Source organism: Ambystoma mexicanum, chromosome 5q, assembly GCF_040938575.1.
Source record: "Ambystoma mexicanum isolate Mex_15411 chromosome 5q, UKY_AmexF1_1, whole genome shotgun sequence".
Lineage (NCBI taxonomy): Eukaryota > Metazoa > Chordata > Amphibia > Caudata > Ambystomatidae > Ambystoma > Ambystoma mexicanum.
In genome coordinates, this window is record NC_090933.1 from 931,696,439 (window position 1) to 931,840,617 (window position 144,179).

A 144,179-nucleotide genomic window follows, 5' to 3' on the forward strand; every position below is an offset into this window, starting at 1 on the left:
GGAACAAACTAAGCAGCGGCGAAGAGGGTGTGGAGCATACCACGCTGTGCATTGTGGTGTACATTTGCCATCAGAAAAAGGTTTTAAAAAAATCTTTGTGCATCTCCAAACAAGCACTCGAGTCATAGTATTGATTTTGAACTCTACTAGTTTCCACAGGAAGCCAGTGCAGTTCCCTTCTGTATAAGGCTATAGGATCACGTTTAGGAACTTTTGACAACTCTTAACTGCATCATTCTGCAAAACCTGCAGTTTAACACAGGATCTACTGGCTTCACCAAGTAAGGTGTTGCAGCAGTCCAGCCTTGGCATAATTAGGGCCCTAACCAAGGTAGTGCAATTTTTGTCTGAGATGAAAGGCTTTACCAAATCAAGAGCCTTGTGACATTGGTGACTTGGGCATCCGCATTGAGAGATGACAGTGTTTTTACCTTGCTTACAGTATTTACGAGATGCTGATCAATGCAAACATTAAAGCAGTTCCTAGTTTTTCCCTGGCTTCGACCAAAGATAAGCAGTTTAGTCCAAGACACAATAGCCCCTCCCCAAATATCAGATTTGGATAGCGAAAAATAAATGCGGTAAGAAAGCAGAGCAGATCGAATACATGGTGGGTGCCGTCTATATAGGCAGACGTGCATTCAGGATATGCATGCTGTCTATATAGGCAGACGTGCATTTAGGATATGCAAGTTTAGTAGAAGTAGTGGGTGGTGGGTGGTGGAAAGAGGCACATTTGACATTTCTCCCTCACAAAAGAGCAGCTCTTTACTTTTTCTTAATATGTGGGGTGTGTTCCATATAGTGGTTTTGATGAGTGATTGAACCTACTGTGTCCAAAGGTTTCTGAAAGAAATATGAGAGGGTCGTCGGTAATTCTCTTCCTGGAGACCAGGGCGTCAAAATAAAACAATACATTAGTAAGAAGATCCATCAGCACATTATCTAGTTGAAAAGTAAAATTAAGTACTACTTTTATTAAATGAATTTACACAATATGTCCATATAATTACAACTGTCAAACATTCCCATTTTTCCAGACATTTTCTTTTCATTTAAAGATATCCAAATCAGGACCCAATTGAACATTTATAGAGGAATGTCTTTGTATAAAGCGCAAAGATGGCACATCGTAAATTGTTAAGCGCCTTTGTATCTCTCAATTTTGCAGCTCGAGGTCCATCACGTACAGTCCAAACAGCACAACAGTCAGAAAGTGGAATGAGTCACCTGCAGAAAGAACAAACGTAGGTTTATATAAAACACGAACAATACAGATCAATCCCATTTAAAAATCCAGATGCAGAATAAAAAGGATCAATGACACCAGAGGTAGAAAGCATGTAGGTATTATACATTTGAACGCAGAGTGCAAATTAATCTCAGCAAGCCTACCACAGGATTCGAAATTGAGGACACATCCGAGATATTCCTGCTTGTAGCCTAGAAGAGCCTTGTTAGCTTGAAAACAGCTACCAGTAGCTACTTTTAGCTCCCCTGGCCACTGATGCCAAATAAGCACATATATGTCAACTTCATCTGTGTGACAACCTATAAACATCTATATGACACTTAAAGCTTAAGGGGTCCACCATAAATAGACTAAATGATAGGTGTGCATCATATGTGGAAGTTATATTTGCAGAATGCAATGTACTAGCACCTCATTCCCCAGTGGTAGCTCCTAGTCGTGGCTGGATACCAAAACGCTGCTTTTAGATCCTACTTATGAAATTCTCACTTCAATCCCTACTACCAGGCAACCCTCAAGAACAGTAGAACATTTACAACCACCTTTGAGAACAAAAAGATTAAAAACAGATAAACAATCCAGCATTAGATTGTGTACTATCAGATTCCTTCTCATTATGCTCGAGCTAATGTCCTGCATCGTACACCACTCTCTCGGGTTTCAGGAATTGTTTTTAGTCAGCCATTAGGACCAGCATATATACCAAGCTATATCCCCTCTGAAACCGCTTTTTCAAATACCACCTGCACAACCATCCCCGACCGCTCGCTTCCCACCGCCCTGCCACTCCCCCCCCAGATTTCCATGCTTACCCTTAAAAAAAAAGCCATTGCCAGTTTTGCTCGTTTCCCTCTTTTGAGCTTTGTACACTAACAGCCAGCCATTTGGCAGTCTTTGCCCAATCTTCAAAGTGTAGAAGATTTTAATTGAGATAATGGACGACAGATCGGTCTTGGTCACTCAAGGCCATAGTTTTGGACTGGTTAATGTTTCAGTACGGTCACTCTTACTTCATGACATGCAATAAAAATACTCCTATATGCACATTTTAAGGACAGGGTATACGTCATTTGACAACACCCTGAAGGATTTCTGTAGGCTCTATTGCAAAAGTAATTCAGTTTTATTGGAAACTGCTTATTTGTCAGATCAAGCATTTACAAAGGATTCTGAAGACGGAGCAAGCGAAGCATGCGTCTGCTGGGACATTTAATGCACTCCCGTTAGTCAGGTTTTAAAAAATTCAAGCATGGTTTCTTCCACATATATATTTTTTTGAATAATGGGAGTGGATTGTATACCTTCACTTTTTTGGGAAAGGCATTTCATGCCAAGTTTTAAGTAAAATATTTGACAAGTAGTTTCTAAATGGATGTGTGCATGTCTAGGTCATGCATTTACTACATTAAAAAAGGCACAGCAGATTAATAACAATTGAAAGGTAAAATTAAAATGTATATGTAGCAAAGGAGCGTACACCCTAGACATAGTAGGACCCTTGCATGGCTTCATAATACATTTTCTAAAACCATTCAAGTGCCTTTCATCACACAGCGTCACAAACATGCGCTCAGTAAGAGGGTGGCGTCACCAACACGCTCTGTTAGTGTCCCATAGCAATTGGAGGGGGGGGGGATGAAAACTAGTTACTTCAGAAGGGTTCCTACAATTCTTAACAGGAAGTGAGGAGTGATTTATAATTTGCCACAACTCAAGTTTTTCCAAAAATGTCTTTTATTCAGATATACCGCTGACACGTGTTTCCACCATTCAACACAGGTAGTCTTGCTTTTGAGCTTATTTTGACGATTCAAATGTCCTTTTCATATAAGGACTCAAAAAACACCCTCTTATATTGGTGTACTCACCATTCTTAACATTACATCCATTTGGGGGCTTTCTTCCTCAAGATGGCCTAGATGGAACTGCACACCGTTCAGTTTGCATTTTCGTGGAATGCTGCGATTTTAAGTCAACAGGCCATCTGCAGGCAGATAGTCCCCAGACAGAAGAATTGCAAGATTGTGAGAGCATTTGTGCGGATTGAGCTAGTCTTTGGCGAGAAGTTCTCAGCATGGAGCCACTCAAAATAAGACATGAAACTAATCTATGTGGACTGGAGCCTGTTGGTAAATCGGCTGGAAAACGTCCACACTTGAGGGTGTAGTTCATTCAATCACTCCAAAATCAGAAGCCTTCTATAGGTTTTACAGCTAACAAGTAGATTCCCATTTATGAAACCCACTGGATGAGTGAAGAGCAGGTGGCGAGATGAAACATCAAAGTAGCATACTTTGTAAGGCTAAATAGGCGCAATAGCTATTCCAAAAGCAGCAGTTATGAATATTGAAGTGGTGTCCTGTCAATTGGTCGACTGCAATTTGGTCGACACCATTTGGTCGAATGCCAAATGGTCGATTTTTTTTTATTTATATGTGTTTTGTGGGTTTTCGTGTGGGGGAAAAAAAAAAAAAAGGGGGTTGGGGGACCCCCCAAAAAAAAAACCAAAAAATGGGTAAAAAAAAAAAAAATTTCGACCATTTGGCATTCGACCAAATGGTGTCGACCATTTGACTGGTAACCTATTGAAGTACCACAACACGTGTGAAAAGTGGGGTGGGGAACACGTTAGCATATCCTGCCAACTTAATTTGCTACTAGTTAGGAAAGGAACAAGTTACTTACCTGTAACTGTTCTCCAGCATGGGTCTGGCATGGATTCACATGCTCATGAATATTCCGTCAGGCCGGGAATCCTCGGTATAGAAAGGAATAAGAAAAAAAAAAAAAAAAAAAAAAAAAACAGTATCAGTTTAGTTTCTGATCTGTCTTTCTCAGTAGTAACCAATCACTGGTCTCTGGGTCATACTGCCCCCAGCCAATGACTGCCCTCTCCCTAAGCCCCTCCCCTGGCAACCATCCTCAGATATGGTAGCACGTGAAGTGGCAGTATGACCAAGTGAAGAGCCGCAGAGGGGTAGGCGGGAGGGTTTGCATGTGAATCCATGCCAGACCCATGCTGGAGAACAACAGTTACAGGTAAGTAACTTGTTCCTTTTCCAGCATGGGGTCTGGCATGGATTCACATGCTCATGAATATAAGAATACATAGCAGTATACACATGCACAACCACGGGAGGTGGCACGAGGCTCATTATCAAGCAATACAACAACTCAACATTAAGCAACTCTTACCTCCTCACCAGGCTCACCTTAGGCAAACAGGTTGCGCAGCACTGCCTGGCCGACTCTGGACTCCTCCCTGGAATCCCGGTCGACGCAGTAAAATCTCGTGAAGGTGTGCGTCGACCTCCACGTAGCAACCCTGCAGATGTCGAGCAGGGGCACACCAGACAGGAACGCCGTAGTAGCAGCGATCGCTCTGGTCGAATGGGCTCGGACGGCCGGGCAGCGGTCGGTTTGCCAACCGGTGACAGTGCATGATGCAGCCGGAGAGCCATCTGGAAATGGAAGTCTTCGAGAGAGCCTTCCCTTGATTCACAGGTCCAAAGTTCACAAACAGCTGTGATGTCTTCCTGAAACTCTTCGTGCGGTCCACGTAGAACTTCAGCGCTCTAGCCACATCTAGCGAGTGCAAAGTCCTCTCAGCCGGCGACGGGAAGAAAACTGGCAACACCAAGGACTCGTTGAGGTGGAAGTCCGAAGGCACCTTGGGCATGAATGAAGGGTGCGTCCTCAGCACCACCCTCGTGTCGTGAAAAGTCAAGTATGGAGGCTTGCAAGACAGGGCCTGGATCTCTCCCCACTCGTCGTGCAGAGGCGATGGCCACGAGGAATGCTGTCTTCCGCGACAGACACTTCAACGGCACTGAATGCATAGGCTAGAATGGGCCCCCCCCCCCATGAGCCTAGTTAGTACCACGTTGAGCTCCCACGCCGGGGCAGGGGCCTTCACCGGCGGGAATGATCGGAACAGTCCTTTCATAAATTCCTTCACCAGACGACGAGACCACAAGGACGCCCGTCCTGTAGTTCTGGTCTAAAGTGAGACGGCAGCCAGATGTACCTTGGAGGCGTGAGATAGGCCAGCCTTGGCCAAAGACAGTAGGTATGGCAATACTTGAGGGGCCGTAATCCGCAGAGGGTTAATCTTCTGTGCTCGGCACCAGACAGAGAACCTCTTCCATTTGTGTCCATAGCACTTGAGAGTTGAGGATGCCCTGGCCTTTGCAAAAACCTCTGCAGTCGGCCGGGATGTCGTATCCTCCAAACTCTAGTGCTGTAGGAGCCAGGCCTGCAAGTTCAGCGACTCTGGTTCGTGATGAAGAATGGCGCCTCCTTCTCTGGAGAGAAGATCCGCGTCCGTCAGTAGCTTGACTGGTGTGGACGCTGACAAGTCCAGAAGGTCCGGGAACCAGATCTGCCTCGGCCACGCCGGTGCGACGGGGATCATCCTGCACCGGGACCTCTTGAGCTGGTTGACGAGCCGGAGTAGCAACGGCGGGAATGCATAAAGGAACAGGCCGTCCCAGGGGACGGAGAAAGCATCGCCCATGCTCCTCGGTTGGGGAAACCTGCTGGCGAACCTCCGGCACTTTGAGTTCACCGCTGGCATGAAGAGATTGATCTGGGGTTCGCCCCATCGTCGGAAGAGTTGGTCCACTTGATCCGGGGCAGTTCCCACTCGTGGCACGAGCCCAGCTCCCTGCTGAGTGAGTCGGCGATGGTGTTTATCCCTGCCAGATGAAAGGGTACCAGAAACATCCCTTGTGCGATGGCCCAATGCCACAGATCCTGGGCTTCCTTGGACAGGGCAGGGGATCTGGTTCTGCCCTGCTTCCGAATGTCAAACATTCGGGTGGTGTTGTCGGTGAAGATCCTCACCACCTTGCCCTTGAGGGACGGAAGGAAGAACACTGCGCGGAGCTCCAAGATGTTGATGTGGAGAGTCTTCTCCGAGCACCAAAGGCCTCTCGCGTGGAGGCCCCCAGTGTGCGCTCCAACCTTCCAGGGAGGCATCCGTCGTCACCGTCACCTGGTGGGCCGGGGCTAGGAAGCCTGTTCCCACTGTCAGATGAGCACGGACACCCCACCATCGTATCGCCTGACGGAACGTTTCGTCGAGCGAGATCTGTCCTCGAAGCTGCCCGTCGTCTGGATCCAGTGGGCATCGAGGAATTCTTGCAAGGGCCGCATCCGAAGTCTGCAATGGGGCACCAGATAAATGCAGGCCGACATCATTCCGAGGAGGGACTTGATAGACCTCACTTTGGCCATCTCTGTGGCCAGTAGATGTTGCACCTTTCCTAGGATGGTCCTTATCCTTTCCTCCGACGGTGAGGCCCGCCGCGCCACTGTGTCGAGCTGTGCTCCCAGAAACAGGCGACTTGCGACGGGACCAGGTGGGATTTTGGAAAGTTGATGGAGAACCCCAGGTCCATGAGCAGCTGGACCGACTTCGCAGTGTGTTCCACAGCGAGCTCCCTTGTCCTTGCCCGTATGAGACAGTCGTCCAGGTAGGGGTAGACGTGGATCCCCTGCAGGCGCAGCCGCGCCGCCACCGGTGCTAGGCACTTGGTGAACACCCTGGGCGCCGATTTTAATCCGAACGGGAGGGCCTTGAACTGGTAGTGCCGCCCTTTGACCATGAACCTGAGGAACTTTTGGTGCCTCTTTAGAATAGGGATGTGGAAGTAAGCATCCTCCAAATCAAACAGGAAATCGCCCTCCTCCAGCTGTCCCAGCACGTGCTGGAGGGTGACCATCCGGAACTTCTGTGCATTGATGTATTTGTTTAGTCGTCGCAGGTCCAGGGTGGGACGCCATCCTCCCGTCTTCTTCCTCACGAGGAAGTATCTTGAGTAAACTCCGGAGCCCCGAAGCCTCTTCGGGACGAGCTCGATGGCACCTTTCCTGAGCATCGCCCGTACTTCGAACAGCAGTTGAGGGACGCGATTTTCCTTCCTGGCCATGGGAGGAATGCGGGGGCACGTCTTCTGGAACTAGAGGGCGTGCCCCAGGGCCAGGGCGTCCAGCACCCAATGGTCGGTGGAGAAGGACTCCCACACGCTGATGAACTTCGTCAGCCGGCCTCCCACCGGGGTGCTTCGGCGGGGGCCCGACCAGACGGACGGTTCAATCCTGCTTGGAGGCCGCTTTGCCTCCTTGACCACCTTGGCGACGACGGCGGGATCCACCTGACTTGCCGCGTCCCCTGTAGGCCTCCTGCGATGAAGACCTTGCCGCTTGACGGTAAGTAGAGGAGCTGCTGCCGGCTCCCTTGGAGGCACCCTGTCTGCCTCTGGAGCTCCGAAAGGACGGCCGTCGCTGTTGTAGCACCCCCAGTGCACGGGCCTTCTCCGTGTCCGTCTCGATCGCCTGAAGGGATTCATCAACCGCCTTGCCAAAAAGGTTGTTCCCATCAAAGGGCATGTCCAAAACCTTGGTCTGAAGATCCTGGCGGAAATCCGTCGCCCTGAGCCATCCTCGTCGTCTCAGGCAAACGCCGTTGCCCAACTGACGGAAACCGGTGTCAGAGGGGCGATCTGAAACCACAACTCCCTGTCGTAGCGGGCTACGATGGCCAGGGCGTTGGCTGCCTTGATGGTCGTCGCTGCAGATGAGATGACCCGTCGTCCCAGCACATCCAGTTTCCTACCCTCGCCTTCCGGAGGTTGTGCTCTAAGGCACAAGGGGGCAGCGTCAAGGACCCGGTACTTCTTCTCGTACCGGTCCCTCTTCGCAGGAGCCGTGGCAGGGTTCTTGAGGAGGGCGAGCCCCTCATCCCAGATGTCAAGAAGCGGTAGGGGGAGGACCGTCTTCCTTTTAGCTTTGCGCCGCTAGTAAAGGAACCCCTCCTTTTCCTCAGGGCAGAGCTGGAAGAGCTTGGATGCCCTGGAGATCATTGCATGGAAGGATCCAATCTCGTCGGGTGGGGACACCCGGGCAGGGGGCGATGGGGGACACGTTCCGTCATCGCCTCCGTCGTCATCCGTACCTGTCGTAGTCATGTCCATGCCTGTATCGTCCCCGTGGGTAGTGGACTGGGAGGGGGGGGAGGAGGGAGGACAGAAGGCCGCAGAGGCGGGAGACGAGGCCTAGGGTGCGTCATCCTCCTCTTAGGCGGTGGGCTCCCCGAAGGTCCTGGCTCCGGATCCTCCGTAGGGTCTGGCTCAGGCTCCTCCGTCGGGGGAAGGGGCAACCTAGACCTTATCTCCGAGCATAAGGCCTGGATGGCTGACAAAATGGCAGCCGAGGTGTCCTGCGGCGCTGGAAACGACGGGCGCGGGGGCTCTTGAGGAGCCTCGTCTGCGTCACCGTCGCCCTCATCCAGATCCCTCCCAATGGGCTGTGTCTCCTCCACGACTTGGATGAGCTCCTCTCAGAGGTTGTGTCCGTATCCACGATGGCTACCACCCCCTCTGCCCCCCTTTTTCCAACGAGGACTTCGTGGGGGTCTTCTTGATGGGTCTGAAAGACTACTCCCTCCGTGGTGGCAGGGAGACTGGTACCAGAGGGCGCCTCCACAGGCTGAGCCAGGGCCGCAGCGACATCCTCAATCAAGGTCCTAGCAGGGTGAATCACGGCCAACGTCACCTTCTGTACGCCCGGGGCCTTCACCTTCGGGGGAGGGTCCGAGCCTTGCTCCCCCTCTGCCGGAGTCTTCAAGATCGACCGGGCCTCTCCAGAAGCTTCACCGGGTTCTCAGACATCCTCTTACCCGAGCCAGAGCGTTGGCTTGTGGTCGATGGCGCCGGGGAGGGTGCGCCCTGCCTGGCAGCCAAGGAGCCCGACCGTTCGGCGCTCCTGGTGCCCGCAGACTCGCGGTGCTTAGCCTTTTGTTGGGCCCCCGTCGCCGGAGTACCCTCACAGGACTTAGAAGACCGCTCGGACGACTTCTCGCCTGGCGGGCTCTTACCTTCCAGCCAGTTGGCGAGACGGAGGTGGCGATCCTTCATGGTCCGCTCCGACACGTTTCCACAAAACGCGCAGTCCTTTTCCTTGTGCGTCTTGTCCTCATGGAGACAGAGGCATAACAAAAGCTCGTCCTCCTTGAAAACGTTAGGGCAGGTCCTGAATAGCTTCCCGGGCGTCGAGCTCCCTTTCTCCTGGGCCATGTCCGGGGTAGGCCTCGAACTTCTGGAATCCTCCAAAAGCGTAACTCGACGAAATCTTCACCCTTGAGGGGCGTAGAAAACTCCAAAACGGATCCCCGTTGATTGGAAGTAGAAACGGTGGAGCTTGAGGCTCTTTTAACCGAATAAAATGGGAAAATCTCCTGAAAAAAGCGCGAAAACGCAGCAAAAGCTTGAGAGCTAAGCACGAGGACTCCCAACACTTGAACGTGCGGTAAAAATCTGAGGATGGCTGCCAGGGGAGGGGCTTAGGGAGAGGGCAGTCATTGGCTGGGGGCAGTATAACCCAGAGACCAGCGATTGGTTACTACTGAGAAAGATCAGAAACGAAACTGATACTGATTTTTTTCTATACCGAGGATTTCCGGCCTGACGGGGAATATTCATGAGCATGTGAATCCATGCCAGACCCCATGCTGGAGAACCAAGATTACTTTGCGACACCCTCAACAAGTGAAAATGAGTATAGGACCTAGATATAGAGAAGACCTATGGCCTTTTCCCAATTTTCAGAGCACAACACGATATAGCAAGTTTATGACAATGTATTTTGGGCAATACTATTAGTGGGAAAATAAATAAAACATTAAAAACACAAGCAGCTTACCCGTAACAAACTTTAAGCCTCCACATCAACGAGTTCTGGAGGCAGCGGGACCTTGGGATGCTTGCTCTCAAAGTGCTGTTTGAAGGTTTTAGGGTCTGGCATTTGTGTCTGATGACCGGAATCAAAAAAGAAAAAGACTTCATTAAGACAGACTGCTTGGTACAAGGTAATCACTCTAGCTAGCATTAACAGCTTACAAGAGCAACCTGACAAATATGAAAAGTCCAACACCTTTTTCCTCTGAAAGCTGCCATGATGCCTTGCTCATTTGACCTATTCCATATACCAATATAAATCCCTCTTCTAAACCTATCGAAGCGGAAAAGAGAAAAAGCTTTGTTCCTTGCAGCAGTAACCACAGCCTAGGAAGTGGTGGGCAGCCCATCTAAAACATTGGCTAGAAGAAAAAATAAAAAAAGTACTGTTTAAGGAGTTCAGCTCACAAAATAAATTGTGCTAGATATAGAAATGAAGTATAAAAAATTGAATCATGAGTCGAGGAGCCTTCCTTTATTGGCCTAATCTGAGTGAGCCCGGGAATCATTACAACCTCTCTAAGTTACCCAAAACAATATGATCACATTTTCATCCCCAATTCCATCCTACCCAATTTGGTCAACCGGTTTCAGAGACGTTAAAACTATTTGTTGCCTTCTTCAGGACGGTAGAAAACTGCAGACAATAGTCTGCATTACTGACAAATACTTAGATTTTCTATTTAAAAAAAATCATCTATTTATTTTTCACAGCCACAGAGGAGTTCCTTTAGCACTAAGAATACTCTGTACTCTTAGCTTCAGTCAGGAAAAGGTTCTTTATGAATCCAAAATGGCCTAGTCTTGCTCATTGTCTTCTCATGTCTCTAGGGAAGACACCATACATTCCACCAAATAGGTTTGTGACCATTCTGTATACAACTTGCATACTAATAGCAAAATCCATGAATCTTTTCACTTACTCATAGGAGACTCATAAAAATGACCACCTTCCGCTCACAGTACAAGTGACTGTCATAGCTCGCATTTTTAGGGCTGCCTACAAAAAAGATAGTTTGCTTAATTACAAATCGGACCTCTACAGTTACATACAGGGAAGCCAGCAATAGCTTGCCCGCTACGGTATCTTAGTAATGATTTAGCCTAGGCATGTATGTGGTATAAATACTATCGTCTCAGTATTACAGGAAGGACTGGTATCTTTCTTTTCCGGCATCTGTCTACAGCGGTTTGAGTTAGTAAACTCTTATGCAACTGCTGTCTTTTCGGTGAACTTTTTTCCTCGGCCAATGCTCGCGTCTCACATGAGGCTAAGGGTTCCTGCACATCACTGCCATAGCAATGGTGATGCGACATCACATCAAGTTATCAGTAGGGACTTAAAGGAGCTTCAGCTGCGAGTGTTCTATGTATGCCGGCACAGCCATTCTGATTGAGGTTTTGTAACCCAAAACTTTTAGTATCAAAGTTTATATTAGTGCGTTATTAACAAGAAACACCCATCAGTCTACAATTGAGAGACCATTAATTGTAATGCCACACATTGCACCAGGTCATGATCTATATGAGCTGTTTTTTCTCCTTTTAGAAGCTGCTAATCAGACCAGTCACAAATGTGGCACTGTCTCATCATTACAAGTGGCTACATTCTATTGGTCCATTGCCACAAGCTTAAGGGCACCCAAGTAACTGGTAGCTCAAGGTGTCACCCCAGTTGCTAGGACCTGCCAGCAGATGAAGTCTATAAATCCAGCGTGGTTTCTCTTGCAAAATGGCAAGATGGCATGCAGGCCATGGCCTCTGACCGGCCATGCTACTTTCTCCAGGATCAGCCATTTTTACCAGGTTACTCACCATAGTGACCACCTTAACTCCTAGTCCATAGTCCCCTTTACTCCATTCTTATGGGAGATTCCCAAGCACTCCTTACAGGAACTACGGGTGGATGGAAATACCCCTCACTGAAACAGGATCTTCAGCACAGCCTGACCAAACTGAGCATCAGCCCTTGAGCTCATGTTGCGACAATAATGCTTACAGAAAGCAGATGTGGAGGCCCAAGTAGCTGCCCTAGCGATGGACTCCCAGGGGACATTTCTAAAAAGCAACCGCGGCTGCCTTGCCCCGCACCAGGTGTGCATGAATACCCTTAGGAGTTTCAGCCCTTGGACGGTGAAAGACTCCATGATGCAGGCGGCGATCCATCGAGAAATAGTTGCCTTAGACGCCTGCTTGCCCTGAGGGTTACCGAAGGTCACAAAAAGTTGAGAACTAAGCTCGGAAGTCCAGTCCAGGTAGAACTTAAGAGCTCTTCGGACATCAAGACAGTGTAGAACCCTCTCAGCCTCAGAGTCAGGGTTCGGAGAAAAAGACCGGTAGGGAAAGCGACTGATTCAGATGGAATTTGGTCACAACCTTCAGCAGAAAGGTGTCCGAAGGACTACCTTGTCCTGGTGAAAGACCAAGAAAGGATGCTCCACCGACAATGCCTGGAGCTCACTCACTATACTTGCTGATGTAACGGCGACCAAAAAGGACACTTTCCAGGACAAGTACTTGAGGTCCACTGTAGCCATTGGTTCAAAGGGTTTATGGCACAGCGCCGTCAGGACCACATTTAGGCTCCACGGCGGGTGCGGATTACGAATCGGAGGGTAGAGCCAGCAAAATGCCACTGGGAGAGATCCTGCAAGACAGAACATGAACCCCTGACTCTGCTAGGGAGGACACGAAGGCCAGCACTGTGTCAACAGTGGCCACCCTTGGATCCAACTTCTTCTCCAAACACCAATGACAGAAACTGAGCCATTCACTCTTGTACTGAGATCTGGTCGAGGGTTTCCTGGCTGCCTGGATAATACGCATGTTATCCGTAGACAAATTCAGATGCTCTAAAGACTTGAACTCAGGCACCATGCTGCCAAGCTGAGCGATTGAGGGGTGGGTGCCACAGCTGCTGTTCCCCTTGGTGAAGAAAATAGTTACTGGTAACCTGATCGGCGGATACGCCGACAGGTGTTGAAGCTCTGAGAACCAAAACCTGGCCGGCCACCACAGGGCTATGAGTAGAAGGGAACAGTTCACCGAATTCTTCAACTTCCAAATTGCCCGGTGAACTAGAGGCGGGAAGGCGTAAGCTCTCATGTTGTGCCATGGAATCTCGAGAGCATCCCCCAGAGAGGAGGCGCTCAGCCCCCCTCTGGAGGCATACTGAGGAAGCTTCTTGTTTACCGCTGTAGCGAAACGGTCCACCTCCAGTGTGCCCCAACGCAAGAAAATCCATGAGGACTCCGCCTTCAACTCCCACTCGTAGCGGACCACTGTCCGCCGGCTGAGGGCATCCGCTGTGACATTCAGCTGGCCCGGGATGTGTACTGCAAGCAGCCAGACACCATGCAGCACAGCCCACTCCCATATCTGGATAGACAGGTCCACGAGGGGGGGGGGGGGGTTAAAACTTCGTCCCCCCCTTGCTTGTTGATGTAATACATTGACACCACATTGTCCGTGCGCATGCGGACCACCTTGTGGGCAATGAACGGTCTGACCGCCTTGAGCGCCAGAAAGATTGCCAGAAGCTCCAAATTATTTATGTGCAGGAGCTTGTCCTGAGGCGCCCAGAGGTCCGAGACCTGAAGATCTAACGTCGCACCCCACCCCAGAAGGAGGAGTCCGTCGTGATCGTCACTGTGGGGGCTGGGTCCTGAAACCCTGCACCCACCGACAGGTTGCTGAGAGATGACCACCAGTCCCGGTCCACTCATGGAATCATTATCCGCTTGGAATCCGGGTCCACAGCCTGACGCCAGGAACTCCGAGGAGCCATCTGGCTCCGTCTCATCTTGAGGAGAGCAAGAGGAAGAGCCAGCACACATGAGGCCATGAGGCCCAGAAGCCTCTGGAACCACCAGGCCGACATGCTCTCCGACTGCGCAAACTCTGACACATGGCTAACAGATCTGCCATTCTATCCCCGGTCAGGTACACTCTGCAGTCGATCGTGTTCCAGTGAAAACCCAGGAAAACCAGGTCCTGCGAGACCGTCATGGAAGATTTCCGCCAGTTCACCGACAGCCCAAGTCGGAACAGGAGCTGAAGGAGAGACTGGAGATTGCCCGCTGCTGCTAGCGGACAAGGGCTGCGTAAGAGCCAGTCGTCCAAATACAGATACACATGGATACCCTGGAGACAAAGATACGCAATCACCGACATCTTCGTAAAGACACATGGCGCCGAGCTGAGGCCCAAAGGAAGCACTCAAAACTGGAAGTGCTCCTCTCCCAAAGAGAAGCGGAGATCTCCTGTGTGGGTTCCAAATCAGGATATGCATGCACGCGTCCTGAAGATCACAACTCTGAGCCAGTCGTCTGCAAGGAGGAGCGTATCTGGCTGGACGTAATCATCTTGAATTTCTCTTGGGGTAGGAAAAGATTGAACTGGGAAAGGTCTAGGATGGTGGGCAGGCCAGCCTGGTTGGGTTTGGGCACCGTAAACAGCAGGGAGTAGAAGTCCTCCCCTCGCTCCCCGAGGGGAACGGTTTCTACAGCTCTGAGGTCCAGAAGTTTCTCAACCTCAGCTTTGAGGGAGGGAGAGCCCGACAGCTGAAAAGGAGGGTTGCAGGGTGGGGTAGGGGGTATAGGTAAGCAGAAGCCCGCTCGAGCGACTGACAAGACCCATCTGTCTTCTGTGATGGTCTGCCAAGCCTCCCAATGAGACGCAATGCGTCCTCCCACCGGGGCCTCGTGCGAGCGTGGAAAACCGTCATTTAGTAGGTTTATCGGTGGCAGTGCCACCTGAACCTGAGAAGAAGGCTGAAGAGCGGGAGAAAAACCGCGTCCGTTGTTGCCTACGGCAGTTATTCCCCCACATGGGTATCCACTCTGAGATTTGCAGTCGAGGAATCCCCTAAAGCGGGAGGATAATCGACTTTGTGACAACGGTCTCTGGGTTTTGAAAGGAGCCTTAACCAGGATAGACAATGACTTAGCTGTCTGAGTGCTATCCTTCATCTTGGTGAGCTCTACATCTGTTGTAGAATGAAAGAGCTCCTTACCATCGAACGGAAGGTCCAACACCTTGTCCTGCACTTTTGAAAATTTAGTGGCATGCAGCCACGCATGCCGTGAGGCATCAACCCCAGCATAAGGCCCCGAGCCGAGGCGTCTACGTGATGAGCCGCAGCCTCCAGGAGATCCTGGGCCAAGACCCTGGCGTCGGATAGGCCACCCTTGAAGTCTTCCAACTTCTCGACCGGGATGTGCTCCTCAAACTCCGACAGACCTTTCCACATCCGCATATTAGCCCCCGTTAATATAAACTCTGCATTGGCCTGCCTGAGCTGCAAGGCCGAGTTGGCAAAGATTGTCCTCCCTAGGGAGTCAAGGAGCTTGTCCTCCTTATACAGGACCCGAGTAGCCGTCGTGGAAGAGGATGCTGCAGGTCTGGATTGAAAAGTGGCTGCAGCCACCACTGTGGAGGAGGGAGGCGGACAAGACGACAGGGCCAACTCCGAAGAATGTAGCCTGTACCTCGCGTCAATCTTACTGACAAAAAGTTACGAGTGTGGCTTTTCCCAGACTCTGACCTTGTTGGCCAGAAACTCCTTCTGCAGGAACAGGCCGGTACGCTCCAAGGGAGACAGGGTGAACGCCCCAGAAAGCACGCCCTCCTGCGGAGCGGGTGCCTCGGGCACCGGAACATCGAAGAAACTCATGTCCAGTACCCGGTCATGAAAAGCTCTGATAGAGCGGGGAAGGGGTACTCGTTGTCCTGATCGCCTTGAGGGTCATCAGACAGGTCAGGATCCTGCTGAGCCGTGTCAGCCACGGCCTTGTCCACTGGGGACAATGGAGGCAAAGGCGGAAGAGCTGGGGGAGGCACCACGGGCAAGGGAAGCCCCCGGCGGAACCACCGGAGGAACAGGTGGAGCCAAAGGCGTAGGTGGACATATCTCCCTGAAAAGCCCTTCGAAATATTCCCTCATGGGGTCGGTGCGCATAAGAGCTTGACATTCACAGAAAAAGGCATCCTCTGGAGACTGTTTCAGAACCTGAGGAGGCCTCTCATGAGGTGGACAAATCCAAGGACGTAGCGGGGAAGGGTGCCACACCGGCCCATCCACCGACGTTTCCACATAAATCAAAGGTGCCGCCCCCGCGGGCAACAAAACACTGTGTGGAAGAGGCATCCGGGCGTTCCAATCAAACCGGCCGGCAAGGATGCGCACAAGGGACCAAGGGACCAAGCCCTACACCAGAGGCCAATGGCTTAGTTGTAGGGGTAGCACCTAAAATGGCCACCGCGGTCATGGCGGGAACGGGTGCCATTTTGTCTTCATCTGAGGGCAACTGCGGCACGTGAGGTAGTGAGGCAGGGGTCCCCGTCGATGGATCAGGGGTCTTAATCTTAGCCTTAATATAAGGAACCTCGGCAGAGCCGGTACTATGATGCCTGGAATGTTTTTGTGACATACCAACCGCCAACTGAGCCTTCTAAGGAAGGACCTCGGCACTGCTGGTAAAATAACTGCTTGTTTGCCCCCTCAACAGGTCTGGTGTCACCACAAGAGCGGGAACGGTGAGCAACAGCTTTCACCGACAAAGCCTTGACCGGCCTCTCGGAACTGTTGGTAGATTTAGCCTCTGAACGAGGGACCTCGGACCCATGCCCGGTAAAAGCCTCATCTGCGCGGGCCTCGAAAACCCATTGGGTAACCAGCCCAGCCAAGGCCTCGGGGCGAACCCTGGTCTTATCTTTGAGGGAAGCCGACAGAGAGGCCTCAGAGCGAGCTCTGTTACCCCATGACTCAGTAGAACTGGGTCTACAAACATCCCCCACAGGAGGGGCCTCGGAGCGTACTCCGGTATTCACAGGCCCCTTACGGAGACCCTCGGAGAAAACTCCGGTAGAATTATTAGGCCCGAAGGGCACCTCAGGGCGAACCCCGGTGACAGAGCGATCAACGACCCTCCCGGCCCGAGAGGAACCCAGAAAGGTATCCCCCGGCCGGGTTGCTCTGAAAAGTAAAGAACTTACCGGGCGTTTCTTCTTCTCGTCGATGCCTGAAAATGTGAAGGTGGAGTTTGTCAGAACACCTCCTCCCACCGCTCCAACCGACGTTGAAGTGCCCGGACTGAAAGGGAGTCACAGTAAAAACAGGAGTCCCAACGGTGATCCGGACCCAAACACTCTAAACAAAGGATGGGGATCTGCCCTCGAAGCGACAGTGACACGATGAACAATCAGGAAAGTCTAGCTTGAACGACAGACCAGTAAACTAACTCTAGCGCAAGCCAGAGAGGAAAAAAGGGGAAAAGAAACTCAGGATGCAAGTGCGTCCGGCCCCGGTCGAGCAGAGAAAAGGACTGATGAGCGATGTGCGGGGCGGAGCCAAGATGGGTGGGGTTACAGTTGCGTGCCGGGCCCCGCGCAAGAAAGAGAGGAAGGACACATTTTTGGAAAAAATATGGATGCTTTTTACAAAGTGCTCCGGTCCCGTCCCACAGGACGGAGAGACGTCCCATAAGTATGGAGGAAAGGGGACGGGACGCAGGAGTAAAATTGATTCAGTATGTTTTTCCTCACGAAATACTCCACAAGCGGAGCAGTTGCCCTTCGTCTTGATACCGGATTCATGATCAGTAACCAGTGTTACTTTTTCGGTTGTCATTTCTACATAATGTAGGTTACACACTCATGTGATCAGTATACCACGTCTGACCTAGTAAATTGTCCCCATGGGGCATGTATACCAACACCTATTGTCAGACTCCTTGTCTGGGAACATTGAACATGACCTGCATGGGGTGAGCCAGACACCAGTGAGCCGGTGGATGTGCAAGTGCTAGCTAATTGTGCCTAGCGTGCTGGGTGCATGCTCCGCAACGCAAATTGGCCCATCTCTTCTGAAAGAAAGGAGCTTGATCCTGAAGATAGTTAGGAAATTGGTGGTGGGGTTAGCCTCTCATGGAGGCAGGAGATGGGGCCTCACGGGCTTCTCTTTGGTGAAGCCTTCACCAAAGAGATGAATAAGTTTGTGGGGACCTTCACCGTGCTCGAGAAGGCGTATGCATCTATACGTGATTTCTACCCAGTAGGGTTTTTTCCAGGGACCAGTCGAAGGGGGGGATTTTAGATGGGTGCTAGTCGATTTTCCCAAAGACCACCAATGGCCTATAGTGCAGTACTGGGATACAGACGCATGCTTACCAATAAAGGCAGAGGCTCCAGAAAACGCAGAGGCTTCCAGAGGCACCATGGTGCATCTACAGGTGAGCAGGCGCAGCGATACAACACCCGCCACCCGCCAGTAGCAGGGTTTCACACAAGCGTGGCTTCCCTCAAATGCACACTGCACGAGAGCCACCTGTTGGATGCAGAGCTACAAATGCTAGTACAGAAACAGGCGATAGTGCGCAAGCCCCAGATTTAGGGTTTGCGAAATAGGTTCTTAGCTCATCACAAGGTGCGGCTAGACACCAATCTTGGAGAGCACAGCTGGTTAGTTTACACGCATTTCAAGATTGAGGCAATACATCAATATGGGAGATTCTCAGAAAGGAAGACGGGTTAGCCAGGCTAGACCTTAACGCGTACTGCACCGTCCTTAATTAGGGTTTTCTTGGCGAGGGCCATCCTGGCAGTTCAAAAGCCTGCCTCTCCTCAGCCCATTGGGCCAAGTTAATGAAGCCGATAGTGGCACCATTGAGAGAAAGGTACGAGAATTATCATATATGGATGATATCCTGTTTATGGCAGAAGACAGACGCAGTTGCAAGCACAAGTCCAGTGGGCATCCACACCGAGGGTTCCTAGTGAACTGGGAGTCAGTGCTGACCCCCCAGCAAGGGGACATAATTCCTGAGTTTCGCGGTAGACACCAGCAATGCGATGCTAGAACTTCCCATTCACAAGATAAGAGTGATAAAGGGTTGTTCAAGAGATTGATAATATCACTTTGAAGTCTAGCTACAGTAGTTGGTCCACTAGCTGCTTCCATCCAAGCGATTTTTCCCAGTCCACTACATTACAGCCCTAATGAAGCTTAAAATCAAGCACCTACAGGAAGGCATGTGTTATCACCAGCTCATCCCGCTAGACGAGTAAAGCAGGATTAAGCCACAGTGGTGGCTCCACATCAGGGATGCATGGAACAGTGTGCCATATTTGGAGACATTAGAGCGCTCATCGGAGCCAGCTGCGAGCAGATCAGGTTGGGGCACCAGGAGCGGAGTTACAAACAAGGAGGGGGGGAGTGGGGGATGGCAATGATCTCCCGGAGAGCTACAGTTCAACTGCCTATTTCTATCGGGCTCTTTTGCAGTGAAGGGCTTTGTCAAGGGGGAAGCGTACTACTGTGTTCTGCTCGGGATGGACAATAGATCTGCAGTGCGCTACATCAACAAGCCGTTGGGGGTGGGGTTGAGCAATGCTCAGGGATGTTGGTGGAACTAGCGTAGGATTTCTGGCACTTGCCTAGACCAGAAGATCTCTTATCATGGAAATGTACCTGCTGGGGTTGCAGAACACCATCAGACTGGAACTACAAAGCAGATGGTATCAGGTAATATTATCCCCATATATATGGTCACCGTAAATAATATCGCCGGGAAAAGGTTGTGGCGATATTATATGGGTGACTATATATGGGGACAGAGGCAAATGCAATAATAACCGCCACAAAGAACAGCCATTTTTCGGTGATATTTTTGCATGGCGGGATTTTTGTGGCGACATTATTACATGGAACCAAGCAGATGGGGGTCCATTCAGTACGGACTTCTTCCCTTCCAGACTCACAACTACCATGGTACTTCAGTTGGGGGTCTGGACCTGGGAGCTCTAGGGACAAACACATTGCTGCAACTCTGGTCAGGGGACGTTACGCATTTCCACCTTTCGTGATGCTGGTGAAGACACGTTTCGCAGAGAGTGGAGGCAGCAATAGTGTTGCCAGAAAGGTGATCACAAGATTGGTCCAGTTCTGATGGGGAATCCTCAGCGTGAAATCTGAGGTAAGTTCCATCATACAGACCTGCGGACGGATCGGTCAGGAGCAATATAACCCCCCCCCCCCTTCCCAGTTCGAGAAGAGTGCTCCGATAGTGTGCAGAGTTTCAGGCACAGATGTTATATGGGTATTTCATAGAAAGCTGAGTTAATCAAAGTATCTTGGGCACCATCCAACACAAAGTGTTATAGTGCTGCATGGCAAACCTGGGAGAGATGGTGCGGGCAGCAGATTATTCATCCCGTTACTGCCTCTTTAGTACAGGCGATTAGCTTAGCAAGAAGAAAATAAGGCGTACAGGCCACGAGATAGTGGACGGTGCTCAGTTGACACCCAGCAGTAGTTCGGCTGATCAAAGGGGTGAAAGCAACCCCACTTAACCAAAATATTCCTCTTTGTGGGACGTCAATGTCATGCTCCAACTAACCAGTGGCCGAAAAAACTTCTGTCGGTACAGCAGCGGTATGGCAAATTGGCCACCTTACTATGCTCAGTATCTTGTAGATGTGTCAGACTTGAAAGCTTTAGAGGTTGACAAGAAAAGATTCTACGCGTAAGGGGAAATTGCGTTCAACATAGCGCGATGTACCAAAAGCAATCTCATACCCATACTTCACATATCAAGTTATGCGTAGCGCAGTACATCTAGCATTATGAGGCACTTACTGCAGAGTGCAGGCCACAGCGCATCTCAGCTTCTCATGGCATGTAGGAAAGTTCAAACCCTGGGGCTTCCACCACCATAGTGAGATGGGGGACAGAAGTAATGGCTCTAGCAGGCATTGATGCGTCAGTTTTTGGGGCACATTCTATCCAGGGAGCCATGGCTTCCAACGCTTTTGCAGCAGGCATTTTGTTACAAGATATCAAGAGTGCAGATTGGTCTAGCAACTACACATTTAAAACTTTCTATTTTAAGCCCATATTGGCTATAGCAGTGGCAGTGGTGATCTTTGAACAAGCCGAAAGCTTGCCTCTGGTCTTCACATAGAAGTGTTGTAGGTGCTTGAGAACGTTTAAGGGGGGAGAGGCATAGAAGCTGCATTGTAGATCGATTTTGCGACAGTGTAGATTGCAATTGAAATGGAGGCCTGGCGCTTCCCTTGTAGCCCAAAACAGAAATACATGGGTGAATACAGGAGCCGCTTGCAGCTTTGACAGCAGAGGGTAAGGCCAAATCCACAGTAATTCATAAACCTTTAATTGTCTCATATCAACAGCACTTTCTTTGGGAAAGAATTTGCCATACAAGGCCATGAGGGGGGCCGCAGGTTCCCCGTGAGCAGCTATCCCAGGAGAAGGAGGGCACCAGCCTCTGACCTTCCCCAGCCCAAATCCGAAGTTAGTGCCCAGATGCCCCTGTCCCAAGACCCCAAACTTCCAGAGTGTAGGTCCATTTCAGACCACAGACAATAAAGCGGTTAAGGTCACCCCCTCCACCCCCCCCCCCCATTTATCAGAAAGATCACAATGGAATATCCCAGGCCCGTGTGATTTGTGCTGCGAGTTGCCAGGGAGGGAAAGTAACACATGTAAGCCCATGGTGGGAAGAACTAGAACGGCGCAGACGCTTCTAGGATCGAGCTGGGGTTTGTAAGATTGTTTGACCTCGAAAGTAGCCTCTGCGCTCATGTCTGAAGCACCAGGTGCACATTAGGCCACAGATCTGTACTTTTAATTACCAGTTAAGAGCTGTGCGCCCGATGACGCATTAAGAATAACCCCATGTGGAAATAGACGAACAGGAGACGCTGGGACCAATGATCTGGATAGAGCAGGACGCCCATGTATAGGGTCACACCAACCAGCTACATGAATTTGTAACCTATGGGATGTACCTCAGTTGCGACACGTTTTTCCTTTATAAGCCATTGCCCACGTTGAGCATCAGAGCAGAGCCCTTAACTATTTTAATAAGAATATTTCTCCTTGCTAGACGTATGCTGGGCCTTTTTCCCCCCCTAGTGGGTTGATTTTTTCTGGGGTGAACGTTGAGGTTTCTCTACACTTACAGCACAGGGAGTCTGTCTTTTTTAATAGAAGCAATTGCACAGTATGGATTATGTGCTCATTTGTGTATAGCTGCTAAGCGTATTACCCTCCCTAACTGCCAGTTATTTCATGAGTCGAGTGTTTCCTTGGCACAGCCAAGGAGCAGAGCTCGGAACAACATTGTAAGGAAATGGGACTTTGTTGCAGAAGTTGCTCATAAGTGTCTGTTTTAGGACATCCAAAAGAAGATGAAAGGACCCAGGCACCGCATGAGAGATGGAGTGCACCCTAATAGAGAGGCAGGGCCCCTAGGACTGCCAGAAGGAAAGGAACTTTGGGGGAATCGTAGTTCCTTTTTTCACTCTTGTTTTGACAGTTGGTTTACTAATTGTGATGCTGGAAATGCATTAGAGGGACAGGGCCTCCATATCCTTGTCCTTTATCATGTATGTTCGGTCTTGTTTTCGGCGCATGAGTTCATGTGGGACTCCTGGTGGTGCGGCTCATCGTTTTGGTGTACAGACCCATGGGATACCCTTATGGCATCCATGGGTGGGGGGGTACAACCCTGTATCCCTAGTGTATGTTTTTGGGCACCCGTGTGTGGCCCACAGCAGGGTACAGGCTGGTGGCAGCTCCATGCTGGGTTTGACAGGTGCTCCGAGTATCCTCCATTTTGGGATACCCTGGAATCAGTTGATTCCTGATGGGAGACAAGATGGCCCCTGTGGCCTCTTGCTTTCTATCGCCCGTTACCTTGTGTTCAACGAAGTCCCGACTGTCACTTTCCCATGACTGGCTGTTGGGTGGAAGTTCCATGTAGGGTATTGTGGGGGGGGGCGGGGGAGGGATGGGGGTGTTGTGGGTACGGCTGTGGGGTGGGACCTGGTTGAATGGAGTGTGTGACGAATATGCATTTCATGTTATGGGCGTCTGGTATCTGTGTGAGTGACAATGACTGAGAAGCCCTGCTCGAAACTGGTATGAATGCAGTGTAGAGTGCTGAATGGCTGGGTGCTTGTCCAAATCCACATTCCATGTTGCGAGTGTCTGGATGGAGAATAATGGCCTGAATGCACTGTGAGCCTGATTGGCTGCCTGCCTGAATGCCCTCCTGAATGTTGCCGGAGTGTGACCCAGCAGAGTGAACGAGAGACAAACAGTATATCTGGGGACCTCCGACTGATTGAAATAGCTGAAGTTGATAGTTTATGCTTAATCTTGGAGCCCACTGGAACACCAGGATGCACAGGTTTGCTATAACCGCTGGAGGCCTGTCAAAGCTGTGTTGCCCAGAATCAGGAACTGCCCGACGCTGAGCCGCCAATCGGAGCCACAACGCTCCATCCATTAAGACACTTTGAATTAAAGGACGCTCTCTCTAGCACAGCCGACCGCTTTGTCCCGGCGTAGAAAGTAAAGGACGCTGACGTGCCGAGGAGCATCAGTCAGTGGGTTTCCCCGCCACCTGAAGACCGCAGAGACTCCGACTCTCAACGTCCTTGCTGGGCCAAAGTTCAGTGACTCTTTTGCAGCAACAAACTACAGTCATTGAGGTGCAGCACACGCCTCCTCTTCGCAGGACGTCCACGACTGATCGTCGACGAGCACCGCCAAAACCGAAGCTGCGGCCTCAACGTGGTAGAAAAATTGTAGAAGGAAATCAGACTGGAATAGACAATATATGGACTGAGCTTGTGTTATATCTTTATATTACGGGCTGCCCAGGTTGGGGGGAAACCATACTGAACTGTGCCTGACGCTAGGGGCCCAGTAATCTGCCAATCATTTAACCAACCTGCTTTACTCCTAGGTCTATTGTTGGTTCACTGCATAAACTGATTTGTATGACATTTGAACTGAGTATAGTTGATGCATTTTAAATGGAATCAAAGTGTAATGGTTGTACGACGCACAAAGTGTGTGATTGTGTACATAACGTGAGCCTATTTATATAAAGATCTGTGTTTTCACTGACAGTGTGTGGACATTCCTTTGTGGGTGCTTGTGGACTACACTGTACGTAAGAACCAGCCTGCATCACCTGAGAGCTTAAGCCTTGATTGCTTGTCCAACGTTAGAGAATCTTGGCTGGGGTATTATGTGCCTCTACTCTGCCATATAGAGTGCAGGAGTACAGACGCCCCCTCCAGTCTTTAAAATAGACTTTTTTAAACATAGTGTAAAGGGCTGCTGTAGAGGAGCAAATAAGTGAAGCATAATGTTTGTCTCTGCATCTTTAATAGAATCAAGACTTCCTTTGCTGCAAGCTTTGACAATCTTTGAAAGAATTTAATAAACCATGTTAAATAAAGTCCTTGAAGAGATGGAAGAATTTGGAACGATACAAGTGTCCTCTAGACCCTCCTAGTTTTGGCGTTAAACAGATTCGAAGGACAACATTATGAAAATGAACATTTTAAATAGTAAAGATCGTTCTTACCAGAAATGTGGAGTCTTTACAAAGTAATAAGGGCATTTCCCATGTGGACAATGCATGTGTTGTAAGCAGACAAGAAAGGCCATGAGGAATTGGCTTAAGCTCAGTTTCAAGGGAGAAACTGAAACAGGGTGTATGCCATTTGGCAACCTTTTCAGAAATTGTATATAGGAAAGGAAAGTTTTAACGTAGGATCGCTTGGCATAAAAGTTGCATAAAGAATAAAACACTGAAGTCACAACATTTTTTAGGTGAGTAGCATAATGTGACAAGTTCACTTGGACACTGATACTATAAAATAAATTTGGAAGAGTCATAGGGCCCGGTTGACGAAAGAATAGGAACTAATTGTGATGCAGTCATAAAAAGACCTAAATGAGTATTGAGTGGCATAGATCTAAATAAAATATCGTAATGAGGTTTAAGACTATGCGCTTGTGTGCTCCGACAACTGGATGATACAAATATGAATGCAAGGAATCTGGAGAGATCATTAAAGTAAAGCAGATACTGTGCATTATTTCAACAGATACAGGTGGAGGACCATTTTAATATTGCATGCAACACAACAACGTATGATAAAATGGAGGTAACTCATGGTTGAAGATTACACCATCTACATTGGTAAGTTAGTAATGCATCATTAGACTTAGTTTCACGTAAGCAAGCAGCCTATGGGAAAGCTTTCAATATGAAAGTTCGAGATTTGTATTGTTAACAGTGCATTTACAACTTGATGTAGTTTTGGGCGAATTATTAGTACAAATGGAGATTCTTGCATCGGCACCGTTAGTTTGGGCTAATAGGAGTCTGGTTGTATAGTAAAAATGAAACATCCCCATCAGCCAGTGAGGTTGAGATACTGAGCAACACCCTTAAAAAGGTGCATCCCAGGGGAAGCAGGCTGGCAATTCACACTTCTTGGAAAAACAGGGACATGCAACCGTAAACACAGGAGACTCCAGAGGAATCAGTTTGGCATTTTGGGACATTCAAATGTGGGTGTGACAAGTGGTGGTCTAAGTGGAAGGCAGTCATAGCAGAGCTCAGAGGTCTAGGGCTACCAGAATTGTTGCCTTTGTGACTGCATGAAATAGGAGTAAAGTTACCATTCAGACTCATCCTGTGCAGTGGTAATTGTTTAATCTTAAATGCTGCCAAAATGGATAACCTTATAAAAAAAAGAAATCAGGTTATGGATGGCTCATGTACCTGTGCAAAATGTTACGACCTGTTCAGGTAGAACAAGAATAGTCTCCACAAGACCTGGCGCAAAAGTAATCTACACCACAGCTGGCTGTAAAATTAATGACTTCAAATCGCAGGCAAAAGTGGGTGGAAGCAAGCCGCACATGGAGCCAGGTGAATCCATCGAGACTGGCAATACTAATTCTTTATTAAACTTGTGTTTGTCTTTGTAAGCTGAAATCCACTAGCAACCTATTCTCTTTGCTCGAATTTAGAGCAAGAGGGATCACCCAGTTTTACGCTGGATAGTAGTACAATGAAAGGATCAGTAGTTATCTACTGTTATTGCTATAGGGCTGTATGGGAAGGTCTCTGCGCAACCCAATTAAGGAGAGTTTAAAGCCACTAGAAAGAAACCCTCTCCTTTACCTGTTGCTGAAGAGTTCAAATGAAGATAAGCTGTTGAAATCCACCTTGTTAGTAGTGCTTGAAGTTCAGGCTAATAACAAAAGGCCCGATTCCCTACCTTCTAGAAGAATTCTGCGACAAACGGCGAAAGTTAAGGGAAGAATAGTTCAGACATCCAACCTCGATTCATGCTCTGAGGGGGCCAGTGATCTGGTATCTTTGAATGAGCAGAAAAAAAGTGCAGCTATCAAAAAAGCTAGCAGAAAGGCAGCAAGACGGTTAAGATTGGATAATAGAGCAGATAATTTGACCTCATGGCTTCTTAGCAGACGGGATAAAACGTAAGAGGAACAAACGTCTCTGCAAGAGGATGCGTTTGATGAATTGGATCAAGGTGAGGGGATGCAACTGATACAGGACCAGACCACCACCACACACACTAACGAAATTCAGCCAACTATATCAAAGCCCCCGCTGCACTCCCAAGAGCGTTGGTGGTTATGGAGACTGAAGCCGGTCACTTACCGGCAAAATCCTTTACTCTTACACCTCTTTAAAGACTAAGCAACCGTTGAACAGAAAAGCTCTACTTGTGCCATTTCACCACCTCCCTTCCTTGCGGGTACTGCAGAGTAAAGATTTTGAATTTGTGGAGCAATTGGCGCATGGGGCAATGCCATATACAAAAGTCCACTGTCGGGATGCAGAGGTTGTGGCTCTGGTGAGGAGTAGTGCACAATCTTTTGAAGAGAGATTGATAGAATCAATTAGAAAAAACCTGGCCCCAGTCCATTATTAATCAAGCGACGACTACCAACACATCTCCTTAAGTAAAACGGGACATGGACACTGAAGAACCACTGGGGATGTTTCATTTCTTCCAGCTCCCTCAACACGCTCCTGAAAATAGCATTACTATAACTTCATGGAATACTCGTGGCCTTGTCCATTTCTTTTTGACAACGGCTCCTTTGGATATCTATTTTTTCTACAGGTATGGGGTGGGTTACGTTTGATTGCTGTGTGTTTTGACAGTCTGGCCCCTAGAGGGACAAAAAGGCCGACCCATGGGGCTAGGGGGTTAATTACAATGTGCTCAAAGACATTTAAGTTAAGAGTTAGTACAAACCCTTATGTTTTGTTGGTGGAAGTGTGTGAGGACTGAGAATGGTCTTGAATATATATGAACCTCTTGGGGGACAGCAGACTGATTTGGTATTTACAAGACCCTTTCGACCTATGCTTCTGGAAGTAAAGTCACCCACTTATTGATTGGGGCGAACTGAACTCCAGATGCATTTATAATACGTATTCCGATAAAGACACCCTTCTCAGATATTGTATAAACAAGCAAGTCCGATCTGACTTCTGTAAAATGGGTGGAGAATTTTAGTTGGATGCAGGTCACCATGATGAAATAATCTCAGGTGATGTCTCCACTATCCAAACTTTGATGATCGGTTATTTATAATGCACCAGTGTTTCAAGGTGCAACTTGGATGTCCAACAAAGCCTCCACTTTATGGAAGTGAGAATTCGGGAGATGGCCAAATGTAGGTCGGGCGCTTTTCTAAAAATAGTGTTCATGCCTTACTTTATTACTATGAATGTGAATATTATAACTAATATCGAAATTGATGTGGTGGGTGAGATCAATGTGAATAGAGGCCTGAACGGTGTGCGGGTCGGATAGAAACATCTTGGCCATAACAAAACATGTGTCCGGTTTTGAAAAAGTGTATGAGCAATACAATTGCCCGGATTATCTTTTGGATAATTATCAGCTTGATCATGAAATCCCCACCCTAGTTTTAAAAATAATAAAAATGTACATTAATATGACAATATTGTAATAGGGGAAGAGAACAGATCAGAAAGGTCTTTCAGAAAGGTCTTGCAGTTGTACCCCACCACACCCAATATCGGAACTGGAGGAAGCAACATTACAGGTCAGGTTATTTTGCACATAAAATCTTCGTAGTGAATTCCCCAATTAGGCAAGCAATTCCTAAGTACTCTCTACATACTGTTCATCAACTTTGCTGCAGCGTATCATTAGGCACAGCTAAAAGTAATGAGTATGCCTACCCAGCTGATCTATGCATGTCAATTTCAACCTCTTCTTGGCAGATGTAGGCAATTGTTTGAGTGATGTCTGCAACTCTCGCTGAAAAATTGGGCATGGAAAGAATTCCATACTTGGCCTATGCCGATGATTTGGCAATTTACGATTCAACACATAAGCATTAGCAGAAGTGCATCAGCAATGGTTGACTATGCAAAAGTCAATGATTTACACATACTTTCAGAAATTTAAACTAATGAGATTTTGAACCGTCAAGGGAAGGCAGAAATCCATCTCTACCCCTGGAGGTTACATGTATACGGTTTCTAGCTATCAACACTTGGGTTATGACGCAACCAATTAAGAGTAGGGATCTGGGAATGTTTAAAAGGCGACATTTCAGGGCCACATATATGATGCTCTTTAAAGAACTTCATTACTAATAAAGCTGGCTTTTACCTGCCAGTGTAGTTACGGTATACCGGTAAAAGCTAGTCTCTAGCATCGGTTATGCCTTGGAATGTTCATACACCAACTCAACAGGATGGGCGAGTGATATATATGGCGAAATATATTGGGGTAATCTAGAGCTACTCACATACAAGCGGTTTGAATGGATCTCGGTATAACCTGCTATAGTACTATACTTATCAATAGAGGTATACGCCATTTAAAAATGTGTGCTGCAGGGAATTACTGGTCTCTAGAATGAAATGAATGTGGTTGCTCCATTGTCCGAGTTCGAAAAGCTAAATGTGCTGTTTGAGACGATCGCACGGTCCGACTGGGAAGAGAATTTGGGTGCTTTTGAACTCCTTTAAAAAAAACTCCATAATGGGACTTGTCCAACCAACAACCATGTCCATGTAGGCAGACTATCCTCATTGAGAGGGTGTTGGATTGTACTTTCTCTACCGACATCCAAAGAAATACGTCTCACAATGTCCCTGCCCTAAGCTTAGGATATTTATGAAGATAAATGTAAATAAAAATCCAGTCTTGGCTGTTAAATAGCTTGGGTGGGAATGTCCAAGGATGAGCGGTACTGTTGGCTTTGTAAAGCTTCTGGCATGACTAAGACATGTGTTGACTGTCGGCAAGGTTATGTTTAAATACTATATGAAGTACAGACACCTTGCACAAGGTTTTTCAGGTGGTCCAGAGTGAGCCATTTTGGCAGAATGGCATTTCAGGATGCAGTGTTGGTAGGGCCATTGCCTCCTCATGTGTGTGGATTGCTTTTGAGAAGGAACTGAATTTGGAAAGTAACGCATAGCATTGGGGGCTTACTCTTTGTATTTGGGGTTTGCACAGTTATCATAAAGTGTCCTTTGTTTGCGAATGGTAGTGATATGAATTGATGTTTTTAACTTTACTGTATGAAAAATATTGATGGGATATTTTGTTTTCTCTTTTATGTAAGGTTTTAACGAGCTATATCAAATAAAAGTATTTTTTGTGTGGGTTTGGCAGAAAGTCCTTTAAAAAGGGATTGTTGCATATACACATTTGAGTGGAACACATGCAAGTTCATGACAAGGATACAAGGCAGATTATCTGTACTTGTGATTGACAGACTTTCACCCACGTCCTACTAATTATGCAGGCCTGCAAACGAGTTTCACTTGAAGCTCTATCCTACACGGATCTCCATTTAAATGTGAAGAGTAGTAGATAAGGGGGTTCTTACCCGGCATACAGCACAGGAATATACTAATGCAACTTTGGCAGCCGCCTTCTGATCATGTCCTTGTTTCTTTTTTGCTTCAGCTTGCTTTTTGGCATTCTTCTGCTGAGACTGAAATTTCTGGTGTCCACGAGCCATAGCTACCAAAAAAAGAAGAAATGTATGATAAAACAAGGTTTTCCAAAAAGAACAGTGCACACCACTAAAAACCTGTGCCCGAATGTAGGTTTCTAGCTGGTTGCAGGGCATGAACTGCGTGCAGTACCTAGTGATCTGTTAGCCAGTACTCAGATCAGTTTGTGCAGAAGGTAAGACTGTCAATGCAATCCACTAACATAGCCTAAAGGTGCACACATGCCATCTAGACACCTACACGTGCATTGGCTAGCAACATCTGTAAAGGACAGAGGGGCCTAAGAAAAGACCAGAAATGTTTACATTTCTAGTCTAAATCTAAAGATCCCTGTGTGCCATGTGCACTTAACTGATGCAGGCATACAGTGGAGCAGACGTAAAGGTATTGTGCTACAAAGGCTGATGCAGGCATACAGTGGAGCAGCCGTAAAGGTATTGTGCTATAAAGGGGGTGTATATATCGATTTTGTTCCTTCAACCGGTTTCCATACAGTACCAAACGCTCTAGTAGTTTCAGAGGACCCAAGCTTGTTGGTGGAGTGGCACAATGTGGCAGCGTTAGCTAACCTTTAGGGTCTGAAGGAAAGCAATTAAGCCAAGAGAGCAATGAGGCAATCAGAGGTAAACAGGAGAAGCGCTTTTTGCAAATCACTCCACACAGATTTAGCACAATGGGCAAATTGATTTGGCACAAGGTGTTCAGAAACCTTAATCTCCCCAACCATCTCAACATGGCCCTTCCTTCAATCAGAACATCTGGGGCAGGCAAACATCCCCTGTGCCTTCTGCAAAAAGTTTAAGCATGCTCACAAAGTTGCATGCTCACAGATCCTACTTTTATATGCAATGGATGACGGCCGCCCGGTTTGCAATAGGCCACTTATGTAGACATTTACTGTGCAATTTGACATGGAATCCTTGCTACCGTCATTTCAATAGACGTAGCAAGTATTTCAAATGTAATCCGATAAATTTAAGCTGGAAAAAAAAAAGAGCTATTTGGCTCTTGATTAATACTGGTCACATTTGAGTGAAATTTAAAAAGACGCAACAAGAGATTGCAGTTTGCTAAAGAGCAGGACATACAACCTTCACAGCATTCCAGATTAAACAGAATACAATGAGCACAGGGCAAAAAAAAGTCAAGTAACAAGCTACTAGCCAGCCACAGGTTATATGCACACGCAAACAATTTACTTGCCAAGATAAATATCACTAGCCAAGTGGTCGTGGAAAGTGTACATTTTACACCCTGCCAAGAGCATATGCTTGCACGTTGAATCGTCTCAGTTTATGGTCCCAATCAACAGCAGGAGCAGTTTTATGTTAGAACCTATCAAATAACTATTTCAGAAAGGGGCGCTCATCATAGGAGGGTACTGGAATGTGGTGATAAATGCAGATTTAGACCATCTAGTCCCACTGACACTCAAGAAGCGTGCCTATCACCCACTCCAACAAGCTATACCAGACCTGAACTGAAGCTATTCGGAGACAGTTTCCACAACACGAGATATTGCACACATTTCTCACACGTTCACCAGTAGCTACTCGAGACGGATTACTTTACGATTGCAGCCCACGTCATCCATCTCCCACCCCTTCAATTTATCTTACCAGTGTCTCCGTCATTGACCCATCCGGTTACAGCTAAATTTGGGAAGCCAGCAAGCCCTTCCATTGGCGTACCAATGATTCTGGTGGAGATCGAAGACCGACCTACTGGGTCCCCGAGTACACAATACTTTTTGGAAAATACAGACACTGAAACCTCACAATATGGAAGGCCTTCAAACCCATTAGAGGAGATCAGTCAGGCTTCAGCAAGGAAGAAAATATCACAGGTCAACAGAAGGTAGAGAAACCAGTGCATGCACTGGAAACCCAGTACAAACATGAGGGCGCAGAAACTATAAAGACAGCTACATACCCAGTTAAAGACCACAAGAGCAGAGGAAGTTATTAAAAACGAAATCGTATTATCTCAACACTATCAATAAGGCATTGCAGCAGTTATTCTAGAAGCTAAAAGAGAGCGCTTAACACTACAGGACAGGGGGGAATGTACAAAATTACTGAACCTGCTAACAATATTAAATAAATCTGTCCCACGGAGATCAATTAGAAGAGCATAATAGTCCTTCATCCAGGCTGCAGTGCTCCAAAAACTGTTGGGACAAGATTTGGAAGCCCCAATTTCCCCATAGAAAGTTACAGGTCAAAAAAAGCTAACCAAGAAATAAGGCCTCGGCCCAGATGGATCATCAGCCTTCTTCTATTCTCGTTGGTATCAATTCCACACTTGGGTCTCTTAACGACGCAATCACCCCATTAATGGGAGAATGGACCATCATTGCTTGCAAGTGAGAATCAGACTAAATGCGGTGCCCAATTACGATGCCCTGATTTACTCCAAAATATTAGCAATGCTGTTGGTGACGGTCCTCCAGGGCCTTAATCATTGACCAGACATGCTTCAGCCCAAGGAGACAAGCTCAGGATAACATCTGCAGAGCGATTGACATCAATGGGTGAAGCAGGTGGATGCAAGAAGGCATTTGACCATATCAATTGGACATATGTCAAGAAAGTATTGCATCATTTTGTGGTCAGTGCCATTTTTCTAAAAATATATTCCCATCCATGAGGCGACACTGAACGGCCATTCAAAATAAAACTACACCAAATCACATATTTTGAACATTACAGAATCTGCATTTGTGCAACACCTGGAAAACGAAATGGCTTTCAATGGAACCAGGATTCCCAAGCAGTTCACCCGTCAACCGCTCACACGTTCATAACAGAATATTCCAACATTATGTAAGAATCTTCAAGACCATCGAATACGCCTGGTTGGGCAGAATCGCAGCAGTAAAATAGGATCTTGTATATGATGCAGGCCCATTCGACAGTGATCCCCAAAAAAGGCACTAGAAAACACATTTTTAGATTCATATGGGCCAAACGGGCACCTAGAGTATCGAGCTATACTAAGATGGCTACTAAAGAACAGGGGTGGGGGTCACCAAGTTATTTATATGCTGCCCAACTAGCCACGGTTCGAGACAATCATTCTCACCATAATACCAAACAGTGCACAAGATAAGAGCAAATACAGGATTGGTGTTGGCTCTCTCCTGGGGGCCAGACATCTTACTGAATTACCGACCAGAAAGGCTTGGATTTATTATTGGGACAGAGCAGGGAGGATTAGAATACAACTATATTCCCCACACCACTCACTACAATTTCTGGGAAATCTATAACAACTCCCCCGTCCCCCAGACACTATAATCCTTCAGTTAGACGGGCTAAATGGGATGGGTCAATTAGGTGAGAGATCTCCATCTTTTAACAAATGCAAGCTATCATTTCTTCTACTGCAGTGTTCGAAATTGAGGGGAGCTATGTCTAGAAGCGCCTGGTTATCTTGACACCAACATACCAGTAGCTACTTTTGGCTCCCCACGCTAAATTATCCTGAACAAAGACCCATCTGAATGTAACTGTGCGTTTGGAACAATTAGGACATATCTATACTACATTTAAACCAGATCAACCAGCAGCACACTGCCAACCTGAAAGAAAACCAGCCAGATAAAGGAGCAAGCTTCAGTTCACAAGACCTACCCTTAAGAGGGACAGAAGGAACCACGAGAGGGAGACCTCAGGACGCACCATATTAATTGAAGAAACCGTTAAACCCACAATACCACAATACTGGGATTCGATTCCGTGACAACCCCATTAGGCAGCACTATAAGGAGCCAAGGGATAACCCGTTGGACTAAATGTTTAGTATGAAGAGTGGCAAATCGTCAGTCTTCAACCTGAATCCTAGAAATACATTTTTCAAATTTGGAAACTTAGTTGCTCAAAACAGAATGTACAACTATGTATACTATGCATGAACAGGAGATGAACTTTTGAGAAAGATTGGACAAATGTATTTATGTTGCAATTAGGAAGGATTGTACCAATTGAATTACATCATTACTGCAACTGTGCCTTAAGAAAGCCCGGGGGGGGGGTGTTGAACCAGTTGCACATGCCTCCAAATGGAGCATGTTAGCACTTTGTATAGAATTATAATTTGGAATGTGTAAACTATTGTAATTTCACTTTGGTTCAGAGACCAATTAAAGCTCACTTGTAGGATGGATTACTTTAAGCAACAAGCTAATGTGAAAGGTATTCGTACTGCACACTGTTACCATCGAGTGGTCCCCAGCTAGTAGTGTGTAGTGGAAATAAAGAGTTGCAATGTCCTGTTAGCAGCTTCAGTTCGGTTTTCACCGTTCGCACTGACCCGAAAACCACACTTAAGTTCAGCGAATTACCATGTGCTGCTGGCTCTGCAGAGAAGTGGTTGTGTACGTTTCTGTATGCAAAGTGTATACGGAAAGTTGAGGTTTTAAAATTGTGTAAGCAAGCAGGCTTTCCTTACCTCTTTGTCTTTGCGTTTCTGCGCTCAACATCTATGATTATCCTGTGTGGTATGTGTATCTGGCTGATATGTGTATCTGGCTGAGGCGGGCGCCCCCCCCTACCCCGCCCTGTGGTTGGCGAGGTTTAGTTTAGAGTATTTTTGTCCCTCCCTGCCCATCTGGGTGCAGTTGGTCCTTAACTAAGTTTCCTCTGCAGGCTAGCTGTATGTGGACATGGGGATCCAAGATGTCCTACCCCCGCTCTCTGGTCAGGGAATATTAAGTTAAGGGTCATGGATTCCTCCCTGGATTCTTCTTTCCCACTGGGTCTATGCTTCCTAGTCATTTCCTTCTGGTTCTCAAAATGGTAGACCATGAGAACACCTACATTCGAGATTCCTAAATAGTGGGAGAAGGCCTAGGTTACACAGAACAGTAGCCAATGTCCATGTTAAAGAGCATTTACATCGCGCGCAATCACCACCGGTGCGGTTCCCCGGTACTCAGCAGCGCTGAAAAGCAAGGTGGTAGGGTAAGTTAAGACATAGCAGGAGAAAGGGCAAGAGAGCTGCGATGTGCAATAAGCCATTAGGATAGTAGGATCTCTGGGGAAGTTGTTGGTTTTCCCATCGTGACAAGTTCCTCTCCCCATGTGATCATCCTGCAGAACACCACCCCCCCAGGGTCAGGAAGTGTCAACCTGAGAAGGGCCCCAGGTCAGGTTTTCATCACAGGAGCTAGGCGCTTTGTGAATACTCTGGGAGAAGACTGCCACCCAAGGGTAATATCCTGAACTGGAAATGCCCCAACTTTGCAGCCACTCACAGAAACTGCTGGCGATTCCGCCCAATGGTGCATGACCGTAGCATAGAAGGCGTCCTGTAACTGACCCCTTTCAAAACATGCAGCACCATCTTCCAAGAGGATTACCACACTGAATGTTCGCAGTATCATGAATTGGTTTACAGGCTTTGCACCATTATTACTGAAAAGAATCCCTGTACCTTCCTCTGCCTGAGGAACCCTTGATATCAACCTCTTCTCAATTCTCTCGGTGGTTCCATCATTGCCTTCTTATTGGCTTTGTTTGTTCCTTGATGCTGGCGTCATTCTTGTGCCTGATCTCAGCAGGGGGGGGGTATTATATAGCTCTTCACTGTTGGCACCCCATCTGGGTCTTGTGGAGAACTGGGTCTTAGTCGAACCCTTTGTGTTCGAGGCCTGCAGCATGTTTATTTGCTTGGAACACTGCAGAACTTTTCCTCCAAGATGTCCCGAAACAGCGTGTTGCCATCAAAAGGGAGTTTCAATGCAATTGCTTTCTGATGCCCTTCTGTGCCCCAGTCTCATGTACATGTGACTGTGCCAAGATTGTTGACCCGTTGCAATGACTGATTCTCCCATGATGTGATAAATAGCAACTGTACTTGGTTTTTGAATGTCCACCAGAATCTGAGTACAGTCCAATTGGTCCAATGCATTTTTCCATTTCTTCAAGCCCCTTAGCACAGTTTGTGCCAGGTACGTTGGCTCGTAAGGCATTACGAGTCCCTTTATAGGCCCTCTTTGTAATGAGTACCTTCTTGTCAACAGAATCCCTGATGGCTTTTTCCTCTGCCGCCATAGAGGATCTGCATAGAATGGCATCTACCTCCATCGATTGCGGTAAAATGGCATCTACTGCTTCTAATGGATAGAACTGTGACATGAACAAGTCACAGAAATACGTGCAGAATCCCTCCAGATCCTTCCATTCCCTCAAGATCTTGATGGGCGATTTCAGGGGCTAGGGGATGTATCTATTGTCTTTGGATCTGGAGTTCTTACACTAGTGTCAATACATCCCACAAAAACTAACGTATGGAATAAGCAGACTATGTTGCACAGGAATACCAGGGACCCGACCAGGGAACGTATGGTTCCTCTAAGAAAAGAAAAAAAAAGAATCTCGCGTCTGCTAAGGTCACTAACTCACTAGCCCTCCTCAAGACGAATTGCTTGGTTCGCTGGAGAACTTCAGGAAATCATATGCTGAAATGTTTCTACGCTTGGAGCAACCTTTCCTCCTCCTTTTTAGCTACTAAGAGCTGCAAAAGATTATAAAGATGCGATAAGAAAAACAGTTTTAATAGCATTACTAACAATATGCAACTAAGGCGCTTTTTAAAACATTAAAAAGAACAAGCTATCCTTTTAGGCAGGAGACATCAAATATCAAGGGTGCAGTCTGGTTTAACTATCCAGGAAGCAATGCAGGGCAAGTTTGACAAAATTAGATTAGATATTGTAAGTAAAAAGGCTATGTACCTAGACACCACATGAGCTACCAACCAAATGCACCCGTTTTTAAGTCCTAGAGTTTTCTTTTACTCCTAAAATGGAGGAATTGGCAACTATTATTAAGCAACTTAATCCTACCTCGTGCAAAGGGGACCGCTGCCCTCATTTGCAGCTATTTAGTTGGATGCAATTTGCAAGTTCCTCAATGCATCTTGCCAGAATTTGGTGCCCGCGGATTTAAAAAACGCATGGATCACACCCATTAAAAAACCCAGCCTCTCCGAGGATAAACCACTGAACTTTAGACCCATTACGAACATCCCTTTTTTATTGAAGATTCTTGATCGAGTGGCTTATGTCCAGTTAACTGCCCACCTGAATGCTTATCCCATTCTTCATCCACACCAATCAGGTTTCAGGCAAGGGTATGGAACAGAATCGGCCCTCCTGTTACTCAAGTCTAAATTGATTGACTGTATGGATAGAGGCTTGCTACCTCCCCATATGCTACTAGACCTCTCAGCTGCCTTCGACCTGGTAGATCACTATATTGATCCCCAGGTTGAAGGAGGTGGCAAACCTCTCTAACGGGGCAGTCACGTGGCTTGCTTCTCCAGTGAGGCGGAATCTCCACCAACCATTTCAAAATGGTGTGCCACAGGGAGCCTCCCTTTCTCCCTGTCTGTATAATATGTTAACTTCCATTTTTATCAATTGTCTTGAACTGGCATAGAGTTCACTAATTATGCTGATAATTCAGTGCTTGATAACATTCATCCTTCTCAAAGCTTCCAGATAAAAGGTTATCTTAACAAGGTATACTCCACTGTAGAAAATTGGATGCTCCAGAATTAGCTTGCTCTCAATAAGGACAAGACAGAGCTCATGGTTGTGGGCTCTCAAACACTTGTAAAAAATTAGGTCCAGCCTATAAGAGCTTTAGCCTAAAGGAAATTAAAATTAGCACAGAAACTAGGGTTAAAACATTGTGTGTAGTGTTGGACCAACAGCTTAACATGAAAGAGCACACCAGTTCTATTGCGTCATCTTCTGCATATTACCAAACTCCTGGCACATCTTCGCCCTTTCATTACCCAACAGAACGCGCACGTAGACTATTGCCAGAGCAATATTGGGTGCAAAAATACAATTAAGGAGAATGCAAAAGATTGCATGTTGTGCAGAACAGTGCAGCGAATGGTTAAGGGCATTGCGTGTAGAGATAATATTTTAGAGGCCTGCAATAACCTTCACTGGCTTCCGGTGGAATCTAGACTTGCATACCGCCTTGCTCTTCTTGTATGCAAATCAAATGTCAACGAGGCAAGATGCTGGAGTACCTTCATGCATGGATTAGTGAAAAGGGCTCTCAGGAGCCCAAGATCTAATAATACCAATTTGTTTCATACTCCGAAATTAAACAGTGAAGGCCAGTACAACAGCTTTTTTGCATGCTGCTCCTAGAATCTGGAATGACTTCCCCCTTGTGCTTCGGAGAATGAAATCCATTGAGGTTTTTAAAAAGGAAACTCAAGACATGGCTTTTTAACTAACTTTTTTAGTACTTCAAGGCTAGCCAAGACAACTAAAAACTGATGTTTGTGTGTGCATGTCTTTTTGGCACCCTTAAGCCTTCAGACAGCGAAGTACAAATTACTAAAGGAAAGAAAAGGAATGGTCTTGTCCAACGATTCCATTGCCTCCGACACTTGTCCTACTTTCCACCTCTTTTCCGTCCAGGTCTTTTCACATGACATTCCCTTTTCCTAGGAGTTGGTAGGTGACCAAGGGAATGAGAATCTCAAGAAGGATGTAGGGGAGTATATTGAAAATTAGAACAAAGTCAGCCTTTTCCCTGCTTAATCTTGCTGTACCCCAATCCTTTTTTTGGGACATCCTATAGGTTTGGTGAGGTTTTTTTCTATGTACCCTCTTTCATCTCTCAGCAGATGTGCTGATATCCCAGATTGAGGTTCCCCATATGATTTGTCCTTCCTCTTGGAGGATCTGGATTAGTTGCAAATTCAGATGTGCTCACTTCTTTGACTGCCTGGCAATATGACATTACCCACATCTGGGTCACAGAAATACTTTACTACTCGTGTGCAAAGACAGAGCCCAGCCACCTAATATGGCACCATTCTTTTTATTTATTTTATTGAGCATTTGTAAGGCGCTTTATACAACAGAATCACGTTTCAAAGCACCACAAGGCTAAATGGGAAGGGAACATGGGCAAGAACAGTGGCAGACAGGGCGGGAAAAAAGCATATATATATATATATATATATATATATATATATATATCTATCTATCTCTTGGTCCTACTAGGCCTTCGAAGTTTATTGAATAAAAAAAGTGTGGGTGAGCAGAGGCGGGAAGTACTAAGGGGAGCCAGGAGGAGAGCCTCAGGCTAAGTGCTATGGCATTACAACCGCACATATTCAAGACTATTCTAGACAGTAACCTTGTGATGCTACCCCCTCCATCCTCTGGTAATCATGCTCTCGATAATGTTCCATCCCGGACTTGGCTTTCAAAACCTGTTAGGTTGTCTCTCTAGCCGACTTACTCTTCTGGGCACAGGTCATGCTGTGGCTTACTCTTCTGGGCACAGGCTGTGCTACCAGCACCAAATGCGCTCACTCAACTGAGCCACACGCTCGGGCCTCACCTCCCTAACAGCCACCTCCTCAGCATGGATATTGGTTTTCCCAATGATTTGCCATCACTTAACATTCGGACTAGAGTGCCCAAGTCTTCAAGCGGTCCACAGGGAAAAAAAAAAGTTCAGCTTCTTTGCTGCTGGTATCCAAACTTCAAGGTGACTTCACCAGATGGGTTGCACATTCCCACTGTATGCTGTTCCATGGCGGTCCTACACTCATCCAGCAATACTGGAAAGAAGCGCCTTCGGATATAAAGACAAGAACAGGTGTGGGCCCGGTTAGAGCCTGTATACATTTTTAAATAAGGACCCAGAGGGCTGCTAGAAGTTATCCAGTAAGTTCTAAGCTGGTGACACATCTCGTTAGAAGCCAGGGTTACAGTAGCACATTGGATACGGACTAAAATCTGGATATTCAGAAAGTTGTATAGGATTTGGTTTGGAGTGGCCATGGACAAAATTGAGGCCTCCATTAAGAGTTATATGCCAAAATACCTAGAGGTTTGGTACCCATTTATCCAACACAATGACTTCCCCAAACGTACACCATAAGCCCCATGATTTGCCAGTATGTACGTTAATACAGCTAGGTCCAGGAAGTTTAAGGGAACTAACATAAGTAACGAATCTGTGATAGGAGTAACGTGGGAATCAAACCTCTCGATAGGATTGTTCCAACACCTTTGTTTTCTTCACCCCACCCCATTTTATTTTTAGAGCCAACAGTTAATTACGCCTGCTGGTGGGGCTGAATGAAGAGGCGAGCATCGTACAAAAGTTGCAGCATATGTGCTAGCAGAAGACTTGTAACTGACAAATTATGATCATTTTTGCCGGTATTGGAAATATACAGCGCAATTTGCAGTTTACAGATTTTTTTTTTTTTTTTAAACCAGCTCCTAGGCATCAGGAGCTGCCTCTGGTGAACAAGGAGCAAGTGCATAGTCGGCGTGTCACGGTATTAGTTTTATGGCGGTACGATAACCAGGATATACCGTCATTTGGCAAGAAGGTTATCGCGGTATAGCAGGTGAAGTTAACCAATCTTAAAAAATATTTTCTAAAAAAAGGTCATAAATTTTCAGATTTATCATCACAAAGAAAACCAAGCACCCAAGGCCAGAATTGGGCTTTTCTACGTACTTTCCACTGAAATGCCCCCCTGGCTTCCAAACACATGTGGAGAGGAGGATGGGGGAGCCCTGCTGTGACTGGCAAAGAAAACTGAATAGCTTTTCTTAAGTGGTCATTTGGGCTTTTAGCTCCCCCACTGGCTACTGGTGAAGATGAACATGTTGCCATCTTTATAACCTGCATGCCACAGATCAATGGAGGCTGATGGTAGTGTACGCTTGTGCGCACACACACACACACACACACACACACACACACACACACACACACACACACACTTAACGTTACAGCCTTTAGTTTACTTGCGGGTCAAAAGGTTTTCATTAATCACGGACAGGTTACCCTTTGGTATGGCAGCAGGGAATACCCACACAGATGAGTGAATTTCGCAGTGTGACTTACTATATGGAAATTCAAATGATCGAACCAGGGAAAAATCCCCCACTGTCATATGTTCAGCAAACATTACCCATTATAAATATATAAACCCCAAAGCCACCAAGCCAAAGTAAACATTTTTCTTCTTGGCACTGTATTTATTCTTCCTATTGCTAACATACTGATTGTGTGTCAGGTACGTGTGGTTTATAGAATGGCATTAAAAACTGTCCAACTGAAACTACTTGGCAGATGGCACATCAAACAGTGCAAGACCAAAACTGTGCAGCACTTGGTTACTGCAGCCTTTCCAAATCAGATTGAAAAGCACACTTAATGGTATACCGGTATAAACAATGTGATGGTTATTGTTCAATTATGTGGTTCACGGTATGGTATACCATACTGTTACATCCCTAGTGCATAGCAAGTTCGAAATTCTAATTTTTACAGGTGATGCATCCACACTATAACCTTTCAAAGTTTTCTTAACACCCAGCGTTAATAGCACAATTGTTGGTATTTATTGTACCAGCTGGCTGAGTGAGTCAAAAATGCAGTTCCGGCAAGCTAACTAGGCTCGTCTGAACTAAAACCAGAAGGTAAATAACTCTGCTTCAGGCAAATTTAAACACTGCATGGTCTTCTAAAGTGGGCACAGGAGAAACCTTAAATGCAAGCAGAAACATACACCTGCTGCACAACTGGACACTAGGAAGAGTAGTGCTTGGATTCTAGTCAAGCAGGTACACAAGGGCAATTAGAAAACACCCCCATGGCCTACTCAGCCAGACCATAAAGCAAATGGGCTTGAAACTCAAGCCCAAGTTAGTTTTGGGCAAGTTTTACATGGAAAGTGTTCACTTATTCTGCTAAAGAAAATGTAGTCCACTAGCCCATAGGTCCTAAGCAACAGTAGAAAGGACTAATTAAGCTCCACTCTTTGGCCCGTTAAAGGTATCCATCAAAAGATAAAGGCTTTACATACAGCAGGGCTGGGGCAATTGAAGAGATAAGTAGTCTCAGCCCTGCAAACCCTTGGCCCAAGGCAATAAGGAATCGCTGTCGAAGACTAAGCTCACCGGTGGCTCATGCGCTCCAAGGTTAAACCTCTTCCAAAAGGTTAGTTCAGGCTCATGGAGAGACACCAGCGAAGGATTAAGATGGCTTGAATTCAGACCCCACAGGACCCCCCCCCCCCCCCCACAGGAGAAGCAGATACTGTTGGCAGGCCTCGCAATTGGGGCAGGATGTGTCCTTTTGCTAACTTGCATCTGGACAACCCTAGCAATTATTTTTATCTTCAAGTGGCAACCTACTGTATCAAATCCTACCAATGCAATACCAAAATCTTTAAAACAAGAGACATAGTGCTTGCACTGTTCTCGTGGCAGATGATCAGTCTTAGGCTGTTGGACTGCAGGTAATGGTAGCTTAACCCCTCATACTTCCTTTTGCAAGCTCCTTTAGCACTGGCGGTTCCATGGTAGAAAGCCAATTCATGATTACAGTCAGATTTTCAAACTGCAGTTAATAAAAGGACTCCACCAGTCCATCTACAAGATGTGGCAAAGCCAATCAGTAAAGCATTTATGTAAAGCTGGAGTCTGCCTATCATGAAGCACGAATTGGTGGAACAAGAATTAGTACACGTGATATACCTAGAGACTTAATGACAAGATTGACAACCTCCCATGTCCCCCCACTCCAATCACCAGACCCTCCTCCACCACCAAGGAGGGTCCAAACCCCCCGCAGCAGGGACTGTGGTAGGAATAGAGATGGGGAAGAAAATACCAGTCACTGCGCATCAGTAAAGAGGAGGCAATCAACTACCTGCAGTGGGTGGCTGTTACTCATTCGTCTGCACAGGAGAGGTTTAACGTCACTTATTAATAGTCCACTGCTAATACCTGCCAGTAGTGTATTAAAAATGTACCATAAGATCAATAAACAATGCATTTAATAGACACCCCACACAAGTTGATGGTAAAATGCTTCTTGACAAAAAACTCCATGAATGCTTCTTAGACTTATGTAGGAGGCCAATCAATGGACACTATGCACAACAATTAAAATGCAAACAGTAATTAATGAATAAGTAGCAATCATTTTAATTTCTTCTATATTCATGTAAGCCATGTAAGACTGATCAACGTTCCCCAAGATATAGTCACCTCGGCAACAATTTAAAATACTTTTTAAAAACTAAACTACCTGCATCACCACCATGTCTTGCTAGGCAATCTTCAAAGAAATGCCTCCCATTTCAATACCTTTCTCAATGAAGGGTAAGAAAACAAACTCCCATACTCTCCTCTAGAAGGTGGGGAGATGAGAGGTTGAAAACAGACTGGATTCCTTGGACAGTCTACAATCCAGGTAATATGCCAAAAAGTTTCAAGCCACCTATTAAAAAACACCATGAACTTTCTCCCACAAAAGCAGAAAAATTGAAAAAACTGCTTCAAAGTGCGGGATGGGCCATGGTGCCAGCACGTAGCCAATCAAGAATAAGATCTGTTCATAGGTGGTGATCTGATTTGCCTTGAGGGAGAGGGCAGGCACAAATCTTGTTTAGTGGTTTTAAAATAAAAACCAGCTAGGAAAAATTAGGGATTTCAACCCCTCGCTCGTCAAGGGCCCAATGCTGCTTCTTCCAGCAGTCCTGCCTCCTCGGCGCCCACAGACAGCAAACTCCTCCTCTGCCTTTTGAAGTCCTCCTTTTTATAATATTTGCGCCAAAAAGTGGTTGAGCCCCAAAAAGCTGTCGAGCTCACTGGTTTAGTATAAGTATAAGATTGTATTATGAGCAAGGCTTATGTACCCTTCACCCACTTTAAAAAGCTCTGCAGGAAAAGCAATTCATTGAATGCAGTTTTCTTAAATAACGTATTTTAGGTTTACATAAGTGGCCATAATGTTCCAATAACAAGGAATTTGTGGCGATACCAGAAAGTCTGGTGAGCAGACAGTGTTTACACTAAAAGTGCACAGTGTTTTAATGACAAGGTCACTTGCAGTCTGTTCCAGACTCTCAAATTACACGATTTTCTGTTCAATGTAAAAGGAGGCATTGCTTGAGTTTAATAAATATGCTTTTGTACTGCATCAACGGCTTGGTTCTATAGCTCAAATATCCTGCCCCTACGCATGAAATCTGGTTAATCACTCCATGAGGACTTACAGCCACCTACAAGTCATAGCAATATCCAGCAGAAGATGTAAAACACATCCCACCCACGCAGCAAGCTGTAGACATTGGGAGATAAAAGCGTTTAATGTGTACCACACAGATAGAAAGAAAAACCACCACAGTAGCCTAAAAAAAATTCCTTTGCCCAACGCGGAAAACCTTTATTCCCAGTACCAAGTCAATGAATTAGAGCAGAATTCATCCAATGTGGGATTGTAGGGCACTATTTGCCATGAGGCAGATCAATTGGCACAGCAGGATTGGTGATTCCAGATTTACTAAGCATGGGAAGCAGCAGGAAAACAGAACATTGAGGGAAACACTGGAGATGTCAAGAGACATCGCCATACATGGTGTACATTGAGATGTTGGCGGGCGTGAAAAACAAGATCGAAGCAAAAGCACCAAGCCAACAGGATATGGTAAAGTCCCATTAACATACTGGGGTATATTTACTCCTGGGAGAGGCATGCCACATCCTTTCCATTGCTAGATATGAGGAAAAGGATGTGGATGGCCTTAATGAGAAAGATCCTGGACTGTTAGAATTGGGGGTATTTGCAGGGTTCAGACATTGAATCATACTCAAGAAAGGAGCACAACCTGTGGCGCATAACAGGGGTACATTAGCGCAAGGATGAAATTATCTAACCCATAGTCAGAGTGACAATCTCCCAGAGAGATCAAAAGGAAATCTACCACCATCATTGTGCATGTGCAATGGACTTCGGCAGCTTAAAAAAAAAACAAAAAACAAACACACCACAGACTTCCCCACCATCCTCTACTGAACATAAGCTGGCACCATATTCACAATCTTACGTTTTGCTGATCAGATGAAGCAGTGTAGGCAGTCCAGATGACTGAAGACATTTATCAGCCATTGGAATAAAGAAATCCAGATGCCTTTTGGATTACTGGTACTCTCACAGAACACCACTTGGAAAGGGAATACATAGAATTTGTCCTGGGATAACATCTTTACAGAAAGATGGAGACGAACAATGCGTACACAGTTTCTTTTGGGGTTGATATCCTTTTTAGGCACAGTACAGCTAAATTCACGTGGATCCAGAACTAGACAAATATAACACACTGGAGTTTAAAATAAACACATAGCGTGCCAACTACCCGCATGAGGTATATACTATCCCACACTATAATCCAGTACATCTTCATACCAGGCACGCCAGTACCACCCCACACAAGTACAAATTGTGTTTGAAGACCACCACTATAATCACTGTAGAATCAAGTGACAGGCTTTGGTGGTTTGTGGAGCCATATCCAGGAAGTGAGACCATCTACTATGCGTACAGAGCCCTTGGCGGACCGAAGCTGAACTACACTAGGATAGAGTTGTGAATACATATGTCCAAGACCATCAAGGCATTCTGGGTGGGGTCTTACAGTTACCATCAGAACGGAGCACAACATAACGTATTAATCTTGAAGTTAATCACAAAAGGCATTGCAGTGTCCCAGATTGCACAGCTAAATGATAGAAATCCCAACACTACAATGCAAAATAAACATATGTACCAGAAGAGACTGATCAAAAAACACCACATCCTTACAACCAGAGCTCCCAAGGCTCTGGACATTGTAGGCTCATATGAAACTATGAAGATTCGCAAGATTCCCATCCTATTGAAGTACCATACCTACAATTGGTTAGAATAGGGTGTAGAAGTAGGGTGAACAGATTTCCAGTAAAGTCCAATTTCTAAAATTACGAGGCCCGATAGGGACCGGCAATATGAATCTTTTAATGTGCATGAAAAGTAGGTGCAAAAATATATTAAACATTCCTGTTTTACAATCATGCTTTCCCAATTAAAAATTCTCCCATTGGGAACGAGACCAACTCCAAAAAAATAATTCACCGAGTAAAATAACCCACTTCAAAATCTTATCTGGAGTACTTGTCTTACCCAAAAATTCCAGTTCCGAGCTGGAGGTGAACTTGCAACGATGGGACGCTGTGGAATGTTGCGACTCCGCTCAAATGGATTTGTGTACTGTCACTTTTCATGTGAAGGGTTTAAACTCATAACTTTCTTGGTGTTGTGAAAACATGGCCAAATGCTCCAACCATAAGGCTGTCAGGACTGTATTGCACTGATGATCCCATATAAAGGTGAAACCAGTTATGTAGTTGTCCTGACAGCCTTGCAAAAGGTCTGTCTTGGGATGATTAACCCATGTATAAAATAGCACTGCCCTCTTGGACAAATAATTTCCTGGAGAAAAGGTATGCATTTGAGCTAATTTACATACCCACAATGCCTTGCTGTTGTGGCTCAGACCTGGAGGTGAACTTCCAGCAATGGCTATGCTACTAGGGGTGCTGATAGAGATCTGGTTAAGTTGCTAAATCCATAGAATACCTCTTTTTGGGTGGCTAATATCTACGCTCCCCCAGTCGACTTCACCAAACTTTGCAAAAAAAGTATATGGCCGCTCTGAATTTGTTTGGCAAGTTTGTTGGGATTTCATCACGGAGGGGCAAAGTTATAGGGGGTGCCCCATTTTTTTCTCTCCATAGACTGAATGAGAAATAAAAATAAAACCTTTTGGACGGATGTTCATCAAATTTGTGGCAGGAGCAGCGGCTTGGTCCAGAAAGCGTGCTTTTGTTAATTTGGTGAAAATCTGTCCAGTATATTTTCTTTTTAAACAAGCAAAATGTAGGTCCCAAAAAAACAAAAATGTGATATCTGGGTCCGCTCTGTGGACTCACTGCCCTGTTGCTCCACGGACAGGATCCAGATTGGCTGGAAAGGCAACGTAATGTTGGCTGACAGATAACGTGCTCGGCGATTGGCTTGAGGGAAGCGTGAGGTGCGTCACATTTTCCCTGATGCGCCTGCCACGTTTTAGCTGTCGATAGCGTGGCAGGGAACAGGCCCCATATACAAATTTGGGGAGTGTGTTGGGGGGAGTGAAAGATGGGTCAAATGCTGTATTTGTTTAGGTGTAAGAAGGCAGTGCTTTGATCGTGGTGTCCGGACAGGAGCTCAGGGTAACAGCTTATGTGGTGAATGCAAGTAGGATTCATTAGGGTGGGGGAGTGGAATGTAGAAGTGGCGAGGGCTTCAGGTGGCTGGATTAAGTGTGTGGGTTGTAGTTAGTGTATAGGTGCAAGGGTGCGTTGCGGTGTTAATTGTGACCAGCTATTAGTCTAGGGGAGGTGATACACTGAAGAGTCTAGTGGCATGGCCACTCATTACAGTACTGTAATGGTATGTGTGGAAAAGTGTGGTTTCATGTACTTGAATGCTATGTGTACTGTAATAGAAAGGGCTTCAAGTGGATGCCTTGTTGGGGTTGTGGCCACCGGGCCGGTTGTTGGGTATTTTACTTTGTTATGTATTGCTTTTGGGTAGTTAGTAGAGTATTGGGTGGAGGGCATGCATTGAATAGTGTGCATTGGCTAGAAGAACTGTAATAGCACGTCAAGTGAAGTGGATAGGTCTTGAGATGGCTGTGTTATGTTTTTGGGTTGGGGCAGGTGTTTGCATGCATGGCATGTGGATTACATAGAGGGACATGTACTGAAGAGTTTGTCCACTCGCTGCAAGCAGTCTAATAGTATTTGTAGACACCATGATTGTATACTTACTGTTTGCATTGTGGAGGCTGTATGCAGTTCTTTGCATGGTACGTGAAAATGTAGACTTTTTCATTTTGTGATAAAAAGAAAAGATTACATGTTAGGGTAGGTACTTTGTAATGTGTTATTGCATTGCATAACAGACGTGTGCACTTTGCGGACCCTCAGTACTTCACAAGTACCATGCTTCAAAACAGTGTACTGTGCACCGTGCTCAGTTCCTTTGTTTGCATAATCATTGGGTGTGGCAAAAAAACATGCAGGATTAAAAAAAAAACAAATATGTTTATTTGTGGTTATCTGACTGTTTTTTGGTGTCTAATGTAGGAAGAATTGAAAAAGGTGAATGGTGTTTGGTTTGGAAGTGGTGATACTATTTTGCAGTTAGATACCAGTTGGCGTATTCTAATTGTTTGTTGGTGCCTTTTAGCAGTATTTATTTATGCGTTTGGTTGATAAGTACTGTGGTATTGCACAGTAATGTTGCAGAATTTTGGGGCAGTTCGATACCTGTTGAAACTTTACAATTTTTCACTTCTGCAGGGAAGGTTTTCAAGCACGTTTTTTCTTGTTGGTGGATGTACATTTTCACTGGTAGATATCTGTTGCCTTATTCTACTAGTTCGTGGTTTGAAATGAGGACAGATTGTAGACGCTCATATACTCAGATTAGTGAATACATTTTGGTTTCAAGAATATTAAGTAAGCATTTGCAAGATTTCCTGGTAATCTCCGTTTCAGAGTATTGGAAGTATCATTGCATTCGAACCATCCACATTTCTTTGTAATGTACGCAGTATAGTGACCTGTATTGGTCATGTATGCAGTATAGCGATCTGCATTGGTTGTGGCTCCTGCATGGTAGATTATGCCTACTGTTGTGAATGTTTTGCCAAGTGATACTTGTCCATGTGTGAAGCCCGTCAGCTTGCAGTTTTTTGGTACCATCTGCACTGTAATGCAAAAGCATTACTATTACGTATTCGTTATGTGACCATCTGTAAGGTGGAACGATTAGTGGAATTGCAAGTAATACATAATATGCCATGGTTTGCATTTTGTAAGGGGTGCTGAAATTGAATGGATTCACAGTTAGGTATAGCTACATACAAAGCGCTTGTTAGGGACTTGTTCGTGCATTACATGGTTGTAGAGTGCATGTATGTTTCCACATGTACGAAATCCGGAAGATTTCATTTATAGGTATGTTTTCCAGTACTTTTAGTAAGGACATTAGAAATTCTTGTGGAGCTTGTGTGTTTATAGTGAATCTCAACATTCCTGCACAATAGTCCAATTCTTGCCTTATTCCAGAAACACCAAGTGTTGTCAGGATTGTTGCATTTCTGTAAATGTTTTCAACAATTGTAATAGAACATTGATTGCTACAGTTGCATAACAATTTACACCAGTTGTATTGGTGGACCAGACAGTACTGTGTCTGAGTCAATTGATGGAAGTGCAAGTAATTTCTTTGAAGAGGTAGTTGGCTTTGTGCAGTTGGGCATGCGTTTTTTTCAATCAGTACATCCTTTGTTTGTGGTAATTGATGAAGTACCAGCTGCTTTTAATTTCTTTGGAGGTACCGTTGTAAGATCATGTAGAAGTTGAGTCTGCACTAGTTCAAAGTGTCTGTTTTTGAGGAACAGGGTACATTTCGAGATAGGGCGTGTACAGTGCACGCCGTCTATTGTACTCTACAATACCAGGAATATCAGCATTGACTTTACTTGCATCAAAGAAATAGTCCTTCAAGTGTACGTAGGTGTCACAGCGCTACATAACTCATGCCTTCTTTAAAGACTGTGCTGCCAATATCAATGCTTGGTCTAGGGTTAGACCTTGTGATTGGCGATTGTGTATGCTAGAGAGAAAACTGTTCTCTGCATACATACATGTCTTTGAAAAGAAGGAATCGGGCTGTTCAGAGTCCTATCCTTTTAACTTGTGAAAGTTTGTCAAAGTGAACATTGACAAACTGAATGTTGTCAGTGGGTATGTTTGGAAGCCAACAACTGTACCAAGTGCCCCCATTCCTTGCTCCCCATAAAGGTTACGCTCTAGCATCAGTCTAGTTTAAACACAACATTTTCTCTAAACTAGCTGTGTTCGAGAGAGTTTAAGGTATTGAGTCGTGCTGTGGCTTGCGGACACATGGGTAGCGTCATACCATGCACGTCCAGTTTGTCTGTGGAGTAAATTTGCACTGCTGGTTGAATTTTTCTTCAGCATTGTTTCATTGAATTGTGCGCAGCTTGCAAGAGTTAAGGACATATTTGTGTGTGCCAATTGTTCCATGACATCAGTAGCACATGTGTTATGGCTATATAGTTCATGGATGCATCTGGTATTTAATATAGACTGCGCTTCCTTAGATAGAACACCAATCCGAATCAAAAAGTTGGCATAGGTGATGTCTGCAGACTGAGGCATGTTTTCAGTTAGTTCTTTGTATTGGAAATGTTGCAAATATTTACATATCCTATGCTGCCAAGAGTGTTACAGCACAGTTTGTGTCCTAAGGTTTTAAAAATAGGTTCACCTTTCACTGGTGTTAATTGAAGATCTCTGAAAACAATAACATGTTTTCCGCCAAAGAGTTCTTCGTAGTCTGTTTTAAGGACTTCTTGCAATCTGAGGTGGATCAGAGCCAACATTAGGTTGGAGACCATGCTCACTTCATCTATTAGGAGCATTTTCATGCGTTTCAAAACTCTGCATAGCTCCATAGCAGCTTCTGCTGAAAGTTTGTAATAGTCTAGTTTGTTTTGTGTTCTACTGGACAGAGTAGCAATCTGTGTAAAGTGACACCACCTATGTTGTAGGCAGCAACCTGTGGGGCAGTTACAACAGCTGAAAGTTTGGCTGTCAATTGCTAGAGGAACTTGCTGATTTTTGATTAAGAATGTTTTGCCTGAACCAGCTTGACCACTTATATACAGCAGTAGTTTTAGAGTATTGACAGGCACAAGTTTTAGTTTCGTGCTGCACACCATGTTCCGTTTGTTTAGTGACATACCCTGTTCATTGTTTAATTGTGATTGGAGTATATGTAGATTGCACATACTGACACATGGCGTTTTCTACTTCAGTCATGGCCAATTCTGCTTCTATGAGGGGCTGTCCAAGTGGTTCTTGGCTTCCTGAAAGAAGGCCGACTGCTGTCAGGAGTGTCAATATTTTGTTGTACCTGAAGCATTTCTTGTTGGCGTTCAATGGTTTTAAATTGTGCAAAATTTCTATCAGTTATAATGCTTTCATTTGCCCTGAAAGCATCTTCATACGAGACATGGGTATGTTAAATGTTAAAGATATTTGTACCACGCACCGTCACCAACAGCATTGGTCCCCAGGCGGATCTGAAAATGAGGAGGTGGGATGGGTTAGTAGGGTAAAGAGGGTGTAGGATAGTGACTGAAGTGGTGTTCTGTTGGCAGCTTCAACTCGGTATACACCGGGTGCTGAGCTTTTGGTGCGAGTATCGGCCGTCATCAGTCCTAGTGTGTGGTTTATGCGATTTATGTGTTGTAGCAGTGCAGTGAAGTGCATGCAGATTGAGTGCGAGAGGTGGTTGTGGCATCTAATAAATCTTTTCTCCATGGTTTAAAAAATTGCAGTAGGGCCATGTAATACAGTTCCTTATGTTGGTGTTTTTAATGATAGTTTCATATGATTAATCAGACTGCATTTAACCAGGCGCCCTCACAACCTTTGACTATTTTCTTTTCTCATCTGGTTTAATATTTTTGTATGTGAAGTTTTGGGCTATGTGGTTTAGACACATGGTTTCCAAAGCAGTACTCCCGGTTGGGTAGTATGTGTCTAGTAAGTTGTTTTTAAAAATGTCCTGGCTGTTGTGAATGTTTTTGGCTATTGGTTCTATATCTTGGTATGATTTACAAACTCTTCCTGGATGCAGCAGGACCAAGGCTTAGCCACACTGTTTTCTGATTTCCCATACAAGGCGGGCCGGTCAATCGGTCTGTGGCTTCGTAGCATCCACATTCTCTGTGGGAAGAGCATTTTTATCCCAAAGCAGTACAATTTCTGTGTGTTGTCAGATATATCATCGCAGAGGTCTTTTGGGTCTCTTCTCTGCTTTGATTAAGTAGGCTGTGACATTGTGCAACTGCAGTGGAATGGTCTGCAATGTACTGCACATCTGTATTTGCATTCCATAGGAGGGCAATGATTGCATTGAGGTACTTTGATCCGTCTGTTCTTTCTATGCAGCATGTGTTAGGGAATTTGCCTTTCACACTGTTTAACCGAAGACATGAAGCAGTCACTTGTCTTGTTCCTGAAAATGGTCTAGGGAAACCAAAGCGACATTTGGTGTAGTATATTTGCGTTGACAATACTTGCCACACTTGTGTCTTTGAAACTGCAAAATGTATGCATGTAGGCCATGTGTAATTTCTAAAGGGATTTCACAAGTGACATTTGTGAATGAACTGCAGAACAGTGGCATCAATGTCCTGACCAAATTTAGGAGCACCTTTAATCCACAAAAGCATGTGGATGTGTGGTGCTCCTCTGGCTTGATATTCTTTTCTCCAAAAGAAGTGTTCCACCTCTGAGAGGAGGAACCGTTTTATTACAAATGAAGTGCAGCATGGCAATAAAGCGATGAAACCTTGATACATTTACAGGATCGAGAGCAGAATTCGCCTGGAGTTTATATGTCGATATTTGCTTTGTCTCAGTTTGCCATGCATAGGAAATCATGCAAGTCTTCCCATGCGTACTCTGCACAAATTAAAGTCGAAACCATGTGGGCGGGCCAAGGTTGCATATCATACAGCGTACATCTGCGTGACATCGGACCCAGTATTCTTTCGTACCACACGTTTGCTAAAAGATTTGACTGTAAAACATTTTTCTTGCACCTTTTGAAGTAGCTCTGTAGCAGACATTTTGAAAATTGGAGCCAGTTTGCAATTGTGTGCAGCTCTAACAGAGTTGCTAGTCCACTTTCAAAGAGGTGCAATATGTATTCAACCTTTTGTCTGAATCTGGGGTCTTCAGAATACATTTGTAAAGAATGGTATTCTGATGCTGTTATTTGTGTGGATCTTTAATTGTACCTTTCCCAGTAGGAAAAAGTAGAGGAAAGGCTTGTGCTTGTACACTTTCCTATATGCTGATGGGAGATCCTTTGGCTTGCCATATTTGATAAGTTTTTGGAGTGCAGTGGGTGAATTTTATAGTAGTCTAAAATATTGGATGCTGTAATAGGATCTATAAGTTCAAATTGGCCATGTCCCGAGGACTTGAATTATTTTTGGTGGTTTCCCCTCAGGTTTTCTTCAATTTTTATTTCTTTGTAGGGTTCATGGTCTTTTAGATATTTGAGGGCTTCCCCAACTTTATGCAAGTCCACTAGTTGCTGCCAAATTGTCTTTTGTAGGTATGAAGTACACAAGCAGTAGTTAACTCTAAGTCAGAGTTAATGTACATTATATTAAAACTATTCAATGAAACGAAAAAATGCCTTTTATTCAAAATTTTGCAATTGTAAAAAGCAAGAAACATCAAATTTGTTATCACACAACATATTCAGTGTTAAAAAATGACTAAAACGACAACTCGTGACACCATTAACTCAATCGAATAGGGGCAATATATTTGCTGAAAACATTAGTTCAATAGGTTAACTATTAAAAATTGTTGCCATCTTAAAATAATTAGGGCCATTTTAGTGAGCTTATCTATATAGCCCTGGTTATTTCATGCCAGGGTAGAAGGACTCAGTTCTCTTAGGTAATTGAGGGAACTTTCTTCAGGATGTATGTCACTTTCTCTTTAGAGTTATTCTAGAAACAAGTGCAATTACAGTTGGTTTAAGTTGTTGATTTTAACTCTTGTTGACAATGGAAAACATAACTGCACATTTTAGCTGTGTGTTGATATAAAAACAAGAAAGAAGTCAGCTATTATTGCTCGTTTACTTATAATTTAATTACCTGGTCCAGTGTGTGGAAGGTGTCAGAGGAATAGAGTCCTGGATTATGCAGGAATTCACCTCTTAGCCATAAGCAGAGCAACATTCGATCTAGCTTGGCCTGCAAGTTAAATTTACAAAAGTATTAAACCCTACTGGCTCGATACTACATTGCATTCCCCACTAGCTTCAGAGGGTAAATAGCTGAGTAAGGAAGTAAATAACATACCCAATTATGAATGTTAATTTTGACTCTGGAAGAAGCGTCTTTGAAACTCCCTGCTGTTTAATTCAGGATTTCGAGCGGGTGAGAGGATAGCTGGAATTTGCCAATCATTGTCCGCTAGAACTGCTGTTGGTGAAAGGGAAAAGAATCGAAGCTGCTAAGAATAGTTTGTCTGGCTAGTATACCACCATCATCTAGTAATGTCTGCACTTTTAGCCATATTAGAGTCGGAAACTCACCTCTGGTAGTTTATTCAAGGAGTACATCTTGGATGAGATGCCTCTTATACTTGGCATTTCATAGAACGTGAACATGTTCTTAAGAAATGAGTGGCACTTGGATTTACAGACAGTTCTAAAAAAGATGGAAGTAAACGGTCCATTTTAGTTTGCTGCAGAGTTACATATTAGGTTCTAGCAGAGCAGTTATGGACTTTAGGCTGTCGATTTCAGATCCTTAATGGTGACTAGAATACTGCCAAGTCCACTGTTGTATATCGCTTTTCATTACAGCATACAACTACGATATATATAGCAAAAGCGACAGATTAAGATTTATAAAAACGGGAAGGCTTTCCCTGGGGGCATTTGCTTCTGCACCGCGCTTACCTTTAAGTGTAGATACTTCTTGGTTTGTTTTTCTGTCTGGGCTCTGGCGTGTTAGTTTTCTTGTGGTTGTATCGCGAGTTTGCTTTAAACCCCTGCCATCTTAGGTGGGGGATTTTATCTGAAGCCAACGTCCCGTTTCTATTTTTATATAAGGCTGTGACTTCTTGTCTGCATGTAAAGATTTATCTTTTAGCTGAATGATGAACCTTTCATGCATTCATCGTTTCTTCTACATAGATATCAATTTTTAAATATTTTCTACCACAAAGAGGATGATAATGAAGTTAGTACATTATTACGATGTAGTCAGTATGCAGAAGATGTTTAGCTACATGTTTACAAATTATAAAGCATTTTATTTAAAAGCACTTGTATACAATTCATTTGTTATTATAATGCTGTGTGTGAAAATATTTTTAGCAAATTCTCGGTCTAAAGCAGCCTCATTTGTCTTTAGTAAATTTTCAGAGACTCATGTAGATGTTTAGAGCCATTAGTGCAGTGAAGGGTACGGGAAGGAGTTATCGTGGTCTCTTCCGATGTATTACTCTTTTAACTTAGATTTTATGCCACTCTATGGATTAGTTCATCCCATTTTGGTCACTTAGTTAAAATATGAGTGTTCTTTTTCTAGTAGCATTTCTCTTTTTGTTGATGTCATTTCCTTTTAAGGTCAGGAGAACTGTCCAGGAGAAGTCTTCGCTCGTGAGTGTTATACCATAGGGGCCAACGCGGTTTCATTTTTTACACCGCTTCTATGCTAAAAAATGCTTGTTTTTACTTTCCTGATAGTTTTGCTTATGTATTTTAATTGGCAGGGCATGTAATCATAAATTGCAAAATCTGAATTGCAATTGGAAAAATGTGCTTGTTGCCATGGTGTCTAGACCGATGTCCATTTTAGATTTTTTTTGGTTAAGCTTACACACGGATCAGTGAACACAGGGGTGATGGCCCGTAATCGGGCTAAGGCCCATGCTTAAATCAAGGGGTCATGTTGAGTTGGTTTCACTCCAAGTTTGCTACCACTCACTCAGTTCCCAATGGTGATGGATTTCCTATACGCGAAAAGCGGATTCTAGTTTCACCTTAGATTTGTCAAAAATCTTCCAAGGTTTGCGGATGAGGTTTGAGATAGAAAGGCTTAAATTGGTGAACATATTCACGCTCACTAGTCTTTCTTCTGGGTTTTTCTTCAACTTCATCTTCCAGTAGAGATTCTCGATTGTTATTACATACTCGTCTAGCTGGCTTTATAGTTTTTTGGGTAGTCTCAATTTTTTAGGCTTCTTCGTACGCCTCTTCGTGGCAGCGGTTTCTTTTTAAATGTAAAAATTGTCCATAGGGCAAGTGTTTTACGTGGTGGCTGGTATAATGTAATTGTGTTTGTCAGTGCTCTTGTGATAAGGTTTAACTAATAGTTCTTCATGATGGAAAATAGTGAGGTCTAAAAAGTTGATCTCTTGTTTGTTAATAGTCATGGTGAATTGCAGATGTCTTACAATGGTTAAGCCACGTAAGGAAGTTAGTAGCGTCACTTAGTGTGCCTTGCCAGATCACTATGATGTCATCTATATATCTAGACCATGACAGCACTTTAGATTCAAATGGATGGGTAGTATAGATGAACCTTTTATCGAAATATTCAACATATTGGCTACATTGGGGCCATAGTGGCCCCCATTGCTGTCCCCTCTATTTGTTGGTAATTCAAATAAAATTCTAGTTAAAGATACCTCTATGCACCAGAGTATGAAGGATGTAGGTACTGGGTCATGATGTCGTGGTTCATGCGTGTTAAAAGGATTACTTCGATGGTTTCTCTTTGAGGTATATTAGTGTAGAAGGACACATGTCTAGAGTAATTAGAAAGTGGGCGTTCACGTTAGATGGTAAATACTTGAAACGTTTAATCACATCTTTCGTATCTTTAATATACAATTTCATCTGGATTACATAGTTCTTCAAATAGTGATTAGCAAATTTCAACAAGGGCTCTAAAATGGAGTTAATCCCAGCCACTATAGGTCTACCTGGAGGATTTACCTGTCTTGTGGATATTCGGAAGACAGTAAAAAGTTGGAATACTGGGATATGTATTGATAAGGAATTTGCTTTGTCTACTAAGCCATCCTCGCTCTTTTGCTTGTGTTACTTTAGATTCTATCATCTGTTCAAGTTCCTAGGATGGAGTTTCTGCCATTTTATTATAGTACAAATGGTTATTTAACTGACAGATGCACACTTTGATGTAGCTATCAATTATCACCATCCCCCTCCTTTGTCGGCTCTTTTTATGATCATTTAATCATTTTTAGAAAGGGTATTCAGTGCTTCAGTTTCTAAACGGCTGAGATTATGGAACCAAGTGTTATTCTTTTCCAATATTTCCATCTCGGCCAGAACACGTTTTTCACAAATAGCCGATTCTGGAGGGCGTAGCTAGGTGGAAAAAACTGTTTTCAGATGGCAACAACCTCTTTAATAGTTACCTATTGAACTAATGTTTTCAGTAAATATATCACCCCATTAGATTTAGGTATTGGTGTCACGAGTGGTCTGTTTAGACATTTAACACAATGTTGTGCGATAAATGATATTTCTCGCTTTTTACAATTGCGAAATTTTGAATAAAATGATTTTTTTTTCTATCACTGAATAGTTTTTATATAATGTACATTGACTGTTGATATGAGCCAACTACCTCTTGTATACTTGAGATTTAAACCCCCCATTATAAAAAAGGTAGAGCTACCACTGTGGTGGTACTATTGGGCTTCCCTCCTTCTAGTATACTCTTTTGTAGGTGTGCCATTTTAGGTTTTGGCAGTGGGAATATTTCAAAGTTATTAGTTATAACCCGTGAAGGTATTTGGTTGTCAAGTTTTGCAGTGCAGTATCTGCAAAGTATTGAGGGGTAATTTCATATTTGTTTTCTGCTATAAAAGAGCCAATTGGAATCACTTGGATTCCTCATTGTCTTCCATTTTGTACTAGGTCTACAGTTTGTGCTCTTTTTATAAAAAGAGTTACGGCAAAACACACTGGTAATTCAGCAGATGTGCTTTAAACTTACTTTAGTATTTCTTTTTGTATGTACTAGTGGGTTGACCTCTTAAAGGTGGTTGCTATTCTGTTCTAAAGGTATTGGATTTTTTTAAGTGCGTTTCACTTCCAGAATATTTGCTTTGGATGTGCCCCATTTCTTAGAGTAGTTCTTTGGCTGTACCATATGGTCCAGTGCAAAAGCAGGATTTTTTGTATATTACAGTTTATAAACGAGATTTCGTACAGTTGAATATGTGCTGCTAACATTTTGATATGTTAGAAGGTACTATTGCAAGTAGGTCCAGAAATGCAGGCTAATGAATCTCCTCTTAGTCCTGTGTATTTGGGCACTGGACAGGAGTCTATAGTTTGTAACATTTAATTATTTTTATTTGTCTCACATACCGATTGAGGAACTGATTTTTTGCGCACCTTACACATTGATGTGCATGGCCATTTGTAGACTGGACGTATTGGTTCGGTGGAATGGAGAGTTGATTTCAAGTTTGATGGGGATATTTTTGTGAGCATCGTTTGTTCCCTCGTCCACTGCTATGTACGGCAATTGGGTTTGTATGCATCTTTATTGAAATATGGATCTGTGCTGATGGTATGGCCCCACTCACCTGCACAGATGTTTGCAAAGCCATCTTTGGCGATATTCCGTCTGTTGCAAAGTCCTTGCTGTAGTTTAGTAATTAGTTTTGTTAGTGGTTCCATTTGGTTTAAAACTAATAAAAATTCTTTTGAGAAGGATTGCACTGTCAATGAGAGCTTCCAGGATTAGTTTTCTGCGGTAGGTTTTTAAGGGTTGAACGTGATTTGTCCCCTGTTTTTATAAGGGTCTGGTGGAAAACATTTAGTAAAATAATTCTTTTGGTATGCTTACTTGTGACTACATCAAGATTTATAGGTGCAGTGTTAGCACTAGTGGTAGTTGGTCTTCTTAATACATTTCTTTTTAGTTTTACATTGTAAAAGCGTTGAGTTTCTTTCCTGCAAGCCGATTCAGTTTAGCCTAGTGACTATTAGCTGTTTTGGTTGATCTTTCTGTACACATTCTGCTAGAGGCGGATGGCTATTTTGTACATTTTTAGTTTGATCTGCTCTATTTCTGCATGGATTTCTACGGAGTTGCTTTTTGGTAGGCATCAGTGTCTGTTGGAGAAGCAAGGAAACTGGGTTGGGAGGTTGTTCAATGTATATGTTTGCACTGTGCACGAGTGTCTGAATAAGACGATAGGCCTATGTATAGAGGCGTGCGATAGTGGAATGAAATATTTAATTTATATTGCGCTCACACATAAGTGTGTCAAAGTGTGACTAGACGGAGTGAGCGGAACGGGGGAGAACAAAACAATCTTACTAGGCCTAGTGACATCAAGATAGTGCATGGGAAAAGGGAAAGTATGTTGGGGCGGGGTTGAGGGAAAGGGGAAAGTGTATGTTGGGGCGGGGTTGAGTATAAGTGTGGAATATAGGTGACAGAATAAATAAAAATGGAAATTAAGTAGAGGTGAAAAGTCATAGTGCAGCTAGTAAGTGGCAAGTGCTTGGTTAGGTGAATACGGTAAAATTTGATAAGTGCAGAAGAAAAGTGGGTGAGGGGACTATGGGTACAGATGCCAGTCTAAAGGGTGGCCAGGGGGGCAGTGTAGGAGGGTGGGAAGGTAATCAGGTACCTGGGCCCGAAGTACAGAGGGTTGCTAGGTGCATGGAGGCTGAGAAGAGAAGACCGCTTAGCTGGGAAGAGGGGCAAAGGCAGAAATGAAGAGGACAGTCTTGAGGTGCTTCTAGAACCGGAGATGGTTCTCCTCAAGTTTCAAGGTGGCAGGAAGGCTGTTCTAAAGGGAGGGTCCAGCCCAGCCGATACAGATTTGCCTCCAGTTCATTTCTTTGCAAAACGTCTGACCCCGAGGGAGATCGATGTAGAGGAGCAAATGGGCTGTTACAGGTTGGGAAGGCTGTAGTGGTATTTGTAAGTTAATGTACTGTGTTAGGATGACTAGCACCTGCTGAGGTGAAATGATTAAGAGTGAAGCAAATGACGGGTTCATAAAATTCTGTAGCCTAGAATACAGGAGCACTGCCCTGTCCGAGTAATAGTTAGAACATTATGACAATATTGCACGTTGTTGGATGTGAAAAGTAGGTTTCTTCTGGGTTGTATAAACCTGTAGTTTGTGTTGAAGGATTTGGATAAATCTGGAAGCAGGTATGTTGGGGAGTTGTATAGTACTTTGCTCTGGAGGTGCTTTGCAATCACAGTAGAGTTGTAGCCATAGTGTTCAACAGTAGTGCTAAAGTGTGATCATAGAGGTAGAGGTCTTGAAGGTTATTGGTGGATGTTGTGTGACTGCTTATGTATACCCAATGAGGGAGTGGTGCAGAGAGTTATGTGGAAAGGGAAAAAGGGCTGCCCAGTGTTCCGGGGTCCTGTTGACAGCGCGGACTGGGTGTGCCACATCTGGGGCTTCTCAGCATGCCTTGCATGGAAATGGGGGATTATCCAATCAGGTGAGGCTGGTACGATTCATAGGCTGAGGGTAATTGCTGCGTGTAGTCCATCTTGCTGATGGAGAGCGTGGATGGTGGGAGATTAAATCTGCAGCTGTATGTGGCATTTCTGCCAACCTAGGATTGGAGGGAGTGGAGGCTTTGTGGTGTTATGTGCCAGGGAGAGATTTGCAAGGTGTATCTACACTTGTTAAAATAAGGCTGTTTTCAACAGTCCAGATATCCTGGTGATTGATTGTGGAGGATTGTTTTTGGGGTGACCTGAAGCAGTTCCTGGGGGCACTAATGCACCTCTTTCCATGTGCAAGGGTCATTTTTCCCCCCAAATTATCGCGTAGGGGTGCATGGATGTGTCATAGTGCGTTTAACCCTCAACAAGACATAGGAGTCTTGTTAACCAAGTGTTATCTTGTGTGTGCTGTTGGGTTGTCATTTTGGAGAATAGTGCACTTTTTTTTGTGATGCCATTACTTTGACGGATTGTGGGAATAAAATCTTAGTAATATTCAAAATGCAATTAGAAGGTTGTTGTGGAGTGCATTTAGTAGGTGTAGTAGAAAAAACGGAATGCCCCAAAAAAAGTATACATCTTTCCAGAGCCACCATCAAGGAGGAAATAGAGTACCCTGGTTGCAATTTCTGTCTCCACCCTCACAAATTGCACGATATGTCTGTGGATACTGCGGATTGCACGTGCCGCATTCGGGGCTTTTGAGGTTGGTAGGCATGGAAATGACTGGCGGTCAAAAGATTTTCCTCTGTGTGGTGTGCAAGGAAAGACTGGCAGGTGTATTTGCTGAGGAGTGCAGTTGGCGGTGTCTTTTAGGGGGCAGAGTGTATGGATTTTGGGGAACTTGTCGATACATTGGTTGGAAGTGCATGCAGAACACTGGAGTGGCTGCACATCTTGGATTCCATCATGTGGATGTGGATGTGCACTGGTATGGAGTGCGTGGAATAAGTGGCCGAATTTGGTTCCTCATTGGGCCACTTGGTGATGCACCTTCATCCAGACATTCATTGTGGAGGACAGTTTAGGACATGTTACCAGCATCCCACTGCAGTTTGCGATGAAGGAAGAACTTGGAAAGTCACTGACATGTTTCCAAACTCGGAGGCAGACGGGGCTGCACTCTATTTGGTCCGCAAACAGACATCGAGGCGCAATGTTACCCAGACTGTTTGTGCCTTTGAGAGCTGTTGGTATGTCATCCTTCCACAATGACAATATTACGTTTTGTAGCATGAATTTTCGCAGAGAGAGTCCATCTTACTGATGTTGGTAATGAGCTTTTTCTGCAAAATATTCAAAATGCACTGCAGCCCTTAAGCGTAGGCAGCATTTTTCTAGTAGGCATTGGACTGTTCCTCCCTTCCAAAAACAAACACCACAAAATGGCTCTTTTAAAGCCACCACTTTCTCCTGGAAAGAGTGCAATGTTTTTGAAGGTGCCACCCAGTGTATTTTTAAGTCAGTGGACTACTGCGCTGTCTGCTGACTTGCAGAATGCCCAGGGCCCTGCACCATTTCATTGGCACTTCTGGCTATGAAAAGGAGCATTTTTTGGGTTTTGTATTTTTTTTAAATGACAAGGAAAAGGGAGGGCAGGGAAGGGAAGGGGGCACCAACCACAGGAATAGGAAAAGGGCAAGTGGAGAGACGCAGATGTTTGGTGGGCCTCACTTGGGTAGGGGGCACTCGTATGCTCCTGTACCAAAGCCTCAAAAACACTCCGAAATTGTTCCCCCTTGCAGACTACTGTGTTGCAGTACATGCACAATACAGTGACCCTCGAAATGTAAAGGTCTGCTGCATTGTGTATGGCCAGTGAGGCTGGTTCAGGGATGCGCTGTCCCACAGGAGTGTGTCTTGCGGTGGCAGGAGCGGATGCTGTAGAGGAACTCGACCTACTTTGTTCAAAGGGAACTACCCTCCGAACTGCCGCCTTGTGGTTGGACCTCGGGTGTCGCTGCATGGGAGGTGGTCCAATTTCTGTACAGACCCAGTTTGCCATGACTGAGCACCATTTTGCACTCTGGGCAGGTCACCTTGTCGGCACGTGCCTTGGGTACCCCTCCAACGGTGGTAAAGAGCCTCCACGCCCAAGACTCCCGCTGGCTGGCAGTAGTAAGGCCTTCCACTAACGCATCCTCGTCTTCATCTTCATCCCTCTCTAAATCTCCACGCACGTTCCCTCTCCAGGCCCTTGGGAAAGTGGTGATGGTGAAGCAGAGGCAGCAGCAGGTGGTGTAGCCATGGTTGCCATCCAGTAGTAATGAAAAAAAAAAAAGAGCTCAGCACAGCAGGGAATGCAATATGAGGAAACCAGCTATATGCAGCAATGCTCTGTCCTGGTATCCACAAACAGAAAGGATCAGCAATGGGGTGTGGCCTTTTATAGGGGTGCTGGGCAGTGCTCTGGACAGCAGCGCACTGGGCATTTCAAACGCCAAAGAGCTCAAAAAGTTTATAGATTGCTAGGGGCATGTTCTGGGACCTGTGCAAGGGTGAAGTTTCACAGTAAACACCTTGGATTGCTAATAAAAAATATATATATATATATATATATATATATATATATATATATATATATATATATATATATATATATATATATATATATATATATATATATATATATATATATATATATATAAAAATAAAAAACCAAACACTTTTGGTGTCGGGGGCCCAGACACTGCTAGAAGACGGGCCTACATGGAGCGTGGATGCTGTCACATGGTGACATCGGATGTCTGCAAACGGGACGGGTGTCCGTAGGACACGTATTACATGGGATTGGGTATGCATGCGCATATATGTGTTCTATGGACAGGGTTGGGCTCCCCAGACTAATTAAAAGTGTCAGTTCCAGACAGGTGCGATGTTCATAGGATTCCAGTTGGCTGCGCATGCGTCCAGGTGTCCTCCGAACAGGGCTAGGGTCCCCGAACTAATCAAAGGCGTTTCACTTAGCAGACAGGCTCAGTGTTCTACAGACACCTCCATTTTGATTGTGGACAGCCAGGACAGATTAAGTGTCCGTAGGTAACCTCCATTTAGGTTAATTACGGATATTCAACAGTTGTGCTGTCCATGGACTTCAAACCAGGCTTTACAAAATGCAGACACATACAGCAACAGTATACATATAACTATTTACAGAAAAAAATATACTAATTACAAAAGTGGGGGAAGCAGAAATTGGCACATACCTGAGGAATTGGTGTTTTCTAGAAGTTTGGGGGTAGGAGAGGAAGGGATTGACGTTTCATCGTAACGCTTTTGGTGATGGGGAATTTGTGGAGATGGTTGGCTGGGACAGGGAGAAGGGGTACAGGTGCAGATGGGACAGTGATATTTAATTTTCTCAATGGTAGGTCTTTGTACAAAGTCTTTCAAATCAGCAAAAGTGTTCAATAATTCATAAATGTCTTTCTTCCAAGTGCACTAGATGATTTTGCACAGTGTCTTTGTTTCTTTCGGTTTTTCAGTTGTATGTGATGTATTGTTTCTAGGGCATTGTGTTATTTTCTGCATGTACTGTCAACGTAAAGAATTGTGTCAGGTCCATGTGAAACAATGTTTATTCATTGGCTTACTCTGGAAACTGCACCATGTACCAATAATATCACTGTCTTCACTCATTTCATTTAGAGGAAAATCTTGAAGCTACTCCAGTGTGCTAGCCATTTCTGTGAGAAAAAGAAAATGTTTAGTGTAGCATATTGAAGAACACGCTTTGCTGTAGGCATTAATGTAGTGCACTTACCAGTTTGTTCAGTTGTGCCATTAGTGTTTTGCAGGTGTGATGTTGGTTTGCAGTTTCTGTATAAAGCAGCAGTGAGGCAATTCTGCTGGAGGTTAAGGTTTTGTTTTGGTGTGTTGCATATCTTATGGAATTGCACTGTTGATTTCAGTAGAGTTTGTAGATCTAGTCTCCCCTATAACTTTGCCCCCCCCCATCCCATTGACCAAACTTCACCAAAAAATCCACAGTGGGCCATATACTTCTTTGCAAAGTTTGGTGAGGATTCGTCCATGGGGAGCGAAGTTATAAGCTGCCCAAAAAGTGCTCTTCTATGGGTTTAGCAACTTAACTGGATGCCCGCTACCGCAGGCCATATGGAATGCATTACTCACCGTAATCGTATTTCTGGTGCTTGTATCTGCCTAGGTTCACATGCTATGCATAGGCCAACATCTAGTGTAAGCTGCAGAGTATTAGTTTTTCGAAACTCGAAAATGGGCATCGAAATAGGGCGTCCCAGTAATACTATGCCTATTGTGAGGTCCCCTGTATGCATAATCCCCCACACGTGTGGGTTCCTCAGATTGACATGAGGTAGCATGAGGAGTGGTGCGAGTGCAGAGTTCCCAAACAGATACATACATGTAAAGCTCAAGTAAACATCTATGCACATTCTCTCAGGGGAGGAAGGGTGGGTGCATGTGAATCTAAGCAGATACAAGCACCAGAAATAGGATTACGATGAGTAATGTATTTCTTCTGATGCTTGTGTAATCTGCTTAAATCAGATGCAATGCATAGATTAGCGAGCAGTGTTAAGAGAAGGTGGTGGGTTGTGAGAAGTAGCAGCAAATAGATGTTTTGGAACTGCTTGTCCCATTTGTGTATCTGTTTTGGAATGTGGGTCAATGCAGTAGTGCTGAGTAAAGGTATGAACTGAGCTCAATTTTGCTGCTCTGCAAATGTTGTCTAATGGTACATTTGCAAGAAAAGCTAACGTAGCCCCAGTGCCTCTTGTAGAGTGGGCTCTGTGTGTAGAGTGTCTTGTCTGATAATGAATAACTATACATTTGACTATCAATTTGGAGATTTCTCTTTTTGAAATGCGCTCTCCTTGTCTGCCTGTAGCCATGGAGACAAACAGTTGATACGTTTTCCTATGCGGTTTGGTTTTATCTACGTAGTAGAGAACCGCTCTCCTCACATCTAGTGTGTGGAGTAGGCCCTCAGCTGAGCTAATTGGCTTTTCAAAGAAGGCCAGCAGCTCAATAGATTAGTTCACGTGAAACTTGGAAATATATTTAGGTGAAAACCTAGGGTGAGTCCGTAAAACCAATTTGTCTTTATGAATGACGTAGAAGGGGTCCTGCACCGACAATGCTTGGATCTCGCTGACTCTTCTTATGGAAGTGATAGCCACTAAGAAGGTAGTTTTATAGGTAATGTCTCGAAGGGTAGCCTGTTGCAAAGGCTCGAATGGGGGTCCCATGAGTTTTGCTAGTTCTATGTTCAGAGCCCAACCAGGCGGGGGATAGAGACTGGAGGATGTATTCTTTTCATTCTCTCCATGAAAGCTTTGATTACTGGCACTTTCCACCATGAAATCTTACTCCGAGAGGTGTATGCTGATAAAGCTGCTAGGTGGACTTTAGAGAATTAAAGACCAACCCTGAATCCAACAGGTGGAGCATGTAAGAATGTGTGATGGCATACACTCTATGGGGTTAATCTGTTTAGATTGCACCAGATGGTGAATCTCTTCCACCTGTGGCAATAGCAGTGCCTGGTGGTTTCATTGCTTCTTTTAGGAGGTCCATACACCGTTGTGGAAGATTAAGGTGTCCAAACTCTGACTTCAGGAGTCATGCTGCCAGGTTCAAAGAGTGAGGTTGTGGGTGTATCGTTGTCCCCCCTGTGTTGAGGCAACAGGTTGACCTGGTACGGGAGCTTGATGGGAATCGCACATCGCTAACTTGCACAGATGTGGAAACCACGGTCCACATAGGAACAACCAGGATGAGTGCCATCTGCTCCCTGTGCATTTTGTTCACTATCCTGCCGATTAATGGTGTCCCGGGGGTAGAGGGTCTCTGCTGAGAGTCCGCTAGTGCGTTCAGTATCCCTGGAACATGTTGGGAGGACAGTGACATCCCTCGTCCGAGTGCCCACTTCCATATTTTCTGTGCCAGCTTGGACAGATAAAGAGTGTGTACCTCCCCGTTTGTTGAGATAGAACATTGGCGCCCAAACCCAGTCCTGCTGCGGTTTGGGAATCATGCCTAGTTGTGGTGAACGACCTGCTTGGCTGCTCCCTTGTCTTTGGTTGATCTTGTCTTGCTTGGCTGCTGCCTCGTGGAGTCTTTGGGTTTGGAATCTTTGATACTGGATTACATGGCTACTGCCTTATTTGGAGCCTTTGATGTTGTACCAGCTTAGCTGCTGCCGTGTTTGGAGTCTTTGGGTTTGGATAGTCATACAGCGCCAAGGAGCACTGTCAAAATAAGTTCGAGGCGTTTTGTCTCAGGGATGAGTGTGTTGCTGTGGATCACAGGACGTGTCTGTTCTGTGGTTCCTGGTGTTCAGTTTCTTTCTTGCAGGCTGAAACGGATCAATGACAATGTCCAGTCTTATTGTTCTGCACGTTTTTCGTCCTCTCTTGAAGGCTGAAGCGGTTGAGAGGCTGTCCCTGTACGACACGAGCGCAGAGTTGGTCTGGCTTTGAGGCTGCAGGGAAGTTCACTTTGTAATATGCAATGGGTGCACATGGGGGGGGGGGGGTGCGACAAAAATAAAAGTTTGCACACTGCCCGCTTTACCTTCCTTTCCTGTTCGACAGATGCCGGTGGCTGAAGTGCCCAGGATGAAGCCAATGTTAGGAATGCGGAATAAGGAGCTGAAATGAAGAACACAGCTGTGGGGAAGTGGTAGATCTGAGCTTTCTTGCAGTGGTTCAGGTTTACATTAACAGATGCCTTTTATCCTTGCAGGGTGACCTGTGCACACGTAAGCGTTGTGCTGCAGACTGCAGAGCAACACGAAGCACGGGCTGACCTTTGGGCGTGGCTCAAGTAGCCAGCCACGCTCAGACTGGCCCCCTCACTACCAGTGAGGTATGGCCTGCTGAACGGCCATGTTAAAAGTCCTTATCCTTCAATGATGCAGTGCAGCTGTGCCTGACAAAAGGTGCCAGGAGCGCCATGCCAACATCTGCCTAGCCCCCAAACAAGTCACCAGGGTACTCCTAGTGCCAAAGTAAGAGGAAGGCCCTGGCAGAGACTTGGAAGTCATGACAAGTTGCCCATCAGGCTCTCAGATATAGTCCTTTCTATTCATTATTACGATATTTCCCTTTATCAGAGGGCTTATTTTATTCATATCACTCGTGCACAATGGACCCAAATGCATGATGGCCCATACAAGACATACAATAATAAAATATACAAAACAAATCAAAATAAGAAAAAAAAAAAACAAGAAAAGCTAGGTAAGAGCTAACACAATCGCCACTAAAGACAGGCAGGTCGGATAGGTAAATCAGTTCAAAATAAGATTTAGCTTGGAGTACGGTCACAAATGCTTCGGGCTGGAAATTCTAGACAAAAACAGGGGTAGGCTGCTAGCGCCACATCCCACTACAATGCAGTCGGTGTAATGGTGCTGCATCTGTTATTAATCTGGATTCGACAAAGGATCCAACGCAGTGAGACACCGCTTTTAAATTGAGCCAGACTAGGATTTTTAAGTGCCTCCCTTGATTCAAACAGTCAAGGTTTTTCAACATTAGTAATGATGAAGTTTCTTGAATCCAGTACAAAGCTCCGAGGATGGATCTCTGATGTTCGCCATTGTGGATTTTTTGAGTCGTGGTTCCTTCTGATGTATGAGAGTTGATGGGAAAGCAGACTTGATGGGGGTGGAGAAGCCTCTGGAAGGACTGCAGCCTCAGGGCAAGGAGTGGGGGCAACTACTTTCTCCAGAGGAACCGTCTATATGCGGGGACCCAGTTTGAGAACCCTGGTGGGACCCATGCTGGGCAAAGGACGTTCGAGAGGCGTTTACAATACTTTCAGCAAGGGCGACGCAAGTTGTGAACCAACAGACACCAGCCATGACATAAATTCCTCAGGATTTAAACAGGCCACAAGGACCAACAGCAGCTGATCCTTACAGGACGACCAGTCATCGGGTGCCTTGGGGGGTACTCTGCCCCTTATTGAAGCTTTGCGTCTTGGCTCTCAGCTGCTTACCATTTATTGTTTGCTGGCATTACAGTTTGAGCACGCATCAGAAAATGGCCTGCTGATGGAGTTTGCGAAGAAGCTGTTCTTTCTGGAGCTTTTGTCTCAGAAGAGACAACCATTCCAAAGAGAAACCGGTGAAGGTGAATGTGGAGGGGGCCCCCCCCTCCCTTTCCCACAGCATTAGGATAATGCCCGAGTGGCATCAGAGAAAGGACCAGATTGGTTACTGTAGTCTGGTCTGACTTTGCCCATGCTAAACATGGTTTGCCGCCTTGTCGCGGGCATGCGCGTTAGGGAAAAAGGTTTCAAAATAGCCAGTCCGAGGCCGAGAAGCCGATGAAAATGCAGAGAAGGAAAAAAACAATGGTGCTTACCCAAGTATAGAGCCCGAAACTCAGAGCACTGAACATACATTACGAGAGGTGACAACTCATCTGGTGGCCTCTTATAGGCCAATATCAAAGTGGGAAGCGAAGATCATAGCAGGGGTCCTGGCAAATCGTCATGCAGGCGGTTATAAGCGACTTGGTTCAAGTGGACCAATGTGGATTCCTGCCATCAAAGTCCACCCGCATAATTTTGCGGGGGTGCAGCTGGCCATTGGCCAGGCCCCTCTACTATCCCTGGTCAGCTGGCCCTACGATCAGTGGATTTTGAGAGTTTGGCAGACTATGGAAAGAATGGTTTTTGGGGAGAACTTCCGAGTTGGGTGCACCTACTGTACAAGTCACTGGTGGCTGATGTGCGGGTTAAGGAGCTACTTGTGGCTGCCCAGGCAAGCGGTGCCATACAAACATAGCTATGATATTACTGTGTATGTTTGGGGATGTGTATAAAAGAATTAAAGCACACCTAAGGGACAAGTATATTTTACAATATATAATTGACAGCAAGTTAGTTTACATCTTGCACACAAGTAAGATTTACTGTGCTAGAACCTAAACAATGTTAAGTGCCGATGTCCAAGAGAAATTGTATATCTGCCAGGCTCTGCCCTACATCCACTCTACTATTTGTGTGGGGGACCGGTGAGAGGGTGCGGGGGGCAGGGGCAGGGGTATGGCTCTAACATATTTCTCATAGTTACCTCCAGTGATCGCCCATGGGTGGCCGAGATAGACCTGTGCATGACCTTGGAAAGAAGAGTGTACAATGCCAGGGGGAGGGAGGATGGTGCCTTGCAAGTTTCTGATGGTCTGGGGCAAATGGAGGTTGATGGGTAGGGGAGATTTATGGGAGGTGTGGTAATGTAGGTGTGGCTGTAATTGATAGACTTGACAGCTTCACAGGGAGCCCTGTGATTATATATTACTCAATGTCTATTTGTACATGGCGCCATGTCAAGCAATAATGGTCATTGTGCTCTTATGGTTTTGCCAAGAATACAAATAAAAAATGAACTGCTTGCGGACGCTTAACTGCAACCAACATGGACTGCCATTTAAATAAAGAAGGATGCCACAGCCGCACTGAAATTAATGAAAGATGCTGGAAGGGATCAATAGAGGCTCGACATGCTGTGACACAGACCAGCCTGTCGGTGTAGCTATTACAGCTGAGCCAAGGAAACCGGAGGAAGGGAAAGTTTTAACCAATTGAAGAGATAGGCCACCTGCAAGAGAAAATCCGAAAATCCTCAAATGCAAGCAGGAGGAGGGGGTGGGGGGGGGGGGGTGTGGCTTGATGGCTACGTGAAGGGACGCATCTTTCCGGGGCTCCCGCTGATCCTTTGAATTAAGGGTGAATGCGGGCAATATAGCAGACTGGCGGCACACCCGGAGACGCACGACGGTCCAGGGCACACACCGTATGCAGTGCGAGGCGGATCGGCGGTGATTAAGGAGAGCTGCGGCCGAAAGGAGTAAGCCGAGCGCCGAAACTGGGCAACCAAAATGGCGGCAGCACACAAAGGGTCATAAACTGACCAGAACATCAGAGCCGCGGATAGAGATGGCTGGCACTGCGGGGGCATCCGCTGCAGCTTTGCTGTAAGTATATACCTCAGCAGCGAATGACCAGCGCCGAGCCCGGCTGGAAGCGGCCGGTCAGACTGAGGTAGGCGCCGACGTTGGAAGACGCAGCCGGATGGCAGAGGACCCTGGGCTTCATCGCCGGGGAAACAGTGGAAGGAGGCAGTGAATCATCCTGGGCTACATAGCCCACACCGCGAGCGGGGTTGGAGGCGGCCCTAAACGTATTCACCCCGGATTGTGTGGGGTGCGAGTCAGGTGGGCCGCGCAAGTCAGGGGTGCCAGCACCTGTGAAGGCAGATATACAGGAGAGCCCCCCTGCGGGGACCCTACAAAGCAGTGCCCGACAGAGCGCACCGGCATGAGGGTGATAGTATCCCCGGACGCAGCCGCCTGGCCGAACGGAGTGCGCCCTGAGGGTGGTGCCCAGATAGGCCTCTCGGAGGCGCACGGCAGTGAAAAGAAGCGGTGGAGGTGACTCCGGAGAGGGCTGCCGCACAGGATTCCCCCCGCTTGGGCTGCGGCTGGATGTTTGGTGGCATGACTCTGGGGGACCCTCTGGGAAGGGAAATCTTTTAAAAAAAAAAAAAGGGATAAGGGGGAAAAAAAAAAAAAAAAAAAAACTTAAATCATTAAACTAACAATAGTAGGAATAAGGACACCGCATCTCAGTAGCTGCACGCATGGTGCCAAGGCACAACACAAGATGGGAAAACATGAGGGGGTGCCCTGTCTATGAAAGTCAAACCTTAATGCAATTTGATTTTCATAGACAGGACACCCCCCTCATGTTTTCCTTTCACTGATAGCCCTTTGTCCTGTGCTATTGTTTTGGGCTCTCCCTCTCGTTTACTCCAACACATAAGATGCCTGCACGAGAGCGAGCCCTGGGAGGCCCCACTACCTAGGGGTGGGGCGAGAGTGCTAATACAGATACTGGGCTGCACAATGAAGCCAGAGACATGGCGGTGAGCCTGAAGGCTCTGAGGCCTGGACAGACCCCGGCGCAGTAAGGGGTAGTAAGAGCAGAAGCGTCCAGCCACCAGAGGGCCAGCTGAACGGTAACAAGTGGGCGCCCATACGTGGGAGGACACAGCCCATTCCTATAGTGCAGCAGGCAGCAGGGGAGGTCCCCCCCAACAAGGTTACCAAGCCCTAGCCTCCGGAACAGCACTACACTAAGTGGACCCTCGCAATAGAGGCGGCTGCGCCAACACGGGCGATACGGCACAATGTCGAACAAAATAGTAAGAGCGAAGAGCAAGCAGCCCACGTTGGAGGCTTATGCAAAGACATCTCCCGGGGCGTAGGGAGCCCGGAGGAAGGACAAAACCACCACTGTGACGGAGGAGGCCCCGGGAACTATCCAGGAGGTGCTGGCAGCAATTGCAGACCTTAAAGTTGCCCGGGAGACCAAACTGGGCCTGGCTATGAACAAACTGAAAGTGGCGTTATATCTTAAGGTTGGAGCGGTGCAGGAGGATGTGAATTTGCTTAGACAAGATGTGAGATAGCTTGCAGAGCGCACTGGAAATCTGGAGAAGGAAATGGCCCCAAACACTGCAGACTGCACCACCCACAGATCGGAAATACATGCCCTGGTGCAGCGAGTGGGCAACCTGGAGAATAGAGCGGAGGAAGCGGAAGGACGCGCTAGACGCAACATCCATCCATATAGTTGGTCTGCCAGAAGGAATGGAAGGGCTGAACCCAACAGAATTTGTGGAAACAATGTTGCTGCAGGAGATAACTGGGGCCCCTGACCCAGGAGTTTGCTGTAGTAAGAGCGCACAGGGTTTTGACAAGACGACCACCCCCAGGGGCCCCTCCCAGGCCAGTGATCGCTAAAATTCTGAATTACCGAGATCGGGAAAAGATACTCAAATTTTTCCGGAAGGGCGGAACGATTGAGAGGGGGCCCGCCAAAATCACTGCATATCCGGACTATATCCTGCAGGTACAGCGCAGCAGAATGAACGGAGCAGTGAAAAAGACTGGGAGAAACAGGGCAGAGAAACATGCTGCTTTACCCGACCAAGCTGAAGGTGTTCCACAAGAGCAAAACTTTGTTCTTCGAAACGCCAGAGGACGCTATGGACTGGCTAGACATGCAGAGTTGCCCCCAGGAATAGGATATCCAGATGGCAACTGACAAAGATAACATGTGGCTGTGGCACCCTCGGTGACAGAGCGCAAGACACTGGGACTCAAATATAGCACTGAATGAGACTCTGGTATGGTGCTGCTTAGACGGTATATTTTTGTAAGATCCGGTTGAACTGAATAATCCCAATCATAAGAGCGGGAGCTCTGGGGAAACGACCCCTGAACCCCCATAGCGTCACGCTTAGTTAGGTCACTACTAGTTTGGTGACGCCCGCGGGGTCCTTGCACTCAGAGTCACGAGACAGGACCAGACGCGGGTGGGCCTGAGATCCAGGGATGGAGCTGGGCAGTTGTTGGGGTGGGGTGGGAAGAGTTGTGTGCAGTGGGGCAAAGTTGGGGAATATTGGGGGTGTGGGGGGGGGGGAACGAGCCCGATCACGAGACACCGAAGAGGATACAGGAAGGGGAGGGATGTGAGATGTGAGCGGACAGTGTAACAATGGCATTGGATGGGGTGGATGTAGCACTGCTACAGGAAACCCACCTCACAAATGAGAAACTGGAGGTAGTGAAGAGGAAATGTACGGGTAGCATTACAGGAGCCACATTGGGCATATGCGAGGGTGGTGGTCACATGGGTTGCACCGCACGTGCCGTTTCAGTTGATTCGGTCGACAGACCCAGAGGGCAGAATGGTGGTGGTGGGACTCCTCGAAAACAGAAGTGAGCATCATAAATTTGTATGCCCCCAACCATGATACTGCAGCCTGTTTTCGGTCCCTGTATAGCAAAGTTAGCAGCCTGCTGGGTGGTGCAATACTGTGGGGAGGTGACTTCAACTGCACCCTGGACCCTGGGATGGACAGGTCAGACAGCAAGACACTGAAATCAGGGCCAGCGGCCAAAGCGTTGGGGACACTGTTGGTAGAGCTTGGTCTGGAGGAATGTGTGGAGGACGGCTACACCCTCAGGACAGGCAATACTCGCACTATGCCGGGCCACATGATCTACATACTAGGCTAGATTACGTGTTCGCCTCTGCCGAGATAGCGGGAGAAATGGTGGGTGCAGAATATAAAGCTAGAGTACTGTCAGACCATTCACCTTTGGTCCTGGAATGGTGACACCGCCGCCCCCCCAACCCCCCCTTCAGAGCGCGTATCCTGATGTGGAGACTCAGAGCGGGATTCCGGGAAGACCAGAGGGAGGCCATAGAGGAATATTTTGATATAAATACAGGAAGCTTAAGATCTATGGGAACAGTATGGGAGGCATTTAAGGTGGTGGTGCGAGGGGTAGCCATATCAAAATCTAGAGGGCTCCAAGGGGGGGAAATAGAATACAAATTATAGGATACTGAAAGGGAGCTGGAGGACCTGATGCAAAAAGGGGAAACCACCCGAGAGGACAGTGCCAAGATGAGAGAATTGCAAAAGGCTAGCAACGAACTCTGGGATAGATTATGTAAGCTAAATTATAAGAAATATAGCGAGAGGCAACATGCAGGAGGAGACAAACCCGGTAGACTACTGGCCTGGTTATACAAAAATGAGACCCCCTGGCAGGTGATTAAAGAAGTTAGGGATGCGGATGGCCAGATCCGCAATAACCAAAAGTGGATAAATGAGTAGTTCCACAAATACTATAAACGTTTGTATGAGGACGTGGAATATATGGGCCAGGAGATTCTGAAAACAATTGAAGATATTGGGCTACCCACTTTAGACGACTTAGAGAGGGCGGACCTGGAAGCCCCAATCACCTTAGACAAACTGGATGCGGTGATCCAGCACTTGCCCACGCGCAAAGCGCCTGGGTCGGATGGATTACCTAGCAAATTCTACAAAGCGTACAAGCAAGTTTCTCCAACCGCTTCTGGCCACGTTCAATGAGGCGTACGAACAGGGGGAGCAGCTGGAGTCTGAGAGGCAGTGATCATCCCACTCTTGAAACCGGGGAAGCCGAACGTGGACTGCGGGGCATATAGGCTGCTATTAATGCTTAACCAAGATAGCAAAATACTCACAACGGTGCTGGCAAATAGATTAAAGCGGGTAATTGGTAAATTAATACATCCAGACCAGACAGGCTATGTTTCAAGCAGGAATATCACTGACAATCACAGGAGGCTGCACCATATCATGGACCAAACAGAACGACCCGGGTGAGTTGGTTTGACTCAGTGAGGTGGACATGGTTGATGGCGACCCTGAAAGGGTACGGGATAGGACCGGGCTATATTAGATGGGTCAAGATGTTATATAGCTCCCCGAGTCAGGGCAGGCGCTATAATTTCGGACAAATGGCAACTTAGTAGAGGGACTAGACAGGGATGTCCCTGGTCGCATGCATATGTATATATATAGGCAAATGGCTAATGGTTCCTGTGTGTGTGTGTGTATATATATATATATATATATATATATATATATATATATATATATATATATATATATACACACACACACACACACACACAGGAACCATTAGCCATTTGCCTCAGGCAACAATATGGGGAGGTGGGGGTGCGCACTACAGGCAACACACATCACTGTATGCAGAGGACATGCTCCTCTATCTGCGCTTCCCGGAGGAGAACTTGCAACATGTGTTGGAGGTGATGGACCGCTATGCCGCCCTTTCTGGCATATTGGTGAACCCCGGGAAGTCCAGCGTATTTCCCCCCCCCCCCCAGCTCCGTAGCGTGTGGCCCTGTGGAAATTACAAAGCTTGTGCGACAAGGGGGCATAAACCTGCCAAATTTTGAATTATATTACTTTTTTTTTTAAACGTTTTTTATTATATTTCAACCAACAAAACAATACAGACCAAATATATAATACAAGATGCATAATACAGTTTCGAATGTGTTCATTATACAATTTGATCTCCGTTCCCCAAAACCCACCCCCCCCTACGACCCCGTCAAGTCTGTTCACTTTGTGTTCACGCTGCACGGTGGGGTCCGTTCTCCATTGGAATCCGCCAGGTCTGGCATCGTTCCAAACAAATCCGCTATCAGTGATTTCCAAGCCAACAGGGTTCCCACCTCTTCTTCCCCCTTCCCTTATACTGGACTCCTGCCATACCATTGTCTCTGCTTCCGCCCACTTTTGCAATTCCTTCCACCATATCTCCACCTGTGGTTTATGACAGGCCTTCCACCCCATGGCAATCCTTCTCCAGCACATATGCCAAGTCTTTCAATTTGTTAACATGCTTCAGTTTCTGCGATCTAGGGAACCCCCCCAATAAGCAGGCCCAAGCTGACTCTACAACCAGTGCCACTCCTTTATCTGCCAGTCTCGCCGCTATCTCGCCCCAGAGCGCCCAACCACAGGGCAGGACCAAAACATGTGTGTCATGCCAGCCTGTTCTTCGTCACACTTGGGACATGCCTGTCTACCTGCATTTTTAAACCTCGATATCCTCAGGGGTGTCATGTACGCTCTATGCGTAATATATAATTGTATCTGTTTCAACCTAGCGTTTCTCGACACCTTCCGATGATACCACAAAGCCCGCTCCCACATCCCATCCTCCATTGGGGCTCCCACCTCAGTTTCCCAATCTAATCGGAGTTGCATTGGTTCTTTACCTATCCTAAGCATCAGCATATCATACAACCTTGAGACCTCATGCCCTCCCTCTGTTATGTCATATATAGTGTCTACTATATCGTCCGGCTCTGCTTCGAGGACAGTTTCGGGCCAAGTCTTTAATTTCGCGCGCCAGTCTATGATATGTAATATATTGGCCTGCGTGTAAACCTGTTTCCTCGCCCAACTCCTCGAAAGTTATGATGGATCCCTCCCGCCAAACATCACCAATCGTTGCCAAACCCACTGGCTCCCAGGGGCTTCTAATCCTCTTTCGCAGTTGCTCATCTCCAGTAGCCAGTGCCACCAGCGGTATCTGCAGGGAGCGCGGAGCTGAGGTTTCCATCATCCTGCACGCGCGGCGCCAAATCCTCCACCCTAGCATCAACATATTGGGGCGCCCTTGCATATCTGTTTCGGACAACCAGATCACTTCCTTTAAATAAAATGGGGCACAGTCTGCTCTAAACAATCCGGATTCGGGGGTACATTCATCCGAGAGCCATTTAGCAACATACTGCAGTTGGCTCGCCACGTAGTAGGCCTCATAGTTGGGGAGCCGTATCCCCCCTTTTTCATAAGAGTTTTGCAGTTTCCACAATGCCATCCTGCATCTAGTTCCCTGCCATAAAAAGTCCCTGCATATGCTATTCAGTTTGGCAAAAAACTTCCCAGGTATGAGGTATGGAATGTTCCCAAAATAATGCAAGAGTCTGGGCAGGACCACCATCTTAAGCATTGCACTACGCCCCATCATAGCTAGCGGCAGCTTTCCCCAAAATTGCATACTGTGCTCTATCTTTCCCACAGCTACCTCCGTATTGTGCTTGTGTTCTTGTTCAACCGTATGATACACATCTATCCCAAGGTATCGAAAGGTGTCAACCGCCCAAGGGGCTTGCAATACCGGCAACTGCTCTGCAAGGAGTCCCCTATAGTTACCCAACGGGAAAATTACGGACTTCTGAGGGTTCACAGCTATTCCAGACAGCTCCGCGTACCGATCCATAACCTCTAAAATATACTGGAGGTTCTCCTCGGGATGCTTCAGATACAATAACATATCATCTGCATATAAAGAGATTAAGTGTCGCTCTCCACCCACTTCAATGCCTATGGTGTCATACTGCTGTCTGAGGTATATAGCCAACGGTTCCAATGCCAATATATATAACATAGGGGACCATGGGCATCCCTGTCTAGTACCTCTGCTTAACCGCCATCTCTCTGAAATAACTGCACCCGTCTTAACTCTAGCGAGCGGCGCACTGTATAACATCTTTGCCCATCTGACATATCCGGGCCCCATCCCATATTCCTCTAACGTCGACAGCAACCATGGCCACCTAACAGAATCGAAAGCCTTTACCGCATCCAAGGACACTACTGCCATATCACCTTCATTCCGCCCCGCCCATTCAAGGACTCGGTGGAGTCGTCTGTGATTATGAGTTATGTTTCTGTTTGGAACATAGCCCGTCTGGTCCGGGTGTATGAGTTTATCTATGACTCTCCGCAGTCTGCTCGCCAAAACGGCTGTTAATATCTTGCTGTCTTGATTCAGCATTGATAGTGGTCTGTAGGAGCCGCAACTGTGCCCAAGCTTATTTGGTTTAGGGAGCGGAATTATAATTGCTTCCCTTAGCGACTCCGGCAGCTGTCCCGCCTCAAACGCTTCATTTAGCATGTTCAGCATCGGAGGGAGCACCTCTGCCATGTATGCTTTATAAAACTCGCTCGGAAACCCGTCCGCCCCTGGGGTTTTACTAGTAGGCAATTGTCTCACCACCGCCTCTAATTCTTCTAAAGTGATTGGTGCATCCAGCTCCTCTCTCTCTTCAGCACTTATCCTTGGTAGGCCTATATCTTCGAGTGTTTCTTTTATCCTCTCTTGATTATCCTCTTCAACGTCCCCATATAGTTCTCTGTAATATTTGGCAAATTCCTGATTAACTCCCTCCTGGGTGTCCACTACACTACCGTCCTCCCTTGTTATCGCCCTGATGGTGGGTCTAGGGGTTTCGCTCTTATATAACCACGCTAAAAGCCGTCCTGTTTTGTCACCACCCGCGTGCTGCCTCTCTATGTATTTCCTATAATTCAGTTTACACAACCTGTCCCAGTGCTCTCCACACGTTTGTTGAAGTTGAAGTATCCGCTCCGCATGCGGACCATTATCGCCCTCCTCTCTTTGTGTTTTTTCTAAATCCCTCTCAGCCTCCCGTAAATCAGCCAGGATACCGCTTTGCAGACTGTGGGACTTCGCTATGGCCACGCCCCTCAACACTACTTTAAAGGCCTCCCACAATGTGCACGCTGAGTCTACACTACCCGTGTTCTCCTCAAAGTAGGTTATGATCTCGTCCCTTAACTCTTCCTTGAACACAGGTTCCTTAAGCGCTTCCGCTCGGAGCCTCCACGTCGGGATCCTCGCTCTTGGAGGGCAGTACTGCCAGGTGACAATCAAGGGCGAGTGGTCCGACAGGACTCTCGCTTTATATTCTGCCCGCACCACTTCCGTTATTAGGCCTGACGTAGCAAAGACATAGTCTAATCTGGTGGACAACTGGTGTGGGGCCGAGTAATGAGAGTACTCTCTTTCTCGGGGGTGCTTCGCTCTCCATACGTCAGTCAGGTCAAAATCACTGAGCAGTGCTTGTAACACCCGTGCCGCCGGGGCGGGTTTTTCCATTTTCTAGTCTGATCTGTCCACCCTTGGGTCTAGTACGCAGTTAAAATCCCCACCCCATAGTACCGCACTTCCCATACACATACTCAGGGTAGCACTCAGGGTTCTGAAATACCTCGCTGTATTCTGATTGGGAGCATATGTATTGATTACACTTATCTCACTGTTCTCTACCAGGCCCCTGAGTATTACCATTCTCCCGTCCGCTCCTGCAGTTTCCTGTAACACATGAAAGGGGACATGTGGGGCCACCCAGATAAGGACCCCTCTAGCATAAGCCGAGTATGTTGAGCCCACCACCACTCCTTTCCATTTCTTCTTGATCATTCCCAGTCTCTCACTTGTCAGATGGGTCTCTTGTAATAATGCAATGTCTATTTTTTGTCGTCGCAAGTATAGCATAACCTTGTTCCTCTTCAAATAACTGTTTAGACCCCTAACATTCCACGTAATCATTTTAAGGTCCCCCATGGCCTGTTATGTTTTCCACCCCCACCTCTGCAACGCAATCAACTGTTTGTACCCATTTTTGTCTGTTTAGGCTCGTATCCCACTTCAAACTCCCCTTAACTACACACACCCCTGACACTCCTCCCTTCCCCTTCTCCCTCCCAACCACACCCAACTCCCCACACCTCCCACCCCCCATATTCCCTCCCAACCCCCCCGCCCCAACTGTTGCCCAGCTCCATCCCTGGATCTCAGGCTCGCCCGCATCTAGCACTTTTCTGGCTTCCGCCTGTACTCAGTGCTCCGCGGGGTAAGGCCGCCCTACTGGCTAGCCTACTAAGACTAGTATGGGAGGGGTAGGGTGCTCGCGTTCTGCCGCTCCTATTTGCTAAGAATTCAACACACTCAACTGTACAATGACCACATATGTCTATCCTCTTTGCTATATTCAAGTCCTTGTGTTCGCCCAAGTCTATGGGATCTGCTTCAGGTGCCACCCGTACCCATTAATACCCCTCAGCCATAGTCATCACTCATAATTCTAATGGATACCCACTGCACATCATGTCCCGCCACATGTAATGTCCCAGCCACTTATCGTGTTACTCCTGCGCCTGATCCGCCTCCTGTTCCGGGCACCCCTGAAGGTCTAGCCAGGTCGTCGCTTCTTCGGGCTTCGCGGGATACAGCAGCATATATTTGATCCCCACCGCACGTAGCCTTCTTTTGATCGCCACGTAGCTGTATCGCTGCCTTTGGACCAGCATCGTGTAATCTGGATACGCCGTGACGGTGCACGACGCTCTCTCAATGGTTCCACCCTTGCGGAAGTATTCCAAAATCTTCTCGCGATCCTTATAGTTCAGTATTTTCGCTATGATAGGCCGGGGGGAGCCCCCGGTTGTGGCCTCCTCATGAGGGCCCTATGCGCCCGCTCTACAGTAAAACCTTGCGAGAGTTTTTCGGCCCCGATTTCTTGCAGGAGTAAATTTTCGATGTAGTCTGTGGGGTCTCGGCCTTCCTCTCCCTCTGGGAGTCCGACGACGCGAATGTTGTTTCTCCTCGCTCTACCTTCCGCCTCCTCCGCCCGATTCTCCAGGTTAGCTACCTGCTGTTTTAGCACGTGGACCTCCTTTGTTTAGCTGCTACTGGTGTCCGTGTTGGTTTTCACCGCACTTTCCAAGCAGCTCGTTCTCTCCGCCAACGCCCTGACATCTTGCCTCAGCAAGGTGACATCGATGCCCACTGTATCTATCTTGGCCTCCAGGGAAATGCGCAAGTCAGCCATCGCTAGCCCCCATGAATCTTTTAGTTCCGTGATAGCCGCTAAAATCTGGTGGTTTTCGATCGTTATGGCGCTCTCCATCGGTCCTGACGCTCCCTTGAGTGCCGTGGTCGCTGGAGACAACTGCGTCTTGGCAAATGTTTCCATCGTGGACTGTTTATTCTTACTCTTGGTTATGGTCCCTCTTCCCGCCATCTTGCCTGTGGGCGCTTAGTCTCTGACGTGTCTGCTCCGCACTTCTGTTCCGACGCACACCCAGGGCCCAGAAAGTTGACCAGGAGAGCCTCCGTACCAGCTTACATTCGCCGGGCTATTCCTGGAGTGGGTTGTGCTCTCCCACGTATTGGCTCCTTTTGTTGATCGCGGGGGGCAACTCCTTATATCGCTGGCCCCTGACTTTTGGGCTCTTGCGCAATGTGCACCGCTGGGTATATCCTCAGCCGTCTTCCCCGCGCACCACCATATACCGTGGTGCCGGCTGCGTTTACGCACTGTCACATCCCACTTCAGTGTACCACTGGGCAGCACCTACCAGCATAACAGTTCTGTGCACCATGCCCCCCTGGCCTCTCGCATGTATTCTCGCTGGCTCAAATTCTCGGTCTTGTCGTAGGTGGGGTCCTCACATCAGACCCCTGTGAGCCACTATCCCAAAGTCCATGTGGCATATCCCTGCGCTTTCACCCTTCCGCGCAAACCTGTTAATTATGCCCCATTTAGCGCTCCGTCAGGGGCCAAGAGCTCTAGGTCCATGAGTCCCCCTCGCTGTAGTGCGGCGCACGTTCGTTCTTGAATTATATTACTTGGCGGGACAGTTATATGTGGCGAGATGGCTGTCAGAAGAAGAATCGGCGGAGACCAGGCTCCTACAGGGCGTCCCCGCCCCATACTTTCTAAGAGAAACGGTGTGGTTGCATAAAATGAAAATGGCAGGGATGAGGAGACTGTTGGTGCTGGGTTGGGAGGTCAGGCGTAGAGCATGGAGAACGGTGGGTGACCTGGACCCGCTCTCTCAGCAGGTCCCGTTGGTGGAGACTCCCAGCTGATCAAAGGGGTCCGCAGATACTGGGAACTGGTAGGTCTGGCCACTCGGGGGACATATGGCAGGAGGGGGAGGCGGTTGAATTCGAGAGGCTGGTGGAGGAGACAGGGGTACATAGGGGCCAATACATCACCTACACCAGGATTATGAAACGGGTGAGGGGAGGTGGCCCGAGTGCAAAAGCGGGGAAGGAGTTGATTCAATTGAGACGACTGGGAGGAGGAGGAGGGAGGGCCCATGACAGAGGGACAGTGCCCAAAGGTACCATAAGAAGGTGTCCCGGAACGCAAGACTTCAGCAGATTCAGCTGTATGTCACCCACAGAGCCTACTTGACCCCCGGCAAAATAGCCAGGTTTGGTGGCTCGACCATACAGAAATGCCCGAGTTGTGGAGAGGAAGAGGCTGGGTTGTTACACATGTTCTGGGCTTGCCCTGAGGTGGGGACATTCTGGGTAGAAGTGCAAACGAGATTGGCCAGCCGGGGGCTGGTGCTGGACGTGGGGTTGGCTTGGGCATGCATGCTGGGGGAGTTTTCCTAGGCCACGTAACTTAAGACATCAGTAAAATGAAAGACCTCGCTTATATTTTGGCCAAACACAGAATTGCGATAAGCTGGAAAGCTGCTCACAGGCCTAGAGTGGAGATGTGGTGGGCAGACCTGAAATGGGCCGAAGCAGAAACCACGGTCTGGTATGAAGGAGTCACGAGTGGGGGAAAGAGGAAGAGGTAGGCCCCCTAATAGCCTGGAGACAGCTAGTGGCCTCAATGGCAAATCCCCACCAGGTGGATCAGGATGCAGAAAATTGGGAGGTGTTGGCAATAACAGTCACCTGTAGATGCCCAAGGTGGTGGCACAGATATGACGGATCAAGTTTGTGGGGTGGGAGGGGGTGGGGGAGGACAGGAGAGCAATACTATGATGTCTGAAAATTGGATCATGAACGTCCTAAAAAAAGTTGTAATGTTTGCAGTGTTGGTTGAAATAAAATAAATTCAACAAAAGACCAAAATGCAAGCAGGAAAGGTTTGTGGCCCCCTCCACACGCGACTTGAAAGCTGCAAGACAGAGCTTATTCATTAGAGACAGACAGAAGCGGTCGTTACCATCCAACTGAAGGCAAGATACAAAAGTAATGAAGGATGAAAGCTGAATGTTCTGTCTCAAGGCCTAGAGGATCGGAGATGGTACCTTAGGTACAAGCGGCAACTCTGTGGCTGTTACCACCATGAGCTGGTAACCTGCCAAGGTTGAGAAGACCCTTGCTGACCAATCCCTATCCACCTTCCACGCTAGCTCACACTTTGTTGAGAGGCCCAATCACAGTGTGCTAACCTAACATGTCTCAGAAGGATAGCTCAGCGGCAACATGCTTGCCTTGGATGCAAGACAACACGAAGCAACACAGGTTCGATACCCAGGTCCGCGCTTAGAAACCTCTGGGTATTAAGCGCGTTATAAATAACCTATCATATCATAACATACCTGTAGTTGCAACATTTTGTTGGGTGTTCATAGGAGGAGCCATAAGATATTGCCTAGCCAATAGAGTTACTAAAGCCATATGTAGGACCTATGTAGTTTGTTTCACTAACCAATCCCATGGTCCTTTGGGTATTTGGCAATTTGACATCACATGGCCTTAAAAGACAGATGAGCCAGAGGACGAAAAGCATTGGAGAATTGCTTATTGTCCATTATCAACAGTGACATGTCACATTGTTTTGGTGCAGAGGATTTCCTATGCCCAGTTCCTCTTCCTTGCAATTAAGTAGCTCAACAAACCCCCTCGACTGATCAGGTGGTAGCAGACGGTTGCCAAGACCGTCGCAATTGCTTCTTTTTACAACTGCATGCCTGAAGGGATACACTGCGACCCGCAAGGACCAGGCCTACTAACTGATGCTGGAAATGCAACAGAGGGACAGGGCCTCCTTATCCTTGATCATGTATGTTCAATCTTGTTTTCCGTGCAGGAGTTCATTTGGGACTCGTGGCGATGCGGCTCTCCTGTATTTGGTTTGGTGAACAGACCCTTGGGATACCCTTAGGGCACCCATGGGTGGGAGTAAGACCCTGTACTCCTAGTGTAGGATTTTGGGCACCTGTGTGTGGCCCACAGAGGAGGGTACGGGCTGGTGGCAGCTCTTGCTGAATTGACAGGTGCCCTGAGCGTCCTCCATTTTGGGATGCCCAGGCCCCTTCATTGGAATCAGTGGATTCCCGATAGAAAGCAAGAGGCCACAGGGGCATCTTGTTTCCTACTGCCCATTACCTTACTTTTCCTGAAGTCCCGGGAAGTTCCATATATGGAGTTGTGTGTGTTTTGGAGTCTAAACCAGACCTGGCTGGAGCCTTCCCATAGACTATGTTGTGGTTACGCCCGTGCGGTGAGACCTGGGTGAATGGAGTGCGACATTAATACGCATTCTGTGATGTGTGTCCAGTATCTGGTGGTTGACAGAATGAGACAGCCCTGCACAAAACTGGTATGAATGCAGTGTGTAGTGCTGAATGGCAGAGTGCTTGTCCGAATCCACATTCTGTGTTGCGAGTGTCTGGATGGAGAAATATGGCCTGAATGCACAGTGCGCCTGATTGGCTGCCTGACTGCCCTTCTGGCTGATGGGTTGCCCGAGTGTTACCCAACAAAGTGAATGGGACATCAACAGTATATCTGGGGGCCTCCCACTGCTAGAAATAGTTCAAAAAGTTTAAACTTATGCGCAACTTTGAAGCCCACCGGAAGAATTGCTGCTGCTGTCCTTCACTAATCTGAAAACTGCTGTGCCTTCCAGAAACAAGAGGACCTGGCTAGGAGACCTCTTCCCAAGCTACAAGGGAGTCAAAAGCAGTGACTGAGCTGGCATGGAACCAGATCTCGATAAGAGCGATAATGTCATGGTCAGTGTCTTCAAGGAGGAGGCAGATGTCTGGAGAATGTTGGCTGAGCTGGTGTTAAAGAGTAGCCAGGTGAAGGAGGTCTCCTCCTTTGAAGGTTTTCTGAGGTGGAGTACAGGGATGTGGTACAGAGTCAGAGGGGGGAGGGACAGAGGGGTAGGGAGAGAGGCAGATGACGGAAGGAAGTTAATGAGACGGCAGGTTGGGGTCCCTGAACCTCTAGTGCCTGTGAGGTAGACATTAATGATGCAGCGTGATGAGAAGCCATCCAAGAGGACTTCCCACTTGATGCCGCCATTAATGAGAGGATGTGAAAGGGAGGAGAGTGGAGATGAGGTGTCCATAGATCTGGAGATAGGACAGAGAAGAGGTCTCAGTAAGACTGGTCTTGAAGTTGCACTGATGTAGGCGTCTGATGGATAAGCCATGGTTTGAGGACATTTTTTGTGCTTTCCTGCCCGACTTCGTGGTGGAGGATAGGTGATAGTGTAGCAGTTAAAGAAGATGGGTGAGATGGTGAGGGGCATACTGGCGGCAGAAGTTAGTTGAGGAACGAAACAAAAAGTAGCTGCACAGCCCCAGCTAAACATCAGGTGACCTAGTAGTCCTAAAGGTACAAATGCAATTAAAAAAAGGAAATTCGATTTTCAAGAAACAGGGGGCACAAGTGCAATGCAAAGTGGGTGCAGAGATGTAAAAGCGCACACCTAAACTCGAATTTCAAAGCATTGCTGTAGTATTCTGTACCTTCTCCACAGCTCTATGCTTCCCTACTCCTGAATACCTGCATATCACTGTAGCGCCTAGAAGAGATACTGTTCCCCACACAATCTAGACTGGCCCTGTTTAATAACCGCAAAGCACCCCCACGATTTGTGGATCTCCTTTTTCCCAGCAAGCGAAGAATGGGCTTGGTGTCCAAGACTTTAGTAAAGGGCATTAAAAAGTCCAGAGCTGGCTCAAAGACGACTCAAAGACGACTTATTGATGTCATTGTAATTAAGTATGGGGCCCTAAATTCCAAACCCGTTTCGACATTGCAAACGTTGCTCCAAGAGTTTACCTTGTGTCATCGCACTTCCAGCTTACTGCGAGCAGAGCGGCAGTATTTCCACAGAGCACACATTTTAGACAGAGCGGGAAAGAGCAGGCGAGTACATCTTTCTAGATAAAGCATCACACAACAGAAAAGGCAGCAGAAATTCTTCCGTCACTGCTACCTTGTGTGCTGAGATTTTCCTATCTATATACAAAATGTAATCACCTGACGAAACAGGATACACATACAACAGATCACAAGCCACTGGTCCTTTAAATACCATCATCAGATGGGCAACCTTTTATGCATGCAGCCTTACCCCTTTCAAGGCTGGAATTCTAATGTATCCATCAGTTTAGCAGGTTTGGCTTTGCATGATGGGGTCTCGGTTCGAGCTAGAAACCACTGGTCAGAGAGCATGGGATGTTACTGCATCGCTTCGAAAGCATTCGATAATCCAGCCGTGCTTCCCATGCACTGCGGATACTGCCGCCATGCACCCTCTATCAGTAGAAAACACTCACTGGACAAGCAACAGTTGTGTCAAATGTGCACGCATGCGCAGTGAGCCTCAGCACATCTCATTGCAGCAGCAGAACACTTACCGACGGCATGTTGTATGTCATCTTCTTAATCGGGAGGTTGTGCTGAAAAACGTCTGGTTACAGTCTACTGCTCCGTAATATCCATTTACAGCAGGCAGCATGCTAACATCCAATTCCAGTACTTCCATCTGCAACCCTTGTTTGCAGAAAGCCCGATCTGCTGCCAGGGATCTCATAAGGAAGCCACATTCATCCTTTTCAAAGTCTAGCTATTCCCCCCTCGCCCAGTTTTTATGTGAGTTAACCAATATTTCATAGTGCTAAAGACGTGGATATTTTTCAAGATCTAAGAAAAAAACAAAATAAATACCATAGTAACTATAACAATAGAAATGAGTGACTACAGCTGGCCAGGCTGTAAAAATAAAATTCTGTGAGGAGGTGCCCCTCCGTCAGGTGGTGGCACCTAGACATAAAAGTACAGGAAGATGCATGGTATCTTTCCCATTCAAAGATGGCTGCTCGTTTCAAGAGAGCTTCCTCATCTAGGATGGCTGCCTCCATGGTAGAGCTTAAAGAGTTCAGAGATGGGCAGGAATGGATGGGATTAGCCATATGGATTACATTGGCTAGGGGCAGGGAATGGGGGGGGGGGTCGGGGAGGAATTACAACTGTGTATCCCTCAAATTCATCTCCATTGGAAAAGCATCATAGACCCTCGTATGTGCAGCTCTTATGTTAAGGACAATAGTTTCGGCTTAAAGGCAGAACTTTCAGCACCATCAATAGCTCCAACTAAAAATCGCTCCATGGCTCCCACAGTTGAAAGAATGTGGGTGCACCAACAGGAAAACCACCATTACCACGCAAATATTCCTACACGAGATTTTGCTGCCACTGGAAACCAACCAGCAGACTGTGCTCCATGCACTACTCAGGTCTCAACGTGAATGTGGCGTTTAAAAAATGAAACATTTAGACATTACATTGTATCATGAATCATATGCAGTTGTGTTTTGTCCTCCGTTTATAGCATGGCTACTTATTGGGACTTTCTCAAAGATCCTTCTCTAGCATAGGCAATGGTGAGGGTCATTAGAGTTGCCGAAACATACAGTGCCACTATGAACAACCACTGGATGCTGTTAAGGAGGGAGATCTGCTGTGCCTCATGCTTATTGTGGTGGGGGCAGGATATGGTGTGTAAACGAAGATTACAAGGTAGGGGTGTTTGTATATATGCAAACGTCAGTTTGAGGTGGGAGCAGAGGTAGACGCACAGCAGATGAATACAATTCTGCAACTTTTGGCATGCATGACCTCTCCAAACACATCTATACAGCAGTGAGCTGAAACGAGACTGAACACATGCAAATGTAACCTTGGATGTGGGCCTCCTTCTCAGCCCTCCTCCCCCCACCCCCTGATATAGGGACATGAATTTCCAAACGTGACAAGAAACCCGAAATGTGGCACAGATATGTAACTAGTTAAAAAAAAAAACCCACTAAACTCACAGGATTCCATTCACAATTTCCACCGGGCACCTTCAGATTAACACCGAGGGCATTTCTTCACATGAGAAATGTGTGGGACTAAAGCCCTGGATATCGGATGCTGGGGGTCAAAAGGTCACTCGACCATTATGGAGCCTCATCATAACAGTATTGTTTTTGCCTTTGGTGGAACATTTAAAAAAGATTAAAGGGGTGCTTTTGCTAGAAGCTGCATGGTCCACTTAAGGCTCATAAATTATGTACCAAGCTGCCCATGGGTTGGCCTTTCTTTGATCAGGTGGAAATCAAAACCCACAATAGCTTCCTTTCCATACCACAATAAACGTGCCACAATCTGGTTTTATAGCAAGTCATGTTTTTTGCTTAGGCCCAACACTAGACAGTTGGTTTCAGGCTTGCATGCAATAAGTGTAGTGCCTTACCGTTGGTGCTAAATGCAACAACTATTTCCTTCAAAATCCGCAAAATATACATCACGCTGGTAAACACCACAAAATGAAAAAGCAATGATTAAGGCCTTCATCTGTGAGCACACAACACGTTTCGTGGCACATCACTGCAAGACTTATCCAAGCACGACACCAGATGAAGAGGGAGGCACTGCTGTTCTAGACTTTTCTTCAAGTGAACGAACGCTGCCCATCGTTTTCTGTAGCTACCTTATGCATGGATGACCACTACCACACTAGACCGCAGCAAGTAGCACAAAAACACCAACTGGACAGAGGCATTTTTCGGCAAAGAACTAGGGGCAACTTTTACGGGCATGCCTGTTCCCATAACACATTGCCGTGCCACAATGTTTTGCGAACCATAAGAAAAGCACCGTTATCCGAAATAGTCAACATTACAATGTCACAAATCTTTTTAATGAGGCTGCACATCCGAGAGCAGATCACAAAACTAGACACGAAGAGAGCAAGATAAAACCGAGTTAGTATATGCATTTCAGATATTTCACAGAAAGTCAGAAGTTAACAGAAACATTTCACATGACATCTAATACAAATGTGTTCCCAGTGTTTGCATTTACTACAAGCAAGAATGTAAAAAGTTGCAAAAAATAGAATACCAAAGTGACTCCTAAAAGTAGTACTTTCCTTGTTAACAGTGCACGCACTACAACATAATAAAAGGGTCACGTCGCACCACACACGCCTTGTGCAGAAGATTTTCCAAAAAAGAATTTGCTGCATGGGACAGTCCCATCATTAGTATATGATGCCCGTGTGAATTGTAATATGTTGGACAACCGAGATGAAAAACAGAAATACGCTGGAACATTGCTTTAACATAAGAACTAAGAATCTCAAATGGTGGCGCATTTCATCAAACAAAATGAAATTGCCAAAAATCCTAGAGGTGATAAAAGCAAGAACAGAATACTAGACATTTCACAATGTCTTGACTAGAGGGAAGCCTTCTGGATTGATAAACTCGACTAGACTTCGTGGTGGTATGAGCAATGTATGCAATTTAAACTGCTATGAGCCATCAATTGACAATTACATCAACACAGTTTCAGATCCGTTCATGAAAGCATTGTTTTCTGATGTAATATTCAAGTTGGCATGATGAGAACTGTCACAAATTAGGTATAGCTATTTTAGCAACAATAAGCTGAAATACGTCATATTCAACCTCTACCAACTAAGTAACAGTATTAACTCTCCAAATCTTTCATAATTAAATGTTTCCATAGCCACACTTCACTCCAAACACGTCAGCTTTACCATGCAAACCACCTTTGTCCCACAACAACTGCAGCACAATGACACCATCATTGAGATGGCATCTAGGGACACAGTTTTATGTTATATCCAGTGATTTTACCGAAAAATGTTTCAATTAAGCATTTAACGAAACAAATATATATGGGATGGGTTAAGGTGTTAAAATGGGTGGGGAAGAGGTTGCAATGGGGTTAACGTATAGAAACTGAGGGATTTAAAAAGAAAAAAAAATCATTTTCGGTAAACCTTTCTGTAAAATCACAGATACTGTTTTAATGAACACAAGCCTTGGCAATCCTCTTGCTGTCTCCCCTTGATCCCAGATAAACCTAAGCGACTACTTAAGGTTTACATAAAAATCAACTCGTACTGAGTTAACCTACCTCTTAGAAGAGAAGAGCTGCTTGATCGATTGTATACATACACTACAGATATCGGCCTGATCCCAAAGTATCATCTTGGTATGGTGAAATCCTAAAGATACAAACTTCATTTCAATCTATTTCTATGAACGCACGTGGGTTATCCTCTTGGCTTTTCAGCCGCTTTATAAACAAAGTTGAGGCAAGTACAGTGGATTTTTTTGTGATCATTTTGATCTATATTGTTACTAAGCACAGTCATCAGAGTAGCCGCTGCATACTGAATAATCCAGTTGATGTTAAAATGTATGACATAGTACTACTCAACTTGTACTGAAATTGTATAAACTATATGGACACTGATTGTTTTAAGAACATTTTGAAAAGTTGTACACACTTTTTGGGTAGAGAAGAGGTGCATTCGTTTTTTGTACCCATCACCCTTAACACTAAACTGCGGTGTGAAGATATTTTTGGAGGGCAGGGAGCTAATTATACTGAATTCGTGCAAAAAATAAGATAGAAAGAAGTTCTTGTCCGAGACCCTGCGAGATTTAGTGTCATTACTTAATCATAGATGTGATGCTTTTCTTGGGTGGTAAGTTTTTTTAATGTAGATTCCATCCCGGTGGAAGAGCGTTTCCGGGTGCCTGTAGTTTGAGAAAGGTAAACAGACAGCACTGAAGTGTCCTTTTGCCACTGGAACTCAAAATTGCACAGCTAGAATGTTTGACTTTCAAAACGTTGATCTGAACTGGCCTCCAAAATATAATAGACCAGACACTGTTATCAAGCCAAATCTTCATGTCTTTCATTTCTCAAGTATGATAAAGTCCAATATGGACCAGGGGGGTGTGGGGGAGGTGCATGCGGACATAACCCGATATGGGTAGAGGGGTATTTCCCCATGTAGTCCAATATGGACGCGGGGGTGGGGGGAGGGGGGTGGAGAAAACAACCAGTCAGCACAAGATCACTTGGATTTTTCCTGGCTTTAAAACTTTGAACGAAGGCGCAAACTAACAACGATGTTGCATGGCCTCCATCTCTAGGGACAGGGTGAGCAACAGCCTACTAAGCAAGAAGGAGTTAGTAACTAAAACGGCCCACTGCCTCAAAAGGTGTTGCAGGTAATTACAGTACCTACACAACTTATTTGTTTCGGAATCTTGTAAAAAGGAACCTCGGGGTTCCCCCCTTATGGGGCCAACAAAAAGGTCTAGCAATTGTGGGTGAGGGGCCGTTGGAAGAATTAAGCCTATATGGTGGATTTTATAGAAAGGTTCCATAACCCCCATTCACGATTATGAGAACCAAGATATATGCGGCCCGTGACCATTGGGTGATTAGGTCAGAGAATCGTATCAGGTTACCATATGGTTCTGAAGACCCCCATATAACCACTAAATTGTTGCCAGGTTGGAAGAAAAAAAAAAACAAGCTGAATATCCCTTCAAAACAAGCCGACTCCCATATAAATGAGCTGAAAAAACAAGTTTGCACCCAAAATGCTGCAGATGAGTCACAAAAGTCAGAATCACCACACTACATTATAAAACGTACAGAAAATGGCATAGTATGTTACAGCAAAAAAAAAAAAATACACTTTTATCTTGCTGTTTTTGGCTCCATCTCATCTCTGTCCTTGCAGTCTGCCACTACTTGGCATTTTATGGCCAATCAGTGTCTTAGTTCAGTTTGATCTGCACCTCCTTGGGCATTGTATTGTGAATTATTGTCTCAAGTTCAGTTCTGCGATCCTCGTCTCCTTTGGCAGTTGTGTGGCCAATCAAATCTCTGGTCTGTCAGTTATCTGGCCCACCGCTCATGTGGTCCGTCACCTCTCTGGCCCGCTGCTCATCTATCTGGTCATTGTCCCTGTAGTCACTGGCATATTCTGTGATCCCCAATTATTTCATTAGCAGGTGCATAGTTTCATAAACCACACCAAACCTCTTTCTAAAACAAACACTCATCCACATACAGGCTCAGACTGGCCTATGGGGCAACAGGCCCATGACCGAACCAAAAACACAAAAATGTTGGTGTGGGACAGGTTTTTTTTTTTTTTAATCAAAGTAGGCCACCTTTTTGACCCATGGGGGCCAGTTTAATACTTTACTATGTGGCAGTGTTGTTGAGTAAATATTCTTTAAAATTCACAATTTTCATCCCATTTGTTTTTTTTTTTTTAAATCCCCTTTGGTACTATTCAAACAGGGTCAGAAAAGGAATGATTTGCCATTTACAACTATGGGCCACTTTTTCATTGGTGCGTGAGAATTTTATTTCCAACCCTGCTCAGTACATGTATACACAGAATGATCACCACATGCACACAGGAGCAAACCGTACCAGCAGTCTGTGCAGCTAAACTAACAGCAATGCAAGTCTGCACTCCGTTTTGTGCTCATGTAGAGGAGTAGTTTAAGCAAACAGCAAGTATCATTAAGAAGATCAATTACTCTAGCTAATGGTGAAAGAAGATAATCTGTGGAAGCATGCTGGTGTAAACGAGGGATTCTCCTGCAACCTCATTCTTAAAACCCGATTTCTGTTAACCAGAAGAAACGTTTTCTTTTACTAGAACCACACCTGGCTGGCACAGCCCCTGCAGCTCCCCTCTGAAAGCAGCCGATTGATATTTATTTTGGGTTGGGTGGCTGCATCGGGTGGGGTAGTTTCAATGTTAATAGGGGTATTCATTTATTCATGCAATGTTTGTCAGATACATATATTGCATAAATAAATTATCCGGGTTCATGTATCTACTTTTTGAAGACAGGTCCACTTAAAGCACTGCCCTAAACTAGGACACTGCAGCTGCCGTGCAAAGACACCCATCTCTCTGCATTCCTTAGAGCCAATGGTGCGTCTCTGCAAGCCCAGGACACTTCCGTTATAGATTGGAGGGATAACGGAAGGAAACGGAGTGTGGAGGGATGGGTCTTTATGTACAGTAGCTTACCAACAAACAGTTTCGGGCCTTTAAGAACTTACCTCTGATGCTGAACGGGGCTGGCAGGGGTCAGGCTAGATCTTCTGGCCGGCAGATAAAACTCCCACTCAACGGGCGATGCCGCGGAACTTCGGTTGTCACTGAAAGGCGGTGGATAGCCTAAACCTCGGGCGCTAGCCGCCTGGGCAGGGACGGAAGCGAGGCACCGAGGCCGCACCACACAGCAACCACCCTCCGGGGGCACCCAGCTGCGCTTGCGCACGCTGAACGACAGCGCCCTATACAGGAGGGGGCGTTGCTACATGTTGTGCTTCCGGTGTGTTTGACCAATAGTACTGCGGCCACCACCTCCTGTAAATGACGTAAATCTTTTGGTACTTCCTCTGGAAACCGCAGGAAATTCGTCCATGTTGTATGGGGCTGCCGTACTACTTTGCGTTGCCTCTCCGTGGCGAAGTGGGTGGGGCACTTCACGTTTTTTGGGGCACATGCAATGTCTGCGTAATGCGCGACTTGGCACCACCCTCTTTTCTTTCCAGGGAACGAAGTGAACTCTGAAGGCTCTTTCTAGGTGAACCCTATCCGTGCAGTTAGAAAATGGCGGTGTTATGTAGTATTTGGTATACCATACGGATCCGGTATCCCCTGGCCTTCGGCTCATCTCTAATTGGCTGTATTAAGCCTTAGCACCGCCCCCGTGAGCCTGAGAACCGGCCCCTCTTCCAAGCTGTCACAGACACAAACAGCATAGTACGAGCGAGCTGTCTTCTTGTTGCAATAGTCTTTCTCTCAGAATAAACAGTGTTTATCTATTATAGATAAACACTAAAGCTTTGCATTAAAATGCGAGGCTGCCTCTGAGGAAGCCGTTGATGTATTGCTTTCTCTCAGAATAATAAACAGTGTTTAATCTATACCCACAACGGAACGAAGGTCCGCATTATATAAACTATAACATGTCATTAAAATACGAGGCTTCGACTGAGGAAGCCATTAATTACAGTTCATGAAAAGTCAAGCTGTGCTCCATCGTGCTAATGACAACACAGTGGGTGTTGAGATGTGGAGAAATCTATAGCATGCTCCGACCCCAGATTAAGTACACTTCAATCCAATGAGGGATGGACGCAGGAGACTTCTTCAAACACATCTTTATTCCACTACATTACTCAGGAACTGCCTGAGACAAACGCACATCCTGTCCCTCCCCTTCTTGAGTTTGCCCAAAAACTAAGATGTCGTCGCTATAGTTCAAACAATTAGGCACGTGTTTGATTATGTTATGAATTTCTGACTGAAATATTTCTGCTGCTGAAGAGACTCCGAAGCTGAGAATTTTATATCTATAGAGACCCAGGTGAGTAGCAAATGTGGTGATGTACCTGGATCTTTTGTGGAGTTCTAATTGATGGTACCCCTTATTGAGGTCCTGTTCTGAGAAAACTGTGGCTCCATTCAGCAGATGTACCATGTCCGTGATCCTGGGAGATTGATGACGTTCTCTTAAAATCGCTTCATTTGGTCTCAGAAAGTCCACAGAAATTCGAATGTCTGGGGAGTCCTTTTTTGGTGCGGGTACTATGGGGGACACCCAAGGGGTAGGGCCTTCTGCAGGTTCAATTATGTCTGCCTCTAGGAGTTTAATCAGTTCGTTTTCCACCTGTTTTTGTATGTTAATAGGAATTCCTCGGTAGTGCTGTGCTACAGGCGTGATACTGTTGTCTATGTTTAGTTCAATTTGTCTGTCTTTCAATTTTCCTAGTCCTTTGAATAATGCAGGGAAAACTCGGTCAATGTTTGCAGTGGGATCCAGATGCTTGTGCATCATGAGTCTATACAGAACATGAATTAGTCCCATGTCGACGGCATATTTGTAACTAAGAATGCATCCACTGTCTGTGGCGGCTTCTAGAACGTGCATGGGTATTTCTTTTACCTGATCTTTGTATCTACATGATGCCGTGAAGAAGCCTTTACACGCTAGGGGTGTCTTGGAGCCATATGGAAAAATTAGCGCTTTGGCCGGCTGCAGGCGTGGTGCATTTGGCATGTTGTTATATACCTCATCACTGACCACGTTGACCGTGGCTCCCGTGTCCACCAGAAATTCAGTAGCCACCTTGTTGACTTGTATTATGAGAGTGGGGCTGTTCTCTTTTGCGGGGGGGGTTCCCTAGTGCATATAGGTAGCCTTTCTCCCTTGGATCTCCTTTCCGTGGTTTCAATTCATTCCTGGGATTGTCCTCTGAAGAGGCGCTAGAGATACTGTCTGATTGTGATTGTTCTACCAAGCACCTGACGTATCTTCGAGGACGCCTCCTTCGCCCTGAGGATGCAGACTTGTTGTCTCTCCATTCCTGTAATGCCCTTGGTTGTCTTCGATCCGATGGTTCTTCACGATGCCTGCGGCGTGTCGTCATTCTGGTGGTGTGAGTCGCGATTGGGACTTGGACGTCTCGGCTCTCTTTCTGGTGTGGAGCGTCTGTTTCTTCCACTTACTTGCATTTTGCTACGATATATGAAACATTCAGCCTTATAATGATTTTCCCCCCCACATGCAGAGCAAATTTGACCGTGGTGGGGCGCGTGCCTTCATGTGGGTATTCATGCCCGCAACGATAACAAAACAGATCTGTGTTCCCTTTTGGGGTGTTCTCAAGTTTATGTAAATTCTCACGCTTCCCGTGTGTGATGCTGATACCATCAAGACCTTCTATCTGTGCCATCAGCGCCGCATCTGATCGAGCCAGGCATAGGATCTCTTCAAGGTTTCGTGGCTTTTGCAATAGTACTTTCCTGAAATCGCCGGTTTCACACCCTACTATAATTTGTGAGCGAAGTGCCCCCTCGTTTGAATACTTGTTAAAGTCAGAGTGTTTCATTTTGACTCTTAGTCTCATTACGAACGCATCCATTGTCTCACCTTTCAATTGTTTCGTGGTGTGGAAAATGTGTCGTTCATAGTCCACATTGGTGTGCGGCGTGAAGTAGTCTGTGAGGGTCGCTTTTAAGCTGGTGTAGGTGTCTATGTTATCTACGGGAATTTCATCTAGAATGTCTATTACGTTGGACCCTATAGCATGAGTGAGTAAACTGTGTTTCCTTTCATCCTCCAAGGGGCTTACTGCCTTGAGACACACTTCAAAGTCCCTCAACCATTTCTTCCACCTTGGCCCCAATGTGCTGGTGTCACTGAGGTCAAAGTTGGGGGGCAGCTGTGTTATGAGACTGTCCGTCATGCCTGTGCGTGTTACTCTGGCAGGTGTTAGTTGTACAGTTAGCGATTCTTCAGATGAATCATCAGGCATGACAAATGCTTCACAGCCGTGCACCTACTGTTTGCGGTGGTAGGTGACAGCAGCTATGCCTCTTCTTGATATCTGACTCTTGCTGTTCCTGGGCGTGATGTTTTGGTGCTCTCTCATTTGATGGTGTTTTTTTTTTTTTTGTGTTGTCCTTGACCTGGAGGTGGTGGTTGGCGTTCTGCGCTCACTCCTTTTGCTGCAGTGAGTAGGAGAGTGGGGAGCTGCCTTGTCTTATCCCCACTTGTTGCTGCCTGTGCAGGAACTTGTAGAGTGTTGTGGTTGGTTGAGAGAGAGAGAGTGGGGAGCCGATGTGCTCCACCCACGTGGGTTTCCGTCTTGAATTACAAGAATTAGAGAGAAAAAATAATTTATTTTTTTTTAACCGCAGGGAGCCGATGCACTCCACCCACGTGTGCTCACCGCTTGTGGTGGGAAAGTTTATTTAAGCTTGGGGAGTCGATGCGCTCCACCCACTGGTGCCGCTGCTTCTTGGCGGGAAGCTGTGAGGAGCCGATGCGCTCCACCCACACGCTTCCGTGTGAGGAGCCGATGCGCTTCACTCACACGCTTCCGTCGGGAACGCCATCCTACCTCACGCGTGGGGAGCCGATGCACTCCACCCACAGATGTCCGCTTCACCAGGATGTGGGGAGCTGCTTTGCTCCACCCACAAGGCTAAAGCCGTTGACGGGATGCAGGGAGCCGACGCGCTCCATCTGCAGATCTTCTCGCTGCCGTTGGCGGGTACTCGCAGTATCTCGCCCGGAATCCTGAGGAGGATTACAGCTGGCAGGGAGTCTAGTCACTCCCACCCGCCTTCTCTTACCGTTGCGCCTTAGCCGGGCCGCGGCCTGCTCCTCGATTGACACTTGATGTGTCACAAGCACGAAGCGCCGGGAGAAAACAGCTGTAGTGGCGTCGATTCGTCCACCTTCGTCGCCAGTGTCCAGATGTTGATAAATCTATAGCATGCTCCGGCCCCAGATTAAGGACACTTCAATCCAATGAGGACGGATGCAGGAGACTTCATCAAACACATCTTTATTCCACTACATTATTCAGGATCTGCCTGAGACAAACGCACATCCTGTCCCTCCCCTTCCTGCTGCCCCGTGTTCCTCTCCACGTGACAAGGGAGCTAGTGACGGCATCACAGTTTGGTCACTAGGAATCAAATTAGGAGAGGCACAGAGGGGGCCAAAGACAAAAGAGGGGGGCTTGAAAGGTAATGTGTGACGTCAAAAGTACTCCTGCAGAGAGGCTTTTGTGCACACCAATTACCCACATCCCACTGCACTTCCCCTCTCATCAAAATGCAGACACGAAACCATTCAGTGACTAATGGTCCATCACTAGCAGTTTCGTGGACCACATTCTGATGGGAGGGGCTGCAAGCTGCTTGATCACTGATTGGTTTGAGACAAAAGGAGTATTGCCATGTGACATGCAAACATTTGCCACAGTGATTGTCACATATAATAGCAGGAACAGAGAACATGGTCACTGCTCCCCTTAGGTGGGGGGGCACAAGACTTCAGAGGGGGGGCACTGGCCTCCCCAGACCCCCCCTAGCGACGCCACTGATGACAAGTTACAATTTATGAAATGTTTAAGGCTCGCTATAGATTCTCTCCCAGTGATGAATAATATTCTATTCTCCATTCAGGGGAGTATCCAGCATTACGAAAGTGGGGAGTGGGGCACGATAAAAGTCATGCTACTTTCAGCCCAGATGCAGAGATCCTAGCATTCCCAGTGTCCCAAAACGAGTCTGAGTTATAGCTGAAGACTGTGACAGGAGGCAGACCTAGTTCTCAGCTGTCAAACCCTCGGAGGAAGCCACTGCTCAGGGTTATTATCCTTCTCAGTGGGACAACTTGTCAACTAACTACCAACTCAAAAAAGGTTCAAAAAAGATAGCAGGGGCCCCTCACTAGAAAGAACATGGCATCATAACCTGTTCTGTGGGTTTTTCCCAGTTTGAGAGTCTGCAGCCATCGCTTTTTGCTCACTGTACTTTTCACCAAGGAGGAATATCCATTTTCATATCAGTCTTTGTCCTGCCCACAAGGGCAGCCCTGCACCGAAATGCCGGGCAAACCTCCTTTGAACAAGAGTACCAACAGCAACCCCAGACACATGTTTCAACCTTCTTGGGGCTCATCTGTGAGATGGAGCTTTGCATCTCTGAGCACAGTGAGCAAGGGGTCCACGTGTGGGTTTCCCCAGGTAACTTAGGATGACCAAACCCAAGTTCCTTGCAAAAATACAAAAAAGGTAGCTGGCGCCTGTTAGGGAGAATTCTCATTTATGGCTAATTTCCCTCACCTAATGAGTCCCTCAGCAGCTTTGCTGGATTTCTGGGGTTTATTTTTTTCCACCTGGTAAGAGTGTGAGCCTTTTTTCCACTCTTACATGTGTTTTGCCATGTGTATTTCTACTGTTTGTGTGATCTTGGGCTCTGGAGCTACACCACTCCATGAGCCCCCACTTTTTGTGTGTGTTACATAGCACCTTCAGTGCAGAGACACAGGGTGGTCTTTGAGACTTCCCACTGACTCAATTTTTCTGGGCTGACTACTGTCCCCCAGAAACATGTAAAGTTGCCATTAACTTTATACAGTGACTTTAAACTACAGACCCAGTACACCCCATCTTACATGGAGTACTGGAAAGGGTTAATTCCTACTCCTTTTTGTCTGTGCCTCTCAGAGCTGTATGTTGCTCTCTTAACACTAAGACTTGGCTGGTGGCAGTGGTATCTACCCTAACATTTCTCCCACGATTATACTATATAAACGTGGTACTGTTTTAGGCTTTTATATTAGCCTCGAACTGAAACCTGCTTGACCAAATTATTTTTATTTCGGCTCCGGTTGGGTTTTATCGCCATTTCTTTTTGTTAAAGTCCTTCTTGTGTTTTACTTCACGTGGCAAACCAGGTTTGCCTCCTTTGTTCACCGACCTTTGGCGTGCTTCTATGCAGAAGCCGTCCTTTGGCGTCTGGGTGTCTAGGTGGGCTGAATGTGAGGGAGGGGTTTATAAACCCCCTGCACAGGGTCTCCTTGGAGACCCGAGTCGCACTTTGTCTTGATTGGCTGAGGTGGTTGTCCGGCCAGACAACCCCCCTGCTGAGTGATTGACAGCCAGGCTGTGTGAATGGGGGATTTTGGCATAAAAGGCAGATCTCTTGAGCTGGAAGTCAGAGTCGCCAGTGGAACTGCAAAGAACTGAAGAGAAGCAGAGAAGAAGACGGCTGCTGCAACTCCTGAGTCCCAGTGAAGCCCTGCTGCAGTCCTGAGCTATCTACCCTTGAACGACAAGAGAAAATCCAGCCCGGAGTCTTCTTCCCTTGAGCCTGGTGGGATCACCCAGCTCACCTTCCACAGGCAGAGGATCCTCTTCTTGGTCGAAATCGCTGCACACAGCTGTAGTGGTCCGGATAGCCATCTGAAGAGCCTCTCCTGTTTTAAAGGAGCGCACCTTTTATTCACCGTTGCTTTTGCTGCTGCTGGCTTCATCCCTGGGTAGTGCAGATCGCTCCAGACGTCCTCCTTCTTGTCCCCACGACTGAAGCTTCAGGAACCATGAGTCTGCAGGAACTACCAGGAACAACTGCTGTGGCACCAGCTTTTCTTCATACGAATAAGGTACTGTGTCCGACTTCGAGGAACTTGGGTGAACCCTTTTCCCCTCACCAAAGGCTTGTCCTTATCCTCCTTCCCTCTTATGACCTTTGCTTCCCTTTTGACAATATCTAAGTACTCCTGGCAATCCCGAATCGTGAACTGTTCTAACCTTGTGATCCTCGACAACAGGACCCCTGTCCCATTGACACTGGCGCAGGCCTATTGATTTTTATCAACGTTTTAGAAAGTGTCTCTTGATTCTATCTGCCTTGATAAAAGTATTGCCTATGATTTTTATCCCAAACTCTTTTGTGTTAATTCATGTTCTAAGTGTGTTTGACTACGGTAACATTTCTTCTCGCGGGTACGCTTCTCTTTCGTAAAACCGAACTGTCATTACTGCCCAGTGGGCGATTAAAGCTTGTACCTTATGCCTGTTTACTCGCCCTCCCCCTTTTTCTATCTGCTCCCTCATCCACAGAACTTTCTGACAAGAGTTAATATCTGCCAACTTGATATGTGCCAACATACGTAGGTAATAGCGCTATGGGTCTATAGGAGGCACAAATAGTGGGGTATTTCCTGGGCTTCAGGATTAGCATAATCATGGTTTCACCATAGAAGGAAGGAGTGAGCCTTGCTGAAAAGCTTCTTGGCAGACTTTCAACAAGTGCAGGGACACTTTAGGACCAAATTCGTTAAAAAATACAGCCGTTAGATCATCCAATACCAGGACTTTTGAGGTGGGAAGCACTGCAATGGCATTCATTATATCTGTTGCTGTGATTGGGGCATTTAGGAGTGTAGGGTGCTCTCATTTAATTTGCGCATTGGTATATCTCCTAGGTTTGCTTTGAGTTCCGTTGGGAATTGTGCATTCTTCCTAGCATACAGTGTCTTGCAATAAGTATGAAACATATTCACTATGTCACTCAGATCTCACATGTTTGTCCCTTCATCGTTCAATATGGCTGCTATGTTTGCAGACCCCCGTACAGAATGCAAAACAAAAGAGATGATGGCTGGGAGGTTTCAAATTAATCTTAACCTCTGGCATTGCTCTGGGCAACCTTCCAGACCATCGTTCTTCTCCTGCCAAGCCATTACAAAAGGGGAAAGACCATATGCAAATCAGGCTTTGTCCCACCCCAAAAGGGGCAGGCCCGAACTACTAGGTCGCATCCCTTCTGCACGAGACCACGAGCATCCTCAAACATGCCTTAGCCTTGTTGGGCCCCATCAGTGAGGATAAGCTTGGGTGTCTCGGCCCAGCAGTCATTGGACCCACGTCTGGGCACACCCATCCTACTCAGGCTAACTAGAGCAAAACAAAAGAGGTGATAGCTCTTTCAGAACACAACAGTCAGGTTAGGAGGCGGCAGGTCATGTCGTCTCCATATTATGGGGCTGTATCTGGGCAGAAACTAATTTCACCTCCTGATCTGCCAGTGCTCGGAATTAGTCCAGTTTAAATTTTATGGATGGAAGCAGGATGTTATTGCCGGGCCTGATCCATTTCAATCTCAACTTGTCTGTTCTCTACCTCGAGTTCCACCAAACAACTCCTTATGGACTCCATTCTCTATGCCTATACAGCACGAAGATAAACCTTGAATGTCTCCCAGATAGTAGACATTCAGGGGGACTAAGGCGATATTAGTTTTTAAAAAAAGGTGTTAATGACCCTCTGACAGTGCATGCAGTTTAAAACGCCAGAGAAATTGTTCAATTACATTCTCCTCAAGAGGACATTTCCAAAATAAGGGGGGAGTGGTCTGATAGAGTCCTAGAGAGGAGAGTACACACACGAGACCTATATAACAGTCCCGTCACGATTAAGATACATTCAGTCCGTGACTGCATATCATGGACTGAAGAGTAATATGAATATTCCCCATCACTTGGATGGAGTGTCCTCCACAGGTCTAAAAGCTCAAAATCATCCATGCCTTCATGACTTTCCTGTGCAGACAATGAAAGCGCTCCAGGAGCCTTGCTGGATCTACCTAGAGAGGTACTTAAAATGGTATTGAAATCTCCAGCCTATATAAACTTGGTATGAAGATGTTTAACACATTCACCAAGCAGGAGATTATGAAATGTAGGGTAATCAATATTCAGGGTGTATCTATTGACAATGGTCAAGTTAGTGTGGTCAAGTTTGTCTGTAAATATCAATAAGCGGCCCTCCAGATCTTGCTCATGACTTTAAATCTAAGGGACTTATGAATTAAGGTGAAGACTCCACATGAATTAGAAGAAAAGGATGTAAAAATCAGGAGGAGCCCTAGAGCTTACCAAAGGACTCAGTGTCCTGGCCCGTGAGCTGCATTTATTGCAGTAGGATTGTTTTCGCCCCGTGCCATGCACAGTAAGATTGTACCCTGTGGGCCCTTATAGGCTTATTGAGACCCCTAACATTCCAGCTTAATAACATACATACATCCGGGAGGGGGGAATTGGGGTACCTGATTAGAGGTGGTTTCGTGATGGCCACAATGTTAATTGCACTAAAGAGGCTGTATGTTGTGGATAACCCTGTGCTGTGATATGAAGTCATTTAAAGTTTCGCCTTGCTCTCTAGGAGGAGCCGAGCTGTTCCCTCCCCCAACCCCATTGCCAGACCACAACATACAGTGATAATACCAACCCATGCCATCAAACAAACCCAAACATCAAACATTGAGCAACTGCCCAAGGGCAATGTCGAGTCGCTCATCCATTGGCCCCCACTTTGAGGCAGGGGTGGGGGGTGAGCTCCAAAAACATCCATTTTTGACAAAAATGGACTTGGGTGTTATTTGCATAAGCATATGCTGGGGGACAATACCCCATTATGCATCCTTGTGATAGAGTCAAAGGTGCAATGAAAAAAAAAAGAGTTAGACCGTTATATTGTGTGGACATCGGGGACACTGTTTATTCAACTAACATTATTCAATTATACTCTTCTGTCGAGGGTGCATTCCCATATTCTACTTTGTGAAAAACCTAAGGGTGTTTCACTGCCCAGTCCCCGGGGATCCCTTACTTAGCTGGCCAGGGAAGGGCCATCACTATTGGATCCCGACCCTATGGGGAGACAAGCGAGTGAGGATCACCTGTGTAGGGGGTCCTCGGCAAGTGGGGAAGAGACACCTGAAGGTGAGACATGGTATCCTCCATTTCCTGACAGCTATCTACCCAATATTCCCACGGTATTTATGGGATACTACTACTCCCACAAATCCAATTCCCTCTGACAACCCGACTACTGAGACGAGGAAGAAGAAGACTGGGATTAGGAAGATCACCGCTAGTAAGATGCAATGGCCCTGTCCCACTAATGTGTTCTTGGATGAAGGGAGAGCCCGGTTTGTGAAGACGTGAATGATAACAAAGTTGCAATCAAGGTAATGCTCATTACGGCAGACGCATGGAGAGAAATACTCCATTGTTAAGAAGTACAATGTAACAGAGTGGTCCTGCAGAACGAAACGCATTATTGAAAATCTCTGTGAACTGTGAAAAAAATCTCAGAATAGGATAACCAAGATGCATTGTGTCGAAGTGGTCATACATAGGCCTGAGTAAATCTATGCAGTTTCGAAACTCTTCGACGTGAAAGTGAACCGACAACCAAGAAGGTTGGGGAAGGGAATCCTTTGGTGTGAAATATGAATTCAAAGAAGTTAAAGCCCAGAGAGGTCTAAACTTGGGTGAGGGAAGCCTGAGGGACCTGTTGAAAAAACTGTTGTGAATCTGTTTGAAGCAAATAAAGGTCTAAACTCGGGTAAGGGAAACCTGAGGGGCCTATAGTGAAAGGAGTTACCCTGAAAGTGAAAGGACAACCAAGAAGGTTGGGGAAGGGAAGTGAAATACTAATTGAGAAATGGGAAGAAGATAAAACCCAGAGAGATCCGGACTTGGGTCAGGGAAGCCTGAGGAGCCTGTTCTAAAACTGCTGTGAATCATTGTCTAAAGTAAAGTAAGGTCCAGACTGTGGTAAAGGCCTATGGTGAAAGAGTCACCCTGAAATATCCTTATACCAGAACTGTGTTATATTGAGCTGATGGTGAATCAGATGAGGGAAGCCTGAGAGAACTGTGTTATACTGATCTGATTGTGAATCAGGCGAGGGAAGCCTGGGAGAACTGTGTTATACTGATCTGATGGTGAATCAGGTGAGGGAAGCCTGAGAGAACTGTGTTGTGTTGACCTGAAACTGAATCAGGCGAAGGAAGCCTGAATGAATTGTGTGAACTATTTGAACTGTGCGTACTGGCCTCCCAAAAGGAATTCTTAAAGAACCCCAGAGGCTTGAACTTGGAGCAGGGATTTGTGAGCCAACTCTATTGCCATTCTGACTTTCTTTTGATAAACTCTTTTGTTTTGATGCATTTCCCTGCACTTAGTTATTGTAAAAGGGTGAGGGCACGCATAGGTTTCTGACATAGGGCCTCATTAAGACCCTGGCGGAATGGGTTAAACGACGCCGTAAAAGGCTGCGGTGCCGTTCAACCCACCACATTACGAGGTCCCCTCGCGGGACACGTTAAGCACGCCTGGGAAAACCAGGCGTGCATACCGGGTCCCGTGAAGGGAAGAGGGAGCAAACAACGGGCCATTTCGTAATGGCCCATTGTTTACTCCCTCTCCCATTCCCATTCAGCCCTATTCCTCGAGTGAGGAATTACCGGGCCATCCGAACTCGGAATGGTCCGGTAAGTCCTCATTCCGAGGACACGGATGCGGTTTTGCTGGCAGCCATGCCACCAATAGCGGCATGGCTACCGGCATACCTCGTAATGAGGCCCATAGACTTTTCTTAATTTGACTGACTGACATTGAATATGTTATTTTTTCTTTATGGTCGAGACTACTCCCATTATAGATTTAGGGCCAGTTAGGAAGTCTCCAAACCCATTCAGAACTTAATACAGCTGTTGAAACTTGTATCTTTGTGCCTCATTACGAGTATGGAGGTAATGAAAAAAGAAAGGCGGAATGGCATTATCGGCATCGTTAATGGGTCTGGGCCATTACGAGCTGACAACCCGCCAATACCGCCACCGCCCATACCGTGCCCCTTCTTAACGGCATGCGCGCGTACACGCGCCCCTTCACGGCGCCAATACCGGGATGCCGCTAACAGGAGGATATCACAAGTTACGCGGGCATGCTCTTACCGGCATCCCAAAGGCGGTAATTAGGGCCTGCACGACAGTGGCAATACAGGCATCGCGGACCACCCGTAAATAGCAACCTGCAGTGCAGGCAACTGCCACAGGTGCACACAATCAGCACAGGTGGAGTCAATGGAACCTGTCCCAGTACAAAAGGATTACACCCATACACCACACCCCTTCCTACACCAAAATGATCCCACTAGCTGTTACAATCATGGGGCTGGAGGACATGCCTGTACTGCTACTGCAACAGCAACAACAACTACAGCTACAACAACAGGCAGCACAGAGAAGACGCAGGAGGAGAAGGAGGGTGAGACAGGCCCAGCAAGTTCCACCAGTGCAGCCAGTGGTACCACGTAGGCAGCCACCAATCCCTTGCATCAGACCCAGTCCATTCAATCTAACCCCTGAGCAGATCCCCATCCTGTACCGGTTGGACCGGGACACCATCACCACCATAGTGGACATGATACACGATGATATCATCAGCCTGATAGAAATCTGCAATGCCACTCCCCTCTAATAAAGGTGGTGTCTGTGCGCCACTTCCTGGCCACAGGCACCTACCAGCACAATGGGGCAGCTGCATGGCATATCACAGCCACTCGGGTCAGCATGCGGGACAAAAGTGCTTGATGCCCTGAAGCATGCAAGCATCTACATTTACCTACCACGGACTGGCCAGGAGCTCGCTGACACCAAAGTAGGCTTCCATGCACTAGCAGGCATGCCCAATTGCGTCGGTGCCCTCGACTGCACCCATGTATAATTGGTGGCCCCTCATACCAATGAGGTGGTGTAACGCAATCGCAAGAAATACCACTCCATCAATGTGCAGATGGTATGTGACTCCAGCAGATCATCACACATTGTTGCGCCCGATATCCCGGATCTACACATGATGTCCTGGTGCTGCGTAACTCCACGCTACCCTGTTACATGGAGCGACATCCTGGACGACGTGCCTGGCTGCTCGGTAAATTACCTGACTGGGCCATGGCAGTGCATCAGGGTTGTGAGATGGGGGGTGCATACTCCACCTGGGTGGGATTGGGGGGGATGCATACTCCACCTGGGTGGGATTGGGGGGGATGCATACTCCACCTGGGTGGGATTGGGCGGTGAGTGGACAATGCACTCAGAGCTAAACACTGTTGTCCTGAATATCCCAACCTGAACATGACACATCAATGCCATACATAAGACCAATGCCGTACATCAATGACAACATGCAAGACGCACAAGCAGGACACCATGGGTATGTCAAGCGATGCATGACTAAACATGATTACAACTGTGCCAATGCCGCTTGGGTGATTAGGTACAGAGTAGCACACACTGCAATAATGGGTGGCAAGACATCGTTCCGCATCCACAGTACATCTGCATCAGCATGCCAGTGAACACCCTGCATCATCTGTACAACGCAATCCACACTAGCAGACCATAGTACAGTACACAATGCATCAAATGAACCTGTGTGCATACATACAGGGGACAAATGGTTTCCTAATTTTAGGAAACGCGTGTCCCCTGCACACTATCAAAAAAAGACCTAGGACTGTATAGATTTTAAGATAGTAGAGGTTTATGTCTGTACTCCTATTAAAGAAGTGCAGATATAGCCTCTTGGTTTTCTAGACAGTTTGTGATTCTTAAGTTTAGTAATTTTATTATCCTTGCTATGGCAGGGAAATTTCTCAGAGATGACCCAATTAATATTTGACAATTCATTTGTTTATCTAAAACAGATATTTATTCATAAACACATTCAATTTCGATCTGGCTTCTATGAATACCCTTGACAGGCGTGCCTCCATGTCATTGGGGGCTGTGGAGGTAGAGGGTGCTGCAGCTGGGTGTGCAATTGGAGGGCTGGCCTCTGGGGTGCTTGTGAGATCGGGGACTGTGCAGTTGAACCGCAGAATCCTGCATGGGGCTGGACGGTGTGCCCTGAGTTGTGTGTTGGGGGGTGGACAGGGGGTTTGAGGTGTGGGGACATTCCGCATGGATTGTGCCATCAATGTCCTCATACTCCTCCGCTTCAACATTCACATCGCTGCTGCCTGACCCACTGAACTGGTGGCAGCGGACTGCATGCCATCAGCCTCCCCTTCAGCTGTTGTTGCCAGCTCTGTATTTGCACTTCCGTCCGCTGCTGTTGTCTCCTCATCAGCCTGCCTGCCCTGTACAGGTGCCCTGGGTAGCAATCTGAGCCGCGGTGCTGTCCCGGAGGTGGAATGCCCAGTGCCCTGTGGTCTTGCCCTGGATGTAGATGCCCTTGGGGCAGGGTCCTGACTTTCACCTTCTGCATCAGTGCCTATGGGGGAACAAGAGATGCAGGGGATCAGTGATGGTGTTACATGCAAGATGCATGAGTTGGTGCTGTACAATATTTCATTTCTCATGCATTGCAATCTAATAGGTGTGTCACACAGGGTACTTTCAGGGGGGGCATATTGGCATAAGCCGTGGCGTCTCCATTCGGCACTGATGCGTACCAGGTGGCATGCCATTGTATTGAGGTTTGTGTGATGTATGAAATGAAAATGGTCCCTGTGTGTTGGGTGTCTGGTGGTAATGGGATTGGCACACAGCATGCATTTCATTGTGCCAGAGTTTGGGCCTCCATCTGGACGTGGATCTGTATATGTGTGCATGATGGGCCATGCATTGGCTTGGCTCACTTTCACATCACTTGTACTACGTCATGGTTTGGCCTACTGGGTTTTGCAGGGTCACTCACCTCCTTCTCCCGATGTCGTAGCACCTGTCTCCATTTCGCCAAAGCCCTCTATGGACTCCATTTGTATGGTCGTGTTGCAGGTCTCTTCCCAGCGCATCAGTTTTACTTGTGAGTGGGCACCCCTGCCTGTGGCCATGGCCTCCCTGCGATTGCTGGACAGGATATTACGGACCCGGAGATGTAGGTCGTCCCATCTTTTTTTACAGTCTTTGACTGTGCGGGGGGTGATGCCAACCGCTGACACCTTGCCGCGCAACCTCCTCCCAGATTTCTTTCTTTCTCAGCTGAACTTACCTTTTGAGGTTGTTAGCAAAAACCTCATCTGCATGGGCTGCAAGGGTGTCAGCCAGCATGTTTAGCTCCTCATCGGAGAAGCGCTTCTTGCGCAGGTGGGGGGGTAGTTATGCAGGTAGTCTTCGACATGCTGGATGCTATGGCCCTGCTCTCTCCTCTGTAGCACTGCTGGATTGAGAGGATTGCAATGGATTGTGTTTTTGAAGATGGCCGCCGGCGCATTTCCCGTTCTGACGCGATGACGTTACTTCTGGGTCCGGTATTACGAGCCTGGTATTAGCATGATGTTATTACCGGGTCATTATTAAGGGGTTGCTCCTTGGCGGAGGCAGTATCGGCGGGTCCCGTGATGGCACTATCCGGGGGTTGGAGGGCCTTTAGCATCATGGCGGTGCAGCCATTACCGGCATGGGGGTTTACGCGTGCTTGCGCACTCGTAATCAGCCGCTGTTAGCGGCATCAAGGGTGCACGGACGCGCTATTATCTCCATGCCGGTAATGACTCCGTTTTTAGCGGGATTCTCGCAATGAGGCCCTTTGTGTCTGTGTCTAACTCTTGGTACCATGATTGCCTCACAACTCCGAGATCCTGCTCAACTCAGGGGCTCTGGTATTTTGAAAGGCTGGGACGGAGTCCAGATAAGAGAGTGCTTCCTTTTGGGCCAGTAAACAAGTGTGTTTTATTGTTGGGAATGATAAGAAGATTGGATGTGTACAATATTGCATACTTCAAGCCTTTGTCCCACAATTTGTGCTTTACAGAGGTGAATGATGGTCAGGGCCTTTTGAATATATGATCTATTGTCTGGGTAAAGGAGATTCTAGCCTCTTGATAGTTTAGTTCGCCTAATTTGTGGGCTCCCCATAGAATCAGATCTCGATGTCTTTAGTCCAACAGTCTGACAATCATTGGGCAGGCATTTTGACCAGGTGGAGGATTTGGACCGGCTACTAAATTTGCCCTCGCCACCAAGAACTGTGTAGATAGTCGAGGGATCACAGAGCACTTCCCTAATGAACAGTGTTAGGGAGAATTCTCATTCCATGGCTAATTTCCCTTACCTAGTGAGTCCCTCAGCAGCTTTGCTGGATTTCTGGAGTTTATTTTTTTCCACCTGGTAAGAGTGTGAGCTTTTCCCCCACTCTTACCTGTGTTTTGCCATGGCTATTTCAACTGTTTTTGCGATTGTGGACTCTGGAGTACACCACTTCAGTAGCCCCACTCTTTGTGTGTTACACAGCACCTTCAATGCAGTGACACAGGGTTGTCTTTTAGACTTCCCACCTCCATTTTCTGGGGCTGACTACTGTCCCCAAGAAAAGGATAAAGTTGCCATTAACTTTACATAGTCACTTTTAACCAGGGATCCAGTACACCCAATCTTATATGGAGTATTGGAAAGGGTTCATTCTTAGCCTTTTTTATCCATGCCTCTTGGAGCTTTGTTTCGCCCCCTTAACATTAAGACTTGGCTGGTGGCAGTGGTATCTACCCTAATTTTCCTACCGCGATTATATTACATAACGTGGTACCGTTTTAGGCTATTTTAGTAGCCTCGAACTTTAAATCCGCTTGCCCAAATACTTTTTATTTCGGCTACGGTTGGGTTTAATCGCCATTTCTTTTTGTTAACATCCTTTTTGGGTCTTTCTTTGCGCGGCAAACCAGGTTTGCCTCCTTTGTTCGCCGACCTTTGGCAGGGCTTTTGACCAGAAGCCCTCTTTTGGCATCTGGGTGTTTAGGTGGGCTGAATGTGAGGGAGGGGTGTAGTCACCCCCTGCACAGGGTCTCCTTGGAGACCCAAGTCGCACTTTGTGTATTGGCTGAGGTGGTTGTCCGGGCTGGACAACCCCCCTGCTGAGTGATTGACAGCCAGGCTGTCTGAATGGGAGATTTTGGCATAAAAGGCAGGACCCTTGGGTTAGAAGTCAGAGTCGCCACTGGAACTGTAAGGAACCGAAGAGAAGCAGAGAAGAAGACGGCTGCTGCAACCCCGAGTCCTGGAGAAGCCCTGCTGCAGTCATGAGCTATCTCCCCTGCAACGACAAGAGAAGATCCAGTCCGGAGTCTTCTTCCCATGAGCCTGGTGGGATCAACCAGCTCACCCTTTCTTCAGTCAGAGAATCCTCTCCTGGGTCGAAATCACTGCTGTGCTGTAGGGGTCCGGATAGCCATCAGAAGAGCTCTCTCCCGATTTAAAGGAGTGCACCTTTTATTCATTGTTGTCTTTTTCGCTGCTGCTGGCCTCATCCCTGTGTGGTGCAGATCGCTCCAGACATCCTCCTTCTTGTTCCCATGACTGAAGCCGCTGGAACCGTGAGTCTGCAGGAACTACCAGGAACAACTGCCGTGGCACCAGCTTTCTCCAACGGAATAAGGTACTGTGCACATTTGGTTGTTCTCTCCGACTGACCATCCGGAATCGGGGTGAACCCTTTTCCTCCACCAAGATTTGTTCTTTCTTCCCTCACTCTTATAACTTTTCCTTCCATCTGACAATATCTAAGTAGTTTTGGCATCTCGAATCTCGAACTGTTCAACGTGTGATCCTCAGCAACTGAGTATCTGCTCCATTGACACTGGCGCAGGCCTATTGACTTTAATCTGTATCTTTGAACGAGTCCTCCAATTCACTTGCCTTGACAAAAGTATTGCTGTGATTTTAACCCCCTTTCCCTTGTTTGAGATTCTAAAGTACAAAGTGTTTTTTAACTTCGTGAGCATTTCTATCCGCGGGTACGCGTTAGTATCGCAACACCAGTGTGTTAAATCCTAATGAATTTACTGGAACAACTGGAAGTGGTTGTGTGTAGTGTATTTTATGTGTGCTTTTGAATTTATAGAAGTAAAGTATTTTGTGAACAGATGGTTTAAAATAAATGTACTTATATTTTTTACCTGAAACCTTGAGTCAGTGTTTGCTTGAGTCACAGTAATTGTGGTCCTTTGTGTAATCTCTACTACTGTTCATTTACTCTTGAGATAAGTCTGGCTGCTCCGCTACTGCTACCACTTTAACAGTGTAGTACAGGATTGTACCAAAGGTGAACTTGTATTACCACTTGTAGTCTTAATTGTGTGTAGTGGTCCCTAAGGGCACTGCACAGAATTATGCCTAACAAACATCTCCATAAAGATTTCCATGTTACTCGCGGGAATAGATTTGGGTATGCTGACCACCCATAGATTATTCATTCTTGGCTTGGATCCCGTTCACCTCCTGTTGGAGTGCTCTTATGATGTGGCTCACCTCTGAGCTGCTGTCTTTCAGGATTCCTGTTGATGCTCTACCTCAGATATACGTCCGCTTTACTTCTCAATCCTTCGTTGAATTTGCTGTTAAGTGAGTCAAGCCCAATTTCATTTGGGTAAGGATGATGGACAATTCGGACTGGTCCCCTTGCTGTGCATTGGCCAGAGCCTCAGGCATCGAGGATTCCAAGGCCACCACTGACCCATTATATTCTCCTGCTGAAATAATCTTAGAGGTGTGAGCCTTCTGTCTGGGTGCAGCAGGGAAGTCTCTATTTGAAAAGGACAATTTAGATTATCTCTTGTTGGCCATGGCCATGTGAAAGACTAGTCCTGGTGGCTCCAATGACCTACATGTTTTTAAGCTCTGTTGAGCTCTTCTGGTGTATTACCCTTAGAGAAGGAGCATTTTAAATGGGACCACTCATGCACACTATGTCGATTGTAGCCACCCCTAGCCACTTCGCGTATACAGGTGAGATGTTGGGGCTAACTAGTTGAGAGCATGGACTGGGAGCAGTTCTGGTGGTGTGGCACCCCAACTGGCGGTCGATTGCTCAGAAGGGATTGTGACAAATCACAAGATTCAGTCACTTCTCCCAAGGGGGAGCCTTAGCCTGGGAGGCTAGGGAGGTCACACTGCCACACGATACCCTGCCTAGGGGTTGAGGCAAGCAGGACTTCACCAGGAGATACTCCCCCCTTGGGGACAAGGACTCCCGTTCCACCAAGGAACTCCCTGAGTTGCTCAAACTGCGACCATCAACAGCCTCACGGCTCAAGAAGGGCCAAGAAGATCGAACCACTGTTTGTTACTGTGACCTAAGGTTTATTAATCAACCTTAAGAAATAAATGATATTGGTACTGTGAAGCTAGAAGAATGAGCGAGTGATGCCGATCACTCTGTTGAAAGAGAAAGACGACTATAATCCTTTGATGGGGAGGGCCCAGCCACGTGACATAAAAAGAGATGAAGGACTCCTATTGGAGAGTCATCGCCTGGAAGGAGAAACACGGGAGCTTCAAACCTGCGTTGCTGTCACGGCTGATGGAATCCAGGAGGTCCTGTGTCCCGTGAAGGCAACCAGCTTGCGTGCGAAGGATGCGCCGGGAGAGCTGGGAGCAGGAGAAGCAAGGGGAAGAAATCCGTACCAAGAGAGCGAGTTGTGTGAGGTGGTGTGATCCTAGAAGGGTGGACTGTGCATTCTGCTAACTGCACTGAGGCCGCTGGGACTTGGGCACCTGTGGAGCGGATGCCAAGGAACCGAGAGAGTTGAAGAGAACAGGGAAGCTGTCCTGACCAGAAGAAGAGGAGCTCCCCTCCTACGAGAAGGTCTGGTGACATCAAACTCCTGGAGAGTTAGTAACGGGTACAGTGGGAAACTCGGGAGGGATTTCGAAGATGACGAGTACCAGAATCATACTCGTCCCAGTAATATTGATGTGAGAAGACCAAGTGTGGATCATTACTGACGCAACCATACTTGTCCCAGTAATATTGAGGTGGGAAGGTCAAGTGTGTAATATTACTGATACAGTCCCACCCATCCTAGTAATAAAGAGAATTGGGAATTGAAGTTGAATGATTACAGGACCAAGCATACTTGTCTCAGTGAACTTAAAGGAGAATAATTGAGTAAGACCATCATTGCCATAATCATACTCGTCCCAGTGACAGCGGGAAGTATAAACCAAGTGATTATATGTGTTGGAAGAAACAGACTTTGTGATAAGAGTGAGTGGCAAGATACTGAGAAGGTGGTCAAGAGTGTTATTGGCTGGCCCAGCGAGGAAGGGAATTGGGCACTATATCCCAGGGCATAAAGAATACATTGAATGAAGAGGAAGAGGAAAGGCATTTCAGGAAAGAAAGGCCCAGTGCTAAAGTCAGTGTTAAAGTCAAACTTTATGACCTGATCAAAGTAGTGGTTAGAAACTACTTACAGATTAACTATTGAAGTGACTTTTACTAAGAGCATAGTACAGGATAAGGGAGTCATTGTCCTGTACCCTCGTTGGTTTGGAATAGTGATAGGGACAGAGGAGATTAGAATTCGACAGAGGACAGTGATTATTTTTGGACACTCAACAACAATAGACGAACACCTTAGTTAGTTTCTGTTAGGTAGACATAACACCTAGCTTAGGGCTAGCAAGGAGTTATTTTATTTTCCTTTTAATTTAAAAATAAGTCATTAAAATGCCTGAATTAAGTCTCACTCCTTCCTCTGGCTCGCCACAGGATTCTCAAAGTAAACCAAACATAGATTCACCTGTGAGTGTAAAACCATATGGCTCGTAACTGTTAGATACCATCCACCTTCCCTCTCTCCGAAATCTCACCTGCATGACCATATGTCCCCAGAGGAACCTCTGTATGGATCTCGACTACAAAGAAATGAGCTGAATGGGGTAGTACTACTGAGGTTAACCACTATGTCGATTGTAGCCACCCCCAGCTCACCAGCCGCTTGAAGGGGAGAGGCGGGCCACCAGGCATGGCCATGTGGTTCCCACACTGATGCGCAATGGCTCCAGTACAAACCCAAATCCCTAAGCAGGTAATAGAGGCCCAGTCTATCTGTAAGGCTCCATCTCAGCAGGGCATCTATGGAGCGGGTCAAGGGAATAAAATGTGATGTGGAGCAGTTAATTTGCAGGCTGAAATTGTCCCCAAATCTTGCCATCACCTGTGTAATTGGGGCTAGGTTAGGAGAGGAGTTCTTCACTTATGGTAAATTATCATCTGTATAAAGTGAAATTATTTCTTTGTGGCCTACTAGCGTCAATCCCCTGCGTGAGGTAAAGAGAGGCAGCCAGAGGTGGGATCCCTGCTTGGTACTGATCACAATGGGAAACATGTACAAGAATGCCCATCACCAACTACCCTTTGTCTAGGGCAGTAGTAAAAAAGAACATGGAGTCTGAGAAGTAACCCTCAGTTCCACATTTTACCCATGACAGTGAGCATGTAACCTCAGGACACAGAATCAAATGCTTTCTCTGAGTCAACAAAAGCAGCAAACCCTGCAGGATGGGTTTGAATGAGGATGTAGAATAGACAGAGAAAATTGATGGTGCTGGATCTTCCAGGTATAAAGCTTTACTTGGTCTCGGTGTGCAGGAATGGCAGCATATTTCAGCAGTCTGTCCACAGGAATATTGGGAGAAACGTTAGCATCTACATTGATCATCGATCACAGTCTCTAAGGACCACATGCCATGGGGGGAAGGGGGGTCACATTTCAACTTTAATAGCAGTATGAGTATCGTCTCACTCAAGCCACCAAGAAGTATGCAAAACTGAGTCACCTCCCATACAACCACAGGAGGTACAGAGATAGCAGGGAGTGCACTTCTTATAGACCTCCATCATACCAGTTAATCTTGGTTCTTGGAAGGATGTCATTGCGCAGTGAAAGGAATATTCAGCTCTTCACAGCATGGCAAACTGAGAGACTTTACGGGTATACTGTATGAGATAATGATATCACCAGATACCAAATCATTGTTAGCGTATATCTCTCTATGAAAGGACTTGAACACCTTGTTGATCTCTTTATCAGCTATATATGCAGCATACTCTGCATGTTGTGGATATTCATGATAGGGGAACCCTTGGTCTTCATGAAGAAGCTATGCCAGAGTAATTCCTTAATTTGACCCTCACAAAATGTCCCTGCCAAACCACGTTAATCAAGGAATTTGATCCTTTTGATCTGCCACATACCAGATATAGTCCAGGTTTAGTTTTAGATACTGTACAAGAGCAGGGTCTCTGTTCTGGCATGCTCGTTATCAAGGGTCCAAAAGGAGGCCAATTCATGCTTGACCATTTTGAGAATCCTTCCTTTAACAGCACTGTATAATACCATGGTGTATGCCTTAAATGTTTCCTAGAGTGTAATTAGTGTGACAAGGCCAATAATCGGGCCTTATCAAAAGGAGGCCAGGAACCACTCTACCAGCCCTTTACTTTCCTCTCTTGTTCCTTCAGTTGATCCTCTTCTCATTCCGTTTCATACGTCTCTTTTCAACTCTTCACTCTCAAATGCTGTATTTCCTTCTTCCTTTAGTCATCTATCCTAGATATCCTCAAAAATCCTTCCTTGGACCCTTTCCCTCCAGCTAACTTCTAACCTATCCCTCTTCTGCCTTTTCTCTCTAAACACCTGGAGCGGACTGTTTACTCCCAGATCTCTCCTCATTTCTAATGCACTTCTCTCCCCTCATCAATTAGGCTTAAAACCTCTGCATTCCATGGAAACAGCTCTTTTTGCAGTCTCAAACTCTCTCGTTCCTGCGTGCTACTGTAAACATTGTTTTTGTCTTGTCCTCCTCAATCTCTCTGTTGCTTTCAACACTGTGAACATTTCTATTTGTCTTAACTCTCACCACAATCTTGGTCTGTGGTTCTGTCTTACAATGCTTTCCTTATTATCTTTCAGCAGATACCGTCTCTGTTTCCTGCCTCACCAATTCTTCCCTTCCTTTCCACTTATTCATGGTGTTCCGTCCTAGGCCCTTTTCTTTTCTCCTTATATACGAGTCCTCTAGTTTCCAGTATTTCCTTCTTTGGAGTCTCTTTGGAGTCTCCCACCATCTCTATGCAGATGACTGTCAAATCTTGTTTTCCTTTTCTTCAGACGTACAGTTCAATCTCTCTGCCTGTCTTCTTGCCATCCAATCTTGGATGGCATCCCATTATCTTCATCTGAATCCTTCTAAAATCGAGGTTATCTTCTTCCCTGCTTCAACCACCCCCTCCACTCTTTCCTTCTTCTATTTCCCGCCCCCATTATATTGCTCTATCTCCTACTGCCAGGACTTGGGTGTCATTTTTGACTCTCATCTATCTTTTTCCTCACACGTGTATCTCGCTCTTGCCATTACCAACTGTCCAAAATCCACAAGTCTCGCCCTTTTCTCACAACTCATGCTACTAAGATCCTGCTTTCTTCTCTGGTATTCTCTTGACTTTTCTTTTGCTCATATTTTCTTTGCGGACTTCCTGCATCAAACCTGCCCCTCTTTGCTCCATCTTTAATTCTTCTATACATCTTCTCTTCTCTCGTTCTCCCCAGGGACTACATTCGTCCCCACACTGGCTCTCCTTCAGCTCTTGGCTACTATATCATTTCCTCTGTATACTTTTTAAATGCCTCAATGATCTTGGGGCTCCTTATCTTCTTTAATCTCACTATCTGCTCCTACTTGCACACTTAGATCTTAGTCTCAATTTCTCCTGTCAAATCTTTGCCCCCCATGTGCGCCCACCAGATTCCATTCCTTTTTTATCTTGCTCCAATATTTTGGAATGCTCTTCTCTCTCTCTCTCTCTGTTCTATCTCTACCTTTCCTCAGTTTAAATTTCGACTAAAGGATCGTCTTCTTTGATCCTGATTACTTTTCCCAGACTGCATGCATTTATCATTTATTGTACCGTTTTTGGCTCCTTGTGCAGTGCTTTGGTGTAAGGCACTTTAAAGATCTAATACAATACAAATACCAGGGTTGTTACCAGAGCTATTCCTACCCCTGAGGTGGATGGTGGCAGCAGAGAGGGACCCAATTCCTTCCCCTCCTTCTTGTGCCCACTTGTGTCTCTGCAGAGCCATGTTTCAAGCTGTGCCTCTGCATGCAAATGCTCGCCAGTCTTCTCGTTCCATTTCAGAGTCCGCAATAAGAGAAGAACAGCCAGTGAACATAGAGAAAAGTGGAGAAAAGGCAGAAAGATCAGAAGCGACTACCTACAATTCCAACACTCCAGCGCCACTGAGACCTGATCACTGCAGTGGAGCGGCGAGAAGCAGAGAAACTCCAGCTCCCACCCTGCAGAGACGCAGAGCAGAAGCATAGCTCAGCCTTGAAGTGGCTTGAGCTCGCTGGTAGTCCTGATCAACTAGATCACCATAGACCTGTAAGGGCAAAGGTCCCCAGACTTAATGGTAGGGTCCCTGAAAACGAACTTTGCACTCCATCTTCCAGCACCACCAGATCTCCAGGTGGCAAGTCCATGCAGAGAATGTCGGCGGGCTAGGAGCCGTTTTAAAGCCTTTTCTCTCACTGACACGCCCTGGAGGGGAAGGAAGCAATATGATATATATAAGGACAGATGACCAACCCTTAGCAAGGCAGGGATACATAAGTGTTGGTGAATTGGGTGAGGTCAGAGGAGGAGGTGGACAGCGATCAAAAGCCCAGCAGAAGAAAGGAGGGATCGGCGGATTGTGGAGGAGGGTTTTGGAGCAGGTGAGGCATTGGCTTAGGAGTGTTAGTGGATCCCTAGTGTTGGTATGCATTTGTGTGAGATACCTGGGTAGAAAAGGGAGTACAAGGTGTGACTATGAGCAGAATGATGTAGCCGGGGGCCCCAAGAGACCTGCATACTAGAGGCAACATGCTTGTCCCCTACGGGACCCTAGAAATGAAGACACAGACACAAGGGTTAATAAATGTATGTTTTTAAATGTTATGTGTGTGTGTTTCTTTTTTTCTGTGCCTATATATGTTTTTGGTTAAACCATCCAGCCACCATGAGGCTGGATGGAATGTTCAGAAAAAAGTAAAGAAAGGTGTGAACAGAGAAACAGAAATCCCCTGCCCAAAAATGGACTGGGCAAGGGAGAAAAGAATCAAGTGAGGATAAAAAAAAAGATAATTGAAAAAGAAAGAAGAAGAAGAAGAAGGAGCACAAATAGAAAATAACCCCCTGAGGGGCTGCTGCCTCGAGCAGTCCCCCAAGGCACAGAGACTGTGAAGCGCCGGATGTCGCATGAGGGAGCCCCCAAAGTGTGAGCTAGCTGCTTGACAGGAGTATCTCAGCTGCCCCATGGACGTGGTGGGTGTTGGCATACCTGGGGGACAGATCAGACGGGCCTAGGGATGACAATGGGCCTGGCGGCGTGCTTGGGGCTGCACGGACCGAAGAGGAGTCTCAGGTATCAGTCTGAGGTATCAGAGATTGGTCCCAGTGATGTGCAATGCATGGGTGCATTTTAGCCCGTAAGAAGCTAGCTAGTGACCCAAGTAGAACAGACTTGTGGTTGGGTGATGTGAAGGCTGTCAGAGAGTATGTGAGTCAAGGAGACTGATTATGTGTCAAGCGAGACCAACGGTTTTATCATGGGATTTAGCTGCATTCTAGTGTCAAGGGTGATGTGTGATCTGGTAGCGGGTGATTGCATATGTGTGTGGGTGGGTGGCTGTGCTTGGTAGGGAAAAAGCTATCTACTATTTTGTGCACAAGTGATGGGTGCAGCCCACTGATCCACAGTGAGGCCACATCCCTCTTCAACACCCACAAATCAAAATACCCACAACAGTGAATGAAGCGTGGGCACATCCACATTGACAAGCAAGTGCCAAAGTAACACCTAAACATCAGTGAACCAGAAAGGAACTCCACGTACAATGAACGTGACCTCCAGCAGCGAATGGGCAGAGGTGAATGAGCTGTCACCAAATACAACAAACATGTGGAATACGTGGCAAGAGGCATGAACAAGTTAGTACGCATCCCCAATGAGAAACCCAAAACAATAGTGACAGGAAGGCTGCCCGTCTGACAGAATGTCTTCAGGAATTGAGGATGATAACCTGCACTGCATGTGGCAATTAAAAGTGTTGAACAAATTGCACAAATATGTCTCATGTTTTCCAAGAAGCTGGCTTGGATTTGCCTGTAGGGGATTAGGCCCACGGCCGAAACAAAAACACAAAATGCTGGTGTGGGCCAGTTTGTGTGGTGAAAGTGGGCCACTTTCTTGGCCAATTTGGGCCAGTTTGATAAGTAAATTCACTTTGCGGCTCTTCGTTTTGACCAGTGTTGCTGAATAAATATCATTTAAAATGCACATTTAATCAAAAAAACTCCTCCTTGGTTACTATTCAAACAGTGTCACAAAATGAATGAATAGCCATTTGCAACTGTGGGACATTTTTTCATTGGTGCCCAAGACAATTGCATGGACCCGTCTGACCCTGCCCAGAAGTAGTCAAAACTGAGGTTTTGGAAAGTCAAAAGACGTTATAAGTTCTATAAAGCATTGTAGTTAGTAGTGGTAGTAGTTTATTTTTGTCCTGTCAGGAGAGTACAGCAGGGCAAGGGTCTGTCATCCAGGTCTGTCATCCAGACTGGCGATCTGTCATCCAGATGGCCAGAACATGCCCATCGCTATTGGATTGAGTTCCTGGGGTGGACCAGTGCGGGAGGATCACCTGGATGAGGGGTCTTTTGGGGTGTGGAAGTGGGGCACTGAAGGTTGAGATGCAGTATCCCCTTCCCTATGACAACTTTTACCCATCCTGCCCAGTAGGATACTTAGAAACTCTACCCCCCCTTTCCAACACAAACACTTTCTCACAGCGTGAACGACAACGGACTAATACTCGAGTCACTTACCTGACATGTCCCAACACAAGGGTCAGGCAGTGTCAAGCAATTACTGACAACAAGAGCACACTCGGAGCAAGGCCAAACACATGAGGAAGCATTTATTCCAGGAAGGCAGTTCAAACGGAGGAGAAAGAGGAACAGACCGGAGAGGACGTCAAGGAGGGAGTTGCCCTTGCCCTTTTCAACCCATGTCCGCAAAGCCTACAATGAAAGTAACGTAAGACCGGGAATCACAGCTGGTAGATGGTGTAACAGATGTCAGCGGTACATGGCGCCCTCCAGCACTGAGAACCAGGACAAGGAGACGTGGTTGCCATCATGGTACTGTCCTTGACTCCAGTTGCAAAGGAACGGCCATTGAGTTCAGCATAGCTGGTAAATCGGATGAACCTGATAGTCGACCGGACTGTGTTAGGCTCAGGTCTTTTGTGAACAAACTTAGTACCAGAGCTAGGGTTGTCCGGCGCCACATGGGCGCTCAGTCAAAGGTCTCTGGCTGGCACCCCTCTCCTGAACAAAGAGACTGTATTGAACATTGTGAGTAGCAAAACTGCAAGTACCAAGAGGCCATAGGGAAAGCCGGTATAAGGTGTTAAGGTGGTCATACAAGGGTGGGATCCTGGAAAAGCATTGGAGGGACAGGGCCTCCATATCCTTTATTCCATTTATCCTGTGTACAGTTTTATTTTCCACAAAGGAGTTCATGTGTGACTACTGGTAGTGCAGCTCTTCCTCTTTTTTTGGTTTGGTGAACAGACCCTTGGGATACCCTTATGGCACCCATGGGTGGGAGTACAACCCTGTACTCCTAGTGTATGTTTTGGGCATCTGTGTGTGGCCCACAGAGCAGGGTATGGGCTGGTGGCAGCTCCATGCTGAATTTGACAGGTGCTCTGAGTATCCTCCATTTTGGGATACCCAGGCCCTGCCATAGGAATCAGAGGATTCCTGATGACTGATGAGGACAAGATGGCCCCTGTGGCCTCTTGGTTTCCATAGCCTGTTACCTTGTTTTCCCAAAGTCCCGGGAAGCCCTGACTCTGTCACTTCCCCTGACTGGCTGTTGGGTGGAAGTTCCATATATGGTGTTGTGGGGATGACTGTATGCTGTGGGAATGCCCGTGGGGTGGGACCTGGGTGAATGGAGTGTGTGACGAATATGCATTTCATGTAATGGTTGTCTGGTATCTGTGTGAGTGACACAATGACTGAGACAGCCCTGCCCGAAACTGGTATGAATCCACTGTGGAGTGCTGAATGGCTGGCTGCTTGTCCGAATCCACATTCAGTGTTTTGAGTGTCTGGATGGAGAAGAATGGCCTGAATGCACTGTGAGCCTGATTGGCTGCCTGCCTGCTCGAATGCCCTTCTGAATTATTGGTTGCCTGAGTGTGACCCAGAAGAGTGAATGAGAGACCAACAGTATATCTGGGGACCCCTCACTGATGGAAATCATTCAGAATGCTGAAGTCAAAACTTAATGCTTACCTTGAAGCCCAGCTAGAAGAAGAGGGTCCTGATCCAAGAGAGGACCTGGCTAGGAGACCGCTTCTCGAGCTACGAGGGACCATCACGCACCAGCTAATCTTCACCAAGTCTCCCTGGAAGTCAGTGCTCTGAAGGCTTCCGACCAGAGACGGGTACCATTGAGGACTCTGAAGTGAAGCGTCCCGGACATTGAAGTCCATCACCGTCGACCGAGATTCAGAGGTAACTCTGTAACCTCGTCGACTGGAGCCGCAACGCTCCATTGCCTAAGACACTTTGAATCAAGGACTCCCTTGCTCATCACGGTCAACTGCTTTTGTCCTGCTGGAGAAAGTCAAGGTCGTCGACGACCGAGGAGAATTCGCCGGTGGGTTTCCCACCACATGAAGACCTCAAAGACGACAACGAAGATCTGGAAGCCAGCGTGGTCGAGTCCCATTCGCTGACAACACCGCTGACGACCCGACGCCCTTGCTGGGCCTACAGTTCTTCATTGTCTTCCCTTTGCAGCAACAAACACGTGTCATCGAGGTGCACTGCACGCCTCAGGACGCCTTGCAGGACGTTTTTGACCGATCGTCAACAAGCACTGCAAAGACCGAAGCTGCTGCCTCGACAACATTGTTCACCTCTTCTTTAAGGAATCCCGATGATCCGTGGCTCCTGCCTTAAAGGGAGTTCACGCAAGAAGGATCCATCGACAAACTCTGCTAAACCAGGTACATTGGGCTAGTAGAACATGTAGAAGGGAACAAGACTCTGCTAAACAATATATGGACTGGGCTTGTCAGTATAGCTTATTTACAGGTTGCCCCGGTGGGGGATCCTCACACAGAACAGTGTCAGGGGTAGCGACCCCGTATTCTGCCAACTGTTTAACTACTTGTTTCTCTCCTATGTCTGGTGTTGGTTCGCATTACTATTAGACTTGTATGTTATCGCAACTGTCGCCAGTTGTTAAATTTTAAAGGAGTCAAGAATGAATTGCGGTACCACAGAGATATTGTATATATTAATCATTATAGAATTGCCTGAGCACATAGTGAGTATTGTGTGTGTTTATAACTTGAACCATATTTATATAAAGAGCTGTGTTATCACAAATATAGTGTGTGGACATTCCTTTGTGGGTGCTTGGGGACTACAATGTACTTGAGAACCAGCTCGCATCACCTCCTGAGAGCTTAAGCCTTGATTGCTCATCCACGTATACCAAACAGAGAATCTTGGCTGGTGTCCTCTGTCCTTCTACTCTGCCATATCGGGGGCAGGAGTACAGAAACCCCCTCCAGTCTTTACAAAGCGACAAGCCAAATCCCTTGTTCAATCTTAAGTCCTTGACACATTTCAGAAGTTCGGATATTGTGAAACAGACTGAAGAGGGAAAATCAGAGAGTCCCTCCCTCTCGATGGGACCCCCAATCGGAAGAAGCATCCCCGGCCAAATAATCATCGACCATACAAGATTGTCCCTGGTCCCACCGCTCCCAGCATAAGGACACATCACGAATGGTACCCAGCCACTCGACCATACAACCCTGCTGTGGTACGAACTCTATCCAGCCCAAACAACGACAACCAAGACCTTGCTGGAGATGATTATATGGATCGAATCGGTTAACGCGTCCACAAAGTCATGCTGCAGGTCGTTAGAGACTCCATGACGACATAGCCGCATTAGACAGGAAGAACACGTGCAACCTGCACAGTCGGGACACACAAATCCACATGAAGAACATACGCATACAGTTCTATGAGCCAGAGGACAGTGACAAATACATACTGTCTGCACATTTGTTATTTTGCCACGTGGGTTCGCTACCGCACCACAGAAACGCAAGAAGCCAGAAGAGCTTGTGTATATGCTTACAGATGCTACTTGCCACTAACCCTATGGCTGGACAGGAGCACTCAAGAGAGCTGACCAACCATGACAAGCCCTAACCTATGGACAAATATGTCAAATGAATAACCAGAGTTGAAGTGGGCCTTAGACAAATACAGCACACGAGAATCATCTCGCAGAGATCCCGAAGCTGCAAGCTGCTGAGCATGCAAAATAGCCCTGGCGGGGACTGCCACCGCCAAGACCACAATGTTGCAAGTGACATTCCTCACTCACTGTGCCACGATGAGCCCAGCTACAGGAGAGAGTACTCCACGCTAAAATACAAATCAAACCGAAGTTATTCAGCCTCACCAGCGGTCTCCTCACACGTGATCCGGCCGACCTGACATGATGCCAAGGTCTGAAAGCTGGGAAGCTGCAGCCGTCTCACGCCAGGGACTGAGCTTGCAAAAAAATTGCAACAACCCATCTACACCATGCACTGGGACTGGACTGCACTCATGGCATTAAGAAAACCCCATTGTTACACACTGTCACATAGTCACACCATGTTGATACACATTGTATGTAAGCAGGTGTCACGTGGGCTGGGAACAACGGTAGTGCCAGGCTTGGGGGCCCGCAGCCTGACCAATGAGGACACTGGGGGATAGGGGGTGGCGGCCAGAATCTCCAGCCAATCATCAGGGTTTCTAACGTAATATTTCTCAGGTAGCAATTTTACTGGACGATCCAAGTACACCACCTGACAGAGTGGCCACCAATAATCTTACGCTCTACATGTCCCTATACTGGACCTATCACTCTGGGACCCAACCTGGAGTGGCGTTAGGTTCAGGGAAGGATCTTGCTAAGTGACGCTGATTGTGACGTCACAAGTGCACAAAAGTGGCCTGCGAGCCCAAAATCGGCGAGATGTGCCTCGGCTGGATTTTGCTACATGCGTGTTATCCCTGCTGGTTTGTTATAATAAACCAGCAGTAACCATTTGCTCCTTGTGTGGACCTCGACTTCTTTGGGACATTGGAAGGAGTTAAGACCTTCCGAGAGCTGGAGGTCCACGGACCCTAGGTACGGCTCTGACAACCCCAGAAATTACCTTAACAAGGCGTTTGCACCCGGCTGGCAGGGAACGCCGTGAGAACTGTGATGGTATGAATCCCACACTTGCTGTAGACTAAATGAGTTGAGCCAGCGAAAGGAGATCACCCTTCAGAAGTCTCTGTTTAAAGAACGGCCAGTGCTTGGAAGGTCTAAGCCCGGATGAGAGGGAACCTCACATAACCAAAGGGGTTGTTTAAAAAGACATTAAGACTTTTTGTTTTTGAATATTACAACTGTGCAAAGCCTGACTGGCGGCTAAAACACGCACCCAGGTAAAGGGAAAAAACGAAAGGGTCTAGAAGGACTTTTTGTTGAAATGTGAACTTGCGCAAATGGGAACCAGATGGAGGGATGCCAAGAGAAAGCTAGGAGAAGGGAACCCCCATCTTTCAGAAGGAGATTGTGATCCACAGGCAGTAGTAAACCCGACTGAGGGACGGCAAGAGTAAAGTAGTGAAAAAGCTAAATGAGCAACATTGTGATGGCAAGTATGAACCTGATCGAGGGATGTCCACAGTGAGTGGTTGGTCTGAGCCCAACTGAGGGAGCCTGACGACTGAGAGAAGGATTGGAGCCCGGCTGAGGAGGATCCAGGGGTGAAGGGTAATCACCCGACGTGAAGGTTAACAGAAGGAACACTTTCTTTGTTGTTTTGGCGTATGAGGCCCTCTGAAGCAATAGACTTTGCATGAGAAGAGACTTGGGCACAGTAGGCCCTGATATTGAGAAAGGGGACTAAAAGCTCATGCCAGAGAAGCCCAGTAGTCTGCTGTGCTCGAGAGGCCTGCCTTGTCCGGTGCTAAAATCGTGGGGGAAGGGAGACCCCGGCCATAACATCTTGACTTATAATTTTGTGAACACGTCTTTCTTTTCTTACATACATTATCCCACACTATTTTGTAACATAGCGGTAAGGATTGGCAATAGGTGTCTTAGTGTAGCCCCTTTTATTTGACTAGACGTCACTTGGACGGTATTATTATTATTTGATGGTCGTAGCTTGCTCCCATCTTAGATTTAGGTTTACATCAGGCATTTATCTCGCCCATTTTACAGTTCAATAAACACCCTTGAACTGTGATAATTTGTCTGTGTTTTACCTTGATGTCATGCCTTTCTTACGTTTTTTAGTAGGCACTGTAATTATAATAGCTCATGTGGTGCTGTAATATTTAGTATCTAAATCTTTTATGGACATATCTAAAGTCCACACCATGAAATGGGACTGGTTCTGACATTCTTGCCTGTACATGTTGTACTTCTCCCAATGACTCATGTCATATAATACTCTGCTATAGACCGCTATTGTCCCTGAGCAGCTTTTTAAACAGCTTGTATGCCTATCTTGGCACAGAGGCACTTTGCCAAAAAAGCTTGTTATTCCCAGTGATCTTAATATTTGGTCTAACAGCTCTGACAATCCTGACTGTACACACCTAATGACATACTATTGTCATTTGACTTTGAGGTATTTACTACAGATGCTGCGCACTCTGGAGGACATTGTTTAGATTCAGTTTTCTTTAGAGGGGTACACCTTTCTTATTCCGAAACTGTTATGGTCTCATGGTCTGACAATGTTTTAGTTATTTTCTCCATGGCATTAGTTACTTCATCCACGGGCAGGGCTCTGCCCATTAAACCACAACCATCCCGTCATAAGAAAAAGCTGGACCTTATTACTAGTGAACATTTATTGAACAACCTTAATTACATATGGTCTGATCTAAATTGTACACAACTAACTGGTCAAGTGGCACAGCGAGTAGAGCGCTCGCTTTGACATCCGTGCAGAACTTGCTAACGCTACATACAGAAGCAAATCCTTTTGGCGGAAAATAAGTCAAAGACCCAGTTTTCTACCATTAGGAATCTTGCTTCTCCATCCTGTGCTACCCAGAATCTTTCTACGTCGGTTCAATTGGCTAATGAATTTAATATCTATTGTTCAGACAGAATCAATCAGTTTCATACGAATATTGATTCCCAGAGCCCAAAGTGCCAGGATGGTACCACCAATGCAGAAATCCCATTCAATGTAAAAACTCTGCCTCCCACATTTTATTTCTCTCCAGCCAGTCTTCAGACAATTTCATCTATTATGGAAAAGCTTGAATCTATAGATCTCACTTACGACCTATTTCTGCATATCTGGTCAAATGGCATGTACAACCTCTAAGTGGGATTGACCATTCACTATTTAGTGCCTCATTGAGTCAAGGAAGTGTTCCACCTGAATACAAAAATTCATATCTTACTCCACTTTTACAAAAAACATCTTTAGACCACAAGATCCTATGGAACTATCGTCCAATTGCCGGCCTTCCTTGGCCTGCAAAAATCTTGGAGAAGAAGGTGACAATGCAGCTTCAGAGGTTTGTAGAAGAGCATGGCATCCTGTATGTATATCAGTCAGGGTTCATACGAGGACATGGGATGGAGTCATCTCTTTTCACAGTATCAGAGGGCTGCCGATGAGGGTGATATCAGCATGCTTGTTATGCTGGAACTCTCTGCAGCTTTTGATACTGTGGGCTTTAATATCCTTCTTTCCAGACTCTCCACAGTTGCTTGTGTCTCTGAGGAGGCTCCGGGATGGTTCTCACCCTTCTTGCCAATCGAAGCCAGGAGGTCAAATTGGGCCCATTTTTGTCTGGCTTGTTGCCAGTTGAATGTGAAGCACCCCAAGGTTCATCTTTGTCCCCTTTGCTTTTTAATGTGTACATCTGCCCACTTCTGAATCTCTTCTCATAATTTAATTTAGAATATCATTCTTATGTGGATGACACAGAAATCTATGTGCGGCTAAAAAGAATTGTAAACACAACTGCCTGTGTCTTATGATATGCTGAAGCTGTAAAAAACTGGATGTTGGAAAATAAGTAGTAGTCAAATACATGTGAAATGGAGATCATTGCATTTGGCTCTAAAAATAGACTAAGAAACCTTATGCCATTTCCCTGCACCTCTCTTTTCAATGTCCAGACAATCTCTTGACAAAAGGGTAAGAACCTCGGCTGCATCTGGTAGGAAAATGTGAACTGCAGTAGACCGATTAACCAGACTATTAAAACAGTCTTTTACCAACTTAAATTGCTGAAGCCTTTAATGCCTCTCATTTCTGAAAAAGATTGGAGTGCAGAGGTTGGAGCCCTTATTAATTCAAGGCTCGCTTATTGTAACTCCCCTCTGCTGAGTATTCCTACATATCAGGTTCAGAAATTGCAGGTTGCCCAAAACTCTGCAGTAAGACTTATTTTCTCACTGCACAAGAAGGCATCCATCTCCCATTCTCTTAGGAGTATTCACTGGCTCCCTGTGCAGCAGTCAATCTTGTTGAAAACTCTTGTGTCTTGTTTTTTAATGTATTCATGGCCTGGCACCAGCCTATCTTTTAGCCAACATCGTCCGTTATCAACCAGGCTGATCCCTGACGTCATCAGAGGGACACCTTTCAATGGTCCCATTCTCAAAATCAGTCACTTATGGGAACAGATGCTTCTCATGTATAGCTCCACTGCTCTGGAATAACCTCCCATTTCACTTAAGGAGAATGGAATCTTTGGAGCTGTTTAGAAAAAAGTTCGAAACTCATCTCTTTCAGTAATTTCTGCTATCAATGCTGATTACACTACCGTAAATACCAGCTGTGCCCAGGTGCATTTTTTGCTTGGATCCTTGGATTTACACACTATAGAAATATTCATTCATTCATTCATTCATCCATCCATTCATGTAACAAGATGACCCAACAGTGTGATTAAATACTTTCAGTGAGTACAGGACTGCAGGACAGTGCTTCTGCAAATGGGCCAGGAGAGGGAACGTTCGATAGTGGAATAATAGAAAGCATGTTTTCGCAGTTACTAGCAACATATAAGGTATTTAAATGAAAAAAAGGCAAAATATCTTAGGGCTCTGGAAGCTATATGAAGATAAAATGGAGGGCCCCAATAAGGGGGACGGGCAGGGCAGTGAGGAGGTGGTATCGCCTACTGCACCGCCCCCTCTCTATGGATTCTATCTGACACTGCAAGCTGCCGTGGGGTTCACCAACCCACAGCGCCTGCCCCCAAGTAGAGAGGGCACTAGAACGGGGAAATGAAAACCTGAGGGGGGCGGAAATAGGGAGCAAAAAGAGAAGAGTAACAAGAAGTATTTACATGACATAAAAGAGGGCACGCAGCAACAGTTGCACACCATGTTCCAGGAAGCAGAGAGGGTGAGAGAAAAGGAGTTGCAGAGGCAGGAAAAGGAGCAGGGGCAATAAGGGCTAAAAATGTGTGGACATCAGAGAAGGTAATATTTAAACTACACAAAGAACCCTCTGACGAGAGGGAGGACGGGTCGGACAGGCGTGAAGAGGACTTTTTTGCCTCAGATGGGGACGAGGGGACAGGCATGAGTACCGGAGAAAGGTGGGATGACAAGCCCTGGGATGCGGAGCAGGAAAAAGAGAGGGGATGGAGACAAATGGAAAAGGAGGCTGGTAGGGAAGAGAGCAGGAATTGTCCCAGACACTCTACGCAGTGGAAATGGGAGGTTGTTATGACATTCCAATGGCACAGTGATGATGGCTGTCCTCACCCAGAAAAAAACAGGGGCACAAGACATTAATAAGCAGTGGTTTGTTTCCAAGCTCACAAATAAGTTTATGACAGGTGTTTGGCAGTAAACACCTTAAAAACTGTCGAGGCAAACTTGCCGCGCACAGAGGGGCCCTTCTGGCACTTGCATATTGACTATGTCAACATGCAAGATAGATGTGCCTCTTATAGGTACATGATAGAGGTGGCATGCCCCTTTTCACATTGGCTTGAGGCAGGATCCTGTGCCCAAAGTGATGCAAAATGTGTGGCCAAATTCTTAGTTCGAGGGGTATTCCAGAGGAGGGATGTATGTGATGAATTGAGGTCCCACAAAGGACAAGATTTTGACAATGATCTGTTTAAGGAGGTTACAAAACTCCAAGGGATAAAGCACCGATTATGCTCAGTGTACCACACTCAAGCCAATGGATTAGATGAACATTGACACGGATTTCTTAAAAAGTGCTTGGCCAAGAAGCTGTCGGGACTTGGCAAAAATTAGCTGTATTGCTTGCAAATCACTTTATTTGCTTTACACAATTCATCTGATCCAATTTTCCATTTGACTCCACACAAAATTGTTACTGGCAGGAGAATGCATGCGCCTCTTACGCTGCACATACATTTACGGATGCTAGCAGCTCTGCTGAAATACTTGGAGATTAATTCACTGCATACTTGAGTGAGCTCACCAAGGCTCTCATCCCCTTATTATTGAGGGTTAACATTTAACAAAGCACTGCTTGAACTATCCCTTGTATAGGGGAGGGGAGTACATCTTAAGCCTACACTGTGACTCCTTCTGGATACCAAATATAACAGCTGATATAGTGTTGTAATATTTGGTATCCCCTTGATTTTGAGGGGTAACATTTAACAAAGCACTGCTTGAACAATCACTTGTATCGGGACAGTGAGAACATTGTTTGTGTACACAATAACTACTTCTTTAAGTACTCCCATCCTTTTGCTTCTGGGGATACCAAATCTAACAGCTGATATAGTGTTGTAATATTTGATATCCCCTTGAGTTTGAGGGGTAACACATAGCAGAGCACTGCTTGAACTATCCCTTGCATTGGGAAGAGGAGTACACCATACGCCTACACTGTGACTGCTTCTGGAAGCCATCCCATTCTTTTTTTCAAGGGGATACCAAATGCAACAGGTGATATTGGGTTGTAATATTTGGTATCCCCTTGATTTTGAGGGTTAATGTTTAACAAAGCACTGCTTTAACTATCCCTTGTATTGGGGAGGGGAGTACATCACACGCCTACACTGTGACTCCTTCTGGAAGCCATCCCATCCTTTCTTTTCAAGGGAATACCAAATATAACAGCTCATATAGTGTTGTAATATTTGGTATACCCTTGATTGTGAGTTGTAATATTTAACAAGCACTGCTTGAACTATCACTTGTATTAAGGAGAGAAGTACATCATAGGCCTACACTGTGACTCCTTCTGGAAGCCATCCCATCCTTTCTTTCAAGGGGATACTAAATATAACAGCTGATATAGTGTTGTTATGTTTGGTATTCCCTTGATTTTGAGGGGTAACATTTAACAAAGCACTGCTTGAACTATCTCTTGTATTGGGTAGGGCAGTATTTCATACGCCTTCACTGTGACTCCTTCTGGAAGCCATCCCATGCTTTTCTTCAAGAGGATACCAAATATAACATTGTAATATTTGGTATCCCCGTGAATTTGAGGGTTAACATTTAACAAAGCACTGCTTGAACTGTCCCTTAAATCGGGGCAGTGAGAACATTGTTTGTGTACACAATAACTACTTCTTTATGTACTCCTATCCTTTTTTGTCTGGGGATACCAAATATAATAGCCAATTTAGTATTGTAATATTTGGTATCCCCTTACTATTGAGGGTTAACATTTAACAAAGCACTGCTTGAACTATGCCTTGTATTGGGGAGGGGAGTACATCACACGCCTACACTGTGGGCCTCATTACACGGTAGGCGGTAGGGATTTAACGTTACCGGTAATGGAATACCGGTAACGCTAAATCCCCATCCAAATTATGACCTTGCTCACCGCTATTTGCGGCACCGCTAAGTACGGTGCCACTAAAAGCGGCCAGTCAGCGGGCGCGCGACCCTCGCGTCCGTAATTTACGCCATGCCGCTATTAGCACATCATCACAAGCCAGGCAGACGTGCCAATAGCGGCATGGAAAAGCACCCAAAACCCCTTACCGGCATGCCGCTAATACCGCCATCGCGAACCACCCATTAAAAGAACTGTGCAGTGTTACCGCCTGCCACAGGTGGCCACAATCAGCACAGGTGGAGGCAATGGAGACTGTGGCTGCTCAAAATGAGCACACCACACCCCTTCCCACACCCCTTCACACACCAAGATGGTTCCAATACTAGCAGCATTACATGGCCTGGAGGACCTGATCGCAGCGCAGCTGCAACAACAACAGGCAGCACAGAGGAGACGCAGGAGGAGGAGGAGGGCAAGACAGGCACAGCAAGCACCACCACGGCACCTAATCATACCACAGAGGCACCCACCAATTCCCAGGATCAGAGCCAGTCCATTTAACCTAACACCTGGGCAGATACACACCCTGTACCGTCTGGACCGGGATACCATCACCAGCATCGTGGACATGATACACCACGACATTGTGAGTCTCATAGACATCAGAACTGCCATCCCCCCTCTACTGAAGGTGGTGACTGTGCTCCACTTCCTGGCCACAGGGACCTACCAGCATACAGTGGGGCAGATGCATGGCATCTCCCAACCAGTATTCTCACGCACACTGAACCAGGTACTCAATGCCCTCCTGAAGGATGCACCCGAACACATATACATGCCACGGACTGCCCAGGAGATTGCAAACACCAAAGTCGGTTTCTATTCACTGGCAGGCATCCCAAGTTGCATCGAGGCCATCGACTGTACACATGTGGAATTGGTCGTCCCACATCACAATGAAGTAGTGTACCGAAACAGGAAGCAATTCCACTCCATCAATGTCCAAATGGTATGTGACGCCAACTAGATAATCACACATTGCTGTGCCAGATTTCCTGGATCAACCCATGATTCCATGGTCCTGCGGAACTCAATTACCCCCCGCTACATGGAGCGACAAACGGGACACCGTTCGTGGCTACTTGGTGAGTAGCAGGCCAAGCACATGGCAGTGTGCTTGGGGGGGGGAATAGATACTCCAACTGGGTGTGCTTGGGGGGGGAGATAGATACCCCAACTGGGTGTGCTTGGGGGGGAGATAGATACTCCAACTGGGTGTGCTTGGGGGGGAGAGATAGATACTCCAACTGGGTGTGCTTGGGGGGGAGAGATAGATACTCCAACTGGGTGTGCTTGGGGGGGGGAGAGATAGATACTCCAACTGGGTGTGCGTGGGGGGGGGATAGATACTCCAATTGGGTGTAGCCTGTAGTCCGTCATCCAAATGCACATACAGATGTAAGCCAATGTGCATCTGGGGGGGCCGCAACGTACTTGAGATGAACGGACATGCAAGTATATGCTACACAACACAGATGACAATCCAAGCCTAGAAACATCAAACCACATCCACACTGCACAATATTCCACGGCACAAAATACACAAATGTCATCCATGCGTCAACATAGTCATGCTGAATTCGTCCAGCACGACATCAACAATTCAATGTGCCCTTCAATGCATGCTAAGGGATACCCCCTAGCCATAGTAATGCACCATGAACCCATAGCACCACTGAAGTGATGCCTCTCAGCATGGCAATGTCAATGTTGGAAGGGCAGTACACCACCAGTGTGATGCCAAATCTCCCTGGGCACAGGGACACCTAAGACCTGGCCTCACACAAGACATGTCAATTACTGTTGGAGGCATTAATGGGGCATGTCTACTTGCAGGGTTGAGCCCACCTTTGCACATTGCAGTTACACAGACCATTTGCATGTATGCTGTTGATTGTGTACTTGAATCTCAATGCCAAGTCAATGTTTGTGAAATGAACAGGCCACACTTGAGGTGAACAGTAACAGGACCCCATACCTTCCCCCATATAGGTGATGCCGGCTATCCCCTGAAGAGGTGGCTCCTCACACCTGTACGGAACCCACAGAACAGGCACGAAGAGGAACACAATCGTGCACACACCCGTACCCGCATCGTGATCGAGCAGACTTTTGGACTTTTGAAGTCACGGTTTAGGTGCATTAGCAGGTCTGGTGGCGCTCTCCTGTATGGCCATGACAAGGTGGCCAAGATGAACATTGCATGTGTCATGCTGCACAATATGTGTATCAGACGGAATGTGCCACTGCCCCCTGACGTTGAAATAGAAGCACCTGATGAGGATGATGATGGTGATGGGGATGGAGGTGAAGGGGATGCATGTCATGCAAGAGGGGATGGCCAGGAGGGACGTGCTGTGAGACTGCATCTGATCAACCAAATATTCTGAGTAACATGTTCTCGTACTGTCACCTGGATATGGCTAGTAATGCACTGGTGTCTGTTTGTGAGCTCACAATGGACCCTGGCGTCAATAAAGTACACATACACAATGAAGGAGTCCAGGCCTGTGTTTTGCTCAAACACCAGTGTATTTATGAACTTAAACAGGAAAATGTGTATGTCCCCAAACATCCCACCCCCCTCCCCCCCACCCCCACAACAGTCCCATCACACCCTTCTCCCCCACCCCCACAACAGTCCCATCACACCCTTCCCCCCCACAACAGTCCCATCACACCCTTCCCCCCACCGCCACAACAGTCCCATCACACCCTTCCCCCCACAACAGTCCCTCATGTGTCTTCCACAATGTATGCGTCCAGGCATGCACGCGGAAGCATGAACATTAACTCCCTATTGGTCATTGCCAAAACCAGCATTGGGAGGCTGCCTAGAGGTGCGCCTGGTGGTGCGTGCGGAGCGTCGGGGTGGGCTTGACTGCCGCAAACTGGCGGACGAAGAAGGGGCAGACTGTCCAGGTGGTGGTGGTGGTGGGAATTGGCGGTCCATAGCATCCGCAATACATGTGAGGACCTCCCGAACTCAGATGAGCTCCCCACACAGCCTGTCTGTGCATGCCTCCATCCCCTCCCTGGACTGCCTGGATGTCTCCGCAATCTCCTCCCTGAGACGGGCAGCCTCCTCCACTTGCTGCCCAACCAGCACAGTGAGACCCTGTTGCCGCTGGCTGATGCTGGCCAGGTCAAGGGCAGTGTCGGGCTCTGGTGGTGTGGCTGGTGTGCATTGTGATGCAGGCAGGTGAACAGATGGAGGCACCGGGGGGCTACTGAAAGCTCCCATGGTCTCATCACCAGTGACGTTGGAGACAGGTGTGTGTGGTGGTGATGGCTGGGGGGTTCCAGAGGGGCATGGGGTGTGCATGCCCAGGTCGAATTCTGTTGGGTCCTCCACAGCAGATAATGCAGCAGTGGCTGCCGCCTCTCCTGCCGAACTGGCTGCAGCTGATGGTGGTCCCTCGGTGGCTGTGATCGATGGTGGTGAGTGGACCTCCGGAGGTGGGGCAGTTGGCTTTGGTGTGGCCTTGGCAGTGGCACTCGACCGATGTTTGAGACTCTGCAAATGGAGCCTTGTGCCTTTTCCCCTGGATGCTGTGGGGGTGTCCTCTGTGGGCTGTGGCCTTTTATTATTCTGTGCAGGGGGTGCCTGGGATGCATTCCCACCATTGCCACTGTCTGTAGGTGACCCTGTCGGGGACAAGAAGGGGGATGGTATTGGTTACGGTTCGATGTACTTAATGCAGGATACATCATCGATGCAGTTGTGGGCATTTGGACTTCATTGTGAAGGATGCAGGTGATGTGTCAGTTCAGTGGCTCATCCATGCAGTGTTGTGTGTGGCACTTGGCTCTGTTGATGTGTGCATGTGTGTGTTTTTGGGTTTGGCACTGACATGGGCAGGGTGGGATGCATGTGTGGCTGTTTGGCCATCCATGAGGTGATTCTGGGCTGACATTTGCAGGGACTAGTAGATTCACATTGCATGCTTTCATTGGTACACTTACCTCCATCCGAAGTGCCTGCCACGCCATGCTCCATCCTCCCGACTCCCTCGATGCATTAAACTCCTATGAGGTTGGCACATGTCTCCTCCCATTCTTTTAGTTTAATTGGCGACCCCGATCCACCTGCTGTGGCAATGTTGTGATTTTCTGCCAAGATCATTCTGACCCGGAGTCTAAGGTCATCCCATCTTTTCCGGCACTCACGTACATTGCGGGTGCTGGTGCCCACAGCACTTACTTTCAGTGCCACCTCCTCTCAGATTGCTTTTTTTTGGAGGAGTGTCTCCCGCCACATGTCGTTTGCGAAGACCACTGCAGCATTTTCAGATAGGGTCTGTGTCAGCACTAGTAGCTCCTCAGTCGAAAACATTTCTTTCCGCTGGCGGTCAGTTGTTTTTTTGAGAGCCTTGGGCATGGTAAGGGTGTTCCAGATATTTTCCAACAGCAAAGTACTACAAACAGGTCCAGGGGGCAGAGGATGGCAATGGATTGTGTTTTTAAAGATGGCCGCCGTGCTCTTTCCCGTTCCTGTGCGATGACGCTGTTTCCGGTTCTGCTATTTAACGGTCACCGCTATTAGCGGTGACCGCTATTTGCATGCTGCGTCAAGGCGGAGATGCTATCTGCACTGTCGTCGAAGCCGGTAAGGGACTATTGGGGGAGTTTAGCGGCATGGCAGTTGGGGCATTACCGGCATGGCGCGATGCTCGTGTCCGCGTACTCGTAATGGTACGCTATTAGCGCCCTCATGCGAGGATCGGACACGTTAAGGGCACCATGCCGGTAATTTGCGATTTTTAGCGCGCAATGTGTAATGAGGCCCTGTGACTCCTTCTGGAAGCCATTCCATCCTTTTTATTTAAGGGAATAGCAAACATAACTGCTAATAGCTAATATAGTATTGGCATATTTGGTATCCCCTTGATTTTGAGGGGTAACATTTAACAAAGCACTGCTTGAACTATCCCCTGGATCGGGCGGTGAGAACATTTTGTACGCAATAACTACTTCTTTAAGTACTCCCATCCTTTTCATTCTGGGGATACCAAATATAACAGCTGATATTTTGTTGTAATATTTGGTATCCCCTTGATTGTGAGGGGTACGATTTAACAAAGCACTGCTTGAATTATCCCTTGTATTGGGGAGAGGAGTACATCATAAGCATACACTGTGACTCCTTCTGGAAGCCATCCAATCCTTTTTTCAAGGGGAAATATTTGATATCCCCTTGATTTTGAGGGGTTTCATTTAACAAAGCACTGTTTGAACTATCCCTTGTATCGGGGCAGTGAGAACATTGTGTACACAATAACTACTTCTTAAAGTACTCCCATCCTTTTTTGTCTGGGGATACCAAATATAATAGCTGATTTATTGTTGTAATATTTGGTATCCCCTTATTATTGAGGGTTAACATTTAACAAAACACTGCTTGAACTATCTCTTGTATTGGGGAGGGGAGTAAAACATAAGCCTGCACTGTGACTTCTTCTGGAAGCTACCCCATCCTTTTTATTCAAGGGGATAAACAATATAACAGCTGATATAGTGTTGTAATATGTGGTATCCCCTTGATTTGGAGGGGTAACATTTAACAAAGCACTGCTTGAACTATCCCCTGCATCGTACATCATAAGCATACACTGGGACTCCTTCTGGAAGCCATCCAATCCTTTTTTTTCAAGGGGATATATTTGGTATCCCCTTGATTTTGAGGTGTTGCATTTAACAAAGCACTGTTTGAACTATCCCTTGTATCGGGGAAGTGAGAACATTGTTTGTGTACACAATAACTACTTCTTTAAGTACTCCCATCCTTTTTTGTCTGGGGATACCAAATATAATAGCTGATGTAGTGTTGTAATATTTGGTATCCCCTTATTATTGAGGGTTAACATTTAACAAAGCACTGTTTGAGCTATCTCTTGTATTGGGGAGGGGAGTACATCATAAGCCTACACTGTGTCTCCTTCTGGAAGCTACCCCATCCATTTTGTTTTTTACAAGGGGATACAAATATAACAGCTAATATAGTGTTGTAATATTTGGTATCCCCTTGATTTGAGGGGTAACATTTAACAAAGCACTGCTTGAACTATCCCTTGTATCAGAGTGGTGAGAACATTGTTTGTGTACACAATAACTACTTTATTATGTACTCCTATCCTTTTATTTCTGTGGACACCAAATTTAATAGCTGATTTAGTGTTGTAATCTTTGGTATCCCCTTATTATTGAGGGTTAACATTTAACAAAGCAATGCTTGCATTATCCTTTGTATTGTGGAGGGAAGTTCATCATACGCCCACACTGCAATGCCTTCTGGAAGCCATCCCATCTTTTTTTATATCAGGGGATACCAAATATAACAGCTAATATAGTGTTGTAATATTTGGTATCCCTTTATTTTGAGGGGCAACATTTAACAAAGCACTGCTTGAACTATCGCTTGGGTCAGAGTGGTGAGAATATTGTTTGTGTACAAAATAACTATTTCTTCAAGTAATCCCATCTTTATTTTTCTGGGGATACCAGCTTTAATAGCTAATTTAATGTTGTGATATTTAGTATCCCCTTATTATTGAGGGTTAACATTTAACAAAGCACTGCTTGAACTATCCCTTGTATCGGGGCATTGAGAACATTGATTGTGCACACAATAACTACTTCTTTAAGTACTCCCATTCTTTTTTGTCTCGGGCTACCAAATATAATAGCTGATTTAGTGTTGTAATATTTGATATCCCCTTGATTTTGAGGCTTATCATCTAACAAAACACTGCTTGACATATGCCTTGTATTGGGAGGGGGTTATATTACACGCCTACACTGTGACTCCTTCTGGAAGCCATCCCATCCTTTTTTTCTGGAGATACCAAATATAACAGCTGATATATCCTTGTAATATTTGGTATCCCATTGTTTTTGAGGGTTAGGATTTAACAAAACACTGCTTAAACTATCTCTTGTATTATGGAGGTGAGTACATGATAAGTCTACACTGTGACTCCTTCTGGACATCATCCCAAATCTGAAAGTTTTTGATTGATTACGGTGATACAATAATTTGTTTGTTTTCATGAGATTTAATCGTGCCCTGAAGAATGTTGATCGGAGCCCTTTGTTAGGGAATTTTTAAATGTATTTTCTGGTCTCGTTAACTTTGTGCGAGGCCCAGAAAAGATCCATAGATGATTTGTATTCATTGGCTCTATCCAGGGTCACAATCCAATCCCAGAGCTTCATTTTTTCCTTAACTTTATCAGGGATGAACTCAAGCTCCCATTCTGAGCTCCCAATTTTGGTTAGCACGTCAACATGCTTATTAACCCAGGTTTTAAGGGTACTGCTTTTTCCAGTGGTTAATTCGTTGTGGAGAATCTCAATGATTTTGGTCTTGGATTTCATAGAATGTTACCCAAGAAAAGCAGTGTGTTTCTTTCCACTATTGATTTCACTGATGGGAGGCATAACTCTCTTCGGATTATAGCCACAGGTATTGAGGAGGGAAGTCTCAGAACTTGCCTCCAAAATATGCCTTCAAGTTTGGGCCACAGAATGGGTGGTAGTTGGGGCATAGCATCTGCCCCGCAGGTTATTGCCGGCGTGACCTTCGTTTTAAAGAAATTAATTACCAGAAGTAAAGAGTATTTTCCAAATTTTCTATCCAACGTTCCAGCTTGAGCAGCAAGGGTTTTGGTTTTTGCAATGAGATGTTCTTGCATAGATGCTTCGGTGAAACTTTGTGAGATTTTAACCCCCAGGTAAATAAGGCTCTTGACCACTTCCAACTTTTCCGAATTCATAAACCACTGGAATTTTCCATTAGATTTGATCTTATTCTTTTCCATGATGAGTACCTTTGTTTTGCTCGGATTGAAGTCCAGGTCGTTGTTCTTGAGGTATGTTGCCAAGCTGTTTAATTGGCGCTGAAGACCTATAGCTGTCTGGTCCATGAGTATTATATCATCGGCCTAGAGGACTTTGGCTTCCCCTATCGATGGTGGAAATGGTCGGATTTTGTTTTGATTGTCCTTGATGTCAGCCATATAGGCATTATAGAGGCTAGGTGCCAAGGGGCACCCCTGCTTGATCCCCCTTGCTGTAGGTATGGAGGTGGATAGTTGATCTTCTGCATTTAAGCGAACCCTCATTGAAGTTCCAGAATGTAATGCTTTAATCGGATCAAGGATAGAAGCTGGACACATGGTCTTCTCTAATTTTGCCCAAAGTTTCACTCTGTTGATACTGTCAAACGCCTGGACCAGGTCTATGGAAGCAATGAAAAGGGAAACACAACACATACTCACGCTGGGCTGTACTCTCACCACTGAGCAGCAGGGCGCTCACACTGAATAGCCCTCACAGACTAGTCCCACTGGGCTGCACCTTTCACAACTGAGTAGCAGAACACTCACACCGAGTAGCTTTCAGAGAGACAACACTTGAACTTAGCAAAAATCACAATGAGCAGCATCTAGAGGGAGCACGAACACTGAGTAGCACTCAGAAACAGCATTACAATGGGAATCACTCACATTAAACAACACTGACAGACAATACACCCACTGGGCTGTACTCTTACCACTTAGCAACAGAGCACTCTGGGTAGCTATCAGCCAGACATAACACACACTGAGCAGCACCCAGAGTCAGCACTCACACTAAACAGCACACCCAATTAGCAGCACTAAAACTGAACAGATCTCACTCTGAGAAATCACTCCCACTGAGAAGAGCACTACAAAGGAACGCTTGCACAGAAACACAGAGCAGCAACTGCACTGACATTGGCCCGGCATTCACAAAGGGCAAGAGTCAGACAACCTTAAGAGCAGCACTCAGCAAATACTCACACAGAAGCACCCCAAAGGGGGCTTGGGGGCAGGGAAGTACTAAGACACAGAGCAGCACAAAGCAGTCCCTCTGAGATAGGACTCTGAAGGAACATCACTCGGAAAAAGCAGCACTCGGCCCAGCCCAAGCGCTATGTTCGCACTGAGCAGCACTCAGCACCTGGATCCTCCTCTCAGGTAATAACAGGAGCTTCTGCAGCCCAATGCGTACTGAAAAGAGGCACCCCCCCATCGTTTTTCCCAAAACAAAGTGCTTTATTGGCCACATGCAGGTTTCAAAACAAAGCGCTTTATTGTCCACATACAGATTTTCAAAAACAAAGCGCTTTATTGTCCATGTACAGGTTTTCAAAACAAAGCACTTTATTGTCCATATGCAGGTTTCAAAACAAAGCGCTTTATTGTCCACATGCAGGTTTTGAAAAGAAAGCGTTTTATTGCCACATGCAGGTTTTCGAAAGTGGTTGGTGTTTTCTAGAGGAAAAAAAGGCTAATACAAGACTTATGAAGAGTTTCATAAACTAATTTTTATTAAAATATGGCCCTGCAACAGCATTCCACACTGCAGCATGTTTATAAGAATTGCCTCGTGTTTTCATGAAGTCTTATAAACACACTGCAGTGTGAAATGCTTGGTACGGTTCCATTGCATTACTATAAAAGCTTGTATTGGGAGGCTTAATGCAACGGAGCCTGTGGTTGTTTTAAACAGAGTTTACCAGAGCAGGCTCGGAACTCTCCTACTTTGGTCTGCGATCTACAAAGATAGCCGAAGACAGGGGATACCGGATCGGTATGGGATACCAAATATTACATAACACCGCCGCAAAATCGTATGACTCTCACAGTTCCGCCAAGGATGATAGAATTTGGACTTTAAAACCTATACATATTTATGTCCCACAAACACTTACCTAAACTGTGCATATTTGTATTGCAGCTCATCTTTCTGCATCCAGGTACTGTGGTGGGTCAGAAGAAGGAGGCGGACACATGATGGACATTCTGCTGTTCTTTTATTTCAATAATAAAGAAAAAGGCCTATCTCACCCTATCGCTATAGGGGGATTTCCTACCTAACTAAATTAAACTAAAGGTGCTATTCTGTCATGAAGTAAAAACTCAAAATAATCTCAGTCCAAACCTAAATCTACGTGATCCTACCACTAAAAGTAACAACCAAAATTGCCAAAAAAAAGGATTTCTCTTATGGCTCTCTCCCCTTGGACATTTATCTTCATGCTTCCTCTCGGGGTTTTCTTGTTCCACACCAAACTTCAATATGCAAGTGTCTCCTTTAGAAAATTCTTTCCTTGTGGTAATTTCTTCTGATACTTTTCTCAGGTTTTATTCATAAGCTCTTGTAACTCCTCCTAACTGTTCATAGGCCTTGTCTTTCAAACAATATGGCACTTATCATTATTCTCTTTTACATACTCCCTTAAATACGGTTCTTGTACTTTATGTTGTTCCCTTGTTTTATCAGGGTTGAGAGTTCCCCACTCTTGATGTCTCTTTAACACACTCTTTCTCTCCTTGCTTGTTTCACTCTGTGCTCTTATCCCACAACACTTTCGCAGGTTTCTCATTACGTGTTCTTCCCACTCTTCAACAATAATTTGTTGTGGCTTTCTCTCTTTTTCCCAGGAGGTTTGTCTCCCCTTTCTTAATGGCTCACAGTCATTCTTATTCTTTTTTTTTTTAACCATTTTTATTTTTCAATGGAGACAAAATCAATTACAACATATGATCGTTACACGTTGTTGTCATAATGCATAGACCAACGTTCCATTCAGGGTTAACGTCACCCGTTGCTGCGTAAAATTGTCTCCAATTTCTTCATCTGTAAATCATCATCACTCCCTCCTCCCCACTGTCCCTTTATAACTTTTGTAACAGTTTTGAAAAGGTAAAAATATTTTGACTTTCAACAAATGTGCAAGAGTATAACTTTTGATAGTATGAGTCCACATTATAATTTCGTTGTCTGTTACTATACAATAGGTATCTCCCAGTTTTATCATTTCATTCTTAACTTCCTTCCTCCCTCCCTTCCCAGCTACAAATTTTGGAAGGTTGGCCAAGTGGACCGGCGTCTCTGCAGTGACTATTTCTTTTATACATAAGTTCTTGGGTGTAGATGTTACACAGTTAATTCCCTCTTCCCCTTTATTTTTCCCTCCATGTTCTCTTTTCTCGTCGTGCTAATTCACTATCTCTTTCTCTGTTCTGGTGTTAAGTGATCGATATATTTCTGAGGGTCCGTGGTTTATAGAAGTGGGCTTCCCTGTCTCCAACAAAGTCTCTGAAAGGGGACCATATGGATAGGTATCTCTGATATGTTTCTGTTCTTATGGCAGTTACCTTCTCCATTGCCATTACTCCCCATAGTTTCATCCACCACCAATGTGTCGTCGGGCCCTCTAGTGTTTTCCACCTTTGTGCTAATGTTATTCGTGCTGCTGTTAGTAAGTGTGTTATTAGCGTAGATATATGCCCCGATGCTGCGTATATTCCCTTTGCCTCTACTCCCAGCAGGACCAACTTAGGTGATAGTGGTAAGTCTCTGCCACTAATGTCTTTGATGTGTCCCAGTATCTCCTTCCAATAGGTAATTGCTTTGGGGCATGTCCACCACATGTGGAATAGATCTCCTCTCCCTCCACATTGTCTCCAACAGTTTGGGGGATATTCTGGGTTTATTTTGTGTAGTCTGTGGGGGGACATGTACCATATAATTTATATGCAGCTTCTTTAATTGCTGTGCCTTGGAGGATCTGTGAGCTCTTGTCCATATTGGTCCCACTCTCTTTCCGTTATTGGTTCACCTACATCTTTTTCCCAGTTCTCTTTATACTTTAGGTTGTTCGTTGGTTGTGCTCCATCGAGCAGTCTGTAGATTCTAGATATCCCCTTCTTTGGTTCACCTTCTTGCATTGTTAGTTCCAAGCCTGTTAGGGTTCTCGTTCCCGCTCTTTTCACTGAGGGATGGGAGATCCAGTGTCGTACTTGCGTGTACCTGAACCTTTAATTTTCCCCTAGATCGAATTTCTTTTTGCATTCTAGGAATGGGATTGATTTGCTGTTTTGGTACATGTCCTGCAGTGTCAGGTTGTCCGCGCCTTTCCAGCCTTTCCAGAAACTCTTCTTCAGGCCTGGGGTGAAGTCGATGTTATGTGCTATTGGGGATAGTGGACCCAGTCCTCGTTTGATCTTTTTCATTTGCATGGCTTTGTCTCAGCTACTCAGGGCTGTTTTAGTAGCTCCTAGTAGTTTTCCTTCTGCTTCACGGGCCTTGGGGTTCAGTGCTAGGAGCGCTGTTATCAGGATCTGTGTGGGTGCTTGTTCTATGGCTCTCCATCCTTTGATGTCGTCTGGGTTAGCCCACTGGAGAATGGGGGCCAAGTGCGCTGACATGATATATCTGCCCAGGTCTGGGACCCCCAGGCCTCCCAGGAGCAGGGGACGGGTCAGTATGCGTCTCTGTATTCTGGGTCTCTTTTTCGCCCATATGAATTTAAATACTGCGTTTTGAAGTTCTTTGATTATCTCTCGTCACGTATAGAAGGCGGAGGAGAAGGGTCATCTTTACCGCTGCTATTCTGGCAAACCATGATAATTCCTGATTATCCCATCTCAGCAGGCCCGCTTTTAGTTGTTTCCAGAGAGAGGGGATGTTTGATTTATATAAGTCCTCAAATTTCTTTGCCAGGTGAACTCCCAAGCATTCTAGCGTATTTTCCTCCCATCTCAGGGGGAATCTTTGCTTCATGCAGTTTATTGTATTTGCGACTTCAGTTATGTTTAGTGCCTTTGATTTATTGTAGTTGATTGAAAATCCAGATATGGCGGCAAATTCTTCCAGTGTCTTTACGGCTTTCGGTAGTGTATTTGTACTGTCTCCCATATAGAGCATCACATCATCAGCATATAGTGCTATTTTCTGTGGGGTCTCCTTGATTTGCACTCCTTTTATGTCAGGGTTTCCTCTGTATCTTGCTGCTAGTGGTTCCATAGCCATTGCAAATATTAGTGGAGATAGGGGCAGCCCTAGCGCGTACCCCTCCATATCTCCACTTGTCTTGAGTCGCAGGCGTTTATCCGAAATTATGTAGATGGGTGTTGAAAATTTGCCAGGATCGTCCTGCTGAATAGTGTTCTGCATCCGAATTTCTCCAGGATCATCCGTAGATATTCCCAGTCCAAGCTGTCGAAAGCCTGTGAGGCGTCCAGGGCAGCTATTGCAAATTTCTGGTTTGTCCGTCTCCCCCATTCGATCACATCTATGGCTCTTCTGACGTTATCTTGGGTGTGCCGTCCCCTGACAAAACCCGCTTGGTCCTCGTGGATGATATCTGGGAGGATCTGCGATAGCCTATTCGCTAACATCTTTGTGTATAGCTTTGTATCCGTGTTTAGGAGTGCTATCGGGCGGTAACTTGAGCATTCGGTGGGATCTTTGTTTGGTTTCAGCGCAAGGATCGTGGAGGATCTTGCCATATCTGAGGAGATCGATCCGGTGTCTCTAATTGTGGGTGAGGGGTCCCAGTAGTTGCGTTCGGAATATTTTGTAGTAGGCATTTCCGAAGCCGTCTGGACCCGGGGTCTTGTTCCTTGGTAGTGAAGAGATAGCCTCATTGATTTCTTGAGCTGTGAATGGCCTCCCCAGGATTTCTGCGTCCTTGTCTGAGATTTGGGGTAGATTAGTAGCCAGTAGGTAGGATTTTCGGTCTGTCGCATTTAGGTTTGTTCCCTGTAGTAGCTCTTCATGGAATCAAACCATTATTTCTCTTTTCTCTTCCTCTTTTGTGATCTTATCTCCTTTTTCATTTCTTAAGGCAACTATATAATTACGGAATTTCAGTTTGTTTAATTTGGCCGCTAGAAATTTATTTGCCTTGCCACCGTGGACGTAGTATGATTGTTTCGTGTTCAGCAACGTCTGTGCCACCGCGTCGGCAGTGTGACTTTCTAGTTGGGCACAAATCTTCTTTAGCTCTTGCCAGGATTTCTGTGTTTGTCGGGCCTTGTGATTTTTCTCTGCGTCTTTTAGGGCTAGTTCCATCCTCCGGGTTAGTATCGCTCGTTCCCTACAGTATACTGCCGCTTGGGCCATGAATTCTCCCCGGATTACGGCCTTCCCCGCATCCCAGACTGTTTTCCAGTCAACCTCGCCGTTGTCGTTCTCTTTGAAATGGTTGTTTATGGTTTCCTCCATGTGTGCTCTAAGCACTAGGTTGCGCAGGATCAGTTTGTTGAGTCCCCACGGTGGGCGTTGCTTATTTTCCCCTCCGTCTATTTCCAGGCTAACTAGTACTGGGGCGTGGTCTGTAATATATTG

General features: G+C 46.2%; 1 protein-coding gene across 1 annotated transcript; it reads right to left on the bottom strand.

Annotated features, from left to right (window-relative positions):
* Positions 1–941: 941 nt before the first annotated feature.
* ZNF706 (zinc finger protein 706) lies at positions 942–92,395 on the bottom strand. Its single transcript, XM_069621447.1, has 4 exons — positions 92,153–92,395; positions 29,744–29,880; positions 9,956–10,063; positions 942–1,230 (listed from the first exon to the last, which is right to left on the bottom strand). The coding sequence occupies exons 2-3, from the start codon at positions 29,876–29,878 to the stop codon at positions 9,968–9,970; spliced, it is 231 nt and encodes a 76-aa protein (XP_069477548.1). The 5' UTR covers positions 29,879–29,880; positions 92,153–92,395; the 3' UTR covers positions 942–1,230; positions 9,956–9,967.
* Positions 92,396–144,179: the final 51,784 nt, after the last annotated feature.

Coding starts and splice junctions, on each gene's coding strand:
- ZNF706 (XM_069621447.1), bottom strand. CDS start 29,878: ATGGCTCGTGGACACCAGAAATTTCAGTCTCAGCAGAAGAATGCCAAA. Junction 10,064..29,743: donor ATTCCTGTGCTGTATGCCGG/GTAAGAACCCCC, acceptor TCCGGTCATCAG/ACACAAATGCCAGACCCTAA.